The sequence below is a fragment of the Mustela nivalis genome, assembly GCF_964662115.1.
Source record: "Mustela nivalis genome assembly, chromosome: 11".
NCBI lineage: Eukaryota > Metazoa > Chordata > Mammalia > Carnivora > Mustelidae > Mustela > Mustela nivalis.
Genome location: NC_139030.1, coordinates 92549283 through 92682956, shown reverse-complemented (window position 1 = coordinate 92682956; position 133674 = coordinate 92549283). Strand labels below are relative to the sequence as shown.

Genomic DNA, 133674 nt, shown 5'->3' with positions numbered 1-133674 from the left:
ATAATATAAATAAAATAAACAATAAAATAATAAAATAAACAAATAAAAAATAAATTGAATAAAAATTTAAAAAATTTAAAAATGTCTCAACTTCATCTTTCATGTAATAGAAAATGGAGTTGTACATACATGCACACACACATGTGTGTACACAACATGTATAAGTAGGCAAACACAAAGTATTTCTTTAAAAATATGGCTCCCTGATCTTTTCTTCAGTGTGGATATTTTGTGTATCCTCCAACTTTTTCCTAAGATGCTGTGGAAAGTAAACATCCTCTGGGTAAGCCTCTTGCTGAATCAGATGCTTTACTTCAGAAACTTAGGAGCTGACTTCCATCTCAATGAAAGCAGCCAGTGGACCCTACTAGCTAGCAAACACTTCTGTCGAAACAAACCTGTACTTCTTTATTTCTTCCTTATTAGAGTATAATACAATTGTTACTTTGTATGAATGACTAATGTGTTTTTTTAAAAGGCCAAATACAAATAACAATTTTACAAACACAATATAGAATTTAGAATGTTTTCTTAACAGGTTGGCGACATTGAAAAAATGTAGAAGAAAGTGAATGGGGACTTAACATTATGACTTGGATAAAAAATCTGAAAGGAAAAGGTTAAAGAGAATCTTATTATTATTTGGTAAGATAGTGAAAGTCAACAAATAAATCATATCAAAGAGAAGATAAACGGCCTTAAGTCCAGGGCCACACTCATGTCCAGATGAACACAAGCAAACAACCTACCAAGGCAACTTTGAAAATACAGGCTGCATTGGAAAATAAATAAGAAAGGAGAAGACGAGATAAAGGGAATTTTCTTCCAAGGGGCTGGCCAGATTCTTACTAGAATACTATGACTACTTTTTGAGATCTAGAGAGCTTGAATATGGTTAAGTATTTGGAAAATAAGAGGAGAAACTATGGATCATAGTGGATTGTTACTATGGAAGCTACTGTGAACTGGATTTCCATTCCACCAAAGTAAAAATGAGAAGCAAATGGGATAAAGAACAAAATTGGAGAAGCAGATTTTTGATGCTGTATGACGTATCTCACTTGATAGTTTTCTAATGGTAACTGTGGTAAGAGTAATTGTGGGGTCCAATAGTGAAAGTGAATTAAAAAAAAATTGTAACATGATTCCTCTGATATTTTGTCAAGTATTTTATAAAGTTTAATATTTTCTGAAATAATTAAAGATAAAATTCTTTAAACGTATGCTAAATTTAATAAAAAATATATAATATACATGAACTACCTACTCAAATTTAACAATATCTGGTACACTACTTTTTAAAAAGAAATACATGTAAAAGCCACTGGGAAGGAGCCCTCAAACAACAGCCTTTGTGCGATTCTGAGCAGCACCTTAACCCCAAGCTTGTCTGTATTTTGCTTTGTATTAACCTTGAGGCAGCAAGCACATGGGCTGTCTATGAGCTAGAGACTCTCGTGGGTCAAAAAGGCCGTGTGCACAGTTTAGCATTGAACTTAGAGAAACTTAGTAGAGCAACCATAGCTCCAGTTACACTGGCCACTACTGAGAAGATGGTCATAGTCATGACTGGAGGCTCTAGCAGTACAGGGCAGAGATCTATGTTAACAGCTGTGGACAACTTCTGCAGAGCTTCCTCTTAAGCCACTTCAGGACTATGCCCATAGTGGATGATGCCTAGAAGAGGCTGAGAGTCCTGCATGTCCACTGTTGGGTTCTTGAGTGAGTACTTGCTCTATTGCCATTACTTTGGTTTGTGGTCCTTAATATAAAACCCTCAGACTGGTGGGACCTCAGAGATCCCCTGAAACTCTCAAAGCAAAATTCTAAATTGTATTTTGTTAGACCTGGCATCTTTCTTGTCTGATATTAAAGTTCTTTGGAAAATGAACTTTTTTTTTTTTTTTTAACCCAGTGTAATTGTTGGGTTCAAGGAGATTCCCTTAGTGACTTTCCTTATGCTGATTCAATAATCCTTTATTAATATTTTGGTGACAACCAGGAACATAGTCTCAAATTCCAAATTTAAGGCTGTATCTTCTAAAATGAAATGAGGATACTCTGTTAGTTTGGGTTTCTACAAAAGTAGAATCTAAAGTAATATCTTCCATCCTGGCGGTTTATTTAAGAAGTCCTTCCAAGGAACAAAGGGATGGAGTGGAGAAAGAGGAAAAGTCAAAGCAAATGTGCATTATCAAGTTGGCCACCAGCTCAATCCTGCCAGGATCTTCCCATGTCCATTATCGGATTGTCCATAGAAGGGATCAAACTATGGGCTCCTCTCCCATAAGTGAAGGATGGTTAATTCCATCCCACTCCCACATGGTATCTGTGTGAGTTCTGGGCAAGTTCCTAGACCTAGGTAGGAGGCTTGAGGGTCTTTGTACAATTGAAAAGAAAAATCCTCTATTTACACCTATACCAAGTGGGTAAACACAGCAATGTCAGGTATAATGTCACAGGTATAAAAGGTAAACTGAGGGGAGTGAGGCAGCACACAAGAGGTATTCAATACAAATACGGGATTTTGAAAATTGAGTTTACAGACAAATTGCAAATTATAAAAAATGTGATGATTTATTTTGGTCAAAGTCCAAAATATCAATAGGTACTTTCAAATTTTTAATTTAAAAAAACCTTTTCCTTGAGATAGAACTTTTTTTCTTCTTGTTCAGTCTAAAATAGCCTTTGCAAAAGAGATTGGCAGATTACCTTTTGTTGGAGGTGCATTCTTAAATTGCAATTATTTTGGTTTTGGAAGAAGCAGAGAGTAGTGATGGTATTAAGTTAATTAAGGTAAATATTAGAGAAGATATTGTTTTACAGGAAAGATTTGAATAAGCTTAATAGTAATTATTTTTGCATGGTTGGCAATCAGACTCCAGGTGAACAGAGCAGATCTTATCTTAAACCAAGAGCATTCAGAGGCTGAATCTATCAAATTAATATCAGGAGTGCTTGGAGTGAGATAGAAGACTGTAACTATGAAGAGAAAATCTCACAGTTATATTCTGCAAATTCAAATTTCAACAGGTAAAGTGAGAGAATCACATTCACTGTTCATTTTCTTTCCATAAGGCACCTGTGATCCAAGAGATGCTGTTCAAAAATGCACATGGATGTTCCCCAATGTCCCCCACCCCCATCCTGCCTAATTTAAAAGGAGCACAGTGCAATTCATCAGGAGAGAAAAGAGAAAACAGGAAAAGAAATAAAGTGAGGTCCTTTGGCTACATTTAAATAGTGCTGAATAATGATGCTAGGTTTTGTTGCAAACCCAGCAAGTACGCTGATCAATATTGTGCAGAACTAAATGTAGTAGACTCTCAGTCAAATACGATTTCAGAATAGTTCATTATTTTTGCCAGCCTGTGCAGTGCTCAAAATGGGAAATGGTTCATATGATCTCAGATGTAGCAAAGTTCTTGGGCTTTGAGTATCATTGTGAATTCCAGAAAAAAGTGAAAAGTCTGGAAAATTTATTCCAAATTTGGCATCATAGAAGACAAAAGTAGTTATCTATCTTCTCAGTTATTTCTTCTCAGGTGTAGTTATTTCTTTATTCTCAGGATGGTAGAAATTAAATCAGGGGTTAGATGATTTTATGCTTTTTGTTGGTTTTAAAGGAATGATCACATTGTGATACATTAAAACAGTCCCGATTAAAAACTTTTTTATAGTAAACTTTGTAGATTAATCATTGGCATTTTGAACACAGTACTTAAACTACATTTGCTAAGCCATTGGTAGTTAAAATGCATCATGCTTGAGATCAAATAGATCTATTCCTAGAATGAAAAGTACAGACCTTTTCTAGCTGCTGTATTTTATCACAACAATAAAAGCCAGCATATACTGTGTGGGATACAATTCAGCTTTTTTACATTACAATTTTAATTACATTTGTCTCACCATTAACTTTTTTCTTTCTCCATTATGAGTTTCTATTTGACTTTCAATAGAAAGGATTTTTTTAAGTTGATATTTACTTTAAGATAAAAAGACTTTCAAAACATTGAATAAATGTCAGTAATTTTGGGAAATTAAAAATCTATCACGGAGATTTTATAGGAGAATGGTTAATGTCAGGTAGAAATATAAAGTCTGAGAAATTTCTTCTTCTTCTTCTTCTTTTTCTTTTTTACATATATCTTGTCTTTTTTGGATCTTCCTACCTATTTAGTCTCCTCATTAATTTGGAAGACCCAATATGTTTTCTCCATCAAGGAAAATAAGGCGTGATTTAATTTTCAAAGAATTGAAGTAATACTATTTTATAAATATAAGTACATTTCTGTGCTTTACTTCTATTTAGGTGTTTTATCCAAATGACATCATCTTTAACTTGTTATTCTAATAGGAAATACCAACCTTCTAGATTGCTAAAAAATCCACAATGTTAGGATAGGATATTAAAGAGAACAAAATATTTTAAATAGCATAAGAATAAAAAAAATGCCATTCTGAATGAGTTCCATTTTCCATCCAGACTTGCATTCAGACTGTAGAAAGTATCAAAGAATTTGGAGTTTGGTTTTTCCTAATGTTAAAAATTCACGGGCGCCTGGGTGGCTCAGTGGGTTAGGCCTCTGCCTTCGGCTCAGGTCATGATCTCAGGGTCCTGGGATCGAGGCCCGCATCGGGCTCTCTGCTCAGCAGGGAGCCTGCTTCCCTCTCTCTCTCTCTCTGCCTGCCTCTCCATCTACTTGTGATTTCTCTCTGTCAAATAAATAAATAAAATCTTTAAAAAAAAAAAAAATTCACAATTTCCTAATAATAAAAATTTTTCTAATAATGTTAAATTAGATGTTTTCTAATGTTAAATTAAATGTTAAAATGTTAACCATTTTCCTAATGTTAAAAATTCACTTTAAAATGCCCATAGTATTCTAGTGAATCATTATGACTATCCTCCAAAAATACTCTCTAAACTCACAGACACTCTAGTAGTAGTAGTAGTAGTAGTAGTAGTAGTTATTGTTGTTGTTGTTATTATTCCACATATTCCGGCTGACAGCAATTTCCATGTATTTTCTTCTTTTGCTACTAAAAAATCAAGTATCTTCATTAACAAAGCCTCTGGTACATCCCTCTGTGCCTAAAACAGTAAAGAGCTGACCTTGGTTTCTTTCTATGGTATGTACTTAGAAGACACACTTTTTTGGTTCTGTTTTTGTTTATTGAGGTTGGGAGAGAAAGAAAAGATCATGCTTAAAGAGCTTACCTAAAGAGCCTCCTGTACACCAATCAGGTTCTACTGTATTGGGATGATCTAGAAGGTCTGCCCCTAAAATTAATACCTAGAATTTTGCTAATCTCCCTAGTCTGTGCTCTAGATATTAAGCTCCACTGATCAGTAAGTATTAACAAGTACAAGTATGTTGGAGAAGTTCCCAGAAGAAAGATAAATTTAGCCTTCTTGTCAACTCCCTGTTAAGGTAAAAAGAAGTAACAGCAAGCAGTTTATTGAGCACATTTTCTGGAAAGATGTCTTGTATATAGAAAGAATATGTCCAAGAGCTTCTAGAGAATTCACCAAAAATCTATGAGAACCTGTTGGTCACTGATTACTGGAAAGACCAAGTGAAGAATACATCTAAAATCTATTTCTGTTGATATGGTAAAGTTCTTTACTGAAGGTTTAATAAACTGTGTGAATTTATATCTAATGTGTCTATTACATTGTTGGTTACTATATCATCATCATCATCATAATCATCATAGCTAATAATTTGTTGAGAATTTATTAACTACTAAGTACAGAATCCTTAGAAGTCTACATTCATTACCTTTTATAAGATGATCTACCAAAAACCTCCAGTTAACATCATACTCAGTAATGGGTAATTATAAGCTTTTCTACTAAATCAGGTTCAGAAGAAGGATAGTCCTTCTTGTCACTCTTTTCAACATCTTACAGAAAGTCTTTTTTAATGCAATAAGGCAAGAAAATGAATAAAAAGTATGCAGACTGGGTAGGAAGATATAGAACTGGCCAATCACATGATTGTCTATGTGGAATGTCAAAAGAATCAACCAAAAACTCCAGGAACTAATAAGTAATTCTATTAAGATTGCAGTTTACAAGGATAAAAGATCATTACATAAATGTCAATCACTTTATGATACACCAACATGAACAAGTGGAATTAGACTTTAAAAACACAATACCGTCAGCACTCTCAAAAATGAAATATTTAGATATAAATCTAACAAAATATTTATAATGTCTATATAAGGAAAACTACAAAACTTCAATGAATGAAATCAAAGAATTAATTGAATAAATACTATGTGTTTATGAATAGAAACACTCAGTAATTGTCAAGATTTTTGTTCTTCCCAGTTTGATCTCTAAATTCAATGCTATTCAAATTAAATCCCAGCAATTATTTTATGGGTATCAACAAACTGATTTTGAAGTATGTATGTAGAGGTCCTTGCTGGCTCACTTAGTAGAACATGTGACTCTTGAATTTGGGGTGGTGAGTTCGAGTCCCACTTGTGTGCAGAGAGTACTTAAAAATAAAACCTTAAAGAAAAAAATAAAGTATATATGGAGAAGCAAAAGATCCAGAATAGTCAACACAGTTTGAAGTTGAAGAACTGAAACATCCTGACTTCAAGACATGGTATATAAAGTTTCAGTAATCAAGACAGTGGAGCATAAGGAATAATGCAGAGGACATGCGGAGATGAAGAGGAGAAGTGAATTGGGGGAAATTGGAGGGGGAGATGAACCATAAGGGACTGTGGACTCTGAGAAACAAGCCAAGGGTTTTTGAGGGGAGGGAATGGGAGGTTGGGTGAGCCTAGTGGTGGGTATTATGGAGGGCATGTATTGCATGGAGCACTGGGTGTGGTGCATAAAAATGAATTCTGGATGAATTCTGGAACACTGAAAAGAAAAGAAAAAAAAATACAATGTGGTATCGGTGAAAGAACAGAAAAAACAGATCAATGAAACAAAATAAGCCAGAAACAGAAACTCATGAACAAAGTCGACTGATCTTTGACAAGGAACAAAGGCATACGATGAAATCAAAATAGTCTTTTTAACAAACAATGCTGGAACAACTAGATATTCACATGCAAAAATATAAAAACTAGACACAGGGTTTACCCTCTTCCAAAAAATTAACTAAAAATAAAGATATAAATATAAAATGCAAACTTTAAAACACATATGATAACATAGGAGAAAACCTAGATGACCTTGGGTATGGTGATGGTTTTTAGATACAACACCAAAAATACAGTTCAGAAAAAAATAATTGATGTTAGACTTTATTAAAATTATAAACTTCTGCTCTATAAAAAATAATATCAAGAGAATTAGAGGATAAGACCCAGACTGGGAACAAGTGTTTGCAAAAGGAACATTAGATGAAGGACTATTATCTACACATGTACATACCTCTTAAAACTTCACAATAAGTAAACAGACAACTCAATCTTTTAAAAATCAGCCAAAAATCTTAATAAACCCCTCACTCAGGAAGCAAACAAGCATATGAAAATATACTCCTCATTATATATTATAAAGGAAAATAAAATTAAAGCAATTCATACCCATTAGAATGGCCAAAATTCAGAGCACTGATATCAGGTGCTGGTGAAGATGTGGAATAACAAGAAGTTTCATACGTAGCTGGCAGGAAGACAGTTGGGCAGTTAGTTCAGTTAGTTAGCTTACTTAGTTTAATTTAGTTAGATAGCTTACTTAGTTTAGTTAGTTTATTTAGTTAGACAATTTGGCAGGTAGTTTGGTTATTTAGCTTACTTAGACAATTTAGTTTCTTACAAAACTAAATGTAATTTTACCGTGCCTCCCAGTACACTCTTGGCATTTATCCAAAGGGATTGAAAATTTGTGGTCCACACAAAAATCTGCCATTGATGTTTATATCAATTCCACTCATAATTGTCAAAACTTGGAAGCAACAGAGATGCCTTTCAGTAGGTGAATGGCTAAATAAACTGTGGTACCTCCAGAGAATAGAATGTTATTCAGCACTAAAAAGAAATGAGTATCAAGCCATGAAGAGACATGGAGGAACCTTAAATGCATATTACACAGTGAAAGAAGCCAATCTGAAAAGGCTGCATTCTGTATATATCTTAACTGTATGACATTCTTGAAAAGGCAAAACTATGGACATGGTAAAAAAACATTTGGGTGAGAGAACCAATAGGCAGAGCACAGAGCATTTTTGGAGCAGAGAAAATACTCTAAATCATATTATGATGATGGATAGAAGTCATCACACATTTTTCAGATGCACAGAACACACACCAAGAGTGAACCATAATATAAGCTATGGATTTGGGGTGGTTATGATGTGTCTATGTAGATTTGTCCATGGTAACACATGTACTATTCTGATGAGAGATGTTGATAATGAGGAAAGCATGCATGTGTGGTGGGAGAGGGGATACTTTCAATTTTGTTTTGAACCTAAAACTTCCTTAATTTTTTTGAAGTAAACTCATTAAAAAAAAAAAAAACAAACCCTATGGGTTAAGTTCGTTTATATCCCCATTTTGCTGATGATAGTCTTAAAAATATTTGCAATTGAAAACATATAGATGAGAGAATGATGGATTAGTATATATACACATAGATATTGCATAGCTTGATATTACAGTTATTGAAGGTAGACAACCATATAAATTTTATCAAATGATAGGTGTTTTTAGGCAATAGTCATGATAACAAAGAACTTCTGGCTATGAAAAATGTTTCCATAAAGGACAATATTTCTATGATATGTAGAATGATGCAGTAGACAATAGATATGAGAATTTGCAAAGCTAATAGCTGCTAAATAAGAAATTAATCATGTGAAAGAATTTCTTTATTTCCTTCCATTATCATCCATCCACTGGAGTCCTATGGAGTCCCAAACCCAATACCAAGAGGTAAATAAACTGATAATGTTTAGAAGACATTTAGTTTCCAAAATTAACTTCTGCAATGAGTCTCAGAAAGATTTATCACTAAGATTTTCTGGAATAAGATGTATATTTGCTTAGAATATGATAATATTTGTGTTTGCTTAATATTACAAGATCAAACAATTTGAAAATAATGCCTTAAGTCAAACAGGCATGTGCCTGCATGAAAATGGAAGGAAAGCCTTGTGAAGAGAATAGATGGACTCAAAATATTAATACTTACTTTAAGAACCACCCATTCAGTTTGTGACTATTAAAAAATTGCTTTCAAAATATATGTTGAAAGTTGCAGTTGCGGTCAAAATGCAGTAGTGGTATCCTACTGGATATCCTACTTGACAAATGGCGTTTTGCAAAAATACATGACTATCTTTACTAACAGTTTCATCTTATGAGCTTAGTAAGGCAATGAGTGCATTTACTCTTCTAGACTTAACTGATCAATAACACAATTGATGAACTAGCATCACTCTTGAGAAAAAGTGACCGTTGTCGTGGTGAGGGTTATTAGAGATGCAAAAAGGCATCCAAAAGCATTCTTAGTTTACAAAACTCACTGTAGGAACCTGTTTTAATAAGAGCTCCTGACCTTTGCTAACTCAGCAAGTTGTAGGTCTCACTCACCTAATGTTATTTTTATTATATTCTGAGTGTTTATATAAGAAAAAAATGAAAAGAATATTGAATAATTGTCTTCTCTTTGAGCCCAAATTATACTTAAACTGTCTAATATCAGGTGATTAAACAAATCTATTTTTTAAAAATCACAACTTCAAAATCCAGTGGAAAATACATGGACAAATTGGTGGTCTCTTTCATAGCAAGCAACTAAAAAATCACCGAACATCTCTTAACTGCCTACTTTATGCTGAGAAATTAATGTAGCTAAAAACATTTATTTGATTATTGTCCATCCTTCTTTTTCCAAATGAGAAAAGTTTTTTTAAAACTTTTTTTCATTTAGATAACTTCAATATGTGCAATGGAGTATTATACTCTAAATGTATATTTACTTCCAATTCTGAGTTTTACATTTAACAATAGTTAATTATTTTGCCTTTTAATCCCTTTTAGATGGTGCCATTTGTTCTTAAGGCCTTCGCTGTCCTCTTTGGTAGCACAGCTGGAGTGGAACCTGAAGACTCTGTGGAGCACGTCTCTCTGCGTGAACGTTTAAAAAAAAATCACAACTAGTAGGCAAAAAGCCATTTCCTCTAGTCAGGCTGTGGTTATCTTGATCTAGCATGACAAATTGGTGTTCCCAGAGTGGCTGCAAAGTAATCAGACTGTGACAAATGGTTTACTTATAGCAATTTGTTTCCATTTTACTGAAAATTTCCACAGTCTTAAAAAAATAAAAAGATTTTTAATGGCATTTGAACGTTGTTGAAAGTGAGCTGCTTGAAATGGTCCAAGCTGGACCTAGAATCATTGTGATCTCCCTTGAGATGTGATAGGAGTGAGTCATGCCTCTGTCCATTGGTGTCAGCCGAGTGACCCTCTAACCCACGTGGGGTCTTTTAAGATTCCATTGTCATCTTGAACTAGAGAGACCTTGGTGCAAGTGATTTCTGGTTACCTCATGTTTTTTCAACATCATGATGGTGCAAAAACAATATGCATTCAGTAGAAATTGTACTTGGAATTTTGAATTTGGATCTTTTCCCAGCCCAGTGATATGCTCCACAATACTCTCTTGCAATACTGAGCAATGGCAGCAAGCCACGGCTCCCAGTCAGCCATGTAGTCACCGGGGTAAACAACTAATACACTTAAAACTGTTCTGTAACCATACAATCCATACAACCATTCCATGTTTCCACTTTAGGACAGTATTCAATAAATTGCATTAGATATTCAACACTTTATTACAAAATAGGCCTTGTGTCAGATGATTTTCCCCAACTATAAGCTAATGTAAGTGTTCTAAGCATGTTTAAAGTGGTGTAGGTTAAGTGGTGATGAAGCTTAAGAATATTGAAATAGATTTTGTTTGATGGATATTTTCAACTTACATCATGTTTATCAGGACTTAACTAATCATAAATGGAAGAAGATCTGTATCAAGTATGGCATGAATTATCTTCTTTAAGTGTTTGTCCAAGTCTGGCAAGACACACTTTTATTGCAATAAGGAAACATCCATTTGGGCTTGGATTCTCTTTAGCCTGGTCTCCAGCTTTCTGGAATAGTATTCCCATACCCCTGCCTACTTCTGTTGATCTTTCAGCAAGTTCTCCTTTTGTCCTTGGTGGGATCTTCTATGATGACTTACAAACTAATTTGTACTAAACCCTGAGTTGCTTCGTGGTTAATGCTGTCTTTTGTCTCTTTCTCACTTTTGTGAATCTATTCATGGTCTTCAACTGATGCTCTGCAGGTTTTTTGGAGAAGAGACCTCTTTCTTTTATGTTACTTTCCTAAAGGAAGGTGGGGATTGGCTCGCAGAAAGGCAAGGCTTAGTATTGAAAGTTAGCACACTGTCAGACATTAAGTAAGGTGATTTGCCAATGTTATCTCATTTCACCCTGTAAGGTCAGTATTATTCTCCCCATTTTATACGTAAATGTGACTTAGAAAGATGAAATTAATTGTTAGAAATTAAGTATCTGTGCAGTCTTTTTCCTGTCCACATCCTCAATACCATGCTTTGTTTTTATTTCTCAGTTCATAAGTAGCATGAGGCATTCTTCCTATTCCATTGGCCTGTGTTGTGAGTTAATTTTTTTAAAAGGTGACAAAACTATGCATTAGCAGAGAAATATTTAATAACCTAGATACTTAATTAAGTAGAAAGAAAGTGATTTCTTAAAGACATTGCAATGTTAAGCTTCAATTCATATATATCTTATTTAAAGCCACTTGCTTTACTCTGTACATACTTGCTGTTTTTATAGTATATTACTCCTTTAATATTGTTGCCCACACTCTTCTCTAAATATATAATGAAAAAGAAGTCTCTAAAGAGGAAAATATGTTATTTATTATTTATAATGTATCTTCATAGGTCTAGTCATAATTCTAAAATAGTAATTTTCATATGCCTCTAGTATATCCTAATAATTATTGGAAATTCTTTGCAATGCCATAGGATTTCACTTAACTATAAATTAAATAGTCACAACTCATGATCTCTTTCTGATGTTCTGTTTTATTCTGGAGTCTCTTCCTCTTCCCAACCTGTTTTGTTTCTCCCTTAGTGATCAGATTATTTCTTGGGCATAATACATGTGGCTCCTCTTCTGTCCTTTACTTTGAATTCTAAGAAAGGCTTTGAGATAAATACAACTCTTTGTTTTGCCAACTGAGGGGGGAAAAATAAAGAAGGCTATTTGGTTTTGTTTAAATAACAAATATTGTTTACATGTGTCTCCCTTTTACATAAGGTAAAAATCAGTTAGTTATACATGTTCCATACAAGACATGATTTAAACAACCCATGGTATATTTAATCATAGCCTCCATGCTCAACTGTCATTGCTAATCTGATTGTATTTTTATTTTCCTTATATTATTTAAAAATTATCTTTCCAGTTGAAAATACTAAACATGGTTTCATTGGTCTAAGAAAATAGAGCAAATAATTAAAGATGCAGATTGATGAACATATGTAAGCAATGTGAAAGAAAAATAATGATTCTTAATCTGCCAAAACTTTACTAATATCCAAAAACAGTTTCAAAGGATTTTTTCTTTCTTGGCTTTTAATGCAGTATCAGATATGGGCTTTATAGTTATCAGTAGAATGTATATCTGAGATCTACTTTTATTTTCATTAATACATTCTAATAATATTCCTTTGTACCATATTGAATGCCTCAATTTTGGTGGAATTGTCTGATTATTCAAAAATTAGGTAAGATACATTCTTGTTTTAAGGTATAGTGTTCTTTATTGATTTGACTTGATTCTGGGTTTGATGAAAAAGTCATATTGGGAAATAATTACATTTATACCGTGCTGTCTTTCTTTTGCTTTGAAAAAATTTGGCTAGATAATAATGCCAATAAAAAGGATTAGGAGGGTAAGAACTTTGTTTTGCCTCTAAATTTTAGCATAATATCAGTTCACATTATAAAAATTAGTAAAATAATGCAAAACATATCATTCTTCCCTTCTACCAAGGAAATATATACTGGGCATGACTCATGAAGGGTGCTGAACACTTTCTGCAGGGAGAAGATTATTCCCTAGGCTTCTCTCCTTCCAGTATAGTTTGAGTAGATATTTACAAGCCCCTCAATCCATTGCAATGACCCTAAAAGATTTCCAGTCAACTTAAATCATATGACTTCATTAAGTAGAGTGTATTAATTTGGAGGTCGCATTACATTCACTCCTCCATGTTGCTGGTATAATACTAGACTCAAAGACTGTCTACCACCCTTCACCAATAGGCTTCAAGTGAATCCAAAAAAGTAGACTGATTAGAAATAATGTGTCTCACACTCAGAGTATGAGCTTCTTAAGATATAAAATATATTCTTCCTTGAGATCTTGGAGATAGCTCTGTTGGAGAGCCATTTCATAAACCTGACAGTGCCTCTTTAGGAATATTTCTGTATTAAATTGTTGCTATAGTTCTTCTTCCTTCCAGGGAGAATTTTCTTGAAACATAAATCCAGTATCAATTTTTTTTGAATACTCAGCAAGGACTGCTGTCTACTATTCTTATCAGAGCAATAACTTTGAAGATAATTACTTCAATTATGCCTCTCTTCCCTCTCATAGTTTTCCACTAACTTAAATTCAAGCACAGTTCATTTCTCTCTTTTAACAGTGGCTGCTGGAACTCACATGCTCTTACCTGACTGCTATGTAGGCCTTAATCTCTTCACAGAAAAATTTGCTATCTGAATATTGATTTGGAACCTGGATCTCCCCTGAAAATACTTCTCCCCTTGTTCCCAACTGAGTGAAATGCTTTTATTCTTTCAAGCTCAGGAAACATGATGGCCTAGGGTTAGTACTGATAATTTCCTAACTCCCAAATATATATTTTTTTTTATCATAAAGCAAAAGCCACTCTTTCTTTAAGGATCATGATATATATGCCATCATGTACCTCTCATTATTGACGTCATCCTTCGCCATCTTGACAACATTATTCATTCTCTGTGGGCTTTGGAACCTAGCTCTCAAACTTCTTCCCTCCACAGTAAAATCAACCATCATCAATTATTCAATTTCTACATGTAGGTAATCTTTCCAACGAATAGCTTCAACGTATCTTAACTTTGATATCAGCATCCCTACCCCAATTCCACTCCCAATTCCACCATCACAACAATACTGTGGACCTCATCTCTCAAACTCTTTCAAAAAATCTTAAAATGCAAAATGTCATCATCTTACCAAATCTCCTGCCCTTTTCGGTTTCTTGTGCCTGCTCTTATTCATGAAGAAATATGGCTTCTCTTTCCCTCTGCTTTCTCACAGCCTGTCACCACATCACAGTATCTCTCTGCTTGACACCTTGGTAGTTTGTTTCATCAACTTATATGCTAGCATCCTAACACTCCCATTCCTTCACTTCACAATCATGAAAATTTTTAGATCATCTATCTTGCATGTGTGCAACCATCCATCTTGTTATTTGCTGTTCCCAGACTTCTGAATACTGTTAGAGAAAATAAACTATTGTGTGAATTAGTGCCAACGATTTGGTCTCCAGATGGGTTTTTAGCAGAGCTCAGCAATTCTTTTTCAAGTCCTTGGTTCTGTTCTCTCTCCAATTTCTCCTATATGCCATTTCTAAACAAAACTAATAACTTTATGCTTCTAATTCACAACTATATTCCTCATTTTTAAATTATTCTTTTTTTTAAATGTTTTTCATTTTCAAGCTGGTAACCTGCCTCTTACTTCACAAGGAAATTTTCAGGCTATTTTGTATGATATCCCCGAACTTCACATATCTTGTTCACAAACGTGATATTGTCATGTTTTTGAGATAATAAATTTGTTTTTTTTCTATTTATTTCCTGGTCCTGCTTCATCAAAGACAAGAACAACTCTGATAAATGACATTGAGAGCCACAATGGGACTGACAGACTTCCCTAGGAAAGGAAGAGGAATAATACTATATCCAGCAACATGTCCTCCACACACAAAGAGCAAATAAAGATGTTTTCAGAGAAAATGAAAGAGAGAATTTATCATCAAAAGACCTGTCCTTCCATAAACAGTAAAATCCGTAGGAATATGATCCCAGATGGAAGCACAGAGCCTCAAGAAGGAATAAGAACATCAGACATGGTAAATATGGTCATTGACTATGAACAATTAATGACTGTTCAAACAATAACAGTAATAAAAATATCTTAAAGGATTTATAATGTGTAGTAATAAAAATAAGACAAGAGCACAAAGCTAAAGAGGGATTAAAGGAACTAAACTGTTATAAATTTCTACATAAGTGAGTGATAAAAGTATTAATTTCAGAGAGATTATAAATTAGGGACACAAATAATATAATCTAGGGTAATTATTAATAGGAAAACAGAGTAATTTTAACGAAGAGCTCATAAGAGGAAAATAGTCATAATAATAAAACACTTGATCAATTTAAAAGGGAGCAAAAAAGAAGTATATGAGACAAATTGAAAACAGATAAGATTTTATAGTTAGACTTAAACAAGTCCATATTACATTAAATGGACTAAGGACCCTAATTAAAAGATTGATAATAAAAACAATACCTAGGGTGCCTGGGAGGCTAAGCCTCTGCCTTAGGCTCAGGTCGTGATCTCAGGGTCCTGGGATTGAGTCCCACATCAGGCTCTCTGCTCAGCGGGGAGCCTGCTTCCCTCTCTCTCTGCCTGCCACTCTGCCTACTTGTGATCTCTGTCAAATTAATAAATAAAATCTTTAAAAAAATAAAAAATAAAAACAGTACCCAACTATATGTTTTTATAAGATAGAATATGAGACAAGTAAACCTAAAGGCTGAAAGTAAAATAATAAAAAAGGCATACCAGGAAAAACTATTCTACTTACAGATAAATATCATTGAAGGCAAGAATCATATTAAAGATACAGAAGACCTTCTCATGATTATAAAAGGTAACTTGATAGAAATGTACTAATTCTAAATTTTTGTACAGCTAAGAATACAGACTAAAATATATAAAGCAAAAATAAACAGAACTAAGAAGCAATATCCACTATTAGAATAAATTTTTAAATATGTCTCAGTAACATAGGAAAACATGATTAGACAAAAATCAGTAAGCATACAGAATATCAGAAAAATATGATTAATTAATTTAATCTAATTGATAAATATAGAAAATTACCCTCCAACAAGTGCATAATACAAGATATGTCTATGCGAGGGGTGCCTGGGTGGCTCAGTGGGTTAAAGCCTTTGCCCTCTGCTCTGGTCATGATCCCAGGGTCCTGAGATCGAGCCCCGCATCGGGTTCCCTGCTCAGCGGGTAGCCTACTTCCCCCTCTTTCTCTGCCTGCCTCTCTGCCTGCTTGTGATCTCTGTCAAATAAATAATAAAATCTTTCAAAAAAAGAAAAATATATCTATGCAGTATTTGCCAAAATTTATTATGTGCTGGGTCTTCTAGAAAGTCTAGGCAACAAAAGGCAAGGGAAGCAAGGGCAAAAATGAACTATTAGGACTTCATCAAGATCAAAAGCTTTTGCACAGCAAAGGAAACAGTCAACAAAACCAAAAGACAGTCAGAATGGGAGAAGATATTAGCAAATGACGTATCAGATAAAGGACTAGTATCCACATTCTATAAAGAACTTATCAAACTCAACACCCAAAAAACAAATAATCCAATCAAGAAATGGGCAGAGGACATGAACAGACATTTCTGCAAAGAAGACATACAGATGGCCAACAGACACATGAAAAAGTACTCAACATCACTCAGCATCAGGGAAATAGAAATCAAAACCACAATCAGATACCACCTCACACTAGTCAAAATGGCCAAAATTAACAAGTCAGGAAATGACAGATGTTGGAGAAGATGCAGAGAAAGAGGAAACCTCCTACACTGTTGGTGGGAATGCAAGCTGGTGCAGCCACTCTGGAAAACAGTATGGGCGTTCCACAAAAAGCTTAAAATAGAGCTACCCTACAACCCAGCAATCATGCTACTGAGAATTTACCCCAAAGATACAAATGTAGTGATCCAAAGATGCACATGCACCCAAATGTTTATAGTACCAATGTCCCTAATAGCCAAACTATGGAAAGAACCTAGATGCCAATCAACAGATGAATGGATAAATAAGATGTGTTGTATATATATACTATATATATATACTATGTAGTCATCAAAAGGAATGAAATCTTGCCATTTGCAACAACATGGATGTAACTAGAGGGTTATGTTAAGCAAAATAAGTCAATCAGAGAAAGACAATTATCATATGATCTCTTTGATATGAGGAACTTGAGAGGTAGGGAGGGGGCTTTGGGGAATAGGGAAGGAAAAAATGAAACAAGATGGGATCAGGTGGTAGACAAGCCATCAGAGACTCTTACTTAATCTTACAAAATAAACTGAGGGTTGCTGGGGGCTATGGGAGATAGGGATAGGGTGGTTGGGTATGGACATTGAGGAGGGTATGTGCTATGGTGAGTGCTGTGAAAGGTGTAAGCCTGATGATTCACAGTCCTGTATCCCTGGGGCAAATAATACATTATACATCAAAAAAAAAGTAATTAAATTTTTAAAAATGTAAATTATTCAATAATTAAATAATGAGAGGCTTGCTTCAAAAAAAAAAGAAAGAAAGTCTAGACAAAGATTAAAGAATTGAAATAATAAAATTTGGTCTTTGTCCACAGAAAAGATAAACTAGCTGTGAATAACAAAAAGCTAACTCCCTTTAATTTTGAAATTTACCAATGTGCCTCCAAATAACTCATTAACCAAATGAGAATTCACCATGGAAAAGGAAAAATGTATTAAATTGTGGAATTGAATAAAGCCAAAATTTTAAAGAAATACATAGCCTTAATGTATATAAAAAAAAAGACTTAGCATATATAAGTCAATCAGAGAAAGACACTGAAAATGAATGAAACAAAGATGAAGTGAAATAAGATGAAATGAAGCAATTAATGAAATGAAACAAGATGAAACCAGAGAGGGAGACAAACCATAACAGACTCTTAATCTCAGGAAACAAACAGAAACAAACAAACAAGCTGGAAGGGAGGAGAGTGGGAGGGATGGGGTAGCTGGGTGGTGGACATTGGGGAGGTTAGGTGCTATAGTGAGTAGTGTGAATTGTGTAGGACTGATGAATCACAGACCTATACCCCTGAAACAAATAATACATTATATGTTAATAAAAAAATAAAAATGAACAAATAAATATTAAAAAATAAATAAGTAAAAAAAAAAAGGAAAGGGAAAAAAAGGTTAAAATCATTATTAAGTGGTGCCTGGGTGGCTTCAGTGGGTTAAAGCCTCTGCTTTCGGCTCAGGTCATGATCCCAGCGTCCTGGGATCGAGCCCCGCATCGGGCTCTCTGCTCTGTGGAGAGCCTGCTTCCTCCTCTCTCTGCCTGCCTCCCTGCCTGCTTTTGATCTCTCTCTCTCTCTCTCTGTCAAATAAATAAGTAAATAAATCTTTAAAAAAATCATTATTAAAAATATTTGTCTTGGGGTGTCTGGGTGGCTTAGTCATTAAGCATCTGCCTTTGGCCTAGGTCATGATCCTAGAGGTCCTGGGATCGAGTCCCTGAATCCGGCTCCCTACTCAGCAGGAAGCCTGCTTTTCCCTCTCCCACGCCCCATGCTTATGTTCTCTCTCACACTGTGCCTCTCTCTGTCAAATGAATAAATAAAATTTTAAGAAAAACTTTTCTCAAGGAGTGGGAGAATAGCAAATTAAATCCTCCAAAAATAGGAGGAAGAAAATAAAAGATGAAAGAATAGAAATTAAGAAAGCAGGAAAACAAACTGGAATTCTCACAAATGTCTTCTTTTTTTAAAAAATATTTTATTTATTTATTTGACAAACAGAGACCACAAGTAGGCAGAGAAGCAGGCAGAGAGAGAGGAGGAAGCAGGCTCCCTGCTGAGCAGAGAGCCTGACACGGGGGCTCTATCCCAGGACCCTGAGATCATGACCTGAACCAAAGGCAGAGGCCCAACCCACTGAGCCACCCAGGTGCCCCTCTCATAAACTTCTCATAGGATTCTTTTTTTTTTTTTTTTTTAATTTTATTTATTTATCCGACAGACAGAGATCACAAGTAGGCAGAGAGGCAGGCAGAGAGAGAAGAGGAAACAAGCTTCCTGCTGAGCAGAGAGCCCGATGTGGGGCTCGATCCCAGGACCCTGGGATCATGACCTGAGCCGAAAGCAGAGGCTTTAACCCACTGAGCCACCCAGGCGCCCCAAACTTCTCATAGGATTCTTAATTAGTGTAACCGATGGCCAGGACTGAGTACAGGCCAAAAATGGTAGCAAAATCCTCATTGCCTCACTATCACCAGCAAATACAAAATTCATGGGACAAAACACCATAGGTACTGTGAGGCAGTAAAAATGCCCCTGATATTTCTAGTTTACCTGAAATAATGCTCAGCAATCTTACGTCTTGACTAGCATCAAAAGATAAATGGAGCATAATATAAAACTGTATTCTTAAAAAGCGCAGTAATTGTCAGGTTATTGGGTAATTCAGATAATAACTTGTGTACATGGTTTCCCACACTGCCCTCTACTCTTGCCCAATGCCTATATTGAGGCCATACTCAGAGCTTTGAGGTTTTGTAAAAATAGATACAACTTCAGAAACCATTAGGAGAAAAATCATCTTTACATTTATGAGAAGACAGAGAGACAATTTACATAGCCCAGCCACAATAAGATGCCCAATTCCTTTGGGCATCTCCATTTTCCTCCAAATGTTCCTCTTCCCTCTGGACATCTTGTCTTTCTCTGTGTCTCTTTCTAATTTTCTTTTTCTCTCTTTTTTCTTCTCTTCCTACCAGCTATAAAAGTCCATTCAGCAATTCAGTTGTGCAGCCAACGTAGCACATCAGCTCCTTAATTTGCGAATCAGTGACTATATGTTATACTTGAAGCACACATAACAGGTCTCAGTTTACCCAAACATACTTGTTCATTTTAATCACAACACCTTGTTTTGAATCATGAAGTTTTCCAATAGAAAATTAAGCACCAAGGTATGACATGATTTTCTCCAAGTTTATATCAAGTAATTAGTGAAGCTGAAATTGAACCTCGGCCTGGGTCTTGTTACTGAATTCATCTTTTCCACCACTCACTAGTTTCTTTATATGAAGCTCTAGGAGCAAACATGATGAATAGGAGGATGAACATTTCCTGCCTTCGAGTACTTGAAAATATTGTAGAAAGGAAAGATAAATGTAGTAATAGTTGTAATCTAGTGAAGAAGGTGAAATGTGATAAAATATAGTTGACATGCCATGGAGCCACAGAGAAGAAAAAGAATAATTCTGGAAGAAGAAGAGAGAGAGGATGAACTTGAAAAACTTAAGAAAGAGATGACCTCTGATCTCATGAATGCAATGGTGTTGAGTAGCTGTCAGCCATGTTTACTGGATTCTAAAGTAATATTAATCATTGTTTCCTAAATCACATGTTTTGCATGTATTTTTAACTAAAAATAAGTCTCCTTTAGTTCCCAAATAATTTTATTTATTTATTTATTTATGTGGCTGAATGATGTTCAGAATGCTTGAGAGCCACAGGACTGTAGAGAACATGTAAAATCTCACAGCAATACTTGTGGTAACTATTATTTATATGATATGTCCTGAAATTCAACACTTAATTTTATTTACTTATGCATGGCATTTGGTTGAATATCAACATGTGAACTATGTGAATCTTGCATCAATCTAATGCAGAGGTATTGATATTAAAATACCCAGAGAAATAAGTTATTAGTCATTTGTATGAAATTTATCCATGTCTGTCTTTAATATTATGCACTATATTGAGTCAAATATGCTAGTTGAATTTATTGTTATAGGTCTTATTAGTACAAGAACTTCTGCAGTTGTAACTCATAAAAAACTCTTTCTCCCCCCACCAAAACAACAACTTCTAGCACGCTTTCTTCTTGCATGTTAAATTGAATGCTATACCTTCTCATTCCTACTACTTAAATATCTCCCAAACTTCCCTACTTCTTTCCATCTCTACCAAATCAGTTTTCTATTGTTGCTGTAGCAAATTACCATAAAATTAGCACCTTAGAACAACATGTAATTATTCTTTTACAGTTCTGAAGGTCAAAAGTTCAAAATAGGTCTCATTGGACCAAAATCAAGGTGTCAGCTCAGGTGCATTCCTCTGGAGTCTCTAGGGTAGAATTTATTCCCTTGCATTTTGTAGCTTCTTAAGGCTTTCTATATTCCTCAGTTCATCGCTGCTTTTTTCCATCTTTAAAGCCAGTAATGCAGCATTTTTTAATTCTCTGACTCCAACCTCGTCCTCCATCTCCTTTCCACATTAAAAAGATCCCTGTGATGACATTGAGCTCACTTAGGTAACCCAAAATAATCTCTTCATTTTAAAGTCAGCTGATAGCAACTTTAATTCCATCCACAACTGTAATTTCCTCTGCCAGGCATACAACACAGTCTCGAGTTCCAGGGATCATCTAGGTGGACATCCAGGTGGACACCATTAGGAACTGATTGTTCTACCCTACTGCCTACAGTCATGGTTCTGGCCACTATCAGCCCTAGCTTGAAATGTCTCCATGCTTCTGTTCTATTCCTGTTTCCATCCATTCTGCAATCAGGATGATCTGACACATTATCCTCCTACCCTCCTAAATTATTATTTAGAATAATATCCAAATTCTTTAACATAAATTCCAAGATTGCATGTATTTGACCTTATTCAAGTTCCCAATTTTCTTTCTGATTACTCCTTTCCATCCTATGGAATGACTTCCAGCTCCCTGAATGAGCCACAATCTCTTGTCTTCACATATTATGTCTTTTGCCTAGGACATGCTTCCCTCTTTTTTTATTTACTATTTTTTAAAGATTTTTTTTAAGATTGTATTTATTTATTTGACAGACAGAGATCACAAGTAGTCAGAGGAGGAGGAGGAAGCAGGCTCCCCACTGAGCAGAGAGCCCGACGCAGGGCTCCATCCCAGGACCCCGGGATCATGACCTGAGCCGAAGGCAGAGGCTTTAACCCAATCAGCCATATGCTTCCCTCTTATATTGACTAATTCCTCCTTACCTTTTAGATCTTAGTGTAAATGGCATTTCCTCCAAATACTTTCCAAACACACAAATATGCAGAGATGTTTGGTCATTCCGCATACATGATCCTTTAGAACGCTACACATGAAAGGAATTATAGACTTCTCTTTTCTAATGTTTTATTTAATTAATAATTATCCATTCAATTTTAATAATTAATTTATTTAATCTAATTATTTAATTATTATTTTATTAGACCTCAGATACACTGAATTAAACTCATAGGTACTCTCAGTTCTTTTATGATTTCCAAATAGCTACCACCATTTCTACAATAGAAATTAAAAACCATATTGCAAAGTACTCTCACAATGGGAATGTCAAGATCTATTGAGTGTCTCTTGTCCACCAGGCACTAAATTAGGACTGCAATGCACTCACACAAGTATTGGCATCTCTTTGAGCAAACCATCAGGAGTAGGTAGGTTGTTCAGTATGGTTTGGCATCATCTCTGAAGATGTTTTGATAGTAACACAGATGTTAGTGTCAGGAGCCCTGTGAGAAATTGTGAACTTGAGCCACAGTTGGGATTCAGATGTATAATGACCTTTCCCATGGATAGAATAGCTAGTAAGACATAAAATAAGCCCTTTAAAGAAATTTATTATTCATTTAGGAGTCTACTAGAGTGGACTAACAGGTCAAGCATAGCCCATATATAAAAGAAAGCAATGACTCCGGCTTTCATGTGAGGCTGTTTCTGTCTGACCATCCAACAACCTGATCTTCTGTTCTACTCTCTCTCCACCTATAATGATTCTCAGAAAGAAGAGGGAAGTCTAAAGCTTCTGGTAGTAGAAAGAGCTCTGAAAGAGCTGGTCACAAAAGGCATTTCCTTGCTAGCTAAACAAGAGAAACATCACAGACAGGTTTGGCAGAATCAGCAACAATGGTGACAGCCACCCCACAGCTTCGTGAAGATCTATGGTTTGGAGGTTAACAATGGAGAAAAAAGCAACCAACTAGGTGACCAAAGCTCAAAGAATCAAAAGGAAAGTGACAGAAAAGAACTACGGGGCACGGTGATCACAGGCATGGGCAGCAACTATGAGTGTGGGAACAGGATTAATCTCCTTATCCTTTTCCAGCCTCAACTCCCACACACACAAACACACACTGTGCCAGAGAGTCTCAAGGGGACGGTTAGGAAGGGTACAACAACAATAAGTAAGAGCCATTTCGATCTATTGAATGTTTACTGTTTCATTAGCTACTCTCAGTAACTATATAAGGTTCTTAACACTGGAAGTTAGATTTCATTTATTTATTTATTTACTTTTGGGTGGAAGAAATAATGTTTAGAGAGGTCACAAACTGACTGAAGATGAAGCCTACTACCAAGTAAGCAGAGACTGAGAACATTAAAAAGCTAAAGAAGCTACGGTTGGCTCTAAAAATTATTTTCTCTCCTTTTTTCATATGTAGAGAGTAGCAACAAAAAAGGAATAACTGGTATTCTTTCTACTGTGTACTCCATGAATGAGTCCAGTTTAAAAGGGTGCACATGTGTGTGAAAAGGAAAGGAAGAGAGAATAGAAAATGGATTGTCATTTTATTATCTTTGGAAAAAACAATGAGAGTATTTTTTCTTTGACATTCAGGCATTCTAACTTCAGGTTTAGAAAAACAGGTTGTAGACATTAACAAATATCTATTTGAGGGCAGTGGTGGGAGGGACACATTTGTGAGTTTTTCCCATGAAACCTTGATTAATAGTTACTGAATGCATGTGATTTGTCAATTTCAGACCCAAATCACTCCTGTTGTGGCACAAAACTCCTGATTGGACTTCAGGTAATGGACTGCAGTTTTGTGGGGAATTACCCTCTCACTGCACCGTACCACTCCCGGAGGTGTCTAGCTGTGAGGCCAGGACACTCTCTCAATGACAGCCCTCCTGCCGAGTCTCACCGTCCTTGCCCACAGAACTATGGAGCTGGCCTTTTTCCAAGACCCTGCAATTACTGTCCAAATGTGAAAAAGTGACCCCAAGATCTTGAGACTAGCCTGATTTTTCAGTGTGCCTTCCTTTCATATTTCCAAAAGTAGCCACAGGACTGGCTCACTCGCCCCTTGAAGCTGACTGAAGTTTCTTTCTTTGGGGCTGCCTGGGTTTTGCCTTTGAAGTTTAAACCTGGGAGCAGTTATCTGCCAGCCAGGATAAGCACTCCCAGGGCTTCCACGGGCAGCCGGTCCTCACAAAGAAGGGATAAGACCTCTGAGTGTGCTGTGCCATCTACCAACTAGCAGCAGAAAAGAGAGTAATCAGGGTTCTTTCCACAGGGTGCTCCAAGAGTGAATCCAATCAAATTAAAAGAAAGTCAAAGAGAAAAGATAAAAAAGCTTCAAAAGAGAACCCACAGCTGTGAACTTGCCTGTCAATCAGCAGGAGCCACAAGCCAATCAGAGTTGAAGTAAAAAAATTGCTTGAAAGAAAATGCATTAGAATCAGTTGCATTCCACTGGAGTACGAAAAAGAATAAAAAGCGGGCTAACCAGTACAATGTGTGGAAAAAGCTGATAATCAACCTGTACATCTAAGCCTGTCAATAAAGATTACACATGAAAATCTGAACTGGCAGGATTTTCGTGTGTCCAGCCATGATTTTAGCATCTTCATTGGTTATTGTTCATGATCTCACAAAGCTAATATAACCAAGACACTGAACCAAACTCTTAAAGAGTAAGTACTTTAGCTAACTTGGGGGCAAATTTAATTTGGTAATGGGTATGATTGCTGCCTTCTCTCTGTTGTAAGAGTATGCTTGCCCATCCTAAGAAGGTAAATCAATCTTTGGATTCCTAAATACAGAATTTTTATGCATCTTTTTTTTTTTTTTTTTTGATAGTGCCCCAAGTAGATTTTTTCCATGTAATACCAATTTTTTTGTTCAGGAAAAATCTGGCTCATTTCAGCAAGAGAGTTGGGTGACAGACGAGCAGGAGGGAAATGAAGGGTAGGAAAAGCCAGGAGTGGCAAGACCAGACGAAACCCATCAGCTTTGTGAAAAGGGAGGATGATGAAGTTTGGGGAGTTGACATGTCAGGAAACTGTGATCTTCTCGCCCACAGCATTATTTGTGGAGGAATGATAGCAGGAAGGACTCTTGCTAAGCCCATGTTGAGGCCTTCACAACACTTCCAGGGGGCTTATGGCTAAGTTTGCAGTTTGTGGAGAAGACAACCCTGTGGTATCTGTGCCACACAGAGTACCATAACCTGCCCTAAGGAACAACAGTAAAGGCGATGATAACCAAGGACCCCAACGAGGCCCATCTCCATTTTTTTCTGGCATTGTGGCAGGCAAAGTATTGACCCTACAAAGATGCCCACATTCTTAACCCAAGATTCTGTAAATATGTCTCCTTAAGAGGCAGAAGAGACTGGAGATGTGATCAAATTGGGGCTCTTGAGATGGGGAAATGATCCTAGATTCTCTAGGTGGACCCAATATAATCACTAAAGTCATTAAAAGAGGGAGACAGGAGTGTCAGAGCTTAATGAAGCCATGTGACAACAGAAGCAGAGGTCCGAGGGAGAGAGAGATTTGAAAATGCTACACTGCTGATTTAGAGGAGAGCAGTACGAGCCAAGGAATGCTGTTGACCTCTTAAAGTTAGAGGAGGCAGAGAAACAGAAACTCCAGAAGGACCACAGCTCTACCAACTTATTTTGGACTTCTGGACTGTAGAACTGTATGATAATATATTTGTGCTGTTTGAAGTCACTACATTTATACCTACTTATTACAGGAGCAGTAGAAACTAATACTGGCATCTTTTAAAATCAGTGTTCTTGTATAATCTGTGACACTATGGAATATTTGTAACTTTTAGGAACAAGGGACAATGCATACACAGAGATCCATAGGCACGTGTTATATAACCACAGCGCTGAGTGAATATAACAAGAAAGGAACAAGCCTAGAGCTTCATATATGTTACAGAACAGCCTTACATATTCTATAATTTTGCATACCTAAAACAATGAGTTGCTTTTGGTGAGGAGGACAGAAATGGGATTAAGGAGGGAATAGGGTTAGAAGGGAGCTAATCAACTAACGAGTCAAGAAAGTATGATTATCTCTACTTTCTGCACCAAAATTTTTTTAAGGAAAAAATAACAAATATACAGTGTGTCCACTATATTTTTAAATGAGATTGTAAATTCTATCTTTGTAATAATGGATATATGAAGAGACCTGATGCCAAATTCAAAATCTAAAGGAAATTATGATTTATTACAGCAAACAGATTACCCATGGAAAATCACTGTAATTTGTGGTTACACAGAGTTAACAAAAATTTAGTTTACTGTAATGAAAAATGTCACTTGATGATTTGGATCATCACTCTTGAGATGATCACCTTATGCTTTACTCTTTTAAATCCTCTGCTTTTCCTTCTAGAAATGAAATGCATCCCTGACTGTTTTATAAAAGTAAAAATGACTCAGTAAGAGAAATTATTCTTTAGTCTCAATGTGATTTCGACTTTTAAAAAGGAGGTCAGATTGACATTGGGGGTCTAACAATTTCTGAGTCATAGAACATGATAAGAATTAGGAAGAATCCTCTGAATTCACTTGCAGGAAAGACCTGTTTACAGAAAAAAAAAAAGGGGGGGAAGAAGTGAGGGAAGGAGGAAACGAGGAAGAGAAAAAGAAACACAAATTTCAAGTCAAAAGTATATTTTATTTTATTTTAAGATTTACTTATTCATTTGAGAGAAAGAGGGAGAGAGCACCAGGAGCAGAGGATGGGGGTGGGAGTGGGCATGGGAGGTACTGGAGAAGCAGACTCCCCACTGAGCAGAGAGCCAGACTTGGGGCTTGAACCCAGGACCTGGAGATTATGACCAGAGCTGAAGGCAGACACTTAACCAGCTGAGCCACCCAGGCGCCCCTCAAAAGTATATTTGAAAACGCACAGCAATAATCAGAGGAATAAAATCTTACAGAAAATATCTGAGTTCTGTTAAATATAAAACTAAGGGAAACCTTGACCTACTGAGAAAAAAAATCTAGATTTGAAAATCTGTTCTTAAGATAATTACATTTTGCAGGGAGACATAAGCCGGGTGAGACTCTGGACATCTGATTTTAAGAAGAATTAATTTTCTGTTTATTTTTGTGTAATCCAACTGAAAGCAGTTTTCATATTTGTGTGTACATGTAGCTGTGTTCTCTTATGTTTATTTTAATGCTAACTACAAAATTTCTTTTTTTTTTTCAAAGATTTTATTTATTTACTTGACAGAGAGAAATCACAAGTAGATGGAGAGGCAGGCAGAGAGAGAGAGGGAAGCAGGCTCCCCGCTGAGCAGAGAGCCCGATGCGGGACTCGATCCCAGGACCCCGAGATCATGACCTGAGCCGAAGGCAGCGGCTTAACCCACTGAGCCACCCAGGTGCCCCGCTAACTACAAAATTTCTAAAGGAACTAGCATCTGACCTCCCAACGGATATTTGATATTTTTCCAAATATTACCCAGGATTGTGGATGGTTCCAATAAAATTTTAGAAATATATTTTCCTAATTTTAGGAGAAAATTGATGCTTTCCCTGAAAAATATGGGTAACTTGCAAATTCCTTGACAGTAATTTGGAAAGTTTAATTTTTTTTTAAGATTTTTATTTATAATTGACAGCCAGAGAGCACCAGTAGGCAGAGAGGCAGGCAGAGAGAGAAAGAGGGAGAAGCTGGCTCCCCAGGACCCTGGGATCATGACCTGAGCCAAAGGCAGAGGTTTTAACCCACTGAGCCACCCAGGCGCCCCTGGAAGCTTTAAATGTTAAATGAGAGCATGTGATAAATCGGCTTTCCAAGGAATGAAAAGGTGATAGTTTGAGTATTTTTTTTTTTCCTTTTAACTCTTAGAGCTGAAATGTTGGTCTTGCACCTCCCAAAAAGCTACCTAAGACTTTGAAAATATAGAGAAAGTAAGTTTCCTCCTGTGCTGGAAACTGATTCCTGAAGTAGCTCAAGTAGAAAAAAGAAGACGTACAGCTTGTTTTCACTCCTTGGATCTCCTAAGCAACTAAAACATAAAGTTTTATAACCTTGATTAGCATTGGAAATAGGTAAATCCTGGGAGAGCAATGGGTATATTACACTCAAGATTGAGGGCTTTTTATTCCTCAGTGGAGTCACAATAATTTCTTCCAACTTTTCACAGAATATGATTGCTTTTTAGATAGGTAAATTAATTTCCCAACATAAGCTGTTTTTTTTTTTCCTCTGGTGAAGATGATTCTCCTCAAATAAAATAAATCAAATTGCTCATCGACTATAAAAAATACTCACCAAAACACTATGACAAAAAGAGAGATAAGTTTCAAATACTACCAGTCACTCTCCTGCCCGGAGAAGGGACATCAAGTATGCTTAAGAAATAACTGGAAAAGAAAGTTCTTTTGAAATGTCTTTTATTATTTTTTAAAACTAGATAATGGACTGCTTAGTTTCTTCGCTTGGACCAGCAGTATAGCTGGGTATAAATAGAAACTATACAGTTTCTGTTTCTTTACACTCAAAATTCAACCTCAGCAGTCCCTAACCTCTTTCAATCAGGATCAACACATGGTGGTGGTATATTTATCCTTAAATTTTTTTCTAGAATGTAACCAAATGACCTTAGTACCTCACTTGAATCTGTGTTTCTTCTGCATGTGGGGCCCTTACCTTGTTAATGATAAGAAACTATTATATTTCAATTTATTCTAAATAATGCCCAAAGAATTTGAAGAAAAATCCCAGAATATCATGGGATGATATAAAAATGATAGAAAATGAGGTTTAATGATTTTTTTCAGGTGATTATGGTGTCTCGGTAAAACAATTGATTTAACATATATGAGTTGAATGAATATTTAACTTGTTTAGAACTTTATGCGTCAACATCTGCTGACCACTCAAAACTGAAAGTGTTTAGAATCTGCTACATGGAAGATGTCATCTCTTGCTTTGCCATTTACTTTGATCAACCAAATTCAAGATACAATAAGCACAGGAGAACAAAGCACGATTTTAGAAAACACACGTTTCTTGTTACGTTAGTACACTTAACAAGTATTTCATAAAACAGTCAGAAAGCATTATTATTTTTCCCTCTCATTGTCTCCTTAATCTATTGTGTAGGTTGGTGTTTCCTGGCTATACCTAAGTAATGAAACTTTAGTCTCAACAAATGAGTTTCCAATCTCAAATTTGATCCAGTGGAACTTCAATTTTGTTTTAAAGTTTCAGTTTCTCTCCCTTCCGTAGCCTGTGTCCCTTGCAATCTGAATTCTTCTGTGTCCAGTTTATTTGTCACAGAGAAACTCGGGCTAAATCTCTAGCCACACTATTGGTCGTTATATAATCAGAGACAATGGCCATTTCTTTTTTGTCTTCTAGTTTTCTTTTTTTAGATTTTATTTATTTATTTGTCAGAGAGAGAGAGAGAACAAGCAGGGGGAGAGGCAGGCAGAGGTAGCTCCCTATTGAGCAAGGAGCCCAGTGTAGGACTCTATCCCACGATCCTAGGACCATGACCTGAGCCAAAGGCAGATGCCTAATTGATTGAGCCACCCAGGAGTACCAGCCTTCTATTTTTCATATTGAAAATTCTAAGCCCCTGTGATTATTTCCTTCAAACAGGCTGCCAGACCATTTAAGTATCAGGTACCCATTGCCTCATTTGTTCTAAGTGTGGGTGATCTTCTTAAAAACCTACTGTCCAAAATAAATAAATAAATAAATAAATATAAAATTAAAATAAAAACCTATGTCCAGAGGCACCTGGGTGGCTCAGTCAGTTAAGTGTCTGCCTTTGACTCAGGTCATGATCTCAGGATCCTGGGATGGAGCACCACATCGTCAGGGGGTTGGGGAGGGTGGGGGGGGGGGTCGGAGGGTGGGGGAGGTCCCCGCTCAGTGGGGAGTCTGCTTCTCCCCCTCCCATTGCCTGCTGCTCCCCCTGTTTGTATTCTCTATGTCAAATAAATAAATATTTTATCAAAATAAAATAAAAATGGGATGTCTAGGTGGCTCAGTTAACATCTGCCCTCAGCTCAGGTCGTGGTCCCAGGCTCCTCGGATGGAGTCCCGCATTGGGCTCCCTACTCAGCAGGGGGCCTGCTTCTCCCTCCGCCTGCTGCTCTCCCTGCTTGTATATGCTCTTTCTTTCTCTCTGACAGATAAATAAATAAAATCTTTAAAAATAAATTAAATTAAAATAAAAACCTATTGTTCAGAACTCAACATAATTACTCCAGATGAGGATGAATCAGAGCCCAGATTAAGCGTTCTCTTCAATATCCATTAACTTGATGCTATCTGTTCAAATCCTTGGGCCCTCTCATGGATTCAGAAACATTTTAAAGAGTTCATTCTGTTTTTAGTCTTTAAGGCAAAATTGCCAAATGTTTATATAACTCTGGGTTGTTGTGTATTATTCTTGTCTCCTTTTACACCTGTTTTATAAATAACACAATAGCTATACACCAACTTACCTGATGATCATACCCTGCCTTTTAAATTATCTCTACATTTTTGATAATATAGTAAGATAAAATTTGCTCCATGTGGGGAGGAATGAGGAGGGAAGTGGTGATGAGGGCGCTTGGGAGATGGAAGATACATGATCCCGCAGTAGCTTGCTATCACCTCTGCGCACCACTGTACTTCCTTCCTACTTTCTGGTTCTCCTTATTGTCTCATTATTTCCCTGTCTCATTCCTGTCTTGGACAGATCTCTCAGTTTTCACGGCTGAAGTCTGTCCCCTGCAAGCTGAGGTCTGCCCAGTTCTTAGTAAGGCTACTGTCAGCCTCACAATGTCTGGAATTAGTCAACCTGACAAATGTGTGAAACTCTAGACACCCTATTTTCTACTGAGCTTCAATAGGAATAATTTTTTTTCCAATCTGGGTAACCAGGTCTAAACTGTAGGTTACTGATTTTACTCCAGTTCCTTGCTGAGCTTGAAACCTCACCCTGGTCCTTACCCTTAGTCTTCTGGCTTAAGGTAGGAAAAATTTTCTACTACTACAGCAAGATTCCACTCTGTACCCTAATATTTTCTAAGGTGTAGCTCTAAATCAGATGGACTATCTGCATTGCTAAGAAACCCCTTGCTTAACCATAGCTATTGAAATGTTATCAGCTCACTGTCACTAACTCTAAAATATAGTAGCTGAACAACACAACACATTTATTTAGCTCACAATTCTGGGATTAAGCAGTTTAGGATGAGCTCAGCCAGGAAGTGGTTTAGCTCTCAGCTAGTCAAATGTCTACAATCTGCTGCAAACAGGGTTCTGGAGTGGGTATACCTAAATTCTCCTCCAGCAGGTTGCCCAGGGTTTGTTCTAATGGAAGAGGCAGAAATTCAAGGGAGGTAAGAGAAGATCAAGGCCTTTTGAAGGCTAGACAGACTGCTACACCATCACTTCTTTTTAACACATTTAATATAACACATTCTTCTTAGAAAAACACGTTGGCCCAGACCAACGAGTAGGAAAATAGATGCTACCTTTTCCTGGATGAATTATATATCTTCTTGAAATTTATGTGCCTATATGGAGGGTTGAAAACCTGGGGAATTTTTCATAATTAGTATATTACAAGTGACCCAGCAACATTACTGGATTCTTACTCATCATGGACTGCTTTGGATACTAGTACTGCTATGATCCACCTAATTTGGCAATGCTATTTTAAGGATCCCACGTTTGGACTTGCATCTTCTACTCTTTAAGAGACTGCATGGAAAAAATCTGTACCATTACTGACTTACTGAGTTTCTGTACTTTAAATCCAACTCACTTCTGGATTTATTATTTTCCCCAATGCACTTTTCCTTGCACACTGCTACTAGTCAATTGTCAAGCAGTAATTAAACATGTTTATATTAATATTTGGAGGGTATTTTTTCTCTCTATTGGAACATCACCTTAGGGAAATTAAATCAAAATTCTTATAAAAAAAATAAGTCAGGTAAGACAGGTATTTACCAGAACTGAAGATGCTAAGTAATTAAAATCATCCTATGGCCCATCTAAAGTGTTCTGCTATTCTGTTCCCCCTACACCAATATCAATTTGAGGTATATTCGGAAGCTGCCATGTCTAAGTATTAAAGATCAAGGTGAAGAATTGATAGAGGTTTCTTATCTTTGGCCTAGATAGAAAAAAAAAATTCTCTAAGGATGTGGAGTAAGATTCATCATTTAACAAAACCAATAAAAAGAGAGAGAAAGAGAAAAAGAGTTGAAAGAAAGAAAGACAAAAAGAAACAAAAGAGAAGGAAGGAAAGCAGGGAGGAATTGAGCTGTTTGTATTAATTGGTATGCCATCAAAAATCTAATTACATGACCACAGACTTATTGAGTGCCTGGGCATACTTAAGCATGTCTAAATATGAAAATAAAATAGAATGAATTAATTCAAAATAAGTTCACCATTTTATTTTACTAATAACTATCATTTTTGAGTAATACTTGAGCATTAATGTAATTTTTCTTACCTAATCTTTACAATCTTAGGAAATAGGTGTTGTTGTAAAGAATTTTCAGATTAGGAAACTGAGTTTCCCATAACTCAACTCATTTGACCAAAAGCTACACAGATATTAAGTGGCTGAATCCAGCATTGGAAGTCCAGGTTACTTAAATCTTGGAGGCTGTGCTCTTAACCATTGTGTAAAATGCTGGATTCTTGTGAACTACTTAAAAACCAAACGTCTTAATCAAAACTATACCTAATCAAAAGTATAAGAATTAAAACAGGCTTTATATTAATTACAATGGAAACTGCACTTGCTTTGGAGTCTGTGTACTCCCATCTCCATTAAACTCAAATCTACTTCTTCTAAGAATTGATGGGGTCAGAGAGATTTTTCAGCCATAAATGTGAGTGAATCCTACCTTTCATAGCCTTCTCAATTCTAATACTCATATTTCCAGTATTGATTTTGTTTTGGCTCATACTATAGTTACTACTAAACTCTAAAGTCTCTGAAAAGTGGGGAGCTTGCGCAGAACCCAGCCTTACCTGTTATAGAAAGTCAAAGTCATCTATTTACATCGAATGGGCAGACATATTAAAAACAAATATGCACATATACACACATCTATGAATTAAGAAGAACAATTCGTTCTTGTTTCTCCTTTTTTCCGACCCTTCTAGAATCCATGAATTACTTATGCTATTTCTAATTCACAAGGCTTTTACTGAGTGATCACTTTTTAAAGCCTGTTTAGATAAACAAATCCTGGTTATTTAGAAATTATATAAAAATAGATTTCAGTTTCTTATAAAAAAATTTTAGCTTTTGAGAATTCTGCTCTTAAATATTAAAAACTTACCAAATATGATGAGCAGTGATGAAAGTGCATTTCAACTAGAAAGAAGCCATTAGTGCATCATAAAATATACTTTTAATTAACACACTAAAATACTGTATAAACTGGTAGTGGTAACATATAGGTGGTGACATTTGAGGGATTAGCCCTATTTTAAGGGATTAATTAGCATTTATTCAAGTGCATAATAATGGAGTTTTAAAGGAAAATGGGCCCACCAGGCTTGTTTACTCACTTTTTTAACATATAGAGGGCATTTTAATTAACTCTATTGCTTTTAGTGCATTTCCCAGGTGCTAGAGAAAACATTCTACTGCCTTCACATAAGATACAATAAACTAATATATTTTCTTCATCACTTTTGTTGTTTTCCATTCTTTTAAATAGAACCATGATCTTATTTATTTTTATTCAGTACAAATTAAACGACTATAAAAGAATATGCACCATATATTTACAGAAATCCTCTCCATGGAGACCACGATCATTAACAGTTTCTTAAGAAAAATCTTAGAAATATTCTTTATGTAGATAAAACAAAAATATAAACTTTTAAATTTTTTAGCAAAAAGTAGATTTTGTTTACCTCCATTCTACATACTGTTTTTTATAGTCAACAATACAGAAAGTGGGTATTGGTCCATATCACTACAAAAAGAGCTTTCTTGTTCATTTAGTTGGTTGTGTAGTAGTCCACTGCATAGACAGATCCCACATATTTTGCTTAGCCAGTTCTTTATTGATAGACCTTGAGGTTGTTTCTGCTGTTTTACATCACAAACAATACTTCAACAAACAACCTCTTAGGAGTCTTTCTCAACCATGCAGTGTACTCCTGGGACAAACACCTAGGGGTGGAATTGCTCTATAAAAGGAGATGGGTTAATAATGTGTGCTGGCATCAGTCAAGGCACATTCCCATAAGTTCATACTCATTTATACCATCACCAGCAAGTAAGAGAGTGCCAGTCTCTGAATACCTTGCCAACACAGTTATTAAACTTCCAGGCATGTCTAATTTGGTTAGCTAGAAGTTGTATAGCAGCGTTATTTTAATCTAAATGAATGTCACTATGAGTAATACTAAGCATCTTTTTATATCTTCACTCTCATTTTCTCTTTTATCTTCTTGGTTTTGTCCCAAACTTTTTGATTGGGCAATTTAACTTCTTTATTAATATTTATTCTCATCTGTTAATATAAGCACATTAAGTATTTCTAAATATAAGTAAATTTGTTTTGAGCATTGCATTGAGTGTATCCCCACGTGTATTTATTATTATTATAATTATTCTTTTCTAGTATTTTTTCTTTTTAGTTTAACTCATTACCTTCTGACCTCTGCAATATAGTCTTTTGTTATGGGAATTTTTAATAATTTGTCATTTCATAGCTTTGAAATCTGGTAATATACAATTTCTACATTTGGAGAATACATAGAAGTTTTGGGGTAGTAACATACAGTCAGTTTGGGGACTCATGGGAATAAAATGTAGTCTCTCTTTTTAACATTTAAAGTATGATGTACATCCATCAGATAAACATTGGTAACTAAGGAGTAACCATTAGTTACACCTTATTTTACTTAGGTCATATGTTGTTAGTTGTATTTTTCTCTACTAGATTTATCATGGATTAAGAGTGGTAAGCATTGCACTATAAGGATTAGTTTCCTATTATTTACATAGTATTTACTATCAGAATGGGCTCATGGATTCTTATTTTATTCAGATTATTATAACTCATTACTGTTCTTATTTCTTTTCATGATCATATTGCTCAAAATTTGGGAACACCTACAGCCTGGCTCCTGTATTCTGGGACAACCTCTCTTCAGCAAAGAAATAAAATAAAATAAAATAAAATAAAAAGGTTTTTTTTTGTTTGTTTGTTTGTTTGTTTTTTTTTTTTTGGTCTACTAGTGCTTACTTTGTTACACTTGCTTTTTTACTTTGTGTTTTTTTTTTTTTTTGCTTTGTTTTTACTTTGTTATACTTACTTTGTTACTGCTTACTTTTACAATTGATTTTGAATGATCTTTTAGTCATTTTACCAAAAACCTCATGGACAAGATATTCCTGAACTCTTACAGTTTTAAAAGTGTTGATGTTTCTTCCATGTTTGAATGATATTTGACTTAACATAATATTCTAGCATAGTTTTTTTATTTTTTATTTTTTCTTGTGGTATCAAAAGTTTTATTCTACTGCTTTCCAACTTTGAATGCTGTGGAAAAGTCTAAGCTCAGCTTGATTTATTTTTCATAAATAAATGAATTGATCTTTCACCTTGACTATAGAAACCATTCTTTATTTATCTTAGATGTTGAAAATTATTTTTAATTTCCTGAGGCATCGTATGCCTTTTCAATCTGCGCATTTAAAATGTCTTACTTTTATTTCTGTAAACTTTTCTCATTTTTTAATTTAATTATATTCCCTATTCTATGCAGTGAGTTTCATACTTTGGAAATTCTATACATATATTAGATCTCATTTGTTTTACTCCATATCTATATTTTTCTGTCTAGTTCTTTAAAATTATCTCTGTTCATTTTTAATTAATCATTTTTTTTCCTCTATGTCCCTTACTGTGCTTTCTGTAGTCTTGTAATTTTTCCAGTTTGCTGTGATGTTTGTGTGTGTAAAGTTTTCATTTATTTCTTCATGTCTTGAGTTCTGCTACACTATATTTTAGTTCCTTCTGTTTTCTCACCATCTGTTCTTTGAATCTTTGTATATATACTTTACACTCTTGTTTTACAGAGGTAATTACTTAAGTTTTTAATTCATAAGAAAATGCAATATGTTTCATCTGACTTATGGCAAACTTTTCTTCTGAGTAGCTTTCAGTTGTCATTTGTTTTCCACTTGTTTTGATAACTTTTTTGACAGCATGTTTGTATTGACCCTACGTTGATCTCTCCAACTCATCTTTCAGTAAGGTGAATTTTCCTGGACCAGCTATTTGCAGAAGGCTACTGTAGTGAACAACCTAGAACTGTGTTTTTGGCTAACAAGAAATTTTTATGAGTTAGCTTCATTTTTTCTTCTCATTAGCCATAGTGAAAAGCAAACACCTTTCAAACTTCACTAAAACACGTTCCCTACTTCCCCAACTTCTAATGTAAGCTTGGTTATTGCCTGAAACTTTAGCCTTTAAAAACAAAACAAAACAAAACCCCTTTGTTCAACTCATTTTTTTCTGCTTTTCAGAACCAAACTGATAATAAAGAAGTTCCATAAATCACCCCCATACATCTAGTTCCTTCTCCAAATAGAACTTTCTACTTTTCACTTTGGTATATGCATTTTACTTTAGAGAATTGCAATTCTGAGATTTGAAAAGGTGTTTGCATTCATGGCTATCTCCTCTCTGCTTTTGCTCACTACTTAATTTTCAACTGTTATAATACAATTTCCACCTATTGGTTTCCCCTAACTCCAACAAAGATGGAATTTGTGTTTCGACTTTTCATTATTTTTGAAAAGTGGGTAATTTCCAAGAGAAGGTGAAAGAGATACAGATGCTATGTAGGACCCATCACTGAAATGGATACTTTTTCTTAATATTTTTCTTAAATATTGACCTACTATGCTAACCTAGAAAACAGTGCAGTGAAGTTGTTTTTAGAAAAATGCTGACCGTTGACTCTGATATCAAAAAGCTCTATGAATCTTAGTTGTTGTCTGCAAATGAAAACCAACTTTGCCATCCCTAAACATTACTAGTGACTAATGATGATACATTAATAATCAACTAGAGACATAAATGATTTTATATAAATGAAATTTTTATTTTTTTAAGATTTTATTTATCTATTTATTTGAGCAAGAGAGAGCTCAAGTGTGGGGGGAGGGGCAGAAGGAAACAATCCGAAGCTGGCACCTTGCCCAGCACAGGGCCCAATGCAGGGCTGATCTGACAACCTTGAGATCATGATCTGAGCCTAAATCAACAGTCAGTTGGTCAACTGATTGAGCCACCCAGGCACTTCTAAAATATTTATTTTAAAAAATAAATTTAAATAATCTTGCTTTTAAATAATCTTGCATAAATTCTATCCATAAACCAGACAAGGAAACTATAATAAAAATGACTGAGTAAAGTGATCCAATAACGTGAAAAAAAAAAAAAAACTTTCATGCAGTGAAAAAAAGAGATAAAAAAATTAAACTGGAAATTATGATTTGCAATATATATGGTAAGTTAAAGTTTTATAATTTAATATGCAAATATTTCTGACAAAACAACAGTGTAAAGATCAATACAAGATTTAAAAATGAGCAAAAGGACATTTTTCAATCATATTTAACTTCATAAATTTGCATTTAACCTATCCACTTCTTGTGTTTCCAGCTCTATTTTATGTAGTATTGCTGTTTTTAGAAGAAATGCATCAAAATGAGAATAATGATGCCATCTTGACAAGAAAAAATTCATTTGGCTAATAAACATGAAAATATCCAAACAGTATAGTAAAGTAAATAAAAATTAAAATGATGAGGCATCATTTTTTTCCCTATGAGATTAGTAATGCTAAAAAAGTTATGGTCAGATTAAGGAAAGGGATTTTCACATAAAATATAAATCAGGATGTACATTGGCACTGGCACAAACTTTGACCTTTCATTTATTTATTTATTTATTGTTTTGGCCACTTCAACTCAGAAATTAAATTTCTGGAAATTTTCTTCAGAAAAAACTCTGTATAAGAATATTAATCATGATATGATTCATTTTAATGAAAAATAGGAACAACCTAAATGTCTAACATTCAATAACTGGATAAATAACTTATGGTTTGTGAATGTCATGAATATTATGTGGCCATTAAAAATGAAACAGATTTGGTAGCAACACTTATGGTGAGCACAGCATAACTTGTTGAATGACTTTGTTGATTGTTACACATTGAGATGCACTGTGAGTGTAAACTGAACTCCACATTTCAAGGATGTAGTATAATAAAAGGAATGTAAAATATACTACCAATAATTTTTATTTCGAATATGTAGTCAAAGTACAATACTTCAGATATATTAAGTAAAATACATTGTTTACATTACATTTACCTGATTCTTTTTATTCCTTTTAATGTGTTTACATTACATTTACCTGATTCTTTTTATTCCTTTTAATGTGGCTAGAAAACTTAAAATTACATACGTGGCTCTATATTACATTTCTTTTTTTTTTTTTTTTTTTTAACTTTTTATAAACATATATTTTTATCCCCAGGGGTACAGGTCTGTGAATCACCAGGTTTACACACTTCACAGCACTCACCAAAGCACATACCCTCCCCAATGTCCATAATCCCACCCCCTTCTCCCAAACCCCCTCCCCCCAGCAACCCTCAGTTTGTTTTGTGAGATTAAGAGTCACTTATGGTTTGTCTCCCTCCCAATCCCATCTTGTTTCATTTATTCTTCTCCTACCCACTTAAGCCTCCATGTTGCATCACCACTTCCTCATATCAGGGAGATCATATGATAGTTGTCTTTCTCTGCTTGACTTATTTCGCTAAGCATGATTCGCTCTAGTTCCATCCATGTTGTCGCAAATGGCAAGATTTCATTTCTTTTGATGGCTGCATAGTATTCCATTGTGTATATATACCACATCTTCTTGATCCATTTATCTGTGGATGGACATCTAGGTTCTTTCCATAGTTTGGCTATTGTGGACATTGCTGCTATAAACATTCGAGTGCATGTGCCCCTTTGGATCACTACATTTGTATCTTTAGGGTAAATACCCAATAGAGCAATTGCTGGGTCATAGGGCAGTTCTATTTTCAACATTCTGAGGAACCTCCATGCTGTTTTCCAGAGTGGCTGCACCAGCTTGCATTCCCACCAACAGTGTAGGAGGGTTCCCCTTTCTCCACATCCTCGCCAGCATCTGTCATTTCCTGACTTGTTGATTTTAGCCATTCTGACTGGTGTGAGGTGATATCTCATTGTGGTTTTGATTTGTATTTCCCTGATGCCGAGTGATATGGAGCACTTTTTCATGTGTCTGTTGGCCATCTGGATGTCTTCTTTGCAGAAATGTCTGTTCATGTCCTCTGCCCATTTCTTGATTGGATTATTTGTTCTTTGGGTGTTGAGTTTGCTAAGTTCTTTATAGATTCTGGACACTAGTCCTTTATCTGATATGTCGTTTGCAAATATCTTCTCCCATTCTGTCAGTTGTCTTTTGATTTTGTTAACTGTTTCCTTTGCTGTGCAAAAGCTTTTGATCTTGATGAAATCCCAATAGTTCATTTTTTCCCTTGCTTCCCTTGCCTTTTGCGTTGTTCCTAGGAAGATGTTGCTGCGGCAGAGGTCGAAGAGGTTGCTGCCTGTGTTCTCCTCAAGGATTTTGATGGATTCCTTTCGCACATTGAGGTCCTTCATCCATTTTGAGTCTATTTTTGTGTGTGGTGTAAGGAAATGGTCCAATTTCATTTTTCTGCATGTGGCTGTCCAATTTTCCCAGCACCATTTATTGAAGAGGCTATCTTTTTTCCATTGGACATTCTTTCCTGTTTTGTCGAAGATGAGTTGACCATAGATTTGAGGGTCTATTTCTGGGCTCTCTATTCTGTTCCATTGATCTATGTGTCTGTTTTTGTGCCAGTACCATGCTGTCTTGATGATGACAGCTTTGTAATAGAGCTTGAAGTCCGGAATTGTGATGCCACCAACGTTGGCTTTCTTTTTCAATATCCCTTTGGCTATTCGAGGTCTTTTCTGGTTCCATATAAATTTTAGCATTATTTGTTCCATTTCTTTGAAAAAGATGGATGGTACTTTGATAGGAATTGCATTAAATGTGTAGATTGCTTTAGGTAGCATAGACATTTTCACAATATTTATTCTTCCAATCCAGGAGCATGGAACATTTTTCCATTTCTTTGTGTCTTCCTCAATTTCTTTCATGAGTACTTTATAGTTTTCTGAGTATAGATTCTGTGTCTCTTTGGTTAGGTTTATTCCTAGGTATCTTATGGTTTTGGATGCAATTGTAAATGGGATTGACTCCTTAATATCTCTTTCTTCTGTCTTGCTGTTGGTGTAGAGAAATGCAACTGATTTCTGTGCATTGATTTTATATCCTGACACTTTACTGAATTCCTGTATAAGTTCTAGCAGTTTTGGAGTGGAGTCTTTTGGGTTTTCCACATATAGTATCATATCATCTGCGAAGAGTGATAATTTGACTTCTTCTTTGCCGATTTGGATGCCTTTAATTTCCTTTTGTTGTCTGATTGCTGAGGCTAGGACCTCTAGTACTATGTTGAATAGCAGTGGTGATAATGGACATCCCTGCCGTGTTCCTGACCTTAGTGGAAAACCTTTCAGTTTTTCTCCATTGAGAATGATATTTGCGGTGGGTTTTTCATAGATGGCTTTGATGATATTGAGGTATGTGCCCTCTATCCCTACACTTTGAAGAGTTTTGATCAGGAAGGGATGCTGTACTTTGTCAAATGCTTTTTCAGCATCTATTGAAAGTATCATATGGTTCTTGTTCTTTCTTTTATTGATGTGTTGTATCACATTGACTGATTTGCGGATGTTGAACCAACCTTGCAGCCCTGGAATAAATCCCACTTGGTCGTGGTGAATAATCTTTTTAATGTACTGTTGAATCCTATTGGCTAGTATTTTGTTGAGTATTTTCGCATCTGTGTTCATCAAGGATATCGGTCTATAGCTCTCTTTTTTGGTGGCATCCTTGTCTGGTTTTGGGATCAAGGTGATGCTGGCCTCATAAAATGAGTTTGGAAGTTTTCCTTCCATTTCTATTTTTTGGAACAGTTTCAGGAGAATAGGAATTAGTTCTTCTTTAAATGTTTGGTAGAATTCCCCTGGGAAGCCATCTGGCCCTGGGCTTTTGTTTGTTTGGAGATTTTTAATGACTGTTTCAATCTCCTTACTGGTTATGGGTCTGTTCAGGCTTTCTATTTCTTCCTGGTTCAGTTGTGGTAGTTTATATGTTTCTAGGAATGCATCCATTTCTTCCAGATTGTCGAATTTATTGCCGTAGAGTTGCTCATAGTATGTTCTTATAATAGTTTGTATTTCTTTGGTGTTAGTTGTGATCTCTCCTCTTTCATTCATGATTTTATTTATTTGGGTCCTTTCTCTTTTCTTTTTGATAAGTCGGGCCAGGGGTTTATCAATTTTATTAATTCTTTCAAAGAACCAGCTCCTAGTTTCGTTGATTTGTTCTATTGTTTTTTTGGTTTCTATTTCATTGATTTCTGCTCTGATCTTTATGATTTCTCTTCTCCTGCTGGGCTTAGGGTTTCTTTCTTGTTCTTTCTCCAGCTCCTTTAGGTGTAGGGTTAGGTTGTGTACCTGAGACCTTTCTTGTTTCTTGAGAAAGGCTTGTACCGCTATATATTTTCCTCTCAGGACTGCCTTTATTGTGTCCCACAGATTTTGAACCGTTGTATTTTCATTATCATTTGTTTCCATGATTTTTTTCAATTCTTCTTTAATTTCCCGGTTGACCCATTCATTCTTTAGAAGGATACTGTTTAGTCTCCATGTATTTGGGTTCTTTCCAAACTTCCTCTTGTGGTTGAGTTCTAGCTTTAGAGCATTGTGGTCTGAAAATATGCAGGGAATGATCCCAATCTTTTGATACCGGTTGAGTCCTGATTTAGGACCGAGGATGTGATCTATTCTGGAGAATGTTCCATGTGCACTAGAGAAGAATGTGTATTCTGTTGCTTTGGGATGAAATGTTCTGAATATATCTGTGATGTCCATCTGGTCCAGTGTGTCGTTTAAGGCCTTTATTTCCTTGCTGATCTTTTGCTTGGATGACCTGTCCATTTCAGTGAGGGGAGTGTTAAAGTCCCCTACTATTATTGTATTGTTGTTGATGTGTTTCTTTGATTTTGTTATTAATTGGTTTATATAGTTGGCTGCTCCCACGTTGGGGGCATAGATATTTAAAATTGTTAAATCTTCTTGTTGGACAGACCCTTTGAGTATGATATAGTGTCCTTCCTCATCTCTTATTATAGTCTTTGGCTTAAAATCTAAATGATCTGATATAAGGATTGCCACTCCTGCTTTCTTCTGATGTCCATTAGCATGGTAAATTCTTTTCCACCCCCTCACTTTAAATCTGGAGGTGTCTTCGGGCTTAAAATGAGTTTCTTGGAGGCAACATATAGATGGGTTTTGTTTTTTTATCCATTCTGATACCCTGTGTCTTTTGATTGGGGCATTTAGCCCATTCACATTCAGGGTAACTATTGAGAGATATGAATTTAGTGCCATTGTATTGCCTGTAAGGTGACTGTTATTGTATATGGTCTCTGTTCCTTTCTGATCTACCACTTGTAGGCTCTCTCTTTGCTTAGAGGACCCCTTTCAATATTTCCTGTAGAGTTGGTTTGGTATTTGCAAATTCTTTCAGTTGTTGTTTGTCCTGGAAGCTTTTAATCTCTCCTTCTATTTTCAATGATAGCCTAGCTGGATATAGTATTCTGGGCTGCATGTTTTTCTTGTTTAGTGTTCTAAAAATATCATGCCAGCTCTTTCTGGCCTGCCAGGTCTCTGTGGATAAGTCAGCTGCCAATCTAATATTTTTACAATTGTATGTTACAGACTTCTTTTCCCGGGCTGCTTTCAGGATTTTCTCTTTGTCACTGAGACTTGTAAATTTTACTATTAAGTGACGGGGTGTGGGCCTATTCTTATTGATTTTGAGGGGCGTTCTCTGAACCTCCTGAATTTTGATGCTCGTTCCCTTTGCCATATTGGGGAAATTCTCCCCAATAATTCTCTCCAGTATACCTTCTGCTCCCCTCTCTCTTTCTTCTTCTTCTGGAATCCCAATTATTCTAATGTTGTTTCGTCTTATGGTGTCACTTAAATCTCGAATTCTCCCCTCGTGGTCCAGTAGCTGTTTGTCTCTCTTTTGCTCAGCTTCTTTATTCTCTGTCATTTGGTCTTCTATATCACTAATTCTTTCTTCTGCCTCATTTATCCTAGCAGTTAGAGCCTCCATTTTTGATTGCACCTCATTAATAGCTTTTTTGATTTCAACTTGGTTAGATTTTAGTTCTTTTATTTCTCCATAAAGGGCTTTTATATCTCTCGAGAGGGTTTCTCTAATATCTTCCATGCCTTTTTCGAGCCCGGCTAGAACCTTGAGAATTGTCATTCTGAACTCTAGATCTGACATATTACCGATGTCTGTATTGATTAGGTCCCTAGCCTTCGGTACTGCCTCTTGTTCTTTTTTTTGCGTTGAATTTTTATGTCTTGTCATTTTGGCCAGATAAGAGTAAATGAAGGGGCAAGTAAAATACTAAAAGGGTGGCAACAACCCCAGGAAAATATGCTTTAACCAAATTAGAAGAGATCCAAAATCGTGAGTGGGGAGAAAGGGGATAAAAAGAGGTTCAAAAAGAAAGAAAAAAAAAAAAAAAAAGAAAAAAGAAAAGAAAAAAAAAAAAAAAAGAAAAGAAAAAAAAATTTTTTTTAAAAAAGAAAACCCTGAGAAAAATGTAAAAAAGAAAAAATATATATATTAGATAAACTAGTAAAAAATCGTTAAAAAAGAAAAAGGTAACAGTTAAAAAAAAAAAAATTTTTACCCGAAGGCGAGAAGAAAAAGAAAAAAAAAATGAAAAAGAAAAAATTAAATTAACTGCAAGACTAAAAAAAAATCACAGGAAAAAAGCCATGAGTTCCGTGCTTGGCTTTCTCCTCCTCTGGAATTCTGCTGCTCTCCTTGGTATTGAAACCGCACTCCTTGGTAGGTGAACTTGGTCTCGGCTGGATTTCTTGTTGATCTTCTGGGGGAGGGGCCTGTTGTAGTGATTCTCAAGTGTCTTTGCCCCAGGCGGAATTACACCTCCCTTACCCGGGCCGGGGTGAGTAATCCGCTTGGGTTTGCTTTCAGGAGCTTTTGTTCCCTGAGCGCTTTCCGTAGAGTTCCGGAGGACGGGAACACAAATGGCGGCCTCCTGGTCTCCGGCCCGGAGGAGCCGAGAGCCCGGGGCCCCACTCCTCAGTGCGTCCTCAGAGAACAGCGCCAGTTACTCCTGTCTGCCTGACCTCCGGCCGCGCTCTGAGCTCACCGAGCCTGCGATCGGTTCAAGGTAACACTGAGCTGCGAGCTTACTGTCGGCTCTGTTTCTGTAGCCGGCTTTCCCGTTCCAATACCCGCAAGCTCTGCGACACTCAGACACCCCCGATCCTTCTGTGACCCTGCGGGACCTGAGGCTACGCTGACCCCGAGTGGGCTTAGCCCCGGTTTAGCCTCTGGAGCGATGTCCCTCAGTGGAACAGACTTTTAAAAGTCCTGATTTTGTGCGCGGTTGCTCCGCCGCTTGCCGGGAGCCGGCCCCTCCCCCCCGGGGTCTATCTTCCCGTCGCTTTGGATTCACTTCTCCGCTGGTCCTACCTTTCAGAAAGTGGTTGTTTTTCTGTTTCCAGAATTGCTGTTCTTCTTCTCTTCGATCTGCCGATGGATTTTCAGGTGTTTGCAATCTTTAGATAAGCTATCTAGCTGATCTCCGGCTAGCTGAAGCAGTCTCAGCTTGCTACTTCTCCGCCATCTTGACTCCATAAGCCTCTATATTACATTTCTAATGAATAGTGTTGCTCTGAAGAATAAAAGCATGATTTAGTGCAGAAGCCACAAATTGGAAGAGAATGCTTAACCCACAGACCTCTGTTGTTGGTTCATGTCATGTTTCAAAACTTTTCCATTAATTGCTCTCATTATATATATAATAAATATATATATATACAAAATTTGTATGTTTTCTATTATATACATAATTTTTGAAAAATTTTGATATCTAACTTCTCTTGAAAAATTAGAAAATTCGACAAAACTGCATTCATGGATTTGTTTTTGCATAGCAAGAATTTTCTGGAACTGACAGTGACTACCCCTAGCTAGCTGAGAAGTCTCCATTTTGTACAGCCCAGCTGCCAATAAGAAATAAAATCACTCTGCCAAACCTCTGAAGACATTTGAGTTTGAAATCCTTGGGACACATGGCAGGATGATGTAAAAGAAGTGGGAATTTTACCCACTAAATTTGTTCTAGCAAATGTTCTCTACATTGAGCAGTTTTCCTTTTTCTAGCTACAAAAATTGATCAACATTTTACAAGGTGAAAATCCCACTGAGCATTTTAACAGTGGCTCATAAATCAGGTAACAAAACCAGAATGAAACCACATCTTGCATTGTGGTGCAGAAAATCCTAGTTATGTTTAATACAGAAGCTGCTCCTTTAAATTTTAGGAACCTCCCAAGTCCTCTCTGCACTATTGGCCTATATGACAGGCTTTAATTAGCACAGATTTTTCACGTTCATGGATAGATTAGAAATTTGGAAGTACTTAATGAAAAAGGTCTGTTACCTTGACCAGTCTGAAATTGCAGTTAGAGGACATTTGCTTGCTCCAAAGGCTGACTGCATACAAATATATGAATATTAACACTACACATACAGAAATGAAGTTTTAGGCTTTTTACTAAAGGAATATTCATTTCGATCCACTGTTAATAACCCCAAAGAATGTGAGTGGTATCTCTCTGTAATACCTATGAATTAACTATAACTAGATTTTTTGACACTCATTCAGTCATCACAGCTTCCCTTTTGCCTGTTGAATTAAAGAAAATGAGGTGAAAAACAATCCTATTTCTCTTCTGTAGCTTGCTCCGCAAATGCAGTTTAAAGCCTAATAGGATAGAGACTAGCAAATAAATAGATAGACAAATAGAGACATAGATGTATGCCTGCATGCATGAGTGGCACATATATACATAAGTAAAGAAGTAGAATGGTTCCACATTATTCTAAGTGCAATGAAGAAAAATGAGCTGAGGTAAAGAATGATATGAGGAGATAAAGTGGTGGTCAGGAAAGATCTATTGGAGGAGGTAGAATTTTAGGTGAGCTCCGAAGGAAGAGAAGTAGAGAGATAGATGAAGTGTAGAAGAATGTTTCAAGAATAAGGAAGAGCATCTTCAAAAACCTCAAGCCAGGCATGTGTATTCCAGAAATGAAAGAAGACCAGTATGGCTGGGACCAATGTAGACCTGGCCGCCCGGCCTGGGAGATATGGAGTGGACTTGCCTAGATACCATCATCCTGACTCTGACATGGTGACATCATAGTGGAGGCAGCTGGACCCCACCATCCAGGCAGGCTGTCCACATGCTTAGCATAAACTACACAGCCCACAGCACTCACCAGACAAGCAAGACTACACCAACAGTCCATCCTGTATTTCCAGAGGCTTCTCACTTAGTCTTGAACAGTTCCCTCTTTTGTTTCTCTTTTTGGTTTTACAAAATCTACTTTCTCCAACCTCCTCTTCCAGAGCTAAGACTCTGCTAAATTGGGCTCCTTATTAGACACTAAAACTTTCCCACTCTGTGCTCACTATTTAGACTCTTGATGTTTATGTTTTCTTTAATATTTAAATAGAAGGACTTAGCTACAGTGCAATAGGGATGAACTGGGAAAGTAGGAGTCAAAGAACATAGGAATGGAAAGAAGTTTGGGTTTCATTTGAAGTATAAATTCAGGTAACTGAAGGGCATTAAAGTACAGAATATGACAAACCCAATTTATATTTTAAGATGATTGTCCTCACTGTTTATAATAAAACGTTTGAAGATGGGTAAGAATGGGAGCAGCATAGAGATGTTAAGGAGGGAAGTATATTTGGTGTAGGTGTGGCTGTGCTTTGAATGGATGTGAGATCAACATGTTGAATTAATAGAATCATGCTAACAATAAATGTTGGCAATTTCAACAATTGATGAAAAGAAAAAAAATCAATAGTTATTGAATGCAAGCTACTTTATATGTTTCCTACATCAAATCTTTATCCAAGCCTATATGTGCGACTGAGCTCATTTCATAGTTAAGAAAATGCAGACTTGAAACAGGTTGCCTAAAGTCACACAGTAAGTAGCTGAGATCCAAATCAGATTGTAGGATTACTGAGCTTGTATTCTCATATATATAAATTTAATTAACAAGCATTGCTTAGAGCCCGTTGTTTGCAAAGTTATGCACTGTTACTCAAAAATGGAAAACCAATGACTAAAAAAACCTTAAGCCTTTATTTACTATTATGTGATTAAAAACATAACTATGATTTTTTTCTATAAAAAGAATGTAAAGTGTTAACTCAAACATCTCAAGTTTTTAATTTGTCTTATTATCAATGGGATTTTTAATAGGTATACCCCAGTTCTGCATCTCAAAAATAGCTTCACATAAAGTTTGAAGGAAACCACCTTAAATCAAACATGTTTTCTTTAAAAATCCCTAGCGAGGTGATTCTAGCTTCTTCAAAGACAGGAATGGGTAGGAGATAGTGGAAGAAATCAAACCATGATCTAAATAAAGGACTATTGATTTGCCAGTAGCTTTTCTAAAGCTTTTTTTTTTTTTTTTTTTTTTTTTTTTTGTGACTGAACAACATGGGTATAGTCAGGAAGATGGATTACTATCCTCACAGTCATGCAAGTGAGTCACCTCTGGACCCACATCAGGAACATTCACTACCTGTTCACCCGGCCACATTGTTCCTTCCCACTATTCCTTACTTGTTGGTTATGAGGAAGGAAAATTTATTTTATGCCCTAATCACAACTGTTAGCACATCTTTTTCTACGTGTCTTTGCTGCTTTTTTTTTTTCCAGATAAAGATTTTATCAATTTATTTGAGACCAACATAGAGAGAGCACAGGGAGGACGAGTAGGATCAAAGAGAGAGGGAGAAGCTGACTCCCCGCTGGGCAGGAAACCTGACACGGGGTCTTAATCCCAGGACCGTGAGATCATGACCTGAGGTGAAGGCAGACACTTAACTGAGTCACCCAGGTGTCCCCCCTCTGTCTTTGCTTTCTGTTTGCTTGTTTCATTTTTATTTATTTTTTATGTTATTTATTTTTTATCAAAAATCAAGTTTTTGATATTTGTATCCTTTTAGTTCAAGCTACTCACTCAGGAAGGCAAATTATCTTCAGCATTAGAATGGAGAAACACACACATTTTGCCTTCTAAGTCGTTCCACTGGGGCACTCAATTGTCCTGCTCTGGGCACTTGGCTACAAAAGTATCACTGTGTCAAGTGGTAGGAGGGAGTATGCAAACCCATTTACTCAAAAACAAAGAAGCTTTCAGTAATACCGCGTCTCACCTACTTTTCCCTTCTTCCTGCCCAGACTTCACACCCCATTCTGGCAAAATAGCCCCAGTGGAAATGTTTTCTTTCTGCCTCAACCCCCCACTTCCATGAAATTAATTAAATGATGTCATGCTTCATTTTATCTGATTTGGAAGCAATTCATCACCCTTTGCTGGTTGTATTAGTCCAAGTGATCAGCATATTAATTCATTTGTGAAAATAAGCTCAAGGGTAATTACAGTGAGGAGGTTTAATGCCTAAACGTGTTAATGTCTGTAATCAGAAGTATTTTCTCAGTACGGAACAATTGTTAGACAATTACTGTTGGATATGATTGCCCTGGTAGACAACAGACACGGTGTCAAGAGGGAAATAGCACAAGCTTGTTTTGCAAGTACTGTATTATCAGCAAGTTCTCTCATTTTCTCCCCAACAATATTTTCTACTATGTTCAGCTCATGTAGAGTCATCCTAATACTTACTCTCTACATTGTTGATTAAGTAAAAAAGTTGTATTTGTTATGTAAAAAGATCACAGGAGACAGCTTGGCACTTCCTGAAAGACTTACCCTTTTCTTATTCTTTCTCTTCTGGTGCTTTGATTTCTTCCTGCATAAAATTACCAACTTAATAGCTTCCTTTTATTTCCCAATATGCCCCAGAGTCTCCATTACCTTTTTTTTTTTTTTTTCCTGTAGTGAGAAGATTCTCATGTCTGACTGAATATCAAGACCCAAATATTTTTAACAGAGTGCAATCCCTCTCGATTAGCAAGTTGCGGTGAAATGGATAAACACAGTGGGAGAACATGATTATTGATTATCACTCATTATGCAGCTGGAGTGATTTTGAATGTGAATTTGGATTTAATTTCCATTACTTTTCATTCCTTTTTCAATTTTTTAAAAAGCTTTATGATATAACTAAAAATGGAAATGGAGTCATAGCTTCCTTTCTATATGGTATTGTTTTCCTGGACCTCTTTTAGGCATGTATGGGTTTATATCAAGAGGGAACAGAATATGCCACTTTGACCTGTGGATTATTTTGAGCTGAAGGAAATGAAGATCCAGCTGGCTCAAAAATACATTTACCTCAGGTGTCTGGTGTCAACTACCTCTGTAAAATAATGACCTTTCCTTCTCTTTGACCTTTCAAATATCACTAAGGAGTCTCTCATGGGCATATTCTAACTAGGAATCAAATGAAGAGAGATTTTGGGAAATGTAGTTCCTTGCTTCTGCTTTGCAATACTTTAAAATGCAGAAATTACTTGGAAAATATAATGAATCATTATGAAAGAGAAATAAAATTCTAAGAACACACAAAAATGTATAAATGAATGTTCATAACAATTATTCATAATAGCCAGAAATGAAAACAACTCAAATGTCTATCAGCTGAAAGATGGATAAACAAATGTGGTATATCTGTAAAATAGAATATTATTCAGCCCTAAAAAGAATGAAGTACTGGTACCTGATGCACATTGTGTCTCTGGACTCCTGGTTTTGTCCAATGGATCTCCGTGTTTATTACTTTCCAACACAAGGCATCCCTAGATTTTAGTTGACTTATTCTTATGGAGAATACATATCTACATATCTACATTTCTGAACTTCCCCCCCCTTCCTTTTTTTTTTGAGTGTAACACTTGTGGCTTTCATTTATCCCTAACATTTGAGAGCTGTCCCTAACTCTTGATTCCATGTCCCCAAAAGGAATAGTAGTCTATCTAGAGTTATGATTACCTGGTTTACAAAACCATGAATATAATGAACCACTAACTAAAAACAGCTTCCACAATGTCTCTATTACTGTCTGAATCCTTTCAAATTGGTTTTTATGGAAGAAATTTTAAAATGTTATTTGAGGAAGGAGGAGTCAAGGTGGCAGAGGAATAGCAGGCTGAGATGACATCAGGCAGTAGGAGTTCAGCTAGATAGTTATCAAAACATTCTAAATGCCTACAAATCCAACAGGAGATCGAAGAGAAGAAGAGCAGCAATTCTAGAAACAGAAAATCAACCACTTTCTGAAAGTATTTTATTCTCTTGTTCATATATTCTTATCTACATAAAATGACTAGATGGAAAAACTCACCACCAAAAAAAAAAAAAAAAAAAAAAAAAAAAGGAACAAGAGGCAGTACCAAAGGCTAGGGACCTAATCAATATGGATGTTGGTAATATGTCAGATCCGGAGTTCAGAATGATGATTCTCAAGGTGCTAGCTGGGTTCAAAAAAGGCATGGGAAATATTAGAGAAACCCTGTCTGGAGAAATAAAAACCCTTTCTGGAGAAATAAAAAAACTAAAATCTAACCAAGCTGAAATAAAAAAAGCTATTAATGAGGTTCAATAAAAAATGGAGGCTCTTACTGCTAGGATAAATGAAGCAGAAGAGAAAATTAGTGATATAGAAGACCAAATGATGGAGCATAAAGACTGAGCAAAAGAGAGACAAACAACTACTGGACCACGAGGGGAGAATTCAAGAGATAAGTGATACCATAAGATGAAGCAACATTAGAATAATTGGGATTCCAGAAGAAGAAGAAAGAGAGAGTGGGGCAGATGGTATATTGGAACAAATTATTATAGAGAATTTCCCTAATAAGGAAAGGGAACAAGCTTCAAAATCCAGGAGGTGCAGAGAATCTCCCTCAACATCAATAAGAATAGGTCCACACCCTATCATCTAATAGTAAAACTTACAAGTCTTAGTGACAAAGAGAAAATCCTGAAAGCAGCCCAAAACAAGAAGTCTGTAACATACAATGGTAAAAATATTAAACTGGCAGCAGACTTATCCACAGAGACCTGGCAGGACAGAAAGAACTGGCATAATATATTCAGAATACTAAATGAGAAAAACATGCAGCCAAGAATACTATAATCAGCTAGGTTATAACTGAAAATAGAAGAAAAGATAAAAAGCTTCCAGGACAAACAAAACCTCAAAGAACTTGTAAACACCAAACCAGCTCTATAGGAAATATTGAAAGGGGTCCTCTAAGCAAAGAGAGAGCCTAAAAGTAGTAGATTGAAAAAGAACAGAGATAATATACAGTAATAGTCACCTTACAGGCAACACAATGACACTAAATTCATATCTCTCAATAGTTACCCTGAATGTTAATGGGCTAAATGCCCCAATCAAAAGATACAGGGTATCAGAATGGATAAAAAACCAAAACCCATCAATATGCTATCTATAAGAAACTTATTTTAGACCAAAAGACACCTCCAGATTTAAAGTGAGAGGGTGGAAAACAATTTACCATGCTAATGGACATCAAAAGAAAGCTGGGGTGGCAATCCTTTATCAGATAAATTAGATTTTAAGTCAAAGACTACACTAAGAGATGAAGAAGAACACTATGTCATACTAAAAAATAAGATCTAACAATTTTATTTAATATTTATGCCCCTAACATGGGAGCAGCCAACTACATAAACCAATTAATAAAAAAATCAAAGAAACACATTGAAAATAATACAATAATAGTAGGGGACTTTAACACCCTCCTCACTGGAATGGACAGATCATCCAAGTAAAAGTTCAGTAAGGAAATGAAGGCCTTAAATGACACACTGGACCAAATGGACATCACAAATATATTCAGAACATTCCATCCTGAAGCAACAAAATACACATTCTTCTCTAGTGCACATGGAACATTCTTCCTGGGTCACAAATCAGGTCTCAACTTGTACCAAAATATTGGGATCATTCCCTGCATATTTTCAGACCACAATTCTCTGAAGCTAGAACTCAATCACAACAGACAATTTGGAAAGAACTCAAATACATGGAGACTACAGAGCATCCTACTAAAGAAAGAATGGGTTAACCAGGAAATTAAAGAAGAATTGAAAAAATTCATGGAAACAAATGATAATGAAAACACAACTATTCAAAATCTGTGGGACACAGGAAAGGCAGTCCTGAGAGGAAAATATATAGCGATACAAGCCTTTCTCAAGAAAAAAGAAAGGTCTGAAATACACAACCTAAACCTACACCTAAAGGAGCTGGAGAAAGAACAACAAAAAAAGTCTAAACCCAGCAGGAGAATAGAAATCATAAAGATTAGAGCAAAAATCAATGAAATAGAAACAAACAAAAAACAAAAAAACAAAACAAAACAAAAATAGAACAAATCAACGAAACTAGGAGCTGGTTCTTTGAAAGAATTAATAAGATTGACAAACCCCTGGCCAGACTTATCAAAAAGAAAAGAGAAAGGACCCAAATAAATAAAATCATGAATGACAGAGGAGAGATCACAACCAACACCAAAGACATACAAACAATTATAAGAACATATTATGAGCAACTATACACCAACACATTTGACAATCTGGAAGAAATGGATGCATTCCTAGAGACATATAAACTACCACAACTGAACCAGGATGAAATAGAAAACCTGAACAGACCCATCACCAGTAAGGAGATTGAAGCTGTCTTCAAAAATCTCCCAAGAAACAAGAGCCAGGACCAGATGGCTTCTGAGGAGAATTCTACTAAGCATTTAAAGAAGAATTAATTCCTATTCTCCCGAAACTGTTCCAAAAAATAGAAATGGAAAGAAAACTTCCAAACTCATTTTATGAGGCCAGCATTACCTTAAGTCCAAACCAAAGACCCCATCAACAAGGAGAGTTACCGACCAATATCCTTGATGAACACAAATGCAAAAATTCTCACCAACATGCAGCCAATAGGATCCAACAGTACTTTAAAAGGATTATTCACTATGACGAATTGGGATTTATCCCAAGGCTGCAAGGTTGGCTCAATATCCACAAATCAATCAATGATACAATACATTAATAAAAGAAAGAACAAGAACCATATAATATTTTCAATACATACTGAAAAAGCATTTGACAAAGTACAGCATCCTTTCTTGATCAAAACTTTTCAAAGGGTAGGGATAGAGGGTACATACCTCAATATCATCAAAGCCATCTATGAAAAACACACAGCGAATATCATTCTCAATGGAAAAAAATCTGAGAGCTTTTCCACTAAGGTCAGGAACATGGCAGGGATGTCCATTATCACCACTGCTATTCAATAAAGTACTAGGAGTCCTAGCTTCGGCAATCAGACAACAAAAAGAAATTAAAGGTATCCAAATGGGTGAAGAAGTCAAACTATCACTCTTTGCAGATGATATGATAGTTTATGTGGAAAATCCAAGACTCCACTCCAAAACTGCTAGAACTTGTACAGGAATTCAGTAAAGTATCAAGATATAAAATCAAGCACAGAAATTATTTGCATTTCTATACACCAACAACAAGAGAGAAGAAAGAGAAATTAAGGAGTCAATCCCATGTACAATTGCATCCAAAACCATAAGATACCTAGGAATAAACCTAACCAAAGAGTCAAAGAATCTGTACTCAGAAAACTATAAAGTGCTCATGAAAGAAATTGAGGAAAACAAAAAGAAATGGAAAAACATCCCATGCTCATGGATTTGAAGAACAAATATTGTGAAAATGTCTATGTTAGCTTAAGCAATCTACATGTTTAATGCAATCCCTATAAAAATACCATCCATTTTTTCAAAGAAATAGAACAAATAATCCTAAAATTTATATGGAACCAGAAAAGACATCATATAGCCAGAGGAATGTTGAAAAAAAAAGCCAAAGTTGGTGACATCACAATTCCAAACTTCAAGCTCTATTACAAAGCTGTCATCATCAGTATGGTACTGGCACAAAAGCAGACACATAGATCAGTAGAACAGAATAGAGAGCCCAGAAATGGACCCTCAACTCTATGGTCAACTAATTTTTGACAAGACAGGAAAAAATGTCCAATGGATAAAAGACAGTCTCTTCAACAAATGGTTTTGGGAAAATTGGACAGCCACACGCAGAAAAATGAAACTGGACCACTTTCTTACACCACACACAAAAATAGACTCCAAATGGATGAAAGACCTCAATGTGAGAAAGGAATCCATCAAAATCCTCAAGGAGAACATAGGCAGCAATCTCTTCGACCTCAGCCACAGCAACTTCTTCCTAGAAACATCAACAAAGGCAAGGGAAGCAAGGGCAAAACTAAACTATTGGGACTTCATCAAGATCAAAAGCTTTTGCACAGCAAAGGACACAGTCAATAAAACCAAAAGACAACTGACAGAATGGGAGAAGATATTTGCAAACAAGATATCAGATAAAGGGTTGGTATCCAAAATCTGTAAAGAACTTATCAAACTCAACACCCAAAGAACAAAGAATCCGATCAAGAAATGGGCAGAGGACATGAACAGACATTTCTGCAAAGAAGAGATCCAGATGATCAACAGACACCAGATGGTCAACAGACACATGAAAAAGTGCTCCAATATCACTTGGCATCAGGGAAATACAGATCAAAACCACGATATACCACCTCATGCCAGGCAGAATGGCTAAAATTAACAAGTCAGGAAAGGACAGATGCTGGCGTGGAGGTGGATAAAGGGAAACACTCCTACACCATTGGTGGGAATGCAAGCTGTGCAGCCACTCTGGAAAACAGCATGGAGGTTCCTCAAAAAGTTGAAAATAAACTTATCACTTTTTAAACATTTTATTTATTTATTTATTTGAGAAAGAACAATAGCAAGAGTTCAAGCAGGGAAGAGATCAAGAAGCAGGTTTCCTGTGAGGAGGATGACCGATGTGGGGCTCAAACCTGGTACCCTGGGATCATGACCTGAGCTGAAGGCAGATGCTTAAGTGACTGAGCCTTCCAGGTGCCCCAACTTAACACTTTTTATATCCTTATCTTACCTCCCCCCCAATTTCTCTCTATAAAGTTCTTTGTGCTCAGTCTTTGACATAATTATTTAAATTATGAATGAATTTGAATATTGAGTAAGTTCCTATTAATTCTGGGTATAGTTAGAGCTGGGGTCTAACAATTTTTAAATGTTCCTACTCTCATATAGTATAATTTTGAAGAGGAGAGAGAGATACAAAAAAGGAAGGAAGGAAGGAATAAATTATATAATATTAAACCACATAATGGCAAGAACTAAAAGGAAAACAAAATATATTAAATATATAAAAATAAAAACTGAAGTAATATTTTGAATGGAATCATCAGGGAAGAACTCCGATAAAATGACAGTTGAGAAGAGATTCCCGTGGAGTAAGAGAGTAAGCAAATGCAATGGTTTTGAAAAAAGTGTTGTAAAAAATGACAGATCTTGTATGATTGTCAGCATGTGCAATTCCCTGTCAATGTAGTAAAACTTCAACCTTGGGGTCAGCCAATCGTTCGTCTCTATTCCTGCCCTAAGCTACCGAGAGGTACTGAAAAATATCTAATCACCAAGGAGGTAAGTCTTCCACAACCAATTCAGTCTTCTATTCAGTTGAGTTCTGGGATGCTCCCCATCATTCATTCTCATTTTTACAGTCAGAGTTCTTCTCCAATCCCTACCAGAGCTACCTCAAATCTTTTCCATGCTCCTTCATCTTCTCTCCTTTCCTTCCTTTTTTTTTCCAGAAAAAAAAATTTATAGAATTTATTATTAAATACTCTTACAAATTCCTGCCATAATGTAGCAAGATTCTTACACATGCAATTTAATTTTTCTTCTCCTGTCTTGTTTCTAATGGAAAATGTGTTGCATTGCTAGTGTCAGCCCAAACTTTTGGTTTATCAGGAGCTCTGCTCTTTCTTGTGTCTTCAATCTTTTCCTCTCTACTGGCTATATATATATATATATATATATTTAAATACATGCATACTTGATCTTAAAACACTTTCTTAACCCCCATTTTGCATCTTCTATCCAGGCACTTTTTCATCATTTATTTTATTTTATTTAGTTAAGTAAATTCATTTATTTAATATGTGATGGCATTGTGCTAGGCTCTGGATTTACACTGAGGAGTAAGAAAATAAAATAAAAACACTAATTGATATCGAATTTAAGCTGTGACCAAAGTTTTAAAGAAGAAAAAATCCAGTGCTATAAAAAGAAACTCTCTCCTTTAAGATCTAACATAGTCTAGAAATTCAGAGAAGTTTCCCTAAAGGAACAATGTGCTCCAAAGTAATGGATTTTGGAGGGATGGTTTTTCAGGTTCAGGGAGCAGCATGTATAAAGTCCACAACATGGGAAAATTCTAGAGTAATGTGGCTAAGATGAGGAAGGAAGAGGCAACTGTGTAATTTACCATCCAATCGTGGACCTTTAGACAGTAAAGTGGGGTAATAAAAATCTTTTAAAATATATAGTTTTCTAAACTACTTATTAAAGAGTAAATTTGGGATGACTGTGTGGCCTAGTCAGTTAAGCCTCTGACTCTTGATTTCTGCTCAGGTCTTGATCTCAGGGTTGTGAGATTAGCTTTGCCTTGGGCTCCATGCTGCCCATGGAGTCTGCTTCAGATTCTTTCTCTTCCTCTGCCCCTCCCCCTGTTTGTACTCATTCTCTCTCTCTCTCTCAAAAAAAAAAAAAAAAAAAAAGGCAAAAAAGCTAAAAAGCAAATTGACCTTATTTTATTCATAGTTTTGTAAGCTCTTTCTAAAAAGTAAAAAAATAATATTACACACAAAAATCCTCATGAATAGTGTATGTAATTAATTTTTAATTAACAGAGTTTGCGTTCTAACACTTGATTAAACATGAAAGGTAACCAGCACTAGCCCATCTCACTTTGCCTAACATGTTCCAGCCTAGACATAACACCTTTCTTCCAAGACAGATGCTCACTCAGAAGCATCCCTAGATACCAGCAGCTGAGAATATCTGACCCAATCCAGTCTAAGGTGGTGATGGTGGAAGTACTTAGAGCTGCTCCCTCTCCTGGCTTCTTGTTACACCCCTTAAACCTGGAAGCATATGGAGCTATTCAACTACCAGTCAGTGAGAAACCTGGGAAATTAATTTACATGTAGATGGAATATATGTGGGAAACAGATGCTGAGCAGTCCTTTCAAGTGTACTGAAAGTGGTTTAAATGTTCTTGCTGTAGCAGACTTTTTATTGTAGGATATAAATTTATACCTCTTTACTTAATTGCTTATTAATGCTTTTTTTAAATTTTAGAATAATTTCTTTTGATAACAATGAGTTAAAATAAAAGTTCATGATAATGAACAATTAAGTACTGAGTTTCTGTTACTCACAGGGTCTAGGAGGACTGTGTAACAATTTCCAAGTGTCCGTGTCTACATGGTACAATTATTTGCAAATAACTTATTTATTATCATCTGATAATTGTTGAAAACAGTATATTCTAGTACAAAGAAACAACTTTTTGACCTACCATTTGAAGAGTAAGTAGTTCTGTTTTAAAATAAATAAGCCAGAGGGAATAATTATGGCTTTTATATAACTTAGAGCTAATGTTACTTTAAATAAACAAACGAAGACCAGAGCAGAGGAAAATAAGATTCCATATCTAAAAATAAACAAGCAAAACATTAAGCAATTTCAGGGGAAAGTAATTGTCCATTGGCCAAGTAGATCTCAAAAAAGGAAAAGTATAATCTAGTATTGAATATGCCCTCCTAGCTAATTAGTACAGAGAATGGAATTTCCAAAGTCTGGGTAAAATTTCCCCGTAGGGTGCATTGATGTAACTTTGAGAGTTTGAACTCTCTTTGATTTTTTTTTATACTCTTGGTTGTGTTATGCTAACCTATCCTGAGATTTATAGTTCATTGATCCCTTGGTAGATATTATTGAAATGAGTCCAATTTATAATAAAAATCTTATAACTGAAGTTAAACAGAAAAAGAAGTTAAAAACCTTCTTGATTTCTCATGTATATACCCACCAGATGGGTGAGATATCTTTAAAATAAAATCTGACATGTTAGTATTTCTGACTAATGTTTCTTAAATCTGAAAAATAAATTCATGACCGCACTTTAAAACCATCTTTGCAGTGTTCACAGAGGCTGTCTCCATTATAATATTATTTCTGAATTTTTCATTTGCTGCCATGGGCTGTTCGCATTTTCTATATCCATTTATTACTTCCAGAAAGCTTACTTCAGTAAATTGAAATGATTATATTTTTTAATAAACTGCTCTAGTCATGATCTCTAGCCTTCATGTTACCCAAAATTTTCTGAAAAGCTAAGAAAAGAAAGATATAGAATTTTTCTTTAGGAATGACATTGAAGATACAGACTGGCTTTTATGTGCTAGCTAGTCAATGTTTTCATGCCTCAATGTTAAGATGTCAAAACCATTTACAAGAGCTCAGAATTCTCCTACATTCTGCCCAAACTGACCTTTAAAATTCTTTCCTTTACTGAGTTATCCTCTGATCATAGGCAGAGTTAATACCCAGTCAAGTGCTGTACTTCTGAATATGTATAAGATACTCAAGACCCTGAGTATGGATTAAAGAACAGCCATGTCTTCATTGGCACATCAACTTTTCCTCTCAAAAGCACATCTTTGCCTTATTCCTATTATATTACATGGTTATCATTTCTATAACACTCTTTATCATTATTAGAAACTCATATTATTTTATGGGTCATTTTTTCAGCTTATCTGAAAAAACACATCTTTCAGTGGATCCAGTGATCCTTTTTCTGCAGACTTACACTTGAATAGCTGTTACTCCTAACAGTCAGAATGATTCCAGGTCAGAGTGATTTCCGCCATCAATTCATTATCCACTACCTGTGCTGGGATTTCCACTGGGCTCATTCTTGGGTCTCCTACCTCTGTCATTCTTAACTTCTCATCAGGGATTCCATCCCTGGCTATCACTTGAACTGCTACCTGAAAATAGATTGTCCTTAAATTTGTATCTCCTACTCAGACTTATCTTCCTAGCACTGAACTGGCATATTGAACTGCCTAGGACAGTGTTTCAATGGTTGTCTATGAAACTGAACCTATAGTTACCTGTGTCAAGCAATAAAGTGTTTCATTTTTTTTTCCCTAATTCAGACAAAGGCAGCACCATCTATCCAGTTACAATAATCATAAATTTGGGAATCTTCCTTAACATTTTTTTAAATCAACAAACCTAGTTATAAGAATATATCTGTATCTGTATCTCTATCATCTTCACTTCCTTACACCATCATTCCCACTCTAGTTTAAGCTGCCACCATCTCTCAGATGGACCCCTGAAAATAGTCTCTTACCCAGTCAAGCCTCTACTCTGGCACCCTTTAAACTGTTCTCACTTCATGCAGATAGAGTATTAGATTCCAAATGCAAATCTGGGGCACCTGACTGGCTCAGTCGGTAAAGCATGCAACTCTTGATCTGAGGGTTGTGAGTTCAAGCCCCATGTTGGTTGTAGAAACTACCCAAATGTAAATCTGATCATGGAAGTAATCTGCATAAACACTTCAGCAACTTACCATTGTTCTTAGGAGAAAGATCAAAATCCTTAATCTGATCTCTGATGGACTGCGTGGTCTGAGCTCTATTTATTTTCCAGCATCATCTCAAGTTTCTCTCTGCTTTCTTCTTACTGGCCTATCATCTATCCTCTTTCTGCCAAGAACCCCTTGGCTTGACCCTTTATATTTTCTGCTTTCTTTCACTTATGTGCTCTTTCTTGCCCTATTTATTCAAATAATTACAACTAGTCTCTAACATACTGTTTAGTTAGCATATCCATAAGGTGTGTGTATGTCTGTGTGTGTGTATTTGTGTATGTGTGTCGTTGCAGATGGAGAAGAAATTGTTGAAACTAAAGGCAAAGATGGAATAAGAATGAATCTTTATGAGTTGAAGCCATAATAAGTGATTTTTCTCTTTTTTTCCTTATCATTGTCATCATCACCATCCACTTACATTCACTGAATGTTTGCAATGTGCCAGGCATTAACCTAAGGACTTTACACGCATTAATCAATGCATTATCTCATTTGTCCCATTTTTCTTAGGAGAAATTGAATCTCATCAAAGGGAAGACATCAAGGTGGAGTCGTAAATTCAAATCCAAACTTGTCTGATTCCTGAGCCTGAGGCCATATTCTCTCTCAATCCCACAGACCTAATATAACTCACCTTCTCTTGGGAACTGCCTCCAGCTTTACCCACGAAAATCAGTGCATGTTTAATCATCAATCTGATCCCATGAGCTAGTTCTTTTGTTTAGCACTTCTTATTTCTCACTTTTATTGTGGTGAATTATTTATGACTTACCTTCCTCTTTAAAGCAGGTGCCAAGTCTTGCTCCTTTCTGTATCACCACATAGCACCTAGAATAGGGACTTAAACATGACAGATGGTCAAAAATATTGAAGTATTATATAACTGTGCTTACTGAACTAAGGTTGGGCTATGGACAGTTATGATTATTAAAGAAATCCATATTCCCGGGGTCAATTACCAAAAAATTGTTGTTGAATCAGAATGAGATAAAGTGATAAAGCACAGGCAACATGTTTTTGTAAAAATCCTCATGTGATCCTAAACATAGAAGATTTGGAGGACTCATTGAATTTGACAGGATGCTACCAGCCCTGAGAGTTGGGCCTCTACCATCAGCTCCATAACATGAGACTACCAAGTGGACCAGTGAATGTGCTCCTAGGTCATGAATCACTATGTCACAATCAAGTTTAGTAGATTCTAGAGACTAAGGCAGAGAAGCACCTGAGGACACTTCTACTTCTCAGTCTAGGACATTTGCTTCCTACTGGTTAGGGTACTCCCTGTGATATTTGTAAATTAAGAAGCCTGTACTTCAAATCAGAATAGAACTAAGGGTAATATAAAGGTTTTATTACTATAACCTTTAATCACATCTTCAATGTCTCTTTTACCTTGTAAAGCAAAATATTCAGATTCTGGGGGTTGGGACATGGACATCTCTGTCCTATCTCAAATAGTATCTCAATTATAGACTCTGATGCCTGAAACCTCAAATAAAACACATTATTAAAAACATCTAGTTTTTAATTTATTGCATGCAATACATAGATAAGATAGAAAGATAAATATAAATGATGGTGTGATATTTTGATTTACAATAAAAATACATACCTTTGGTCTTTATCCATGTTTCTGGCACAGAGTTTCTAGATACCTTGAAGTTTCCTAAGTGATAAGAGCTATAAAAGTATCTTGATTGATATTCATGAAAGATCCCTTACAACCACATGTGAGTTTATAATGAGATGACTTTTGTAAAGCACCTAAGGATAGGGCTGGTTGCTAGGGGAATCAATCAAGTGCTTGGAGTGTTAGAACTTTTAGCCCACCTCCCTAACCTAAGGGGATAAAGGTGGGGGTGGGGAAGAGGTTGAATCAATCACCAATGGCCAATGATTTAATCAACCATGCCTAAGTAATAAAGCCTCCATAGAAACCCAGAAGATAAGGATTGGAATGCTTCAAGGTCGGTGTACACATAGAGATTGGGGCATGATAGTGTTCTCAGAGAACACGGAAGCTGAGCACCTTTTCCACATACCTTGTCCTGTGCATGTCTTTCATCTGACCATTTCTGAGTTATATCCCTTTACAACAAACCAGTAACTTCATAAGTAAAATGTTTGTGTTCTGTGAGCCATTCTAACAAATTAATGGTACCCAAGGATGAGGATCATTGAAACCTCTGATCTAGAGTGGCCCAGTCAGAAACACAGAGGCATTAGCCTTGCAGCTCGTGTCTGAAGGGGCAGGGAGGGAGGCAGTCTTGTAGGAATGAGTCCTCAACCTGTGGTATTGGATGCTATGTCCAGGTAGATAGTGAGTTGAGTTGAATGTAGGACACCGAGCTGGTTTCCAAAAAGTGCTTCATGGTATAGGAAAAAACATCCATACATTGGAATTGACTGCCGAGTATTAGATAGATAGACACACACTCATATGTACACACACACATACACATATACGCACACAGGATTTACAAGTTGCCCAGAACTAGTAAATCACATAGGCCTTAAGGGTCTAGAGGAGTCTCAATCAAGATGATCAAAAACTGTAGTTGAGACTTAAGAAGCCTCATGAGAGCTTCTCTCTGTGCGATATACTTCTCCTCACCAGGACAGGGGCTCCTAACTCCATAAATACACTCTAATTACATAACACTAGAAAAATTACCTTTTATAGACTTTTGATTTTTATTATCTAGAGCACGGTTTCTTTAAGAACAGTTGTGGAAGACAGAAACTTATTTCCTTATTTGTCAAGTAACTAAAGATCATTTGCAAGAAATCAGGAGTCATTGAGAAAAAAACTTTTCCTTTTTTAATTTTGCATTCTTAATTGGCTGTGACTAGAATTTTACACTTGAACTGGTATTTTTCCTGTTTGTTTTTGTTTTTTAATCAAGGATGAAAGATCAGGAAGTCACCAGGCTTACAATTTCTATAAACAGCCTTCCTTTCCTCCCCTTTAACTTCAGTTTTCTTTTCATTGTTTTTTAGAAGAAAAAAAAAAACATTTTGAGAAATGGTAAAGGGTTATCCTCTAGTCTTTATATAAATTTTAGGGACATTAGTTCTTAAAGAAGGCAATTAAGGTGCTGAAATTCAGAATCAACAAGATGCAATAATGCTTACTGAAGTTGACTTGATTTAACTAAAATAAGAAACTGTTTATTTTTTTATTACTTATCTATTTTATTATAAGGGATGGAGCTTGAGTTTTTAGTTTTTAATTTTTCTTTTTCTAGACCAAAGCATATTATGGAAATTTACAGAAGGGCCTCTGAAAAGTAGAGTATCTATAATTCTGACAAGTTTTAAACCCACACCCTATCTTCTGGTGAACATGTAGAGATCAGCCTTCCTATAAGAGTTAACATTTCTATAATGTTTCTTGCTAGAGGAACATTGGTTATTAAGAGAAATAGAGAAATCTTGCTTATTAAATTGATCTCAGAGAGAAATCACATTTTTAAACCATTCAATTTTCCTATCCACCTTCATCAGAGTAGCCATTGTCCCCCTGCCACCTCCTCAAGCAACCCCACCACTTTATCTTCATTAATTTGGATCCAACATTGATGTCAACTGATACCTAACTTCCATTCTTACAGTGATAGAAAATGCAAATTAAGCCCAATCTTTCACAAACTGTTGACTGCAGAAGTTTTTTATTGGAAATCCCCCAAATATATAACTTATTCTGCATTTGGAATCTCCTGTGGTTAAAAATATGGATACAAGGAAAAGGATCCTCATAATGAATTGTATTTGAATTATTGTTTCTGTATAATAATTTTTATCAAGCAAAATTCATTGGGAAAAAATCTCAAGTGTGTATGTATATAAGCACACTTGCTTTTGCTGATCTGTTCTAAACTACTTCTCTTTCAAATCATTGATTTTCTTTGTTTTTTAAAATATTATTGTATTTTCAAAGAACCAACACAGCTTTTCCCTCCCTAATCAGGACATCTACTACCTATTTTATTTACCCACAACTCTATGATTTATAAATATATGCTAGGAATTCATTGCATTTAACTGAACTTTGAACTCCCACTTCAAATATTCTGGACTTTGGAAAATGTGATTTTTTTTTTCAGGGAATTCTATTAATAAAACATGGCTTGAAATTCTTCTAAGCACAAGCAAAAATACGTCATTATTTCCATATTCATATGTAAAAAATTTTTAAACAACAGGACAACAAAATGAAAAGAGGTCTTGGTGTTAATGACCAATCCCTTTGCCCCCAGTCACCTAGGAATACATAGGCTATGGCATAAGCCATCCATGACCACTTTGGAGTCGAGTTCAACAGAAGGCATATTGAAAATTAGTTTTCACAAAGCTATTCATACACTCTTAAGAATGTCCAATCCATACACAATAGGCTGTTGGAAATCTTTGTTACAGAATGCACCACATATTCGTTTCCTCTGAAGGTACATAACAGTTCAGATATTCATCTTCCCAAGAAGAAAAGAACATGTTACAAAGTGCTAGCAAGGTAAGTTTTTATTTGCTTTTTTAGCAAATTATGATTACATATAACAGACAAAAGTAAGACTTTAATCTTTTAAAAGTCTTAATCTTTTAAAAGTCTAGGGAAGGAAACAATCCAAGTTATTACAATCTGCTAAATTTTGGGACTGATTTTTGAATTGTCAGGTATAACATGTGGCTGAATATTAATTAGTCATAAAGTATTTTCACTAGTTAAATCTTTTTTTTTTTTTTTAAGATTTTATTGGGGCACCTGGGTGGCTCAGTGGGTTAAGCTGCTGCCTTCGGCTCAGGTCATGATCTCAGGGTCCTGGGATTGAGTCCCACATTGGGCTCTCTGCTCAGCAGGGAGCCTGCTTCTCCCCCCCCCAACCCCCGCCTGCCTCTCTACCTACTTGTGATCTCTCTCTCTGTCAATAAATAAATAAAAAGTTTTAAAAAAGATTTTATGTATTTATTTGGCAGACAGAGATCACAAGTAGGCAGAGAGACAGGCAGAGAGAGAGGAGGAAGAAGGCTCCCTGCTGAGCAGAGAGCCCAATGCGATGCAGAGCTCAATCCCAGAAGCCTGAGACCATGACCTGAGCCAAAGGCAGAGGCTTTAACCCACTGAGCCAGGCAGGCGCCCCTCACTAGTTAAATCTTGATATGATATTTCACAAGGTAATTCAAGCCTTTCATTGCTTCTATTATTGTTTGGATGATTTGATTGTTTCTTGTGTTTTGTGCAGCTACATCTAAGACTTCTTTTGGGATATCTACCCCTACAAAGACATTAAAATTATAATTCAAATCTGGCATTGTTGGTTACCTTACATTTAAGCAATGGAGTCAAGATTATGCCAAAATTTGTCAGTGATATATGTGGTGCACAGGATTGTTGTTATGCATTCTATATTTTTTCTTATCACTCAAAAGAAATACAATCCAAGAACAATTACCGTGTGATATTGATATATGTATATTTATATATATATGACATAGAAATATTTATTTTTTTTATTATTTATTTGTATTTAACCTAGTTGAATAATAGTGTAAAACTAGTGTTCACTAGAACACCAACTAGTAGCTTCCAAAGATCTGATGTGGTATGTGTTGAGCATTAACCAAGCAGTATTTTTTTGGCTCATACACTAAAACCTAGTATTATTTACAAGTTTTTCATCATTAAATAGAGGTTAGTCAGAAGTTTCACTCTTGATTATTACTGACAGAGAGCAGTTTCCAGGTAGTTTCTGATTTTCCTGTGCATCTTGGGGGAAAAAATCAGTAACAATAAAGTCATCAACTGATTTCTATAAAATCCAACCATGAATCAGTGACAAGAGTTAAAAACAACAGCAAAACATCAAACATCTGAGCTTTCAGTTCTATAAAATATAAACACAATTATCTCAACAGGGCTAACAAAGATAAAACTACAATCTGTCCATTTTGGATGATGAAAAAAATACCATCAAAGGTTAATGGAATTCACCAATTTTAGAGATTAAAATCAGAGGTTAATCATGATAATCCCTTGATTATCATGGGATAATGCTGCCTCTTACGCCACAATTATAAAGTTTTTTGTTTGTTTGTTTTTACCTATTAGAAACATCTCCAGAAGGAATTAAAGCATCTGAGTTTAAGATTTAAAACATAGATCCTTTTCTTTTTTTTTTCCTTTTCTAAAAGTATGTTAATGTGAATATGATGACAGTTGCTGGAAGTATGCCAGTATGGTTTTTGTTTGTTTGTTTGTTTGTTTGTTTTGTGTGTGTGTGTGTGTGTGTGACATAAATACATGCCCTTTTAAGTAAAGAAATAGTCCCACTTGAAGAGATTCACTTGAAAGACACATACCACCACGTTCCTGTCCCATCTCAATATGGGATGGGAAGATGTTTCAAAATGTTTATTAACACCTGCCACAGGAAAAATTGCATCAAGCTTAAATAGGCAAGGAAAGTTATTCAAGACTATTGCACTAGGGGAAGGAGGACAGAACTCAGTTTAAGCTCAAGTCCATGAAACTAAAACACCAAGCATTTTTAGATGATGGGGTGAAGGTGGAGGTGGAAAGAAAGGAGGGCATGTATGATCACTAATTGGCTTTACCTGAAGGAAAAGCAAATTTTCTCTTATTTTTATGGTAAGAGGTAATTTTATGACTCAGAACAAGGGAGGGTCCACTGAAATCTGGCTCCTACCCCCACACTGAGACCAGGGGAGAGAGGCTGGAAGACAGATTTATTGTTACCCTACAGATGGTATTTCAACAAGTTGGTTCCCAGATCCTTGAAAAAGGCAGTCCAGGGTTATACAACTGGCAAGACGCTTTAAAAAGATTCATATGTCAAAGGGGAAGAAAAAGAATTTGCAGTAACACGTTTTCCAAAGGAAATGCTGTAAAGAAAAGGTGGTTAGGGGGTCTAAAGTCAGGAAGAAATTTGGTCAAGTTGAAGGAAATGTTCAGGACATCTTGGTCACATCTCCTCTTCAAAAAAAATAAAAATAAAAATAAAACAAAACAACAACAGTATGTTCACACTTTCTTAGAAATTTGCTTACAAAGAAAATATCAAGTAGCTGGAAAAGGATGTTGAGCCTCTCTATTTTTTGTTGCATTGTCTAGAATTTTTAATCAAACCTGTATTTTCTAAGGGGAAAGGCTTTGGGTCCAGGGGAAGGACAAACATGAAGAAGAGTGTGGGTTGGCATGAGCTTGGGCTGGAAAAAAAGTAAGGATGGCTAGGTTAGGTCTCAGTGGAGAGCGCAGCTCCTGGAGGCTGAGGTTCATTCTCAGGCAATTACTCTGAGGTATGGAGAAGTTCACTAAGCTGCAGTTGGGCTAATTGTGTTAAAGGTTAAATTGAACAGGAGTCAAAAGGTGGAAATCTAAACAAGAGCAAATAAGCACGAGAGGAAAATGGCTAATAGTAAGCCTTTTACTGTTTTCTAACACTGTAGATCTTTACCTATATGTGTACATTTCTTTAAACATTTCCAATTTTAAAATCAGCTATTGCTCCAATAGGTAGCAACTTCTCTGGGCTTTTTCCCTACTAAGTAAACAAGAGCTTGAACTATCTAGTCTTTCCAAGAATGATTTGAGGATCGTCAAATACTCCTCCTCCTCCTCCTCCTCTCCTCTTCCTCCTCCTCCTCCTTCTCCTCCTCCTTCTTCTTCAAGAATTTATTTATATGAGAGAGAGAGAAAGAGCCCAGTGGGGTGGGAGAGGAGGCAGAGGGAGAGGGAGAGGGAGAAGGAGACTCCCCACTGAGCAGGGAGCCCAATACAAGGCTGTTTCCCACTACCTAGATCCCAGGATGCTGGAATCATGACCCGAACCAAAGGCAGATGCTTAACCCACTGAGCCACGCAGGTGCTCCAAGGAATCTCTGACTTCTGTATCACCTGGGATGCTGGTAAAAAAATGCAGTTTCCTTGGGAACAATGGGGGATGAGAAGCAGGCCAAAGAAGGGGAACACAGTGAAGTAGAGGAAAAAATCATTATGAAAAAGATGAAAAAAGTAAATACTGAAGGAGATTGGGGAGAGGGTAAATTTTTATCAAGCTATTAAGGTGATCTTATGCATAGTGAAGTTTGAGAACTGCCAAACGTATAAGAAATGTACACGCTTTCTCATTTCTAATCTAAAATAAGTAGGGAAAGAATATGATGCAAAGGAAACTCTTTATCCATTTGTAGTATTTTAAAAACACTGATGATTAATTCTCTCCACTAAAATTTACGCTGGCCTGGCTTTTACAGTGAAACAGTAACTGGCTTATAGAATTCAAGAACTAGGAATAAATAAATCACAAGATATGAGAATGGCAAAAATCACTAAATATCCTTCAGCCCAATCAACTTAATTAACTCTGAATTTCTAAAACAGCCCAGAAAAAACTAACTTCCCATCTCTTATGTCCTAATAAAGTAATTCACCTAAAATATTATCTTTTTAATAACAGCAACCTGGGAATGTCTGCACTGTCACTAACACCTTAAGATGACTTACTTTCGGGATGGGCAGTCTTTTCTTCTGGAAGCTAGGTATAATCTTCTAAATAAAATAATAGTATTTATAATAAGAAAGGAAGAGTGAAAAGGAAAATACATGGAACATTATGAGCCTGGGGCAGATTTAAATGGAATACCAGAACTGAAACATCTGCTTGCCAGGAGGTTAGAAACAGGAATTCGAAGGTCAGAGAGAAATAAGGAAAGAAGAATGTGAAGGAATGGCAAATTATTTTAATTTCCACCATTACCAGCTCTTTATCTAGTGAGGTTTGGTTGACAAAAAATTTACCAAGAAATATGTTCATATTCCAAATGACTCTCTGCATATATAAAAACTGTAGTTATTTTATTGAGGATAAAAAGTACTTATTATTTAGTGGGGAAAAAAAAGAACCACTATAACAGTATAATAGCACAATAGACATAAATAGCAGTTGAAACAACTTAATAAATGACTGATATGATTCCATTTAAACGTAACCAAATCTCTGTTTGCTTGACAGTATAGACTTGTAAATTTGATAGTTAAAAAGCTTTCTGTGCTGCTATTAGAATCTTTGCACCCTTTGGGTATTCCGTGTGTGTGTGTGTGTGTGTGTGTGTGTGTGCGTGTGCACGCTTTTCCTTGCAAAATATGTGTTAGTGAGTCCACATTTGGTCCCAAGTGATGGAAACACAAATTGACTGGCTTGAAAAGCTTGAGAGGCAAGGGAGAAAGAAAGCCCTACCAAGAGTAGCCATTGAGAGGGAAAAGTAATTCCCCTGATGATACAAGATTTGGGTATTTTTGATGAATAATCTTGTTTAATTTTCACAAAAATCCTGTAAGGCAGAAATAAAAAGAACCTTTATACCTGAGAACATTGAGTAACTAAGATCTTATCACTCTGGTTAGTGCTAGGGATAGAGCCTTCTGTTGGCAGAGCCTGTTTCCTTAACTGTTCACTGTTCTGTCTCCCACAGCTCCAGCCCCACACCACCCCAGTTCCTTAGGTTCTGGAAGACATTACAAACATCCCAGGGAGGGATCATCTCTGGATGTGTTATCAGCCGGTGCTTTATCCAGATTACATTTACAGCTAACAGAGGAATAACAATGTCAGCCCTTTAACGTGAGGAGACATTTGCCTGATTTTGGATTTTTCCACCCTTGTCCTGACAGAAAGTACCGACAAAAAGAAGCACAATTCTGTCTTTTCCCTCAGCATAGAGTGCAAAATAAGTCACACATCTAGGCATTGATTTAGCTTTCAACTGGCATCTTCTAAACTAGATGTGAAAAAAGGGTTTAAATTCTTTGGGATGGCTGGCAAGACCCTAACTTCTTGCTTATTGATTTTTATGTTATTGCTCCTGGTTATGAATTGTGGATTTAAAAAAAATAATAAAAAAAAAAAGAAAACTTTATGGTGGCTAATAAAAGCAAAAGCCAGAAGAAAAATCCAGCTTCCATCCCACACCACTCCCATTTGTTTCTTTCTTTCTTTTTTTAATATAAATCTATAGACAGAATTTGAAAAAAATAATATATAAAAATCCAATTTGTGTCATGGAAAAGCATGAAGAAATTCCAAGGTATAAGGACTCTGTTTGGTAAAAAAAAAAAAGGGGGGGGGGAGCAACTCCATTTCTCCTGGAGACAGAGGCAAGCAAGAGAGGACGTTAACCTTTTCTTTGCTGAAAGGTACACATGATGATCCCTAACGAATTACACTCATTAGTCACTGAAAAAGGAAAGACCAGTGCTTTTGCTTTCACGTATCCAGACCATAATAAAACATCAGGTTGCACAGTTTTTTTTTTTTTAAATTATATCTTTGCAGGCAGCTGGAATATGAGGTGTTAAATTGCTGCTCCTTTGCAAAGAATTACAGCTCATGTGTTGTTTTTACTATGGTTCTTTGGTGATCTAGGTCAATCTGAATATATAGCCTTAGCGTTTTCAAATTCCAATTTGACAAATAGTGTCCTAAAAAGTATGTAGATAGGGAGAAATCAAATTCTTTGTATGCATACAGTAAATAATGGACAGGTTTTATGTTTCATAAGAAATGCTAACTCCTAAAAGTATTGTCTACTAAATAAATAACATTGCCATTTAATTCAAAACCCTTAGAGTAATAAGGTCCTAAAGAAAAAAAACACCATTGCCCCAGGACTCGACTGATGATTGGAAGGGGAGGTCTTCTAGCCTCCTTTCTATTAGTACATTAAAATTCTCAGAGATGCCATTTCTGATCTCATGGACAGCAGGGATCAAGTGGAAAGCAATCAAAAAACAAAAGATTGACAAGCACCATGAATGCAAGGGATAGTGGAATTACCAGCTGTACGATCTAGAGATTGAGCTACTAATAATGAGCATTGATATAAAAAATCTGAGGTGCAGGGCACCTGGGTGGCTCAATGTTAAATGGGTGGTTAAATGTCTGCCTTCAGCTCAGGTCATAACCACAGGGCTTTTGGATTGAGCCCCACATAGGACTCTTGGTTCAGTGGGGCACCTTGCTTTTCCCTCTTCTTCTGACCTCCCCCCTGCTTATGCACTCTCTCACTCTCTCTCTCCCTCAAATAAATAAATAGAATCTTTAAAAAAATATATGGGCTGCACTAACATTTCAGAATGAGTATTGTTATATTCCTTGGGGAGGGTATTTTTTTTTTTTTTGTAGCAAAGTTTATGCAGAGAAGAAGATAACATTAATTTAAACAATTCTGTGCATTTTTTTTTTGTAAGTCTAGAATATAAATCAGAATTCCAGAATCACATATAGGCCTATATGGTGAATGCTGGATTGCTTTTATTGGACTTCCCTGGTGTGAATGCTTATGTGCCCAGTACCATGCAAGGCTCTTTGCATTTTTTAATTTTAATATATTTATCCCGGACAGAAAGTGTTATTCTCCAAGTTTAAAATATACAACTGTAACTCAGGGATATTACTAACTTCTCTAGTGCCAAACTGGGATTCAAACCTGTTGGATTCCGATGCCACAGCATTTTCTGTCGTGCTGCTCCTGTCACCTGAAAAGAAAGACGAATTAATTTCTGGCTTCCCTCCATTTTTTTTTTTTTAAACATCCTTCTGCAATTTCCACTTCTTCTCTACCTCATATAAGAAGCCTAGGTTGCCTTTCCTTTACACCTTCTGTTCCCATCCCATGCCCACAACACACATGAACACACACCTACATACACACATATGCACACACCCTTTGGACCCTGATGTGTGTGTATAACCTTGCCTTCCCTAGCTTACATTTTCTTTCCAAGCTACTAGTACTTTGACATATTTCCTCGGATTCCTCTTCCCCACTGGATGGCATGGCTAATACAAATTCCTGGCCTTCACTTTAACCAAATATTGTTAAAAATTCCTCCCATCTTATAGCCAATAACCTCTACAAGATATCTGAGAATTAATTTATCTAAGACAATCCCAATTACTCCTCTAGATTGCAGTCAAAGAACTTAACAGCGATAACCCATACAGCCTTTCCTTTATGCTTTTTGCTCTGAATCCCAACATTTTGAAGAGTTATTATCAATCAAGTTCTATAGTAAATGCAGGCGTATCTTAATGACAAAACAATACGAGAAGTACTAAATCATAGAATATTGGGGAATGGGTAGATTTTTTTTTAATTAGAAGGTAACTAGTATTAGTATGGAAAATTAAGTGCTATCAAGGGTATATTAGTTTCTTTTTCTGCATAGCAGATTATCTCAAAACTTGCAGCCTGCAACAATAAACATTTATTATCTGACAGAATTCTGAGTGTCAGGAAAGCAAGAGAGCCTTAGCTGAATGGCTTTGCCTCTGGGTCTGCTATGATGTTTTAGTTGAGAAGTTGGCTATGGCTGCAGTTCTCTGAAGGCTTGATTGGGGCTGGAGGATTCACTTCCAACATGGCTGTTGACAAGAGATCTCAGTTGACACATAGGCTTCTCCATAAGTGCTCTGTGACATATTAGCTTCCCTAGAGTGAGTGACTGAAGAAAGAAAAAGAGGGGGGGAACAGTGTAATGAAGACAGATATTAGATTGTCTTTTATTACCTAATCTCAGAAGGAATATATCATGCTGTCTGCCAACTCTGTTCCACTGTGGGAGGGTACTATGTAAGATTACCAATAAGAGGAGATGAGCATTACTGGGAACCATCCTAAAGGCTGGTCACACCATAAGAGACTGATGTGAGAGAGATCAAGCTCCTAGACTCTTTTAAGCATAAAATGATAATTAGGAGACAAAATTTCCGAGACAAATCAAAAGAACAATTTGAATGCAGAAAGATGAGAAAGAGGAGTAAACACAAATCTCTAATTTGTAATCTTAGACCCCAACACTGATATCATTAACCACAATACAGAGCACAAGCGGAAGAAGGAGCTATCTCCAGATTTGTACATGTTCTGTTTCAGAGGCATGAGGATGTGCCTCCAGATGGAAATGTGCAGTAAGAATGCCTTCTTCCCATCCTCATGGTCTTCTGAAATTTTGCTCATCTTACAAAATTTACCTCAAATACTTTCTGCATGAATATTTTCTTATTTCCAATACTAGAAGCTATAACTCCTCCTTGGGAGCTCTGTACATTAAGTTCCTTCCTCAGAGTTTATTTTATTCTGTTTAATATTCAATTATGTCTACCCATTTTTACTTAGTTATACTCTGCTCAATTTAACTGTGCTAGACATTTTTGAGGGCAATGAGCATGTCTTTGTGCAGCACTAAAACTCTAGTTTAGTACTCAGCACATAAGTCCTCCAATGAATTTTTGTTATATATAATTAAAAATGTCATTTTATTGATGTCCTTAGTGGGACAATTTCAGGCAACATATAGGCAGCTAAGAAGATATTACTTATTGAAGTGTGCCTCTGTCTTCACACGGCTGTTTTCTTATAAAGACACAAGTCATGCTGGATTAGATGCCCACCCTACTCCAGTATGACCTCGTCTTAACTAAGTAGACCCTTAACGACCTTATTTCCAAATCAGGTCAGTTTATGAGGTAATGGAGCTTAAGATTTCAATATTTCTTTGAGGAAACACAATTCAATCTGTAACATTAGATATCAAGGAAATGGAAATTAAAACCACAATGAGATACTCTTTAGATCCATGAGAATGACCAAAGGTCAAAAGACTGACAATACCAATTATTGGCAAGAAACCCTCATACATTGCTAGTGGAAATGCAAAATGGTAAGGCAATTTCTTATAAAATTAAGCACACATGAATGATACAACCCAGCAATCTCATTCCTAAGTACTTATCCAATAAAAATGAAAACACTAGTGCTTGTATACAAATGTTCAATATAGCATGCTTCCTAAGAGCAGAGAACTGGAAACAATGTAATGTCCATCAATTAGTAATCTTGTGACCATTAATATTACAATGCATTCCTTAACAGTAAAAAGGAGCAAAATTTTAAGACATGCAGCAACATAGATGAATTTGAAAAAAAGAAAACACATGCTAAGTGAAAAAAATAAAATATGAAATATTATATTCCACATTGTTTTAAATATATAAAATTCTAAAAAATAAAAAACTGTAGTGATGGAAGATCACTATTGCCTATTGATGAGAAATGGGGGAGGAAATCTACAATGAAGAGTTACAAGGAATATTTTTAGAATGCTGGGGATTCTTCTCTATCTTAATTTTGGTGGTGAGTACAAAGCTTTATACAATTATCAAAATTATCAAAGTGTACAGTACATGACTATATTTTATTGCTTGTGAATTACATATCAAAGTAAGGAAGAGATAAAATGGTAAAAACAAGCATCAAAGTTGTGTACTCATCTATGCAACCCAATGTTATGGCTATTTTAGTTTTAACACTTTCTCATTTTTAGAATCCAAATTTCAAGCTTCAAACAAAGGATGTCCTTTAGAGTCAGTAGATTCCCTTCCCATGGCATGAACAGTAGGCAGATAAGATTAGAGTGCTTCTGCTCTGCAGAGACAGCATCAGCTAATAGTAGTCTTTTTAAAATTTTTTATTATTTTTATTTTTTTCATGTACGAAGACTCATTCTCTCACTGCTCTGCATGTGGCCAGAACAGTGTTATCTTGACAGGAAGACCCTCTCTGCTGTCAGTGAGTGGGAAGCATAATGGCTCATCCGTGTAAGTCACCTTCTGTTTGGGTGCTGTTGCCTGTACTTGCAGGTGCTGATTGGATGAGACATTTACCTTGCCTGTGGTTCAGAGCCTGCACAACTGCCTTATCTCACTACTAATTTAAATTGTCTTTGACTAGTTGGGGCCAACCTTCTTTTCCTGGAGCCTTTATTCCTGAGATTGAGCACAGTGTCTTCCACATTACCATTTCCTTGGGGGTCCTTTTCTATGTGAGGCTTCTGGATGAGGGCATAGAGATTTTTGTTCCTAATTCTCAGTGAAAGCAGAAATTCATACATAATACATTAAGAACAAAGAAACTGACTTTGGAGGATAACTTGGTGACCTAGTATCACCTCTCATCAACCTCTCAACTGCAGTCCTCTCAACTCTGGAGCTGTAGAGATGAAATGTACTCCATTTCTTCAGTTCACTATCATATAATATTTGAAATATAAATAAAAAATATGAGGATGAAGTTGAAAGGAAGTTAGTTCTTTAAAATTCTTTTAAAATGCTCTTTATCCTCAAATCTAGTAGATTTATTCTATATGTAATTACTGAAAAAAGCAGATATCTTTATTTACAATAGCAAATCAAAGACAAAATTTACTGCTAAAATTAATTATAATTTGTGTTTTACTAAGCAGTACAGAATGTGGTTGTTTTACTTAGTTTATTTAAAATGTGAACTGGAAGAATTATCTGGAAATAATGAAAGATAATACCTTTAAAATAAGCTGAAAGGAAGATATCTTAAAATATATAAATATATTATATAATAATTAAATATATAATGTATAATATATTAAATATAATATATATACAGAGGAATTCTGAAGTGTGTGAGATATATATATATCTATATAGATATATATATATCACCTATATGTGATATATGTGAAAGTCTGAATATATCTCCATTTTCATATTTGTGGGCCCTTTAATACTCTGGTTCTATACCTTTACTCATATTATTTTCTTTACCCCTCTCTTCCTCATAAATGACAAGAGTTTTCCCACACAAATGCTTTTACCACAACTGGACATTTTTTCAGTTAATTCATGGATATGTCCTCTTTCCAGAACCACTTTACTTAGGACTTTCTTTTCATTAATTAATATAAAAATATTAATGATGATTACCAAAATCAACCAAAGCTTGTTCAAATATGACATTTTCCCTCTTTTCTCAGTGTCATTAACTTCAAATCATCAAAGCATAAGTTCTTAAAAATTGTGCCAGGTACAATTCTTTAAATTTTATTTAATTTACTTTTGTGAGTGTATTCCAAAATTCATTGTTTATGCACCACACCCAGTGCTCCATGCAATACGTACCCTTCTTAATACCCACCACCAGGTTCACCCAACGCCCCTCCCACTCCCCTCCAAAACCCTCAGTTTGTTTCTCAGAGTCCATACTCTCTCATGATTCATTTCCCCTTCTAATTTTCCCCAACTCACTTCTCCTCTCCATCTCCCAATGTCCTCTGTGTTATTCCTTATGATCCACAAGTAAGTGAAACCATATGATAATTGAGTGTCTGCTTGACTTATTTCGCTCAGCATAATCTCCTCCAGTCCCATCCATGTGATACAAATGTTGGGTATTCATCCTTTCTGATGGAGGCATAATACTCAATTGTATATATGGACCATATCTTCTTTATTCATTCATCTGTTGAAGGGCATCTTGGTTATTTCCACACTTTGGTGACTGTGGCCATTGCTACTATGAACATTGGGGTACAGATGGCCCTTCTTCTCACTACATCTGTATCTTTGGGGTATATACCCAGTACTGCAATTGCAGGGTCATAGGGTAGCTCTATTCTTAATTTCTTAAGGAATCTCCACGCTGTTTTCCAAAGTGGCTGCACCAACTTGCATTCCCACCAAAAGTGTAAGAGGGTTCCCCTTTCTCTACATCCTCTCCAACACTTGTTGTTTCCTGTCTTATTGATTTTGGCCATTCTAACTTGTGTAAGGTGATATCTCAATGTGGTTTTGATTTGAATCTCCCTGATGGCTAGTGATGATGAACATTTTTTTTCATGTGTCTGTTACCCATTTGTATGTCTTCTTTGGAGAAGTGTCTGTTCATGCCTTTTGCCCATTTTTTGATGTGGTTATCTGTTTTGTGTGTGTTGAGTTTGAGGAGTTCTTTATAGATCTTGGATATCAGCCCTTTGTCTGTAGTGCCACTTGCAAATATCTTCTCCCATTCTGTGGGTGGCCTCTTTGTTTTTTTGACTGTTTTCTTTGCTGTGCGGAAGCTTTTGATCTTGATGAAGTCCCCAAAGTTCATTTTCACTCTTGTTTCCTTTGCCTTTGGGGACATTTCTTGAAAGAAGTTGCTGTGGCTGATGTTGAAGAGGTTACTATGTTCTCCTCTATGATTCTGTCATATTCCTGCCTCATGTTGAGGTCTTTTATCCATTTCAAGTTTATCTTTCTGTATGGTATAAGAGTTTCATTCTTCTATATGTAGCTGTCCAATTTTTCCAGCACCATTTATCAAAGAGACTTTTTCCCACTGTATATTTTTTCCTGCTTTGTCGAAGATTATTTGACCATAGAGTTGAGGGTTCGTATCTGGGCTCTCTCCTCTATTCCATTCGTCTATGGGTCTCTATCTTGATTAATAGTTGGCTTATGTAGTTGGCTGCTCCCATATTGGGGGCGTAAATATTTACAATTGTTAGATCTTCTTGGTGGATAGACCCTTTAAAAATTATGTAGTGTCCTTCTTTATCTCTGACTATAGTCTTTAGTTTAAAATCCAATTTATCTGATATAAGAATCACTACCCCAGGGTTTTTTTGAGGCCCATTGGCACGAAAGATATGTCTCCATCCCTTCACTTTCAGTTTGGATGTATCTTTGGGTTCTAAATAAGTCTCTTCTGGACAGCATATCAACAGGTCCTGGCATTTTATTCAGGTTTCTGTGGACAGGTCTGAATTTTTCTGATGGGTCTTCCTCTAAACATATGGAATCTCTTCCACCTAATTGCCTTCAGGAGCCCCTGATTCATTATGATTCATCAGTCTCACAAACCAGTGTGTCAAGGTCTTTTAGACTCATTGATCTTGAGGGTGATCTTTCTGCCTCTAGGACATGAACACTGGTTCCATTCCCAGATTGGGAAAACTTTCATGGAGAATTTGTTCAACTATATCTTCTAGTCTCCTTTCTTTCTCCTCCCCCTCAGGGATCCCAATAATTCTGATGTTGGAAAGTTTCATAGCATCATTTATTTCCCTAATTCTGTTTTCATGGTTTCTAAGCTGTTTCTTCCATGCCTCCTCCTGATCCTTTTTCTCTATCAGTTTGTCCTCTGCATCACTAATTCTATCTTCTGCCTCCCCCCCCTTACCCTAGCTGTTAGAGTATTTAGATTAGATTGGATCTCACTGATAGCATTTTAAACTTCTTCCCAGGCAGCTTTCACTTCTGCCCTTAGAGATTCCATGTTCTCACTAATGGTTTTTTCTGACCTAGCCATTGCCTGGATAATTGTTACCCTGAATTCCCTTTCTGACATACGTTTATGTCCACATCCAATAGTTCTGATGGAGAGGGCAGAATCTCTGAATTTTTCCTCTGTTGGGTGTTCCTCCTCCTAGTCATTTTGGTGAGAGGTGATTGAGGGGATGTGTAGCTGAATAAATCAACCACAATCCAGGCAAGGTGCCCCCTGGAACGCTTCTGAACAAACGGAAGTCACCACTAAAAAGAAAGAAAAAAAAAGATAAAAAGAGAGAGAGAGAAAGAGAGAGAAAAAAAAGAGAGAGAGAGAAGACCCAATCAGAATGGGCCTCAAAGGTAAGATTTATAAGGTATGCAAACATAAAAAGACAAACAAAAAGACTGACAAAGTAAATGACAGGAAAGAAAAAAAAGAATCCACCCAAAATGAACCCTAAGAATAAGATTTATATAATACCAGAACAAAAACAAATACACAGAAACACAGAAGAAAAAGATGGGAGGCTGGTCATAAATCTTTGATGTGGGTGGGGTTATGAGTAAGGCTATTTTGATTCTTCCTGGGTGTATCTTGATATCTTTGTTAAAGGATTCAACTCTCCAGAGATAAAGGGAGATTAAAACTGGTTTATATATAGGGGTAGTATTGATTAGGGAAAGAGTATTGCCTTGAAACTTATATCTATATGTATATTAAAAAATAGAAAAGCAAAAGAAAAACACAGTTATATGTATGAAAAAAAGTTCGAGTTAAAAGGTTATTATGGAATATGGGTTTTTTTTGTTTTTGTTTTTGTTTTTTAATTTATTTGACAGACAGAGATCACAGGTAGGCAGAGAGGCAGAGAGAGGAGGAAGCAGGCTCCCCAGGGAGCCCAATGCAGGGCTCCATCCCAGGACCCTGAGATCATGACCCAAGCCAAAGGCAGAGGCCTCAACCCACTGAGCCACCCAGGTGCCCCTATGGAATATGTTTTATTGAAACTCTCATTGTAATGGTTAGTAGGTTAAAAAAAAAATTAAAAAGAACAAAACTAGTGAGAATGAATTAAAAATAAAAGTTGCATCTATGAAATATATAGGTTTTAGGGTAATACCAGGAGTTTAATATCTTGTCTTCCCCTGATATTGGGGTTTAACAGTTTTATGGGGACCCTGTGGTGGTTGTCCTCTGGTTCTTTTGGCTTGCTTTCTGGGGGAGGGGCCTACCACATTGTTTTTCAGTCAGTCTTGCTTGGGTTGAGTCCTCCTCCTCCTTATCAGGGGGCTGGGCTCTGTGAAAACTGGTATTTCAGGCTTTTGTTCTCTGGAGGTTTTTGTTCTTTGGCAGTTTTTTTGGCTTTTCAGAGGTTTGGTGGAAAGCAAACTGCACCCAGACCTCTGTCTCAGAGAGAAGCCTCAGTCTGTTCCCCTCTGGGTGGTCCAGAACACATAGATTCCCCCTCTGCAAACTCTGGTGAGCTGTGCAACCTCCCACAGGCAGAACACATCCCTAGCCACCATCTCAGGGATCACCAAAAGCACTCACTAGTCTCTGCAACCTCCCCCCACCCCCGTGCCACTAAAACCATGAGCAATATTGGTCCAGGGAGCCTGCTTCCAGTGCCTGCCTTTGCGGGGACTGCTGTCTGGGGTCCAGACCTCAGGGTTTCACAGATCACTGTCCACCTGAGAGCCCAACCAGAGATAGCATGCTGAGTTTTTCAAGCCTGGGCTGGGTGTGTTCAGACTCTTGGCCCATCCTAGATACTGTTGGCTAGTGCCCTCACAGAACTCTCTCAAGCACCGGTGGGCAGCGCAGTTCAGACTCCAGTTGCTCAGTGCAGGCAGATTGTGAAAGGCTGACAGTGGGCATCTGTGGGAATGCACCTAGCTGAGTGGTGGTGCAAGCAGCAGAATGCTGGGGGTGCAAGGACCATGGTCTGGAGGCTTCGCTGCACTCTTTCTGGCAAGGGTGGTCACTGGCGGTGGCCGTCCTGTTTCATGGGCTTAGGCCCATGCCTGTGACCGCCCGATTCCAATTACCCCTTAAGATCTTTTGTTATTTCTGTGTGTTTTTAACCAGATTCCAAGTTAATGCTGGTCCCCAATCACAGGACGTTTTCCTATTGGGGTATTACTTTCCAGTGGGTCGGTTCTGGTGGCTCCCTCCCCCTTCTGTTTATCCTCTGATATCATCCGATCATTCTCACTCCACTTTACCTTTCCACTGGTGTTGTCTGCCCCTGTAGAAATCCAGAAGTGTATAATCCTACATTTCAGGCTGATTTCATGGGTGTTCAGAGTGTTCTGGTAGATAATTAGCTCACTTTAGGGGACCCACTGAAACAGGGTTTCCTACTTCTCTGCCATCTTGCCCCTCCTCCTCAAATATTTTTTAATAGTAATTACTATTACATGTTCTGGGGAACAACTGATACCCTTAGGTCATTTGGGGTGTGGGGGGGTGAGATTTCACAGATAAAGGTAAAACCAATTAGTGAGAGTCAAAGAATAAGGTGGGAGAGGAAATGGTAATTAAATTAGGTGTTAAAATATATCACTTGTTCCCTATTTCTATAATAATTCAACGTCCAGGTGGAAGCAGATGGTTTGATTAGATTTTTATGGCACCCTTAAATGGTGCAGATTTTTTTTTCTTTTTCCCTGTGGGTGCTTGAGGGAAAATAACAATCAATGTAAATTCAATTTTCCTAAATGTTTGCTAAAGTTCATAGAATTACTAAACATGGTTTAAATTTGCCTCACTGAGAGTTTCAGTCCAATGATTAAGCTTGAGTTTTAGATGACCCATGAGGGCTGTCAAATAAAATGCTAATCTGGACTTAGGTAAGGAGAGGAGGATTCAAAAACTATTGCAACTTGTGAGGTGAATTATGGTAATAAAGGAAGGGGGACTATGGCAGTGGGAGAAGGAGGATTTTGTATATAAGGAGAGAAACTAGTTTAATAGAAGGAAAGAGACTATTACCATAGAAAGAACACTCCAGTGATAAGATCTAGAATTTTCTCAAAAGTCAGGGAGAAAGGGCTTTTTCTGTATTGGGAGCAGTAAATAAGGCTAGAAAGAACCAGGGGTGGGTGTGCAGGATGATCAGGTGGTAGGATCAGACAGCTGAGCAGGATTTTTTTTTTTTTTTTTTTTTTGTCAGCTCATTTTCATTAAGGGGTTGTTCTGCAATGCTTGCATAAGCTTAAGACTGAACCAAAGTTCAGGGGTCCCCAGGGAAGGAGAAGCCTGATTAAAATAGGGTTAAATCTGAGGACATATTCTTAAGATTGAACAGTAGGAACCAAACAATGAAGTTCATCATTTCATGAGACAAAGGCAATTTGCAGGGTTTGCAACTGGCCTTGTCATAGGTAATGAGGGCTCACTCTCAAGTCTTTGCTAAGTCATCTGTGAAGGGTGGTTCTTGGCAGTAAGGCATTTTCAAAACAAAACAAAACAAAAACCCTGAAAAGATGGAGACTTTCTTACGTGTCACTGTTTTCTAAGAATACAGGGCTCAGGTAAAGCTCAACATTGTTAGGGCCCACTCAAGCCAAGCAAAAATGAAAATGTCTTGTTTATCTAAAATTTCTATATGACACATTGTTCATAACTGCAACATTGTTAATTCTCCCAGAAGCAGTCAAGGTGACTGTTTGTATTAGGAATTTCTTATTTTTTCTTTTTTTCTTTTTCTTACATTCTTAACAGTAAGAAAATATTAGATTGTTTTAGTATGCCTTTGTTCACTAATTTATTTGTTCAGCAAATGAATCTAATATAGTGGCATAGGAAAGAGTCTGGAGATGGATCATGTTGGGTCATTGGACTGTAAACAGGAGATGAGAAGATTTTCAAAGGACACCTGAGATTTTATTAATGAAAGCAGGTTTTGGCTTCCCCACCGACCTTGCAATCTCTTCTTAAGCCTCAGTTGTTAAAGGACCCTGCTTTAGCGCCTTCCACCCCCTACGGGTGTGAGCTTTGGTCTGAGTAAAGAGAAGAATATCAAAGAAGAGCCTGCCAAGCACTCTCCACCTTTTCTCAACATTTTAGGATAACACCTGCTGCTCTTTCCTAGGGTTCAGCTACTTTTCATGAGAAGTAATATTGAGAAACTGATGGACCCGGGTTCACCTTGGATGTTATCACTCTAATAAACACATCATTAGTATTGCTTTCTTTTTGGTATGATAATCCAAAGTTTTATTATGCAATGCTATATCTTCCTGAAAAACTGTTAATATAAACATAGCAATGTGCTTCCCTGCCTCCATGTTAAAGGGATTGTTTGTTTGATGAAAAAAATTACCCACAGAATTTATTCAGAAATAATTGCACCAAATGGAGTTGTAATTTAGAATCATTGCAATAGGTTTAGTTGCATTTTGGATTAAAGAACCCCAAATGTGATGATCACTGAATGGTAATTGAACTTGCTAGCCACAGTGGGAGTCTGGTCTTGTTTTGTTGTCCACATATCCAGTCTTCTTCTTTGTTCTATGAAGAGATGAAAGACAAAGATGAAAAAGTTTGGTGTGGAGAAAAAAATAATTTTAACGTCAAGTGCCATGAATTTTTCTCTCCTCTAGAGGTCATAAGAATGTCAGTGCCAGCTTTAGGAACTTTATGAACTAGACATTCAGATGATGGAGTATCAGGCAAACACTTTGAAGGGAATAGAAAGTTGAGTCCCTTGCCAGCCTTTGGGGCGTAGTGTGGTTTGGTACATATGAATTTGCAACTACAGATATGTGAGAAGCTTATGGTGCTTTATTTCTTTAAATCAGACTAAATCAGTTTCCATCTCTGCTTCATGACACCCAGAAGTTAAATTTTAGATCAGACTTTCTAAAGATTTCCATTGACCTATGTAGCTTATGCAGAGCAAAACATTCATGAACAACCACTCCAGTTTCAATTCACACAGATGACCCCAGTGAGCTCATTACTGAAACTCACATGGTTCTGTGTTGTCCATTGACTCTTCTAATTCTCTGCTGTTTTTAGAAAAAGGAACACTGTCAAGGCCATTGGCCAAAGGTCAGCATCCTTAAGTGTCTTGGATATCCATTCTCCTGAGACATTGTGCCATTGTTTCAAGACCTTATGAGGATACCTGTGGTCTCCAAACACTGCCCCTTTCCTACCCTCAAACATTCTCCCCATTGTCTTGCTCTGAGTGTACTACTATGGGAGGAATTCCTCTGTTTTCTTATAAGAAACCCTTCAATTAGTGATCCAAAGGGGCACATGCACCCAAATGTTTATAGAAGCAATGTCCACAATAGCCAAACTATGGAAAGATGAATGGATAAAGAAGATGTGGTACATATATATATACAATGGAATACTGTGCAGCCATCAAAAAAACCCACAAAATTTTGCCATTTGCAATGATGTGGATGGAAGTAGAGGGTATTATGCTAAGGGAAATAAATCAATCAGAGAAAGACAATTATCATATGATCTCACTGATAGGAGGAATTTGAGAGGAAGGGAAGAGGGTGATGGGGGAAGGGAGGGAAAATGAAACAAGATGGGACTGGGGAGGGAGACAAACCATAAGAGACTCTTAATCTCAGGAAACAAACTCAGTGTTGCTGGAGGGAGGTGGATGGGAGAAACAGGGTGGCTGGGTGATGGACATTGGGGAGGGTATGTGCTGGTGAGGGTATGAGTGGTGAGTACTGTGAAGTGTGTAAGACTGATGAATCACAGACCTGTACCCCTGAAACAAGTAATACATTATATGTTGAAAGAAAGAAAGAAAGAAGAAAGACTTCAATTGATTTAGCTTTTCACAAATGCTAGGAAGGTGATTGTGTATGGTCCTTGAGAGGAGAAAATAAGGCAATACTTTTTGGAATGGCAGAGAAGAAAATACGGAGAACAAAGTACAAATAGCTATGGTTCTTTCCCAGCAGAGAAAACAAAATATAAATTATCATCTGCATACATTTTTCTGCCACCTTGGATACTCAACTATTTCAAGAGGGTTACTGAATTACCATCCTCTCTCTTCATCCACTGTGAAGGAGGCAGATGGATGGGGAAAAAAGTCATATAATTGGATTCCTGGTCGGGTCATTTACTTAGTTAAGTATAATGTATGTACTTTTCAACTTGATGAGGGTAGAGTGATTTCCAGGATCTAGGAAAAAATGATATACACCATCTTCAAATAATGGTAATTCCAAGGCAAGCTGGGTAGAATATGGCAGCAGGTCTGGAAACTGGAGGTGAGGAACCAAAGAGTAAACTTTATCCATAGGACTAAACAAATGTCTGTCCTCGTGTCAGAACAGAATCAATCAAATGTTAAGTACCTTATTTTAAGGAATGAAGACATTATACAAATTGTATATTTTTTAATGGTTTGGAGATGTGCTTTATGTTGGAAAATGCATTTAATACTTAGAATCTTTAAAACTTTTAGTTCCTGTCAGAAACCAAACAAGCATTTTCTGACAGAAATAAGACAAACATGATATATTTCCTATGGGAGGCTTCAGGTATGAATCAAGATCCACAAGTGTGTACACAATACTTTAACCCGGGGATACAGCAGTATGAGTTTAAGATTTTGGTGCTTATGCTTTAAGCTTTAAATTAAAGGCCAGCTTACTTGTTTATGAAGCTTTCCTTATACCATTCTTTAACAGGTTGAACCTCCAAGGTGTTAAAAATAATAGCTTCCACCCAGCTAATTCCTGTGGGGAGTGTGAAGATGACAAAGGATATTTGGAAGAAGAACTTCGCAACCTAATCCATCAGCTGATCATCGTTGTTTCATTCCTGTATGCTTTATGTCTCTCAGTGTCTAAGAAATAGTGTTTCTTCTCTAGCTCCAGTCAAGTAAAATTTAATTGCTTATGTCCTGACATCTTAGTTCATTTAATTTCTCCTGCAAGTGAGCTAATGGCCCCTAGTGGCAAGACAGGCAACAGAAACAGGGGAGGGGGTTGAACTCAGAATTTACTCTTTCTGTGCCTTAATAACTTTGAGATTGTTCAGTCATTTAACATCTCTTGGTTACTTTCATCTTACTACAAATAGTATTAGTGGTCTGTTAATAATGTTTGCATTCCAGGTAGTACAGGGTGATCACAGAGACCAATAGAGATACAGTATAGAAATGGTTGGTAAAGTAGGGTGCAAATAAAAGACCTAATCCTGGTATTCAAGTAAAAACATCTGGCCCCAGGCATTTGAAAATTTATTAGCCAAAATGATCCTGAAAAGATAAAGCCAGAAAAGACAATTTTAAGGAGAACCTTGAATAAATGTTACCACGGGTTTCTGTGAAGCTGACTCAGTGGATACGTACCTTGCGTGGTAAAATCATTTGAGATAATTCTTTGTTTGTCTTCCAGTACTTTCCTTCTCCCACTTAGTCAGATGCGGGGCGCTAGGCACGCACTTGCCCCAGGGGAGGGTTGTAATAGTGTAAAAAGTAGGTGTAGCCTTCAATTTTACTTCCTGGTTTTGTTTTTCAAAACTTAAACTCACTGGAAGGATTATGTGAAATTATCTTCAGAATTATCAGAAGAGCTACTGCCTCTGAGGTAGGGCTACTACCTCTGAGGAAGTCATTAGATTAGTTCTAAGGGATTACTGGAGAACAGCAAGAAGCCAGGGATCTGGGGGTGGGGAAAATGAAAAGCAGACACTTTGATCCTGGCATCACATTGAGAACTGGAAAGAACTCAGGTAAGATACAGGTTGCCTGGCTCTCCAGCTTTCCTCAAGTTTATGCAAAAGTTGCAGAGCCTTGTGAACTAGACCAATAAATCAGCTGTCAATAAGGTATGGGCTATTCATAACAACCAAAGGGGGCTCCCCAGGGGCCCCCGAAATCAGTCCATTCTTCCAAGAAGGGTCACCTCCAATTGGTCTCAGTTGTCTTCTTCACCAACATAATCAGTCCTTCTGTGAAAATTAGGTTCATTTTACAAAATGTGCTCATTCTTGACTCGTGAATTATGAGGTGTCTTAAAAACCAAATTAAATAATAAAAAGAAAGTCAATTGAATTGGCAAATACACCTCTTCTTTCCTGCCAAAACTAAGGAACACTCAATCTGACTGCTTCAGCAGATTTAGGATTTAATTATTATTAATCGGTCAATCACATCTATTTAAGACATCACACCAGTCAGTTAATATTTATTGAACATCCTCCATGAACATAGCATGGGACATGGGAATAATTTAATTATTACATGGTAATTGAATTAACTCATAATATAAATAGTTGTTAGTCTGTGGGCCTAACGTTCCCAAATAAAGCAAATCTCAAAACCATGCATGAATGAATCATTTCCCCAACAATATTTTAATTACAGTTACTAATAACAATATGGAATCATCTATTTTCATGTAAAATTATGATATTTTAAAGCTCAAAGTGATCGTTTGTGACAGGATTTCTTTTCCTTTACTGCCAGGTTATTGGTCACACCCCTTCAAAAAATGAAGAAGTAGTCCAGACAACTGTGGGCAGCAAAGCAAGGTTTATTAAGTGATGGCAGTGTTAGTACAAAGCTTCTTAAGAGGGAGGGGACCCGACAGGGTTGCCACTGGAGTTCTAAGTCTAGGGGTTTTTATGGGCTTGTCAGTGGGCTGTTTTGATCTGATTAATTCTCTAGGTGCCTGTCACCCGGTCAAGTTTTAGTCATCTATCACATGGGAAAGGGTGGCACGCTCCTGCCAAGGGGGTGTAAAATTCTTTTAAGGATGGTTTCCTCTGAAGGTAGAGCCCCTTCTCCCTGCCTGCCTTTCTTCCAACTATCCTTCAACACTTTGAGAGTAACTCGGACATCCTTTTCCAGAAGTATGAACAACTGAACCAAAAACGTATCTCCTGGCCACAAAGTTCATGATAAAAAGATTTGAACCCAGGATTTCTGTCTTCTAGCCTTTATTATTCCTTTTACCTTATGAGCTTGTATTATCACTGTAAATATGACCTTATCTGGGGTAATTACACCTGAAGAAAAACTAGCAGTGAATGTTAATATTATTATAATAATCAATATTTACTGAGTTGTTATTATATGCCAGGCACAGCACTGTCTGGATTTTCTCATCACATTTGAAAGACAATTCTATGAGATAAATAACATTAGTGTTCTGTTTCTATATGTTAAACTAAACTGAGCTAAACCCCAGAGGCAAGGAGTCAGGTCTCCTGTCTAGTAAAAGGAGGATTTCCTATTTGAACATAGGCAGTTAGACATGAAAGCTCAACCTAATGGGATGCAGTTTCTTAAATTATAGAAAATTGGCCACATTAATGTGTTAGTTATCTATTTATTTGGAAAACTATAAGGTCCCAAAACCAGATTTCTAGTAGTTGGCACCGATCTAGGCACTGGAGCTGGGCTATAAATGAGAGAAATAAAGCCTAGTACCTTCATGGATTTTGTATTCAACTCTTTGTTAGATATTTTTAGAGTGTGAGGAAGAACGCTGGGGTTGGTTATCTCAATGGATAGAAATGAAGGAATTATTGTCAGAAGAAAGGTCAGCACGGACAAGGGGCCCCTGCGCTAAGAAGAAACCACCCTTAAAAGAATTCTAACCCTGGAAAGAGCCCCACACCCTTTTCCAGGAGGGTTAATCAGATCAAAACAGCCCATCAACAAGCGCATAAAAACTCTTAGACTTAGAAACTCCCCAGTGGCAATCCTCTCCGTCCCCTCCCACTTCGGGAGCTGTGTACTGTTGCTCAATAAACTTTGCTTTGCTGCCCACTGCTCTGTTTGGTCTATCTCTGCAGTCTTCGAAGCTGGGTGGCCAAGAATTGCGGGCACCAAAGGAAAAGAAATGAAACAATAGGAGGAAACATAGAGGGTAAAAAAAAATGCCAGTGAGGAAGCAGGCCACACAGCTGCACGGCCAGGCTTCTTGAGTGTGCAGTTTGCAGCAACAAGGCCAAGGCCGGGACCCTTGAGAATCTAGTACTCTGACGTGGGATCCCACAAACGAGTGGTTTTGAGATTTTGGTGTAGTTACCCCTCTGCTCTGACTTTCTAAGTCTCTGAATAGTTCCCCAAACTCCCAGGAGAGCATTATCACTGTGTGAGGTAGAGCAGGCCTGTTAATCCGAGCAGCCATGTCAGGTGACATCACTTCCGGTGGCCAGCTTCCGGAGGGCCACCTTCTCTGTCCGGTGCGGGCTCCGGTTGCTGGCTGAGCCAACTCTGGCAGGAGTGCAGGATCACGGTATTAGAACAGAAAGTGAGTTATGGGGTGATGTGGCTCTGAAGCCCTGCCCAGCATAATTGCTATATTCCAATTCTATAAAAGACTGACTTACTCATGATTACTTTGGTTACCTAAAGCAGTTCATTCCTTTTTTTTTTTTTTTTTTTAAACACTTGTTGAGAATTAGTTGAGACGTGGGTAGGTAGAATTGAACAAAAACCACATGATTTGCATTCAAACTATACTTAGCCAGATTCATTTTGTTGAGAGATAAAACATAAATTTCACACAAATTGACAGTTTTTATTACTTTTACAGAAACTTTTCTGATAATCATTCTTCCCGTTTATGTACACTGCATTATTAAGTATTAAATTTGAAGATTCAAAAACAAAAGACAGAGTCCATTCCCAAAGTACCCTAGAGAGTCAGGCAAGAAAGTAACCAGGGGAGAATACACAACATAAAGCTGGTATTTTCTGAAGCTATAGGTGGAAGCCAGGGAGAGGTTAGAAGAGGCTTCCTAGAGACAGTAACAGCTAACTACACCCTGACAGACACAATAAGGAAGAGGAGAGAGGCTTCCTAAGCAGAGACACTACACAGATTATCAAAGAGACAAAAGAAAGCAAAGCACCTTGGGGAAACAGGAAGTGATTCAGCACAACAAACAGAAAGAGTTTGGTGGTAGTAAGATCACAGTAAGTTCAGAAAGTTCTGGAAATTTGAAAAAGGGAGAGTAGCAACAAGGATGCAGAGAATATAGTCAAGAAAGAGGTTAGAATGACAGACTTTGGAATAGACAAGGAAGGAAATGAGAAGGCACTGCATTGATCTATTGGGAGAAAATAAGAGTATTGAGTTCTCGTGGTGCTGTCTGATATCGGAGAACAAATTTATTGGGCAAAATGGAAAGGGAGAGCTGGAGTGTTGGGGCTTTGATGAGAAATCTTGAAGCATAATTTTTTAGATGCAGAAACAGTTCCAGATGATGCCAAGTTTGGGGATGTGGTTTATAAAAGGCAGAGACTGAGGATGAAGAGCTGATATGAAAATACTAAGGCTGAGTTGTTATAAGGAATACTGCACAAACGTAAATTAAGCTACTGTGAGAAAGGACATAGAAACAGAGAGAAAAACTATGAGCTGATCCTAGAATCTTCAGTGGAAAGTAATCCAGCATTTGACAAGATAGATGGAGGGTGTCTTGGTTAGAATGCATGAATCTTGAAGGAGAAATATTTGCAGAAGAATAAAGGAAAGTATCGTGAAGAAATAGTGTGTAGAAACAAGGAGACTGGAGAGGAGCTGCGCAATAAGGAAAGCAAGATTTGGTTGCATCCAATAGGTACCATCCACACAGGAGAAGAGGTAGACAAAAGGTAAAAAAATAACATCCACAGTTCCTGATCTGAAACCCTTGGTGCCAGATGTATTCTGGATATCATACTTCATTTGGAATTTAGGTAGGTTGTAGTGGGTAAATACACTGTATATTATGCAGCAGGATCAGAAGAAAAATGACTCTCCAATCAAACATTTCATAAGTCTGTAGCAAGATGTATGGCTTTTTACATGTAAGATAAAAAGCAATTTTAATAATAATCTGGCATCAGTTCGGGCCTAGTTTCCTCATCAATCAGTTTTCCATAAACTTAGAAAATGTGTCTGATTTTCCAAGTTTTGGAGGTTTAGGGAATTTGGGAGACTTTGGAAATGTGGGTAAGGGTTTATGGATTTGCAGGTCTTAAAGCCAGAAGCTTTTTAGACAACTATCTCCACACAAGGTCGACCTCATATCTCGGCGTTGACCGATTGAATCTCGACTGCTCATAATACCTCTGTAATGTAGGTATAATCTCATTTATAAAGAAGATATAACAATGTGACCTATTTTATTAGATTTTGGGAGCATCAACTCTGATAATTCATATAAACCACTTATCTCAGTGTGTGATATACATGTGCATATTATCAGTAGATTATTATTAACTACTATCATATTAATAAAGGCAGCCTTAAGCAACCCAATTTTTGCTTCCTCTTTTCTGAAATCTGCTCTGACCCTACTGGTTTTGCAAAACACAGCAGTCTTCCCATAAAAAAAAAAAATAAAACAAAATAAAAAAATGCAACCCTGTTGTGTACTCCCTTTACCCAAAGTAGAGGAAGACCATTCCAGAAGGAATCTCAAATTAACTCTCTTCCTCTATCTAGTAGAGACCTACAGCCATTCTAAAATATGACTTTGTCCTCCATGTCGAGTAATTTATAATCTTTTCATACTTTCCTTCCAAAGGAGCATTTCTTTACCTATGGGGGACAGACAGGAAGGGAAGGGAAATTTATTCTTACTACTTGTCATTAATGACATGGATTCTCAACTGACTTATTAATTTAATACCATTTCTTTGTGACCTCTTTATTAGGCATTGAGTTATATGTTGAGAATTGAAGATGAACGGAATGAATAGTCCTTGGTTTTAAGTATACCACAGTACAAAGAGATAGAAATGTAAAGAAGTAATTTCAGAGGAAAGAATACTTGTTTCAAGTGGTGAATAGGATGTAGAGGAGGCCATGGAATCATGGAGCTAGAGATGATGGTGCAGGCTTTGCCCATACTGACGGGTTTAGGCTTTATTCTATAGGCAGTAGCCTGTACTGAGCCCATAAACAGAGTACCTTGTAGCCTCCTCCCTTCTTTGAAACCTCTGTACCTTGTAGCCTCCTCCCTTCTTTGAAACCACTGTCAGACCTTAAATGCCATGGATTCTTTTGTCTGCCTGCATGGTGTTATTAATCATGAGTGAACATTCATTTCTTCTTTCTCTTTCACATACACACCAGATACTGCAAATGCTCACTGTACATACCACACATATTTCCCAGCATGAGGTCTAAAAATCAGTTGAGCCTTTTTTTTTTTAAATCTACGTGATTTAAAATGCAATCACTTCAGCTCACCATAGGTAAATGCTTAGGTCTCCCCTCTCTAATTCAGGCACTGATGGACATACCCAGAAAATCATGTGACAACTTTAAACTTGATAATTTAATCCTTGAATTGAGAAAGGCAGTTGTCATTGATAGTTCTGGTTGATTGTGAAAATTACCATCTTCTGAACCTAAAAGAAATCAGGCATAGCCTAACATAATGAGCAGGTCCTTATAAAGATTTTTACTTTTTAAAATGATGTGCTGGGGTGACTGACTGGCTCAGTCCGTTAAGTGCTGGAGTCTTGATTTTAGCTCAAGTCATGATCTCAGGGTCATGATACCCAGCCCCGTGTCAGGACTCTGTTCTGGCTCCATCTGTCCTCAGTATGGAGCCTGCTTAAGATATTTTTTTTCTCTCCCACTGCCATCCCCTTCCTCTAAAATAAGTAGATAATAAAATAAAATAATCTCTGAAGGACATAAGAAATCTCCTTCTCCCCCAATAATAAAAAGTCTATGCACCTTGAAATTAAAAATATCTGGGTTAAAATCCTAGCTTTACCATTCACATGTTGTTGCCTTTGTAAAAATGTGTTTTTACTGCTGACAGTATCGTGACCAGTGAATTGGGTATAGTAATCATAGCCTCATAATATGGTGGGGACATTTAATAAGCTAATTAAATTTATATTAACTATTAGGGTTTTCTATAATTGTGTAATAAACAATTCCAAAATTTACTGACTTAAAGTAACTGTGAGTCAGAGAGATTTGGAAGGGTGCAGCCAGGATAGCTTGTATCTGCTCCATTGTCTGGAGCCTTAGCTGGGAGGAATCAAAGATGGGGTAACCTGTCAGCTGGAGGCAGGAATGATCAGGAAGTATCTTCACGTGAGTCACATATGTCAATATCTTATGCCTGACAGTTGATCTGACTTTAGGCGGGGACTTTAGCTGGGACTGTTCAGCAGAAGACTCCTGTAGCCCCTCCCTATGGCCCAGGTTTTCTCAGAGCACAGGGGTCTCAGATTTCTTACATGACTATTCAGGGCTCCAAAGATGAATGTCCCAAGAGAACCAGATGGAAAAAGTGTCATCATTTCATTCCTAGACTAGGAAGTCACATAGCTTTATTCTGCTCTGGTAACAAACAAATACTGTAGGGTCCTAGCAGTCCTTGCTCTTAGATATCTTACAGTTTATCAAGGGCATGGATATAAGGCCCCACCACTCAGTGGAAGGAATGCCAAAGTCACATTGTCAGAAGAGTACATAGGATGGGAAATACTGTTGGGGCTAATTTGAGAACTATAATCTGCCATGATAACTGACACATGGTAGTTCTTAATAAACATGGATTTCCCCCTTTCATACTCACCATGACCATTTAACCAAGTTTCTGATCAAGGGAATATACATTTTGTGTTCCTTCATTGAGCCAGCAAATACTTACTTATTTAATACCAGCTATGACCATTATTAGAGGGGACCAGTGTTTCTTGGGTTTATAGTATGTACCAGGCACTATTTGAAGAACTTTAACTGCATCATTTATCTGATCACCATAACATACTAACAAGGTAGGCATTGTAGGTGACTGTCTTTTAAGAAAGGAGCAAACTGAAATTAAGAGAAATTAAGTGACTTTCCTATGTCAGTCACTAGGCCGAGATTAAACCAGAGTAATGTGGCTCCAGAGATAACTGTTTTAACCACTCACTACGCTATGTCCTGTCTTTACCAATATTTAAATCCAAGATTGTGATGCATGAACTTACTTATTTGTGACATAATAATAATACAAACTATATTACATTATCACATATATTATATAAAATTATATTACACATATAAATAAATTGATTTTGTTTAAAAGAGTAAAATATAGCTCTTCTGGAAAGTCTCAGAAGGATGAACATCATATTCATACATTATTACCGTGGAAAGAAACTAATATTCATTAGATGCATTTAATATGCCTTAAGTATGATAGATTTTACTTTTCTTGAAAATAATGTTGTATGGTAAGTACTGTTATTCCCATTTCATTGGAGGCAATATTCTCTCCCTCCCTTTATTTATTAATTTATTTTTTAAGAGAGGGAGGGATGTGGGGGTATGGAAAGGCAGAGAGAGAGAAAGAGAATGCCAAGCAGGTTCCACGCCTACCACAGAGCCTGACATGGGGGGACATCTCACAACCCTGAGATCATGACCTGAGCTGATATCAAGAGTCAGGTGCTTAACCCACTGAGCCACCAGGCACCCTTTCTCTCTCCCTTTTAATTCAATCACTATTTATTGCGCTCCTTCTCTACAGTGTGCACTCAATCAAGATTACAAACAAATACTGTAGGGTCCTAGCAGTCCTTGCTCTTAGATATCTTACAGTTTATCAAAAAGATAAAGAAGATAGGTAATTAAGGTAGCAATTACCAGAAAGTGTGTAAAAAATGGTATAATGAGGGAAATCTTAGGAACCATGGAGCCCACTGCAAGAGACCTAGTCTTATCTAGGGATGATCACAAAAACAACTGAAGTTTGATTATGCATAAAGGAAAAACACTAATGGATAACAAAAAGGACCTTCATGTATACTTTAATTTCTTGTACTCCCAATTCCTAGGAGATATGAAAACCTTTATTTTATTGGTGAATAAATAAGAATGGAAAGGAGAAGTATTTAGGCACATCCCAGTGTAACATTAAAAAAATGGGGATTCATGTCCAAACATTTCTGACTCCAAAGCCAGAAGTTTTACTACACAGGGGGTCTCAGAAAGTATAACTTCCTAACCCATCAGTATGTTCAGCACTGTTAGATTGCAGAAATGTAAATTTCTTGACTGCATTTGACCAATGAGAACCATTGAGAGTAAAGCCCCTCAGATTGTGTTCCATTTACCTTCCAGTTGATTCTGGTGCTCCTGAAGACTGAGAACTGCAGTTCCAGACATAAAGAGGGAGAGTGACTAGCAGTGGGTTGGATGGGTAACAACCTCCATGGAGTTTAAAATCAAACAGAAAAATAAGATAAGCTTACCAAAAACAAAAACAAACAACAACAAAAACAAAGTGAAGGCTGGAAATTGCCATGTTAGTAACCCTACGGCTTCATAAGAATTCAGTATAAGGTAATTTGGTGTGCTGTTTGGATAATCAAGAGAGTGACTAGCAAAGCCCTTGAAGATGATGGCATTGAACTGGAAATTAAAGGCGAAGGAGCAGCTTGATAGAGAGTAAGAGAAGGTCTTCTGGGATGAAGCCCTGAGCGTATGTTTGACAATGAGCAAGTAGACAGTCTAAAGCTGAAGGGCAGTCTGTGGGCCAAAGCAGTGGCAGGATGCTTTTGTATTGTAACAGATCACTAGGCCATGCTCACACACATTAATGCTTGAGAAATGACAGTCTTGTCCACACCGACAGCTCAGTTGGGACTAGTGGGGACAATAGGTTGAGAAGTAGTGATTTAATAAACATCTAAGGTTTTATAAATGAGTGTAGGGGAGCAAAGATGATTTTCCCTCTACAATTCTAAGTTCTCAGCTGAGACCTGTGCAATAAAAGACTAACAAGAGAAAAATAAAAAGTTTATTAGCATGTATACCTCAGATGTACTTGGGAAATAATGAGGGAAAAATGAATAACTCTCAAATATGACTTAGATTTCAGGCTTGCCTACCATCTTCATGTAGAAGGGGTAGGCTTCCTAGAGGAAAGTGACTGGTTTTCAGGAAAGATGAACGAGACCTTAGAAGAATAGATTGGAGGTATGATAGTTTGTGACAGTTTATCTGGGTATGGTGTGGACATCTAATCTCATGGTAAGGCTCAGTCTTCCTTAGTTGATAAAACTCCTGGTGAAGTGGTTTATGACAATTGATTTCCTTTTGGAGGGTCTGTCTCTAGGCAGATAAGAGGAGTTCAGAGAAAGTGTCTCTCACCTTTAGTTGTTTTTCAAGTGCTTACAGCTTAAAATACTCAATATACCAAGGTGCCATATTTCGGAATGGCAAGTCTTACACTCCCAAAGTAATATTTTTGTGTGGCACATACTGCTACCTTCATGAAGAGACTGAGCCCCAGTAGGGTTAAATGAGTTGAAAATACCACACAGAGATTAAGCAGGGATTAGAACCAGGACGTCTTATTGCTTTTCTACGTCAAAGTCAAGGAAACAAATTTGTAGACACTCTGGATCAACTCTTCAGGCCAGAGTTACTGAGAATAACAGAAACAGGAATGGAAAGGAGAGATGGATAAGAGAAACTTGATAGAATTTATTAGAATATAAACTCTGTACAGGTCTTCAGGCAGACACGTAGATCAGAAATGAATTTAAAAAGTCACATTTAAGAATTTTCTTAGAAAAAGATACCCACCCAAATCATATCATTATTTGGAAGAGGAAAAAAAAAAATTCAATAGGCTTCAACCATCTTGAGATGAATCATACTCCAAAGCTGTAGATCCTAGTGTGGACTGCAGTGTTCTGTTTCTCCCTCAAACGGAAGAGATTCAATATTAATAACTGCTCAATTACAAAGATTGCTATCTGGACAGGTGAAGCGAAGAGTGGTATTACTAAAAGAAACAAGGGCAGAGGCAGTGCCCTGGGGTAGCCTGGACTCTCAGAGGCTATAGCCATACTCCCCCCTTTCACAGCCCCTGCCAGCAGGCCTGGGAGGAAGGTCAAGACAGATAAAGGGACAATAAAAGGAGAAACCAAGAGGAGATAGACCAAAAAGGCAACAGAAAAAGGCAAATTTTCAGACAAAAATGTGCAAACTAAAGAGAAAGAGGAGGCAAAAAGAAAAGAGGCAGCAGTGGCTAACCAAGAAACTTAATCAAGTAGATGTGCAAGAAAATAGTCACAAAACCGAAGGAGAAACCAGCTTCTGAAGAAGCAGGAGGGCTTCGAAGAGGCCACATGCAACTCACATCACACTTTTCAGGATTATCCACACTCCCTGTTCCTCCATTTTCCCTCCAAAAGAATATTTTTCTCAACTGTTTTGTAAATATAAGTTTTAATAGCTACACGAAGGCATGTTTTTTCCCCATCTCATCCCATTTTTTAAGTATATTTTTAAAAAACTTAGTGTAACTGTTTTGAGAAGTTAAATTTTATGCTGAAGCATTTTTTGTTTTGTTTTGTGTTTTGGTGCATTTGTATCATGTGCAAATATGAGTATATGGAATTAATAGAGCTTTTGTCTTGTGCATCAACTTAACATTTCAATATTTAATGCAGAGAAAAACAAAGTTGGAAAACCAGTGTTCAAGAGGAGAGAATGGTAAAGATATGGAAAAATCAGCATGATTTTCATCCCACACACAACTCGGGGCTGTAGACTTTGTGTAAATTAGCACACACATCTATTTCTGGCATGTTACATGCAAGTTAACATATTTTATATTCCAAATAAACAATGAGAAACATGGACATTTCCAGTTAAGAGAATTACATTTCTAGGAAATGACCTTTCCAGGCTGGTGAATATAAAATATCGAGGGCATTCAAGAAACAAATAGTTGGCACCTGGGGAAATTGGAATATTTAAAAATGTGCCTTGAAGAGCTAAATGACCTTTACTTTTTCTCACTAAATATAAAATGCTCACCTGCGTCCAGATTACACATTTATCGGGAAAGTTAGATTTGAGGTGTTCAAGCATTTAGACTTAGGGCATTTAACGTACCAAAACTCATAATATTGAAAATGAAGAGGATTTTGCCTGGAAAAATTTTTATCTGTACAGCTAGTGCCCCAGGAGAAAAACAAATGGAAATTCACTATGATCTAATACACTTAGATAAAACACAAAGCACTCACCACCTTCGTGTGGCAAACAACTTTGCAGTTATAGGATGTAGCTTCCCCTTTTCTCTAATTTGGCCAAGAATTAGGGAGCTATATTGGGCATAGGCGCTATCGCGATGTTTCTATCTTGTTAACACCATATTTTGATCATCAAGTAATTAATTAGAGGTGCTTCTCTAAGACCTCTATTGTAGGGTCATGGATTTTTGTCAAGCATTTATTCTTCAATGTCAGAAAATTATTATTCCTCATTGATATGCTAAAGATGAATAGCACTTGCTTAATAAATAGGAAAAATAAAGTTTAAATTTCTTTTAAAATTATCATAAAATGCAGACTTTTCTCTTGCCCTCTTAGAAAAGGGCCCTGGTAGAGTTTGAGTAGTTTTTCTATTATCCGAGGTATTGCTTTCCCCGGGGTTTTGTTTCAGAATCCCATTGGTAGTGGCATTAATGCAAATGCCCACCTATTTAGATCGTTTGAATGTTTTTCATCGCAAATTCTTCAACTGATGCTTCTCTTACTGCGTGCAAAGCACAATTATCAATGTGAGCAATGATATAATATAAAAATAGTAGCAGGGACTACTATCGGAAGAGTATGGAATGGAATGGAAGGAGTCTTGGCAGCAGTTTAAAAGGCTGCCGAGTTTAATTCCAACTCCTTCCAGATGGATAGCATGGTCTCATTGGTATTTTGAATATACATTATAATTGTTCATGGGGGGAGACTTGACTTTCTGTAGGGAATGAGCGATGTAATTCCTCAAAGAGCTCTAGGCAATTAAGACTATCAGAAGGAAAGTAAAGATATTTGCATAACCTGAGATCATGACCTGAGCTGAAGGCAGAGACTTAATCCACTGAGCCACCCAGGCATCCCAGAGCCTGTTCTTCAAAGTGCAGCTCTAAAATCCCTATTTTTTTTTAAATAGAAAATTAAGTAAAATCTGTTATCTTTTCTGATTTGCTGCAGGGGTAATAGTGTCTTCAGTTGTGGTGGGTGGCTGAGGGGGAGGAGTGGAGGATTGGGGTAAAAATTGAAAATAAAAGAATGCACCCCAGCACAAAGTAGCATCAATGCCCACTGGCATATTTGCTAAGTAGCAAGAGAATGCTGAAGGAATATGTGTCATAAACCCCAAGGGAGAATCACAGGGCCCTAACACAAAGCTAATGCAACTCCAGGAGCTACTATTTGTGGTTGAGGAAAAAGGAATTCAAATGAGGAAAAGACATTTCTATGGCTTCAAAATCCGTGTCCCTGCTCACTCGGTCTTGTGTTAAAGACAACTTTATAAAGAAAAGCATCTTGATCTCAGATCTCAGATCAATTTTCTCTTGCCTTTTTAACCCATCCCTTGCTCATGTCTCTCATACCGAAAAAGAATAACAACAAAACAAACAAAACCCAAAACCCATCAAAATCCAGATCTCTAAGGTAAAAGGTTGCCGGTGAAGATTAAGGAAGTCCCCTGCAATAGAGAAGGTAGGTCCCATCTTACGTCAAAAGGTTGTGGGCTGCCTGGGTGGCTCAGTGGGTTAAGCATTTGCCTTCAGCTCAGGTCATGATCCCAGGGTCCTGGGATCGAGTCCCACTGTGGGCTCTCTGCTTGCCAGGGATCCTGCTCCTTCCTCTCTCTCTCTACTTGTGATCTCTGTCAAATAAATAAAATCATTTAAAAAACAAAACAAAAAAATTGTCTCTGTGAGAGGGGAGCTCTAAGTCAGCATTCTTAGCAATGCAACAAGCTCCAGAAATGAGCTGGCAAAATTCGCCTTCTGTGAGTTTTTATTTTGTTTTACATTGACAGTGTGTGGGTATATGGGGGTGGGGGGTGGTTAAGTAGGGTGAGGCCTGGAGCTGCCAACCAAGAAAGAGTTCTTGGGACATCTTTGGTGCAAAGTGGTGGTTTTATTAAAGCCCAGGGACAGGACCCGTGGGCAGAAGGAGCTGCAGCATGGGGCTGTGAAGGGTGGTATCTCAGGATACCAGAGGCCTTGCCATAGTCAAGTTAACACTGTTTTTCCCTCTGGCAAGGCAAGGCATTAACCAAGATCCATGGGAGCTTCCTGGCAGAACGTTACACTCTGCCCTGACTGCTTCAAGTATCTGTCAATGGGCTGCAGGTTATAATTATCTACATTTCCCCCTGGAAACTATCCCATTGATAGAAATGCTTTGCTCCTGTAGATTGCTAAAACAATAAACTGAGGGAGTCTTGTGTCTTGCAAGATTGTGATATCTGTAAGTTAACTATTTGTTTTTCCTTTATTTTCCTTTGCTTTAGGGCAGCCAGGAGTCTGGGGAATGTCATATATATGACACATATGGAGGAGGGAGTTGGGGGTGTCAGCTTCTGCTTTGTCCTCAGCTTGCCTTCTGTTCCCTCATCGAAATGTTTTTAAGTTTGTCCACAGAGATCCCCTAAAGCCAGACATGTAAATTGTAAATTGTGGCATATTAAATCATTCTTTCACAGTCTCTTAAAAAATGCGCACAGTGATTGACTCCAAAATTCTCCTTCTAAGAATTTGTCCTAAGCAAATAATGTATGATGGACATGAAAGGCCAGAGCAATGTAGTTGTCATCAATAAAGAATTTGGTTAAAAATATATTTCCAAGCAATACAAGAATAGGTACCTGTTATAAACAAACTTTTGAAAGAGTATTTATGGACCTGCCTGGAAAATGATTATGATATGTTGAGGGAGAAAAAAAGTTAATGAAACATATAGCAAGAAATTTCATATTTACAAAATACTCTGTGGATTTAAAGATATGTATATGATATGATGGCATATGACTATTTTAAATTTTTATTCCCTGTATCTGTATTTTCTTTTTATCCAATAAATATGAATTATTTGTAAGCCAAATACTAAAGTAACTTTAAAAAAAATTTGCTCAAAATAGTTAAAATACTGAGTCTGTGCTCTATCTGCTGACTTTCTAAGGTAATTTCCACCATAACTGGAGTGAACAATTTAGCTAGTCCTCCTTACTTAAGGACTTCAATACAAAGTTGGCCTCTTAGGTTTATCTACTCATTGGGGAAAAAAATACATAGCAGATTTCTATAGCCCCTTCTAGTTTACTCTCCCCAAGTAGCAGGAGAAAATTTTCCTAGATGTCAAACCTGCCGTATTTAATAACATCAAAGAATGATACTCACCAATGTCTCTCTAAAGCTGTGGGTTGGGTAAGGAAGCAGGCAGGGGAATGTAATCATTGGGCCACACTTCCATTCTCCTCCCAAACACAAATGTGGGGAGAAGTTAGCGTATCAATTCTGGGTTGCTTAATCCTTGCATATTTCCAGGGGGGCCTGGAACCATTACTGACACTTGACTAACTTCTGGAAATGTGGCTCTCAGAATCTTTTTTATGTTACTAATTGATGATGTTGTACGTAAGCCTGGAGGGATGGGCCATGCTATACCAGCCTGTCAGAACTTGTCAGCATTGATTTATGCAAACATGAAGATTGGTGATGTTCCTGGTTTCACTGTTGGGATTCTGAACTTCAGTTATCATGGTTGGTTACATAGCATGGTGTGCCTACGTGATCAGCTCTCCATAAACACCTTGGATCCTGAGACTTGAGCAGGCTTCCCTGGACAGAGACAATTTGCATGCATCTCCACAGTTCCCAGCTAAAGGGGAAAATGTATCTTATATGATCAAAGAAAAGGATTCAGAAGCTTATGCTTAAATTCTCTGGACTCCTCCCAATGCATACCTTTTTTTCTTTTCCTTTTGCTACTTCTGCTTCTGGCTGTGAACATAGCCTGCTAGGGAGTTTCGTGAGTCCCTGTAGTGAATTAGAAAGCTTCAGGGTTGTAGTCAGACCCCCACGACATAACCTCCCCACTCCACCCAGAATTCCCTAGCCATATAGTTTGCATTGCCATTTCTGTTCCCTACCAAGAATGTATTCAATATTTGTCTAGAAATCATCTGTTTAACAGTCTTAATGAGCAACTGAATCTAAGAGGCTCATCTCAAGGGCCTTCTCTTTTTTGTCATGTGAGGAGAACATTACACTTCTACACCTTTGACTGGGGACTTTACTGAGACACTTGAGAATAAAAATGTTAATGTGAACTAGAGAGCAGTATAAGCAGGAGTGAGATCTTCATGATAGAAGATAGAAGGCCGGAGAAGGGCCCAGGCAGAAGACCGGTCATAGTGACCACAGAGAACAGGAAGAAGCTAAGTGCTTAGGACCCCAGCAGCTGCTTTGGTTCTTTTGGTTCTTTGGTGTCAGTAGATTTGGGGAGATTATTTAGGAGACAAATCACTGATGCTCTGTCGTTCATCTGTTGGTTTTTTGTCCTGAAGCTTTATTGATTCCTTCCTTGGACATTTGTCCCTTGCTCTCTATATTTTGTTCCTTCAGCTTTTTCTTCTAGGAAACAGTAAATCATTAATCATTTATTGAAATCTCTGAGATGTTTTGAAATTTTATATACTATGCTTCATGTATAAAGCTACTTTGGTAACATAACATTTTAGCTATTGCTATAGATCCACTGGAAAATCAACAACTTCCATTTATATATGTTTTTCCTTTGCACACAAGCTTTTCCTATATAGCCTATCTGGGACCATATCTACAGTTGGGTGAATAGAATTTTTCCCTAGCGTTTAGATTTCTGAGAGTTTCCTGAAATGGGATAATCAGAGTGGGTGACTAGACAATATAGTTTTGCTTTGGGGGCATTTGGAATGTGAAAACTATGGATCAGATCATAATAATGAGCCATCAAAATGGTGAATTTGGTCATTATTCTTAGATAAATTTAAAACTTTCTCATAAAAATAAAATTTAAGAAAAAAAGAAAAGCAAATACTCATGTTTGAAAAAATATCTTCAAGCAGGTTATTTCATTTAGATCCAATTTATTTGATTAATTGTCTCTATCTTGTTCCTCTGGTTGATATTACCAGAATGTTTTTCAACAGTTTCTCTTCTTTCTTCACCTTAAAATTCAGGCTGAGTATCTGAGTAGGCAGGGAAATAGCAGAACATCCAATTTGTGCTTTGTTATCTGTTCTTTGAAAACAATGATAAAACTGTTACTGTATTTAATGAGAATTCCAATTCAGTCCGGATCAGTGTTCAAATCTTTTCAGCAATGTTCCTTCTATTCTAGAAGAAAGGTATCAATATTTTTCATCATCTAATTCTTCAACTTATGCAGTCTTTGAATTAGCTTGGACAATTAAATATCATTGGAAGAGAAATTTTAATTTGTCACACAAATAGTAAAGTTAACCCATCTGACCATTGGAGTATTACATACTTTCAGGATGATTACTTTATCTGTCATTCAGAGAGAGTTAGGGGGAGTATAGCATGTAACAAGAGTGAAGTTGATCATTTTCTGTAGAATGTTAAGCAATTACATTGCTATTGCCAGTACAACAAAGAATCCATCTGTGTGACTTTGGCTAAGTGACTTCACTTCTATACTTCAGTTACTTTGACTGAAGAGGAACCATGACAGCTTGTAGTGTAATATTTCAGAAAGTGCTGTCTTGACTTGGTTTTGAGGTCATGGCTATAAAACTCTCAACACTCCTTTGTGGGGAGTTTGTTATGCCTCCACTCCAATCCCTTCCCTTATTAGAATCTAGCACTCCTTGGTTACAACACACACACACACACACACACACACACACACACACACACACACCCAGCTGCCAGAGATTCCAGATGCCAAACCCCCTTCTTCCTTAGGCCTGCAGAATTATTCAAAACAATCTACAGAAAGCCTGAGCAACCTCTCTAACTCCATCTGGCTTGCCACATAAAAGCTGCGTCCTTCGGTTCCATCCTACATCCTTAAAGTGGTGTAAGCAAGCACATTTTACTGTAACCTCTAGAAAGGTTTATAGGAGAATCCAAGAACTATGGTCCCATTGAGGGTGTATGATAGTAGAATATGGATTAGACCAAATAGCTGGACACCTGATAGGAATGTAGACATTTCAGTGTAAGAGCAAGAAGAGGGATCATTACCAACAATTGGGGCAATGTTATATACCCTAACAGATATCATCATCATATATTGGCCAAGGACTAGACATTTCCCTTCATTGACGTAATGCTACATCAGCCATGTGTCAGAAGAATTTATGTTCACTCATTATCTATATCCACATGTTCCCACAGCTACCTTGAACTTGGGTGGGACCAGGTGACTAGTTTTAACCAAGAGATTGTGAGTGGAAGTGATATGTGACTTCTGGATTGTGGTAGTGAACCCCCCTGCTAACCCCAGACATCCTTTTCTCTGTTGCAATAATCGTGGAGGTAACATGTTGACATATATGAGCCACGGATGAAGCTAATATGATTGATCTCCTAAAGGACCATTTGGAGGAAAGGTGTCAGACCTCGTATCAGAAATAAGCTTTAAATGATAAGTTCATGATGTTTTAGGATTAATCTGTCATCGCTACTGAATCTTGCAACTCTTTATAGGCCCTAGAATTTAGATGTCTCCCCTGAGATAAAATGATAGGAGAAAACCTTAAATTGGCTGAATGTATTTTGAATTAATTTTGAAAACTCCTTAATTGGTTAGTTTGTATTTGCTCCTTCTAGATAAACTGGAGATTTGGGAAAGACATTATATTTTGTTATGGAAAAAATAAACTTACATTTATTGTACTGAGTTTAAGTGTTTGAGGAAAAACCATACCTGCTCCCTTGTGATTAGTATTATAAAACAAATACAATATAGTTTTAGGGGTAAAGTATTTTGATGTTGAGTAGATACATGATCCAGCTATGCCACTTTTTATGTGCCTTGCATAAGCTTTTGAATGTTTCTAGAATTTTACTTTCTCTGAAAAGAAGAAAAGAATAGCACCCAACTTATAGGGTTGTGGTGAACATCAAATGAAACAATGAAATAGAGTTCTTAATAGAGTGCCAGTCATAAGAGAAATAGTCAATCAATGTTTATTATTTTAATGTTGCAGTGGTTGAAAATCCACACAAATACAATAGCTTTGCCCTGAGTAAAGGCAAGATGAATCAACGAATCCCTGTAATACATGAGATATTAAGATTTTATCTTCAGGATATTTTATGGTACACATATGCCTTCTATAGAAATCAATGGACAGGTAACAGAATATGTCTTTATAGCTTGGAATCTTTGTTCTTCTTTGTTCCTAAAAAGAGGCAAAAAACTTGGATTGTATCAGCTCGTACAACACGCTACTTCTCATGGAAGTATAAATAGGTAGAAACAGGTTTGTGAGATAAATGTATTTCTTTTAAAAATCTGCAGGTAACTTGCAAGAGCAGGTATTTCACTATTTGCATGTCTCATGTGTACCATTTGGTTTACAGTCTCCTGATTGCTATCTTGTGGTGAATTGTTCTGTTTATAGCTTTAAAATTGCTATCTAGGTGACAGTCTTCTGTTTCTAATCTTAAGATGGTTGTCTAGTGGCTTTGCTCCCCATGGTTTATCATGCAGCTTGATGATACTGTGGAGGGAAATACAATTAGCTAACTATGCACCTGTTCAGTTTACAATTTTATGAGGGTAAGCTGTAGTATGATATACATCTTGGGGCTTATAGTGAAATCATTTGAAAACAGAGATTCTGTATGAAATTCTGTAATATATAAAAATACCTAAATATTTTATGTAATATATTATCTCTGTAGAGTCTCTCTCTTGATATTTATGTGAATGTCTAGGCAAACAGTCCCTGGCGTACAAGGGTTTGACTTTGAATTTTTAAACTTTACAATGGTAAGAAAATGATACACATTCAGTAGAAAGCATACTTTGAATTTTGAATTTTGATTTTTCTCCAGGGCTAGTAATAGGTAATAAATACTCATGATGCTGGGCTGGAACAGTGAGCTACAGCTCCCAGTCAGCCATGTGATCACCAGGGTTAACAACAGATACACTTACAACCATTCTGGAGCCATACAATCATTCTGGTTCTCACTTTCTGTGTAGTATTTAATAAATTACATGAAGATTCAACATTTTATTATTTTTTTAAGATTATTTATTTATTTATTTATTTTTTTGGACAGAGAGAGCACAAGTGGTGGAGAGGAGTTGAGCAGGCCACCCAAAGCAGGGCTTAATCCCTGAACTCTAGGATCATGACCTGAGCCAAAGGTACACACTTAACTTAACTGAGCCACCCAAGCACTCCTCAACAATTTACTATAAAAAAGGCTTTGGAGTAGGTGATTTTGCCCAACTGTCAGCTAATATAAGTGATTTGAGCACATTTAAGATAGACGAGGCTACACTATGATGTTTAGTAGTTTAAGTGTATTAAACACATTTTTGGTTTATAATATTTTCAATTTACAATGGGTTTATCAGGACAAAACTCCATCATAAGTCAAGGAAGATCTGTATACAGAGATATCTATCTTTCCACAGGCTTATACAATTAAACAATTGTGAATTCAAATCTGAATTGTGACATTTATTTTGGATTCTAATCTTCTACTCCCTTATATACTTCACAGCTTTTCCATAATTTTTTTCCTCTTACCATCATCATTTTAACTGAAGTTTTGTCATGGGGTCAGGATCAGATTCTATGCTGTTTTTCAGAAAACATTTTCAGTGACTGTTTAGCAGGTAGTAAATCTAAGAAATTTACCAAGTTATTTGTAAATTGGGTTTTTCCTGTGAGATTTCCCTTCTATTAATATTATGTAATAAAATTGATAGAGATAAGAATAGTTATATGCTATATTCTCTGATATATGTAGGGAACAAGTGGTGATTTTAATAGGCAGATTTGTAAGACTCTGAGAAAGGGAGACAATCAAGAGTTTCTCCCTATGGTCATTTTTTAAAAATCTGTTTACTCATGATTATGGTGTATTTATCTGTCTTGAATGAAAGGAACCTGACTCTCCATCATGGATGAGTGGCTCTTGTGTGGTTTGAGAAAGCAGAAGGAAGTTTTCAGTTTTATCAGATCAGTTGTCAAGGGACAGATGAAGACCACTGGTGATCTTAAATTGAGTCAATGTGTCAGAAGAAGTATGCTGTGATCAGAACAGGATTTCCCTTTGCAGAGGAGGAAAGAGAAGTGATTAAGTAGCAGAAGAAAGATATTTAAGTCAGAAGATGCAGCTTTAGGGGTGACTACAATCACTTAGTAGTAATGCTCACATGACTCTAAATTTGTTATTTTAGTCTTATTTTCCTTATCCGATGACCAGAAGTATTTCAATAACATTTATCTCAAAAGGGTGTCAGGAGCCAAATGAATCAAAGTATGTGGAATAAGTATATGCATTGTAAAGCACTATGTAACTTATGCTTGCAACTAATATGGTACCACTGGAAATGTCAACTGTACTGTAAAGCATTAGAAACCTAAGTTGTTTCTCCCTCTTCTTCAGTCTATCAATGACTTAAAATGCAGGGTGCCTTGACATATCTCACCCTGAGCACAACAAAATGACAGTGATCTCAAATAAATGGGTCTTAACATCTAAGGAAGAGAATATGTTTGTGTATGTCCATGCAAATAGTAGGAGATGCAATCAACAGGATCTTTAAAGACCCATATCTGAACAGATTTGAGAGAACTTGCTCCAATTATTATGTTGAAAAATACACTTTCTGTCCACTGACTCATTTGAGATCATATGTAAACAAATAACCCTAGTAGCTTGAAAGGGTAATAGAATCTTGAATGAAAAGTTACTGGAATCTTAAAATTCTTACACTTGGGAGGCATGAAGGAGTAAAAAACAGTATTTGAAATAGAAGTTAGAATAAGAAACTTGAGAGAGGAACATTTTCACATCATCAGTGTCTCTAAAATTACTCTCACACATTTCTAGAGGCTCATCTAAAATCAGCAGTCAGTTCATTGACTATTTATGGACCCATTCCCTCTCCTGCTCTTTAAGCATGGTACTAACATTTGATATTCTTTTTAACAAAAGATTTGCCAGAACCATTTGTGTAAATTGCCAAGAGGGCAAAAAGAAAAAAATTTGTAAGAAAATATTACTTCTCTTGGGTATCACCTACCAAATATTTTATACACACACACACACACACACACACATATATATAAAATTCTCAAAGAAACAAAACTTAATAAAGCAGTCTGCACGGAGGAATAAGTCTGTACACATCAATAGGCATATGTGTTAGATGGTAAAAACATATGGGAGGTATCACATTCCAAACAACCAAAGAGCTCCAAGGAATAATTAATGGCATTCATAAATGCGGACAAAAATAAGCTCATGTTCACATCTTAAAATTATTAAATCTAGAACAAATCTTCCTCTTTCCTAATTGGTTTTTCGTATGACAAATTTCTGACACAGAAGAGAACATTTGTTTCATATTTTATTGAATTTCATTTATATTAAATTAAAAATATATTTCTGACAGATTCATGTAACAAAAAGGCAGAACAGTTTTCAAATTGTTCAGCTGGGATGATCAGTACGGAATGAGGCAAAGCAGGTCGCATTCTATAATTGCCTTATACAGGTACAATTCTTTCCCAAGAGCCAAGAGAGGATCCTTGAGAACTAACTGAAAAGCCTAATTACAGAAATTTAAAATACTGTTTGTCCCTCATTCTCAAATAACAACAGAAATTGGGGGAAGGAAAGTAGAATGGGGTGAAGGGTTGGCAGAGAAGAAAGAATAAGGGAAATTATACTAAAAATAGACCTAACATTAAAAAAGTTAGTATGTGTTAAGTGCATAATCCTTCATAGATAAAATAGAAAAAGATCAAAATAACATTACACCACACACAATTGGCATATCCTATTGTGTAAGCGAGTGCAGAGGTTGAACACGTCACAATAGTGCTGAACACAGAATCACAAGTAATGTCAAAATGATAACTTCCAACCAAAAGGAAACAATCACAAGCCAATTACTTATATACAAATCAATCCTAAAGACATTATGTCCCAAATAAAGATGTCCACAAAAGAAAATCAAAGCAACATTATCCTTATTTACAAATGCAACTAGCCATGTCTTTAACAAGCTATAAAAATACTATTCACATTTTCAAACATACAGTAGTATTTTTTGTTTGTTTATTTCAAAAAGGCAGCTAACTTTGAACACTGGGATTTAAATGAAACATTGATGGCTTACCAGCTAGGTATTTTTGCACCCCTGCCCTTTGAAGATACTTCACAAGAGAGAGGGCTTGTTTTCTTTTTACAAGTTAAGAACATAAAGAAATGAATACAAATGTATATAAGCCTCTGCCTTTTCGGTAAAATGTCTCCCTTTATCACCTGAACTGATCTTAGTCAACTACTTGGATGCACGTATGAGATGAGTGTTTGAGAGACGATTTAACATGACTTTGTTTTTTTGTGCTATGAATTGTCTGACAGACAGTTCTCATTTTCATTTGATCTTGCTATAATGGTGCCTAAAAAAGAGATGAACTAGTCATACCATGTATTGATGCAGTTCCGACATGCAGCAATGCAAGTCCCTGGTGGTCACAACGGGAGATGTAGACACACCAGCCAGTGAGGTGTGCATTCAAAGTTAGCTGCCCTCACACAGCTGCTCAGTTTTATAATCGACCCATTTAACAGCAGTACCAATTTATGCTACATTTTTCAAAGTACCTTACTTTAAAAGAACAGCTTACATATCTACACTTAGAAAATAACTTCCATACTTGATTACTGGAGTAAGCCCAAAAGGGTTCTTGGAGTGCTATGGTGTAGTCCCCTCACTCCCCCCCCCTCCCAGCCCCTGAGAGATCCAGAAATATACAGGAAAATGACTCTCACATTAGGGACAATGTACAACCCCCATTAACTGAAGAATCTGGAAATGATACTCAAGAACCAGGTTATGTCAATATGTAGGAGGTATGATTTGATTTATTTCCAAAGAGCTGCAGGCTGGGGGGAAACATCTACACATTAGGGATAAAAATAGCAGTAAAGGCAAAGTGGTTTGGACAAGTCAGACTATTGTCTACAGGTACGAAACTTGGTTTCCTTATATTTGTATATTTGTACAAATAAAACCACTTCAGACGATATGGGTAAAATTTGTTAGAGCATTGAAATAAAAATGTCCTTAAAAATCAAAAATAGAGCAAAGGTGGCAACTTACTAGATAACATAGATTTTTGTTGCAGTGAAACTGCCCCATTATGTATTGGTCAGATAGATGAATGGTCCAATAAAGAATTACAGGTGGGTCTCAAAGCTGAATAGCCTTTACCTTTCTGATAATAAGACTCTTCATTTATGAAAAAAAAGTACAGCAGCTGTGAAATATTTGCGATCAGGAATAAAATAAATATATAAAGTAAATAAGTTAATTTGTTGGCAAAACTAACTTCTGATTATATCTAAGTTTCTAATGAAAAGATTAAATCTAAGTCCTACCACGGGTACGTGCACATATGTGAGTTTCAAGATTCATCACAGGGCTGACTCGACTCAAATTCCTGCAGAGAAGGATATTGTAAGAGAATCGATCTTTATGGAATAACGTAATTTTTATATTATAAAGAATACTCTGTGCAATAATTTCTTTGAGAAGTATTTTTAACAATGTCCACATTGTTAGAATCATTTATAGAAAAGTCAGGCATTTGAGGACAGAGGCTAAGTCAGTGTTTCCACAAAGCAATGTATGGGATCTCAGAGATCCACTATGGCTTCAGAGAGGTACAGCCTCAAGAGGGCCACTTTGAAAAGGATGGTAGACAGTAAAGAGAAGAGAGGTGATTGTGTCAATGGGGAAAGAAGCAAGGGTGGTATTTTTCTTTAAATCTTGAGAGAAATTAATTTTCTGTAACTCCTAATAAGATAATCACTTACTCACAAAGTTGACCGTCAAGGGGTAATTTCCAAGAGAAGCATGGGTCTAACCCCCAGGAAGCTGGGGCTTAGAGTGTTTTCAGCTCATAACTGAAAGAGAAGCATTTTCTTCTGCCCAACATATCACCTGGCAGGAAAGAGGTGAGGCAGGAGTCTGCAAAAGTGACACAGCCTACATTTTTGTACCTCTACAAAAACAGTGGCACCTGAACAGTGTCTGAGATTTCTACTATTTTATAAAAACTTGCCTTTTAATGAAAAGAATGAAGCAGTCCATGATGTTAAAAGCCATTTGTCCATACAAACTCAAGAGTTCCTGACCCAACGTGGTGCCCACATTAGCTTCATGCTGTTAAGTATGGAGAGAACTATTCTTGCAAAGGCATCTCTGGGATTAGAAAAGTTGTATTCATTCTACCCAGAAGTATAAAAGCTGGCCCCATTGTAATATTAGTAAAATCAAGGTCTCCACTGAGGACTTTTATTTTAAAATCACATCTAATCCACATCTGTATAATGTCATTCATTCTTATGCAAATGGCAATCAGGAGACACGAGTCTGCCTTCATGTGTCTACATGGGTACAAGGCTGCCCTTCAAAGTCCATATACACAAAAAGAGGCACAGCAGAATTTTCTTGCCTTTGGCATATACAGAAGTTAGTATATCTGGCTTTCTAATGACTAGAAGTTTATACACCTGGACTCCTCATTTGCAATATTAAAAACCATCAGTCTAATAACTAGAGTCCAAAATAATGGAAATAACAGCAGTTTGAAATGCTTGTACTATTTATCAGAATATTGTTAACTAATTGCTTCTTTTTGTTTTTGGAAATGGGAAGGTAGCACGGGAAAAAAGGGATATTTCACAAATTAAATGCATTTTGTTTGTTTACTAAATAAAGGGCACCACTCAGTCTTTTTCTCTGCATAAGGTAATAGAACATTTACATTTCCTTTACTTCGTTTTGAAGACCTCTTACTTAAAGTCATATAACATATTTGTCTGTTAAACTCTGCAAGGTGGTGTTTGCAAATTAAATTTTAAAAAACATTCTCTTCATAGTTAATGCAATTAAAGATGGCAAAAGAATAAGTGAATGAGAAAAAATTTAATTGCAATGCTTTAAAACAAATTTTCACAAGTGGAACCAGCTCTGTATATGCCTACTTTCTGCTAAACCTAACAAATAACAATTTTAAATGGCAAACTTATTTTTTACTATGCAAAATCCATCCTACGTGTTCATAACCTGCATTTTATTTTGTTACATAGTAGTTTGTGGTTAATTTTCTAGTTTGATTTATTTAATAATATTAAAATCATTTAATATCTGATAACTAACTAAATCTACATCTTACAGCATTATCATGGTTTTGCCCAGCTATATACATGCTCTCATGATCATCTTTTCTATTACCTTATGAACTACATACTAGTTAAATAATCAACATTTATAGATGGATGAATAATTCAGGTTTTGAAATAAAGATTAGTTAGCTCTAGAAAACATGTATTTACATCCTTCCCTGTCGGGCTGAAGCAATTTTATTTTTCCTTTCACCTTGACACTTCAAAAAGCATTTGATAGCCCTTTGGACTTCATCTAGCAGCAGAACCTCACAGACCTTCTACTGATTTGTGCTCAGCTTTAGGAATATGCATGATCTTCATGTCATATCCCACTTTTAGAAGGTATTAACACATACCTCATAACATTTAGAGCACTTCTCTTCTTTTCTGTTTCTCATTATACAAATAATCATTCTTTCTGATCTACTAAAAGAGAAGCTCATATTTTTAGTTTGAATATTTTAATAAAATATGAGTTTGCATTGTTTTTAATTCAATTTCAAGAATATTACTTGAGAAAGAACTCTCACCCTAACCTCTGACACAAAAATTTGGAAAACCAAATGTTACTCAGTAGTCCAAGCACCTCTTTATGGTGCAGGATGCTTTGTGGTTCTGGGTCTACTCCGATTTAGAGAACATCTTTTCTCACGTAAGAACCAAAGAATGGCTCTTCAAACATCCATTTAGTTATACAGTGTTTCCTTATCTGTAGATGGGATTCCCCAAGATCGGCTATTTGGTGACTTAAAAAATATAGTCTGTGTAACTTCACTGCTAATTTTCCTCAGATTTACTTAATTGGTTCTGCATGTTCGAATTGCTACAACTGGCCTCTGAGATTTGATATTCTGATGCACTTTGCAGGCTTCAAATGGCATTTTAAAATTTCACTTTGCTGGGTTGAGTAAGTTATTTTTTGGAACAGGTAAAACAATTCTTTTCTTCCTTTCATACACATCGAAATATATTTTTCCTGTTGACAAAAACAACTAAAATAAAAAAATGTACTATAGAAATCATTCAAAAGGAACAATAAAGTGGTTTTTGTGAAGCATTTTGGGTCTTTTCGGATTACACTTGCATCTATCTCTAGTTGTTAGTGGTAGATTACCTGATGTATAAGGGTTTTGTGTTCTTAGAATGAAGGAAACTACATTCACTGAATACATTCTATTACCTTAACAGTAAGAAAATTATTTTTCTTTCCTTCTCAAAATAAGTGATTCTGTTTTCCATATCCCAGAAGAAACCATGACTATTGTAAATCAGAAGGAAAAAAAAAAAGTTCTAGTAGCCAAAAAGGGTGCTGTCAGTGGTAAGTTGGTACAGACTTATTTGGAAAGGGAGGCTTATATCCAAATTCTTACAAGAAATTATGTGAGGTCCCCTTTCTCTGGAGACTCTTCTGAATGGGTGAGAGAATTTGAAGCTGTTGGGCTGTAGCCCCTAAGTCATTATGTGTCTTCAACTCAGAAAAGTTCATGTTGAACCTCATTAGAAGGGGTCTTACAAACCTCTCCCTTTCTCCACTTCACTCTTTTAGCTTACCTTTTTCCTCATAACTTAGTAAGAAACCAGTCCTGATGCCTCCAATGTTCTGTGCTAGAGAACAACACCTACTGTTGACTTAATGGTCAAAGTAGAATTCAGATAGGTCAATTAGCCAGTGAGGCAATATCCTTCCACCAATTCTATTACCTATCCTGTTTGGATGAAACTATCTTATTTGTTAAATCTGGTAAATTGTAGGTTGTTTAATTTGTGTTCCAAATGAGTTCACACTAGGTTTTCTAACAAACAATGGATTTTATGATGACTGCTCACAAAGTAGTCCATAAAATCTTATTCCTTGAATTTATGGGGGAAATTCAAATGTTATTCTAAATAAATTGACTTCAAATCATTAAGTTAGGGATAATATTGCATTTATGTTGATATTCCCCACTTACACAGTGCTTTTAGTAGACTCTAAATAATTATCAGTTGAAAAAATAAGGGAGTTGAATGGATGGATTGACTTATTTTTTCAAAACAGGAAGAAACCTAGAGCTCTTTGCATTTTTTTTCCCTCTCTGTAAACTCTCTGCTTTACCAACAAAGATTTTTAGTCTCATTGATTTTTTTTTTTTTTTGGCAGTAGACTTGAATTTGATGCCAAAATTTTAACATTAAAATAAAATTAATTCATATGACTGTCCAAGCAGATTTTCTTAGAAAAGAGAGACTACCTGATTTTCTTGTTCCAGGAGACTCATTCCTAACATTTGTTCCCATTGCTCATCTTAGTAGGTATTCCTTAAAAATTATACATAAAAAGATGGTTCTAGAATTAGGATGATATATTTGAAGAAAGTATTATTATACAAAGTATCAAAAGATTAGTATGTTGGATATTAAAATAATTACATGAGAATTTTTTCACGTTTATTTACAACCTTTGACCCAAGAACCTACCTATAAACTGTGAATGTTTGTGTATTTTTTATTATACCAATTTATGTGCAAAGAGTTACCTTCTACTTAATATAAATAGAGTCTCATACTAGAAATTCCATGGAATCAAGCCAATCTTTACTTACATTCCTTCATGTGGAGTATACAAACTGGATAACTTTCCTTGTGTAGCAAATGTGATATCATTTGTAGGTAATGTGCTGGCCCGCTCACCATAATCTCTGGATACTGTTCCAAAGTCCTAATTTGCTTGGTTTGGCATTTCCACAGTCTTTCTTTATCTTAGCTCTTTTTAAAAAAATGTACTTAAATTAATTATTTTGCTGGTTGCTTCCATATTGCTTCATTCAAAATCCAAAATGGAGTTCAGAAAGAGAACAAATAAAATTATAGCTTAAGTGCAAACTACATTTCTGAGTATCTGCCAGTTAGACATACCCAATCCAGTGTCTCTTCCAGTTCAATGGATTCCCCATTGGACCACCCCTGAAAGTGTCAGTAGTTTTCATGAACCACACAGAACTGTCTCTTAGTTTCCCTTTTACTTTTTACATTATCAACTGCCTTTGTTACTGTCATTTATGGAGAAGAAAATGTTGAAGAATGTAAAGGAAGTGGGGATACATATTCAATAGTGTAAAGCACAACAGTTAGATTTGATGTTACACTTGACTAGTGTCTTGGCCTCCCCTTCTAAATTTGAAGGCTATATATTTAAAATAATGGTCACTGCACCATATTAAAATTTTTTTTACAGTTCTGTCAATTTATAACAATACATAAGAAGCTCTGATGTAAAAATATTTCCAATCAGAAATTAAAGTCAAAATATATGGGGGTAAAAGTAATATAAAGGGACAGACCAAAGGAAAACAAAATGAAACAAAAAGACCAAAAATATCCCTCCAAACATAATTACTTATTATAACTTTGAGAAAGTTAAGAAATTATGAAAGCTGAGTTGTCCGTTCTTGCTTATCAGGATAGAAACCGTTGGGAAAAGAACCTGGATTTTCTATCTCAGTTACTATCATATGTTATAGAAAAGGTTATCCTTTTGTTCTAATGGAAAATTTGTTACGATTTCCAAGGGTACTGAAAATATACAGATCAGTTCCTACAGGTAGGAACAGATAGCATGGGTCTTTCAGTCACCTGCTTTAAAAAAAAAAAAAAAAAAAGAAAAGAAAAGAAAAAGAAAAAGAAAGAAAGAAAGAAAGAGAAAAAGAGAAAACATTGAGAACTAGCTTGACAGCAGGCAGTATTGCCTTATTATTTGCTGGTCCTTCTCTAGCTGTTTCAATCTCCTGACCAACCCATGCAGAGAAATGAAGAAACAGTGTGGTTCCTCCTATCTTTCTCTTTCAGTTCTTCCGTCTAATGTTCAAGTTAGATAAGCACATGACTATCATTGCATCTCTATATCTTCCACTGGGAAGTGTCAAAACTACTGGCCTTGGGAATAGAAGGAAGACTGTAAGAGAAAGAGAGGCGGCAGGGAAATTGGAGCGGGTGTGTCTCTATCTTAAAGCCACTGTTGAGCTTACACCACAGTATTTCGGTGTCTGTAGGGTGGAGGAGGCAGCACAGTGCCGGGCTTCAGCGAGAACTCAGAGAGGTATTCAGGATTCTCTGCCACAATAGGCCGGATCCGTCCATTTTGTTTATAAAAATATTTTGTGCTGTACTCCTGCAGGTAGTCTGGGTGTTGAAGGGTGCTGCGAGGTGGCAGGCTGTGGTTCCAGTAGTCAGGGTTGTCGAATGCTTTCTTGGCCTTCTCTGGCACAGACAGTACATTGTTCTTCAGGTACTCGGCATTCCCCAATGCATTGGCAAAGGTGTTGAGGTACAGTGGCTCATTCACATACTCATCCTCTGCCTTGGGTGGACCATTGGAAGCGTTGTGATATTCGGGATTATCCAAAGCTTGAAGGTCTCCGTTTTTCCTCCGAGAAACAAAAGGGTTCTCCTCCACAGGGTTCAGGTATTCTGGGGGAATACACAAATATTAGTCAATATCTACTTTCTGGAATGTGTTAATCAGACCAAGGTTGTACAGGATGGTTATCTTCTTTTTCCAGACCAATTAAGCCATGGATTTGTTTTCATGAGTTTTCACAAAAACCATTTCGTTGATTACTTCATTGATTACTTTTGTCATATGACAAAAGAGTAAGAAAGAGTAGGTGGGCCAAAACTCTTAATGACTAAAGTGTCGGGAAGCAGACTTCCTGTCTTCTAGATTGTTCCTCTTTCCTCCTAATTGCATTTGTTTCTCCTACATAAGAGGCTACTTGTTTAAATGCTTCCATTTTCTAAAAGTCAGTATTTTTTGTTGTTGTTGAAAAATAGGACAATCTATCCATATTAAAGAGCTTTGAAATGTGGAGAAATTAGAATTCCTAAAAAGGGTACTGGAAAATCAAAATGTCTATAGCTTAAGTCCATGCCAAGATGAATGGATGAAGTGAAGGAATGACATTTTTCAGTCTGTGTGTTTTGCTATAATGTCCATATAGGTAAAATGGATTTGATTACAGATGTTCCCCAGAAAGCTTTACACATAGGAAAGGAAATATCTAAAGAAAAGACTCAACTAATAAAACCTGATTGATATCTAACATGCTGCTAAATTGACTTGTGTGACAATACATATGCCTAAGAATAAAGTGTAATTAGAACATTCACTTCCACTAGCTAACCATAATCACAAACTAACAAGCTGTTAGTTTGATCATATGAAGTAATTGTTTTGTAGGTTGAAACCATTCATAGTAGTGGCTGTTTTGCATGATTCAATCTAATAAATTACTACAGAATATTGACCTGGAATTTTTTAAAAAGATGTTAATCAATGCTGCTCTTCTTAAATTTAATTCCACCTCTATGTAGAGAGTATATATAGGCCTCTATTCCCATATACAGTAGACAGTCTTGCCCTCTCTTTTAATGTAGACACAGATATGATACTTTAGCTATTCCTATTTTGGTGTTGGGGCAGGGAAAGAGCACAACTGTTCGTTGAGATGCCACCATTCTGAAACAAACTTTCTTTTCTATTCCCTATACTTAGCTTGACAAGTAGAGAAAAATAATCTCATCAAGTCAGGGTGATTTGCCCCTGGATATAGGCCTGCTTGATATACTTCAGTATTTAGCATAATGGGCAAGTTAAAAGATAGTAATGACTATCCCACCATCATATATTGGAATGACAGGAACTTAAGTCATGTTCACAACAACCCGGTAGGGAAGGAAGTGGAAGCCATATTTTTTTCAGCTTTATAAACAGAAAGCCTAGATTAAATGATGTATGAAGGATACAACTAGTACTGAACTAGAATTCAGATTGAAAATCCCTTGAGCAGCCTTCTTGTTCTACTGTACTATTTTCATTATTGTCCCTAAAGGAGTAGGGAGTACTTTTCACTTGATAGCATGTTGGAATTTGAACGGTTTTCAAAGCAATGGTCATTTTAAGAAAAATGTGTGGAAAAACACCCCAAAAAACAACAGCTTCTAAGGGAAGCAGAATTTGATTTTCCTTACCAGTTTTCTGAAACCTCTTAACTGAAAGTGTAAGAATGTCTGTACTAACATTCTCTGCTCTCTGAGAAGTAGGCTGGTGTACAATAATCTTCTATAGAAGCTTATACTCAGAGACAAAATCAAGGGATGCTCTAGAGTGAGTCTTTAGACTCAGAAGTTTTGTGTTTTCTCCTAGAAGGTTCATAGTACCTTTGATCAATCCAATCTACTTATCTATCTACTTGGAGAAACAACTCTATGGTTGAGGTGAAACTCTTCCCAGAGAGTATTGTACTTTTAGGGTGATCTGCCAAACCTTCTCAAAACTTACATTTGTGTCAGTAGTGGTCTGCAATCTAATTCTTCCAAAGCATCTAATTCTTCAGTATTGTAATACCTATCTATGCCTCTACATAGATATTCTTTAATAAGTTATTTATAATGTGTACTTAGGGATCCCTTAATTGCATTTTATAAAATTAAACATAATCATATATTCAAAAGCATAATGGGCCCTCATATGGAGTCTTAAAGTTTACTTGACTTTGAAGACTCTGAGACATAATCATTAATTTTTAATAACAATTATCCATCTTCTCCTTCATGTGATGCTGTTATATGGAAGGAAAGTGGATTTTTCAAAGCTGAAAAAGCCATTTGATTTGTATGTCTAATATTTCTGCTAGTAAATTTGTACAGTCATCGCTGAGCTTTGTAGAACCACAAACTGAATTATTTTCAAGACATGATGGTATACCCATAAGTAAACGTAGTGTCAGAACTTTAGTTTTGAAACATATCATATAAGGAATCATAATCTCCTATAATGACCAACATCACTCAAATGATGCAAGATTGTAAAGAACTCTTTACAAATCTTTTATTGGTACCATCAAAATACCAGTCTTTATGAACTCAACAGTAAGTTCAATAAAGCCATGGCTCTAAAATCTTGCGATGTGCTACCTAACTCAAATATTCAATAGAGATATTCCTATGAAGGTAAGTTTAGATCAGTGCTTCTCAGGCTTGATTTCACATAAGAGTTACATGGGGATCTTGTTAAAAATCATATTCCTAATCAGGTGGTACCTGAGATTCAGATGGTGTAAATGTTGTGGATTTGGACAGTATGCTACAAAGAGCAACAGCCCAGGTCTTTCCTGGGTCACAAATGTTACGATGTCCAGTGGTTTGGCAATTTCCCTTCTATATTATATTGCTCATTTTGATGGAAGTGAAATGCAGAATGACAATCATTTCTGCACATTTTGTTTGTACCTTGTTTAGGTTTATCTCGCATAGGGGTCATGTAACCCTCTTCATCCAGCTCTCCTCGTGGGCTCCGTTCCGGGGCAAACACTGTGGGGTCAGCGCTGTACCTCTGGGTGCTGCTATCCTCCTGGACATGGGGTGCCGCTGGCTTGCGTAGGGTGCCGTTACAACAGGAGTCATCAAAAATCTCGGCTGTAGCCCCCTGAGCAAGTGGTGCTTCTGGGATCGTGCTGGTTGTGGCTCTGTAGGGCACAGGCACTCCTTGCTCGGCAGCAAACCCCCCATCTCGGTATACAAACTGGTTCTGTCAATAGAGAGACACATTTAGACAGGAGTTATTAGAAACAACTGTAAAAAAGAAATAGCCAAAAGGATAGTAAAACTTGTCTTTCAGACAAAAGCCAGAGTTTCTTAATTGTTTCCCCTGAATAGCTAACAAGTTTGAGTTACAACCACCTAAAATTCCAATTTTTCTTTAAAAGTAAACCTGGGGAAAGAATTTGGAAATACATATTTAAATGTCACTTACCACCTAGCACATGATCTCATATAAACTATTTCATGTTATTTTCCACAGTCACCTATTTTTGATATATAATTCAAATTTCATGACAAATGAAAGCATTATTAACTGTAGACAGTTGACATTAAGAACAGAGATTCGGATGGTGATATTTTCTTCCTGCCTTCTCTTCTGTGGTTGCCATGATTTTGAGTCCCCAAGTACCCAAATAGGGGAATCATTACAGAGACTCTGACTTTTTAGCACACAACCTATAATCATGGAAATAATGATAACTTCCTCAACTAGAAGCATAATTTCTGAGTCCAGGTAAACCCTTCAAGAAAAAATTGAAAGCTACTTTTGATGCTTGGCCTCTCAGTTTTGGATTATCTACAGAAATAAAACATATCCACAAAGCCAGCTCTACCATCTATAGCAAATTCTTAACTCACTGTTGGCAAAAGCAAAATGAGGAAACTATAGGGAGACAAGAGAGAAGAAACATGATAAGCAAAGACCAAAAATACTAAAAGATGAAGGTTGATCATGAAATACTTACTCCTGACATGGGGGTGTAGGCAGGAGGAGGGCTGTGTCCAATTTCACTCTAATAGGAAAGAAAAATGGAATGATGGATATAATAAGAGGTAATATGAATGAAAAGAAAAAAAAAGAAAAAAGAAAAGAAAAGCCACATGAATTGTATGAACCAAAGGGGAAAACATGCACAACAGTGAAGTTTGCTAAATGGTAAAATTTTATGCACTCTGGCTACAAATGAGTTAATTTTTATGTTTTGAGAATATTAAATATTTTAATTCAATACCTGAAAAGAAAAATAATATAGAAATAAAGTAAAATTTTAAATAGATTAAAAATTAAGTTGATAATGAATATTTTTCTGATTAACCCTAGAAGAAAGACAATAATGGTAAATAATTAACTACAGTTTTAAATAAAGAACCCTTTCCTTTCTTACATGTTGTATGGCTAAAATGGCCATATACCACAGCACTGATTCTCTCTTATAAAAAGAAACTTATCCACAAGGAGATGGAAGTGGGTTTCAATTTTCCTTGAATAATTTTTATTACCAAGTTACATTTATTTTCACTATTGCAGCAAAGGGTCAATTTCTTACCCTTTCCTTTTAAAAAAAATACATACTATTTTCTCTTCAGTCTGATTTTTTGTAAGTTAAGAAACAAGAAAATCTTGGAAAATTAATTATCTTCCTGGAACTATGCTTTGCATACATTACTTTCATGTATTTAGAATCAGTTAAAATTAGATTTCAGTTTTAAAAAAAGGGCATCTGTATGCTATAACTTAATACTTCATCCTATGGGCTAAATAAAAGTAGATATAAAAATATGATAAATATTAAGGATAATATTCCTTAGGGTAAGTAGAGGGGTTATGTGAATATCAACACCATTTCTTAATAATATACATATTTTACATACATTTCTTGAGAATCTACTATCTATGTGCCAGGCACTTTCCTGGACAACGGAGATAATGAATAATGCAGATAAAAATCGTTGCTTTTAGGAAGTTTGCATTCTCTGCATACATGTATGAAACTCGGCTAAGTATTATTCCAGGCCAGTGTTTTTCACTTTAGATATTCATAAAACAAACTCCAAGAAAAATATGGTTCCATGAAGATTAACTGTTTAATGTAAATTAATAGCAACCAGATAACACAATTTCTTATAATTAACGTAGTCTCCTGGACTAATCAAGGACCAAGGTCTGAAATCTTACATTAAGTTTACATTTTAACTCTCTTCAAAACTTCAGTCATTTACAAGATGGGATAGAAACTATTGATCTCTTTCCTTCTCTAATAACTAAGAACGTCTTGAAGATATATTTAGAGACATATTTAATATGCTAAGCATAGGAGGTAGTATTGTCCAGGAGACACATTGTTTTATGACTTGTCAGATCTCTAGCCCCAGTTCCAGTTACAAGTGATGTGGTCAGTCGTGAAGCACCTCAGATCTCATTTTTATCCTTGGCCTCTCACTCCTTGTATCTTAATGAAGACAAAGTAAGAAGGTGTATAGAAATGAACTTGGTAAGCTGTGTACTACTATAAAAACATAGAGGATAGATAAAAATTTAAGCATTCACATCTGCTAAATCAGATTTTTAAAGTCAAGCAATCAAAATGCCAAAGCTACTTATCAAGAGGCATTTAAAAATGCTTCCTAGGGCACCTGGGTGGCTCAGTCTGTTACGCATCTGCCTTCACAGGTCATGATCTCAAGGTCCTGGGGTCGAACCCTGCCCTGGGCTCCCTGTCAGCTTCTCTCTCTCTGCCTCTCCCTCTGCTCATGCTCTCTCTCTCTCTCTCAAATAAATAAATAAAATCTTTAAAATTTTTTTTTTAAATTAAAAAAAATGCTTCCCTGTTTTCCACATCATTTTCAGTATAGGTATATTTTGTTATCTTTTAGAAAAATATAAAATTAAATACACTTTTTCATAAAATTTGAGGGGAAATTTGCCATATAATCCAGTAATATGGAAAATAGAGAGATGGTATGGGAAATACGACTAGTGCCTGGAGGAACTTTATCATATTATAGACCTTGGCCTTTACCCTATTATTAAAACCCAATTATTGAGCAAGCATTTGACAAATATTTATTAAACCTCTACTGTGAAAGCACAGGAACTATGGTAGATGCTGGAGATACCATGAGACACTAGGAGAGACAGAGATAGAACCACTGGCCTTTTGTAATTTATACTGAACGATCAAATATTACTGGAGATTATCAGAAGAAAGGCAAGAGTAAGACGAAGCTGCGGTGAATTTATTTGAATTCTACGATTGCATATTAGAAGACAGCTATTCCAAAATATGAGTAATTACTGCCATTCCTTTCACCTCTTACATTACAATAGTTCCCGTACTGGGTCGCGTTGGACTGGAATCACAGCTCAGGAAACGGCACCGACGGCTATGGCTATCCAGTTTGATTTTTTCTTTTTTTTTTTTTTAAAGATTTTATTTATTTATTTGTCAGGGATAGAGGGAGAGAGAGCGAGCGAGCATAGGCAGACAGAGAGGCAGGCAGAGGCAGAGGGAGAAACAGGCTCCCTGCCAAGCAAGGAGCCCGATGTGGGACTCGATCCCAGGACACTGGGATCATGACCTGAGCCGAAGGCAGCTGCCTAACCAACTGAGCCACCCAGGCGTCCCTATCCAGTTTGATTTTTATAAAACTTGAGGGATAAGTGATGAAAGGAAAAACCCGTAAATTATACTTTATCAGGAAATGCTTTATTATATATATTCATGGCTAGACTGCCTTCGATTGTAAAAAGGTTGTGTTAAAAATAACTGGACCTCTTGGGGCACCTGGGTGGCTCAGATGTTTGGGCATCTGCCTTCAGCTCAGGTCATGACTCCCGGGTCCTGGGATCGAGTCCTACATCGGGCTCTCTGCTCAGTGGGGAGTCGGCTTCTCCCTCTGCCACTCTCTCTCTCTCTCTCCCTCTCTCTGACTCTCATGAATGAATAAACAAAATCTTTAAAAAAAAAATAAAAAAAATAACGACCTCTTGAAAAGAGGCCATGCTGTATTAGAATGCAGGCGCTGTCCCTGCTTTGACAAGTCTTTCCATCAGCCTCCTGCCAAATCTGGATCTGGACACGCTGCCAGATACCATCACAGTAACAGGAGTGTCTTCATGCTCTTTCTAGTTTTCTACATTAAAATGGGGGGGGGGGATGCTAAGCAAAATCCCTTTAGCATTCATTGTTTTTAGGGTTACTGGCTTTTTTTTTATTTTTCTGTTTCCATTTTTTTTCATTTGCTTTTTTTTTTTTTTTTTTCTGTTTTCCATGATAAAAAGCACCTCATTCATTTTCCCCCTGGAAGGGCAATGCAGCTACAAGGGAACATCTGTGAGGCCAATTAGCCGGGCTGGAAATGTGATATAATTGTTGTTTAAATATATTTAAATTACATGTTAATCACTATGTCATAATTTATAGGCTTTGAAAATAACTTTTTGTACTTAAGAGCCAAGCCAGATTTTACTTGTTTTTGCTGTTTTTAGTTTGTAACAAGCTCTTCTCATTCCCCGCCCCACTCCCTTCCAATTCCCTACACTGGAAGAGCTGAACTTTTAATATGGGAAAGTATGACAGCTGCAAGTAAATTGGTTGAGTAAAAATTAAGATCCCCACAGTCAGAACACGCTAGAGTGACCTTAAAGTTCTGAGCAGAACAAAGCAGTGCTCTCAGTTAAAAGGCTTTTGTTTTTTTTTCATCGTGCCATTTTCTGCTGTCCATCAAAGCCCAGCTTTGTGGATCTTCAGGAAGTACAGAGTGCATCTGTTCAATTAGTTGGTAAGGGGATTTACTGTCAGCACCACAGAGCTAGAAAGAGGTGGGCTATCAACTGGCAGGTGTAGGAAGTTTGTTTCTGGTGGGGGGGGGGATTTGTAAGGGTGATGGAGAGAGTCAAGATTAATTTTGTGGCCCTATCACCCGGACATTGTATGATTAACTTGGACTCAGATGCCAGAGGTTATAGAGAAGGCAAATATCAGCCAAAGTATCAAATGAGGTGTTAAATGCACTTTGCATACATCATGTTCTGAAATTTGCATTTCAGTTTGAATGATAAAAATATGAAACTGTCTTATAACAGGCGCTGTATTTCTCATATTTATTGTTTTAATTAGAGCATTATATTGTTTAATATTGCTCCTGGGGAATTTTAAATTGTTAACCAGATGGGTTTTGTCTTTTAATATTTTTTTTAAATATCATACAAATCCATGTTCTTAGGAAACAAAAATACATACTTAATGCCTAACCTCTATCTAAATTAAACATGCACTTAACCAGAGAGGGTTTTATTTAACCAGAGAGGGTTTTATTTTTTATCTTTAGATAATTGTTCCTATCAATATTAACTATAGGATTAAAGTTTCTAGGGTCAAGAAACACTCTAAATCCTTTTAACTAAAACAGAACGTATCTCTGTAAGATGTTACTAATCCATCAGCACTCATTTATTACCTAAACACATGTCACTATTAAGGGTTCTCAACATTTTATCTTCCCTGGCATGTATTCTTAACACTGCGATGGGCCTTTTCACATTGTTACAGGTCAGGTAGCAGACAGATAAAATGTTTTTGGCATTACGTCCAAGTCCTGGTGCCTGGTTATAACTTATGTATTTTTTCACAATCGAGTTCAACATATCAATGCTTGAGGCACCTAGATTTAGAAACTTCATTTTTCATAAAGCAGGCAAAAGAAAGCAAAGTGTGTCCATGTATGAAAAAATCAGCAAGAATGGGAGAAACCCTACTGAATCTAGGTAGGCAGCTGGCTAATACATTCATACGCGCACACACACACATACACATATGTATATACAAATTCTACAAAACACCTTTTGTTTATTTATGTATGTGGTTATTTTTATTAATGTACTCATCCATCTACTTAGTTTGATTATGTGGAATGCTGCTTTTTGGGTCAAAAAGTACAAACTTCCAGTTATAAAATAAAGTCACGGGGATATAATGTACAGCATGGAGAATAGAGTCGATCACACTGTCTTAACTTTGTAAGTGCAGAGGGTAACTACACTTATTGTGGTGATCATTTTGCAATGTATACAAATGTTGAATCTTTATACTGTATACCTAAAAATAATATGTATTGTATGTCAATTATACCTCACCAAAAATATGGATATTGTTATAGATATTATAAAAAAAAGGCATATGTTTCTTTGATAATAAAGAAAAAAGCAATCGGGAACACAAGGAGAAATATAAAACTACATTCCAAATTTAAAAATCAAACATAAAGCAAAATTAAATATAGGATGATTCAGACTCTTTAGAGAAGAAGCAGAAGAAGCAGCATAAAAGAATCACACTGAAAAACAATTAAAAAATAGAAAAATAAAGATACTTAAGTTTTTACTCGATCATACACAAAATAAATAAATAAGGATATAACAATAAATAAAAATACACAGAATTATATAATAGTATTTTAAATACATCAACAAATAGTTAATAATAGGCCTGTGATTCAGTTGAAGGAATACTAACTTGGGCTCTCATCCTTTGTTCCTTTTTCATTAACCCTAGAACATCTTACCTCTCTCATATGTCTCCTCTACTCTATTACTAAAAAAGAATGTCTAATGAAGGGAAGCTATGAATGGTATCAGTCAATATGAATGGGAGTCAATCCAAAATTTACAAATTGTAGAGGATGCTTTTTATAAACACTAATAACTCTACTTTCCTAACTCAGTTCTTGAAGTCCAGTTAATTATAATGTCTATTCTGTTTCACAGAAATGTATTATAATTCTGCTTCACAGAATAGACATTATATGTCTATTAGCCATCTATATGATGGCTAGTATATATAACCGTCTATATGACGGCTCTTAGGCAAATTGAGAAACAGGAAGCAAGACTCACATGTGTCCTGTACCTACCATATGTCAAAGACTATCTTAGGTTTTATTTATTCTTATAACCTTTCAAGGTACACATCATCACTAAAAATCATGACTTGCATTTTACAGATGAGGAAAAGGAGGACCAGGGAAGTTCCTCCGTGTACACACAGCCCTTAGTGGCTATCTGACTCTGTTACCCTTTATCATGCATGCCACATGTAGATTTTGACTTTAGTATATCTTTTCTCTCTTATCTGTACCCTCTCTCTGCCGTGACATAGTGCCTTAACTCTTCTCTTAAATGAATTCTCACAATTTTTTTCTTGTGAAAAATTAATTTATAGTCCTTCATCCTGGTACATATTCTAAATATCTTTTGTGGTTAGTTGGTTTCTGGCAATTTTCTTGTATATGTTTGTATTTCTCTTCAGAAATGTGTTGTGGTATTTGAAACTTTTTTGTAGTTATCACCCAGCTTTTAGTTAACACATGCTGTTAGAAATTTAAAGAGGAAAACTTCTAGGTTTCTTAAAGACCTTTTACTAGTTCATTTCAGTAAGAAAAAGCATTTTAGTTTTTCTTAAATTTTTTAACCTGTCTTTAAGAACATTTGTTTCAATTGCAGCATCTTTGTTTAAGAGTAAAAATGAAATCAGTAAGTCTTTATGATGTCCAAATTCTTGGGAAATCTAAATCTTTAAGTGATGCCTAAAATTGCCTCTCTGTTTGAAAGTTTTTTTAACCCAACATCATGAAGAATATTTAATGAAGACGTCTTAGTCAGGAAATTCTGAAGACAGCAACTCCACAGATCTGTAACCAGCAGTCACCTATAGTCCTTTTGCCTATAGGGTTGTTTTCTTAAATATTTTGCCACTAATCCATGGGATCTTTAACAAATCCCTTAATCTATTGGACCCTCAATTTACTTATCTTTGAAAACAGAAGTCAGACTATGGAACAGGCAATGGGAAAAATCACGTTTAACCATCAAGTTATTTGTACATAAGATGAATATTCTGCCTAATGACATTACTCAAGAATTTGAAATGCTATACCCTGCCCTAGGTATAATATGCTTCCTTTTGTGTTATTAATGAAGACTTAAAATCACAATTTTAGGTTTTTGTGTGTACATGTATCTATGCATTCATACACATACTAAGAAAATTAATAGCTTAAAACAAAATAACAGGCTTATTGAACCCACTCAAATTGACAACTTTTTTTTTTTCTTTTTAACAGACTGTCAGATCATTTGTGGCTTGGTTTTTTTTTTTTCTTTTTTTTTTTTTTTTTTTTTTTACTGTTTTTCACCTGTGGATATTGTTTATCAACTAAATAAATCTTGTTCCCTAAGACACTAGGTATAAGAGTTCTATTTAGTAATTATCTCTTTAGTGGTTGTTTGGAGTTATTTTTATTTACTTGTTAATAATAAGGCAATCGTAAAATATTGAATAGTTCAACTTCTTCCTTAGCAGAAATCCAAGCATGAGGAAATTTTATTATATATTTAAAATAGCAATAACAGTATTTAGAGTAATCTCTATGTGAGAATGTAAATAGGAAGGACCTAGTTAAATCATGAGAGTTTGAAAGCAGTATGATGAGAAACAGAATTGTAAATTTTATAAATCTAATTTTGGCATGTCGATTTTATTCAGTGTCTTAATGATAGGTATTGACAATAAGCAAACAATTTAACATAATACAGATAAGGCTTTCAGTGTTCACTTCATTTCAGTCCTAGACCAGGTTGGAAATATGTTCAGTTATGCTAGTTTATGCAAAGTGTTTACCAGATAAAAAGTGAATTTGTAACAATGGCTGATTCATCCAACCACTACTCTTTAAGCTACCAGGTGGCACAGCTGTTGTTGTAAGGAGAGAGATTTCTCATGGTCCACCTGGAATTAGGACAGCTGGTTCACGAGAGCTGATCTGAATAATGTACTGTGGATACTTGGGTACAGCTACTGACAGAGCAAACAGCACGTGGCTGTCCCACCAGCCCAGAGCAAACACCAGTTACATTTCACAGAAACAGGATGGTATTTACAACTGATCTGAGCCAAAATGAATATCAGATTGAAGGTAGCACCCCAAGAGAAAAAAGTTCTTCCCAAGAGTTACTTGTTGGCTATAGTCTAAGTAGTTGCACCATTTTCAAAAAGACCCCATATTTGACTTTGCTGCATATAAAAAGGAAGAAGGAACTATACAAAGAATCCCTGTACCTATTTGTGAACCACTTTGGAATTTAAAAAAAAAAAAAAAAAGGCCAATACTTCTTAGTTTCCCATTTACACTCTTTGTTGCCAAAGTCAACCTCAAGTAGCCAGGCCCCTGGTCATAATCATTTCCTTTTAAATTCGAAAATGGCTGACACTTCAATTTAAAAATATATGTATATGAAGGAGGCAAAATATAAAATAGACTTGAAATAAGAGAATCTAACTTAAATCTAACATGGATCCCAGAGATCACCTTATCACCAAATACCCTATTTTCACAAGGTCACACAGCTAGTTACTAACAAGCCAAAGTCAATAGACATAAAACATTATGGTTTATAATGGGGAGAAAAAAAATCTACTTGATGTTCTTGGAATATCTAAGTTAGGGCAACATAGTAAAACTGTTAAGAAGGTGAGACCTGATCTCAGTGTTTCCTCACCAAGCTTGACTTCTTAGTTTCGGGCCTAGTTTTATTTACTTTCCACGAACAGGCTACAGAGCCCACTGATTCCAGCCCTGGTTCTATTGGAAAAGCGACTATATCTTATAGCCTCCTTGCAAAGAAGGGATACCATTCTGAGTTACTGAACTCACACCCTGTATTGTGTTTATTGATTCAAGGAAATTATTAACTTATTATGTTCCCTGTGTGAATGATTTATCGCTGTATTGCAGTTGTTTATTTACTCCGTTAGTATACTTTCTTCCATATACCGTGAGCGGATTCACAAGAGGACTTATGCTAATTGTCACGATAGCCTCAATGCCTAACACAAACTAGAGACATGGACATGGTGAAATTTTCAGCAAAAGTATATTGGACCAAAGGGTGGATGGATAGTTAGTAAAGTATATGAAACCCAAGGAGTGGCTTTATTAATGGGAATCTTGGGGACTCCCCCTAGCCAGCCGGCAAGTTATGCTTTACTGGATATGATTTCATCATCCCTGGAATTATATATTATACACATCATAGCCTATAGATACTAAGGATGAGTCTTAAATTGAAATTGAACCCTCATACAGTAATCTGAATATTATCTCTCATCTAGTACACTTACTCTTCTTACCAGTGATTACTCTTTCTGGAGGTATTGCTTGAAATCTTAATTCTTGGGGCAAAAAAAAAAAAAAGAAAAAGAAAAAAATCTTCTTAAAGTGAGTAGTTCCAAATGCAGCACATATTTCCCATGTAGTTATAAAACTTCAAGATTCTATCACTAGTATGATAACGACCTCTTGAGACATCTTTGTATTTCCTTTGTATTTCCCAATGCTTTGTGGTCTAGCAAACTCAGGCTTTGGCTTTCACCCTGAAGATATAAATTGTTAACTAAGAACACTACGAAACACAGACATAAGGATAAAGTGCCATGGGGCAGATGGAAAACGCAGTTTTGGCCCATCAGGTCAAACACAAATCCCGATTAGTATCTGTTTAAGTGGTACACACCACCCACCTGGATTTCTACACTGTGGTGCAAAACAGACCCTGGCGGGGAAGGATCACTTTAAGTTTTTCAAAAAGCACTTTTAGAGTAATTATGGCTGAATAGTATCGAAAATCGAAAATCTAAGTAATAAATAAATGAAATTCTAAAAGTTACAGAGTGGGTTTCTCAAGAAGGGAAGAAGCGGAAGAAGGGGAGCCCCGGAAGAGGAAACACCGCCGTCTACCGTGCTGCCCCCGCGGGTAAGTTTTCTTCAGCGCTTAGTGTCCTCCTCTGTAAAATGGGAACATTTTGTTCCTGCCTGCTTTACGAATTTTACAAGTTTGTTTTCATGTTAAATGTCTTTGAATAAAGTAATGTAAAATACACGTATGTGACATGGTATTTTTTTCTAGTTAAAGAAAATACAGCTGAATCCTGACTTGTCCAAGTATCACTCACGCAAGACCACACTAACTGCTGCAAATCAAATAAGCACATGTTTCTTAGCAGCATAAGAGCCCTCATACAGCTACATATTGCTCTATGTGCCAAGAGGCTATTTTGCAAATTTGGGAACACATGTTTCATTGGAAACCACTGTCAAAAATGATTGGTGTTATTTTTTTTTTTTTAAGATTTTATTTATTTGTTTGACAGAGAGATCACAAGTAGGCAGAGAAGCAGGCAGAGGCAGAGGGGGAAGCTGATGCGGGGCTCGATCCCAGGACCCTGAGACCATGACCTGAGCCGAAGGCAGACGCTTAACCCACTGAGCCACTCAGGCACCCCCAAAAATGATTGATGTTATTGATGTAAGTAAAATAGAGGGTGATAATCAACAGGTTTCCCTTGAATGCATATTGGTTATTACACCATTCAAAGCCATTGTAAAATAGTCCTTTGACAATTAAAAATCATGGTGTTTTTCTTGGTACCACAGTAAATCAAAACAAGACCCCACAGAACTCTCTTCCACCCCTTAGTCACAGAAAGGTGCATATTCTACGTCCAAAGATAAATTCTTTAATGCAACTAAAATAAATTAACTGAGTGACCTAATAGTAGAGATTATGATAAACTAAAATAAAATCTTCATTACTTTTGTTTTCTTTAGATGATGGGGGTGAGAAAGTCAATGAAACACAAACATTAGAAATTCACATCTCTGCCGAGTATGTGTTGGCCTTGATTTTCCTGAATCACTGCTAGTGAACACTTGAACGCATCCAGACAGACTCCTAATAAGATATGTCTCAGAATTCATGCTGGGGCATTGTCAACAGGCCAAGGAGAAGTCCTCAGTGCTGAACGCGTGCTTAGATTGATTTTTTTTTCTTCCCTGTGATTGTGAATCTTTTCAGGGAAAGCTGCCACATTAAGGGCAGCACGTGGTAATGCAAGAAATGTTTGAACTCTCAGACTCCAGTGGAGAAGGAATTCCTGTGTGTCACCTCTTTAACACATTAAGCATTTTATAGATTTTAAAAGCACACTAAACTTCTTCAAGAAAGATACGTCTCGGAAAGAAAGTAGCTGAGTTACAGAAAAGTGCTTAGATTTACGACCCTGAAATAATTTGATAAATGACTTGGGAGTTGGGAAAAATAAAATAGATTGGACTCTCGCACATATTACATACCCTGGGCTTTCTCCCAAGGACTACCAAACAAACCAAAAAAGTACTAGACAGATAAGAAAAGTCCCTAGTATTTTTCCCAGGCCCCTTTGTCCTTTATTACAGAGTATTATTATGCCAGAGTAATTATTATTCATCATTTCGAAAGGAAGATATTCAGGCAATGTGCAGCTATGTTTTGACAAAAGAAAATATTAATGCTCCATCTTACAAATACAATCACAAAGGAGAGGAAGACTGCCTTTCTTGCTATAAATCTTACGTGGTAAGTCACCCCAGGCTCTCTCAAGAATCTTTACTATTTTTATTACTTACAAACACATCTAAGAGTTTTAGAAGCTGTTTTAATTCATCTGCATCATCTTTTAGGGTGACAAGCTCCTGAAATATATGAGCAACCAGTTGTGTTAATATCTCACCTCCTCTCGTATTTGTTCCAAATTTACTCATCTGAGTATTAAAAAGATAGCTAGTAAAACCTTAGATTTTGCCAGAAACAGTAAGTGAGAAGAGGACATTCCCATCACTCCTAGGACTGATCTCTCAAATCATTATTGAGAGGTAGGTAACCAAAAGCTCAGGCAAGAGAAATTCAAAGTAATATTAGGAATCTGAGAGAACTTCCAGGATTTTCATCCAGCCTGTTACCATACAAAAGCATATTGGATGTCAATTATGCAGGAGGAGAAGATATTTCCAAGAGAGCTTGACACAAGCCCAGGTTGTGAATTATTTGCTTTGAAATACCTTCATATTCTCCTGCTTATAAATTCTGGTCAAGAGAAAAGCAAAAACAAGTAACAAGCACATCCTAAGCATATGGTCAGATGAACATTCATAAAATGTTTATCAGCCCACAAATAAAATTTTTAAAAATGCTGGACCATCCTCCTCCAGAAAGGAGGAAAGAAGCACAATAAATAAAGGGTTCTTTGTTTTTATATTACATTTTTGGAGCCAGCAACATCCATCTTGAGTTTCTAAATACCAGAAGCCCCAAAGGAAGATTTCACTAATATGCTGTTTAAGCCAACAATACATTCATTCCTGGCAGCCATTACTCTTGCATGTTTCCTCACCTTCCCTGCCCAGAATGAATTTACATTAAACCGATAAAGCTGAGAGCTTCAGGCTCTTCAATTGTATAGCCTGGGAAAGGCTGGGAAAGAACCCATCATAGGTTCTCATGGCTTTGGAATTTGGTAAATCTTGCAAAAGTAAGATTTTTATTTTTGTATTCTTTTTCTAAAAGAGGCTTTACCCCTACTTTCTTTCCTTTTTTTTTTTTTTTTTTATTAATTTGACAGAGAGAGATCACAAGTAGACAGAGAGGCAGGCAGAGAGAGAGAGAAGCAGGCTCCCTGCTGAACAGAGAATCCAATGCGGGACTCGATCCCAGGACCCTGAGATCATGACCTGAACCGAAGGCAGTGGCTTAACCCACTGAGCCACCCAGGCGCCCCTTTACCCCTACTTTCAATGACGTGTCTGGCTCCACATAACCTTGACCCACCCAAGGTTTACCCTCACTTCCCTGAGAATGTTTCCAAAGTTTATATTTTATCAGAAACCTGGCATTCATGTGGTGCCTGGGTGGCTCAGTCTGTAAAGCATCCAACTTGTGATTTCAGCTCAGCTCACGACTCACAGTGACCAATCAGATCAATCCCCGAATCGAGCTCCATGCACAGCATGGAGTCTGCTTGGACGTCTCTCCCTCTTCCTTACTGCCCATTCTCCACCCCATTGTCACGTGTACACATGCACACTTGTGCTCTTTCTTTCCCTTAAATAACTAACTAACTAAATAAATAAAATCTTTAAAAAAAAAAGAAAAAGAAAAAGAAAAAGAAAAGAAATCTGGCATTCATGAGCAGTCATCCTGCACAGCCAGAAGGCTTCCTTGGAATATCCTTTCCTAGTAAAGTATCTTCCTTTCATGATTCAAGTCAGGCATCAGAGCCCAGGTTACTATGCTGTAAGCTTCTAGGTCATAGGTCAAAATTCCTTCAAACTCCTTCTCTTTTTGAGGTTCATACCAGATGATTATTCCACAGGTCCTTATCCTCGTAATTATCTATAGTCTTTGCAGGCACTTTCTAACACCCAGATGTTCATGGGTATATTCCAATTACTCTGTGATATGTGACTCATACTTAATCCCTTTCACCCTGAAGGCCGCTGTTTATCTAATTTTCTGAGCTTCCTCTTTGCCTATGCTTCTACCTCAGTTTACCACCTGGATATTTCATAACAACTGGAAAAACTCCCAACACAGAATTTGTAAAAGTATCCTTTTTTCTGACCATAGCCTTCTATTCATTCACTTTGGTGATTCCCTTTCTCGATTCAGTCAGATCTTCTGCTTTTTTGTGTGCTTTTCAGTTAATTACCCGACATTTTATTTTACCAGCATGAGCTTTGCAGTAAAGTAGATAATGGTTTGAATCCTGTGTACTTACTAGCTCTGTCACAAGCTACTCAACCTCTCTGAGTTTCCTTGGCCTAAAATGGGGGAAAGAATGCCCCTTCTCTTCTTAGTGTTCTTTTTTTTTTAAATACGAATATATGTAAAGGAAGAAACTATATAACATTTGGTTCACATTAAGTACACA

General features: G+C 36.5%; 1 protein-coding gene and 2 long non-coding RNA genes across 6 annotated transcripts in view; 1 reads left to right on the top strand and 2 right to left on the bottom strand.

Annotated features, from left to right (window-relative positions):
• Positions 1 to 12099: 12099 nt before the first annotated feature.
• LOC309843878 lies at positions 12100 to 62118 on the bottom strand. Its single transcript, XR_014300392.1, has 3 exons — positions 61770 to 62118; positions 60927 to 60994; positions 12100 to 12262 (listed from the first exon to the last, which is right to left on the bottom strand). It is a non-coding gene; the product is annotated as an uncharacterized lncRNA (long non-coding RNA).
• On the top strand, positions 61363 to 85197 carry LOC309843877. Of its 2 annotated transcripts, none has more exons than XR_014300390.1 (3): positions 61363 to 61431; positions 69647 to 69848; positions 84979 to 85197. It is a non-coding gene; the product is annotated as an uncharacterized lncRNA (long non-coding RNA). The 2 variants fall into 2 exon arrangements; XR_014300391.1 differs by lacking the exon at positions 84979 to 85197 and adding an exon at positions 74733 to 74803.
• Positions 85198 to 107660: 22463 nt separating this feature from the next.
• The window catches only part of ERBB4 (erb-b2 receptor tyrosine kinase 4), a 1156853-nt gene continuing 1130839 nt past the window's right edge, over positions 107661 to 133674 (bottom strand). For 2 of the 3 annotated variants that reach the window (XM_082691066.1, XM_082691067.1), the window contains exons 26-28: positions 119839 to 119886; positions 118781 to 119078; positions 107661 to 115960 (exon numbers count right to left, since the gene is read on the bottom strand). In XM_082691066.1, coding sequence (XP_082547192.1) covers positions 115515 to 115960; positions 118781 to 119078; positions 119839 to 119886 — 792 coding nt within the window. In that variant the 3' untranslated portion in view covers positions 107661 to 115514. The remainder of the gene's footprint in view (positions 115961 to 118780; positions 119079 to 119838; positions 119887 to 133674) is intronic. The other variant, XM_082691068.1, reaches the window with a different exon arrangement.